Here is a 144,179-nt window from a genome sequence, read left to right as displayed (position 1 = left end):
GTCCAAAATGTTTTTCAACATGACGTAAAAACAAAGAAGTATTAAAATTCCCTTGGACTGGGCTCAAATTCACACAAACTAAATAAAGACAATTGGTGATTATTCAATGGGAGACTCTGTGTTCCGTCTCCCAACGAGTAGGTAAAAAACGAGGCCAATAAAGCAGCATATTTTTAAACAACGATCTAGTGATCCACAATTACTATGACCCGAGAATTCTTATCTATATACATAGAAAGCTAGGTATGATGGGTTAAAAACCCGGCATAACTCAAACTTCGAATCAAGCTGAGAGTAGAATATAAAAAGTAAATGACTGGACCTGAAAGAGAGGCAAGATGGCTTCCGCACCGCGGACGTGTGTGTGAGGAGCTCGCTACTCGGGACTCGGCTCACCCGTAGACGAATGCTGTTTGTGCCTGATGTGCTTTCCAGCCGGACGGTGGTCTGTTTTCCGTTGGTTTTCTGGCAAAAAGTGGAGGAGTGCAGCGGAAAAAGGAACGTCGGACGAATTGTGGAGGCTGTTTGCAGGAAAACGCCGACCTGCTGAAACGCCGACTGCAGGGCTGGGAGTTTAACGCGGAGACTAGCGCGGCGGCTGCTGAACGCATGCCGGGCGCATTAGCACACCTGGGGCCACTGCTGCGGAGTGAACTCGACTTTATTTTTGGAGCTGGAGCTGGCGGAGGGACTTCTATGCAGGCAGTAAGGTCCAGAAACGTTTAGTAAACTAACATTTTAATATAGAGCAACTGAAACTGCAACTGTATCTGCAAGTGGCTTGGAGATGTGAATGGGGTGAATAGACTGCATTAACTGATACAGTTGTAACTAAAATATCGGAGATAACGCTTTGAGGGCGAATTTCAAAATACTTTTGGGGCAAATCCTACCTGTTCTTCACTGTGGACGCTGGTCTTCTCGGTCCCCCCTCCCGCCGCCGCAGTTCCATCCATTGCGGCCACCGAGCGAAGGAAGGGGACTACTAAACCCAGGCTCCTCAGCGGCGGAAGCCGCACACGCCATTTCCGCGCACGACGGAGCATTTAATCGCAGGACAACCCCCGCGGGCCGCGCCGGACGAAGCCCGGACAAAGGGCGGACAGACTGTGACAGTCCGGGACAGGACGCGACCCTGATTTTTGTATGCCGCTGGACTTCCTTGACCCTTATACAGTGAGACTATAACTCATTTAAACTTGTATATTGTGGTTATCTTAAGATCTTAGTGTCAATTATAAGCAACTTGTTCTATCCTGTGCAATTTTGCTAAGTTTTAGTTTGTTTCCATTAATTAACATTGTTGGGTATGTCTAAACAAAAGGTTCCCTTGGTACCTAACACCTTGGATAACTACCTAGTGAAGGCTGTGAGTAAAATCAACAGTGAGAGACGGCAGTCAATAGGGTTAAGTTGCTCCCCTACACCACCCACTGTGCAACCTCCACCAGTATCACTGGCGCAGGATGATAGCAGTGATATCATTAATATCGACTTCTCTGTCAGTGACGTCCCTGAGCAAAACATTCCCCCCACAGTTGACCTAGAAGTATCTTTAGATACTACGGTACAGAAACCACCGACACCTGTGCCTAGAGCAGTCAGAGCGAGCAGGAAAGCCCAGACCAAACGTGGGGGTCACGTTCCGTTAGAAAAAGAATAGTTTCTCCACCTACAAACCTAGACAACGACGATGTTGTTACGGTGAAAGGTGATACTGTGAAATTGGAGAATGAGCAAATTAAAAAAATTTGTAAGTATGATCGATTAGAAGATCAAGGGTATTATTAAATCCCTTGTGGCTAAGATCGATCAGCTTACTGCAGAGGTTAACAGACTAGGAGGACTCCTCAATAAGACAGTGGAGGAAGTGGGTAGCTTATCAAACTTAGTATCAAGTAGAGGTGAAACGCATGAGGTTCCCCTTGGGAGTGGGGTAGGTGACAGTGAGAATGTGGTACGGAACCCTTCCCTTGTCCAGCCCTCAGTAGGCGAGGATTGCCAGGTTGTAGCTACAGAAGATCCTCCAATAACATCTACAGAACCGCGCAAAGAGCGCAACTTATTCCAATTTGTTGTGGAAGCTTCTCCTTAGTTTTAGTCTTGGCAAACTCTCCCCCTTTGGCCCCTGGACAGGTGGAAACAACAACCTCTCTGATTGATAAAGCGCTGCATTGGTTGACAAAAAACATGAAGATGTCTCCCTTGGCTAAACAGCAGCTAGCAGGGGAACCATCATGGCTAGAAGGGCAGCCTGGCATGGGGACTACCCGAAAAAATTTAAGGGAGACTGTATAGCCTTGAACTTCTCAAGCCCGGAGGTACTCCCTAATGTACAGGCAAATTTATTTCCTCCACAACGTAGGGGTTCTGCTATGATCCCACTAACGCTTGAGTTTTTCTACAGTGGGAGATGGAGTGTAGCGAACTTCAGTAGACCATGGTGGAAACGGATCCCTGTGTTAAATACACTGGGACGGGGTGTCCAAACCAGGGATGGAGGTATCAGCTTGGAAAATAGGTTTGGGGTTTTGTCTGATTTGAATGAATGTGATTGACTCCAGAGGGCTAAAAGAACTGTGGATATGAAAGTAGCAGAGTTTGGTAGAATGTATGGTCCCATGGAACAGGGAATGGCACAAACTAACAAGGCCCCTACACCTCGAATAAACTCACTGGAGGGATTCCACCTCACAGGGCAGCCCTTAGAGAATAGGGATTCCGGACAATTAATTTGCTCTAACCCTTTCGGGGAATGTGACTGCCCTGGATTAGAGGGGCTCCTACCAGAGACGTATTGCCACATGTCCACTAGCATAGAATATCAACCAGTACCAGAGGGCGTGACCCTAGGAGCTAAAATCTCGCAGGATCCATCCTGCAGCCTACAAGGCGAGGCAGGGTTGGCTTTCCTTTCATGGAACCTCGCTGGAATTGGCAATAAGATAACATCCCCAGAATGGTGTAGTTTTGTTGACCAGTATGACATCATCCTTTTCTAGAAATCATGGTCGATGGTTCCAGTTTATCGCTTGGGGTTCCTTAATTTCCAGGCTCCTGCTACCAAGAAATCTAAAGGTCGTCCAGCAGGGAGTTTGATAATTTGGGTTCGGTTTGTAAGGTGCAACAAATCAGTTCCCCATCGAATGACATCCTGTCAGTCAAAATCACATGGGCAAATGGTCAAGGGGTGGCTATTTACAACATTTATGCAAGGGGGACCGCAGGGGGACAAACATCTGAGGTAATCTCTGCTCTTGACCATCAGCTTGAGGCCCTCCCAACACAGTTGTCTATTATAGTAGATGGAGATTTCAATACTACTTTTGAACCTCTTGGACAAGAGGATCAATTTCTTGCTGCTGAGGAGGACAGTAAATGGGGCATCCCTCAGCTTGAATTACCAGCTGTAAGAAGATGGTCAGCTGTAGCCATACAGCTCAAGGCCTTATGCTTAGTGAGAGGGCTTAGAGCAGCAAATGGGTGCACCCTGTCTGACGGCCTGGGAGAAAATACATTTGATAATGGCGGGTATTCCAGCCGCATAGATTACTTTCTGGTGGATATAAGAGGATGGCACTGTCTGATAGATATGACTGTTAAAAATAGGATGGAAAGTGACCATAATCCACTTTGTATGGCATTTCTAGCACAAAAGGGGACTAGAGAACCCGAAACCGGGGAGTGCGAAAGTCACCCTAGATATCGTTGCCTCTAATAACATGCGTCACATTAAATGGGGTAGATTCATTGAGAACCCTGAGAAGTTGGAGGTCCTTAAAAATATGGTCGTTGAAGAAGTGGCTAATTTAAGCACTCACATTAGTAAGCAAGACTTACCCCAAATAATGCTTGAGGCACATACCCACTTTTTCACAAAACTCCAATTGATCTTCAGGAAGATTATAAAACCAGATAAGGGAAACAAAAAACATCCTAAGGTGGGGTGGTATAACAATGCTTGTAAATTAGCCCGTCAAAACCTGAGCACAGAAATAAGATGTAGGAATCCCTTAGGTGTGAGAATGGCAAGGGAGACATATAGGCAAGCTCAGAAAGTAGCAAAAAGACAGTGGGATGAGGATCAGTGGCGTGATCTGAAAACAGCCTGTGAAGCAAAGGACTCAAAACAATTTTGGGCCATCGTTAAGTGGGATAGAGGAGGTGTAGCTGAACCCCCCAAAACAATGTTGCCAAACAACAATGGGTAGATTTTTACAGACCACAATACGCTCGTAACCCAGCTGAAGAAGAGTGTCCTCTACCCCCAACTATTTTTTATCAAAGTCAGCTTTTCACAACTATAGATGTCAGTTTAGCGTTAGACTGTGTGACTGGGGGAAGAGCTCGAGGCATGGATGGCATCCCAGCTGACGTGTTTTTAAGTGATAGATCGTCTTGGTGCCAGTACTTTTAGTGTTTAGCTAACTCTGTGGCTAGGGGTGCGCCAATCCCATCTTCATGGAAAGGCGCTGAAATAATTCCGGTTTTAAAAAAGGGTGACAAATCTCTACCCAGTAATTATAGACCTATCAGTCTTATAGACTCAGCCCAAAAACTTATAGGTCGTTTAGTGCAAAATAAATTGCAAATATGGATAGAAGAACACAATATTTTGTTCCCATATCAAGCTGGCTTTCGACCATGTACTAGTTCAATTGACTAGGTCTTTTACTTCATAGCACTTTACTGGAGGAATGTTGCCTTAACCAAAGGGACACTTACGCGGTCTTTGTAGACCTGAAATCGGCTTTCGATTTAGTCCCCCGTTCCAAACTTTGGAGGGTTCTCGCTGAAGCAGGGAACTCTTGACTCTTATCGTCCGCCTGCATGAGAACAACTACGCCAGAATCAGATGGGGGCACAGGGTGAGGTGACCGACTCATTTCCTGTTGAGAGTGATGTTCGGCAGGGGTGTGTTCTGGCACCCACGCTGTTTTCATTATAAATCAACGGCATAGTGGATCATCTTAGCCGTTCCCTCACTGATGCTCCCGTTTTAGCTGGGGCCCGCGTGCCTGTTCTCATGTTCGCGGACGACACGTTGATTGTTTCCCGGACCCTGAGTGGGCTCCAGAACCCGTGAATGCGTTTGAAGAATTTTGTCAACTGCGTGGACTTGAGATAAACACCTCAAAAAACAAGTTCATGTCCCTGAATCAGCGGAAAACATTCAAAGGTACAATTAATTTTAATGGAACTCCACTAGAGCAGGTAGAGGCATTTACGTATTTGGGAATATCTCTCCAGAGTAACATGAGCTGGAAAAGTCATATTGGCATGGCTGTTCTAAAATTCCACCAGCTTGCGGGTGCCTTAGCCATCAAGCATAAAGCTTCTTTTACCAAGCCAATTACACCTGCCTTAGAGATCTACAATATGAAGGTTATAAGCACCTCGTTGTATGGTTCAGAACTATGGGGATTTAATTATTTGAACCAACTAACAAAGGCGGAGAATAAATTTCTACGCTGTTTAGTCGGGGTCCCCCAAAGTACTCCCACTGTTCCGCTTTTATATGATCTTGGCAGGAAAAAAATTGAGGATATAGCACAGTTACGGCCTCTATTATATTGGAGACATATCTGGACAACCCCAGAACTGGCTCACTATGCCCTTGCATTAAAGGATATTATCAGGGCAGATCGTTTTCATTCTATCCCATGGCTTAAAGAGATAAGGGGTTTATTATCAAAGCTGGGACTTGACCACCTATGGGAAGACTCAGACGTCTCAAGGTTCCCATCAAAGAAAAAAAAGCATTGGGAAAGGATTTGGATGTCCGCCCATAGTACCTGTGTAAACACTAATTTAACTGGATGTTTCCTTGAATTTAAACCTCGTCCCCTCTGTGAGGCTTTTTGGGATAATATAGAGGGCCCGTTTGACCGAAAAATGTATTTCCAGTTTAGAACTGGGACTCTTCCTGTAAAAGCTTTTAGCTATAAATGGTCAGTAACCCGGGATGATAAATGTCACAACTGTAAAGATCTGACTGAGAACATAGCCCATATGTTGTTTGTATGTCCCCTTTATGCAAGCCCTTGTCGTAAGTGGCTAAAACCAATGTGTATTAACTTGGGCACCCGGAGGTATATTGAGGCTCTAAGGATATTAGAGTCAGATTGTTCACCCTGTATAGCGATTGCTGTTGCAACATTTTTAAGGTGGGCTTGGATTATAAGCACTTGCACTTTACAGTCCCTAGAAGCTAGCTGAAGAACTCTAAGACATCTTAAAAACGCAAGAACGATCTTCATTGTATGCATAATTTTAGTTGTTTAAAATACTCTTTTAAAATGTTTAATTCTGTAAATGACAGCAATTAAGATTTAATATATTTTTTAACATTGAAATTTGCTATGTAATATTTATAGTGTTTGTGATGGGATGTATACCCTGCTTATATGACATGCTGTCGAATAAAGCTTTGAAAATTGAATTGAAAAAGTAAATATCAGATATCTGACTGAAGTTCCCCTTACAGGTAATATTATGAAAAAGGGAAATGGGTATTAGTTTATCATTCCCTAAGTAGTTTCAATAATAAAAACACTGTCTCACCGAATCTTACTGAAAACTAAACTAAAAAGGAAAAAAAAAAAATCAAGTCACCCAGTGCATATATCCGTCACTCCTCACATTCTATTCTACTACAGAAATAATCTAATCTAACGATGAACATCAGTATTCATCCACAGTATGTATATATAAACAATACATTCAGACCAATTAGCTACTAACAGTGAAGCTCTATGTTTGTATTAAGGCCCACATCTCATCTTTATCATTGAGCCCCTCGCTAGCTGTATGGTATTTCTCTATGAATCTCGCTTCCAGTCTGTTTAATTTACTCTGCAAGTCCTCTCCCGTAGTATTCACAATTACACTTAGCACTGACCAATGAATGTCGTTTTCCGAATGACCTGCATCAATAAAATGTTGTACCAAAGGAGCCCCTTGTACTTTACATTTAATCCTGGACTTATGTTGTAACACTTGTTTTTTTTACATTTTGCGTTGTTTGCCCTATGTAGTATTTTTCACATGGACATTTTATACAATACACAATTTTCTTCGTATTACAGTTTGAAAAAACTTTTTGATGGTGGATTTGTCCATTTATATCTAGTTGTTTACTGTCAACATGCTGTACAATTATGACAACGATAATGTTCAATAACTGGTGGTAGACAAAGTAGACTTCTCAGATCTTTTTTAGAAGGTTCTAGTTCTGTATCTGCTTTAACTAATTGTTGCCTAATGTTTTTGCCTTTTTTAAACGCAAAGAGAGGTTTCTAAAGACCTAATGGTTCAATAAGTTTCAAATTGTTTTGAATTATTTTTTTGACATGGTTCGCTTTGGGATCAAAAGTAAGAATACATCTCAGAGGTGTTTCTTTATTTGACTATTTAGGTGTGAGCAATGTCTCTCTCGGTGTATACCACGTTCTCTTAAGGCGCAATTTAACTAACTTCTTAGGATAACCTTGTGACTCCAATTTGTCTTGCAAAATATGGGTATGGTAGAAATAATCATCCTTGTTGGTACTGTTCCTCCTAATCCGGAGGAACTTTCCATATGGCAAATTTTCTTTCAATGTCCTAGGGTGACTACTCGTAAAATGCAAAAGAGTGTTCCGGTCAGTTGGTTTGGTGTATAGACTTAATGATAAACAACCATTTTTGTGTTTATGTACTCTGGGCACTTTTCTACTGCTGATCAGTGCTAAAGTGCAAGTGCTTCGATTGTAAAATCTAACTATGATTGGTTATCCATGATTGGCTTATTTGATTTACTAGTAAGCCCCAAGTAAAGTGCACTGTGTGTGCCAAGGGCCTGGAAATCAAATGCTACTAGTGGCCCTGCAGCACTGGTTGTGCCATCCACCTGAGTAGCCCTGTAAACTTGTCCCTGACCTGCCACTACAGTGTCCGTAAGCTGAGTTTTACACTGCCACTGCCATGTCGACCTGCCACTCACTTGCCAGGCTCAAACCTTCCCTTTTTATATAAGTAAGGCACCCCTAAGGTTGGCCTAAGGCCTTTCATTTGGAATCTGATAATAAGACACAATCCTGTTGATCCTTTATGAGTAGATTTATTCCAGTGCAACCACCAACAAGTCCAGCTCTCCAACTGCTCTCCTTCAGCTGGAATCCTCCACAACAGTCCATGATGTCATGCACTCCATGTTTTTCATACAAACAAGCTAATTATAACACATCCCCCTTACAGATTGAAATAACAAAACAGAGAATAATAAATCGCTAACATAACCTTAAGCATAAGAAAGATAAAATATAAGGTGTTAATTGAAAAAAACACAATAAAGAATATTCTTCAATACAAACCTTGATCTTTGAACTTCTCTGGCATACGTTTATGTCTGATTAAATGACCAGTGCTTATGTTATTACTCACAGGAACAAAGCCACAAGTAACAGCTGAACCGTCACTTGACCCTGTGAACTTCGCTGTGTAGACATACTCCAAGTACAACCATTGTCAAGAGTCACAATTTTTTTTTTAATTGCAGTAATGATAAAAGGACCACAGAAATTAGAGGTATCTTTGTGACCATGCTTAGCTCTCTTCACCAAAACACGATCACCCAAATTCCATTTTTTCACTCTGACTGCCATCCTGGCATCATACCGCTGTTTATACTTTTGCTGATATTCAGCTAGCTTGTTTTTCCTTTTTTAACTCATCAGGCACAGCATCACTATTCCCAACAGGAACCCAAACTGAATTGAGTTTAGAATTTGCAACTCTACCTCTCAAGGCTTCAAAAGCAGATTTCTGCAAAATAGCATTGGGAACAGTATGATGCGCCCACCAAGTTTCTCTCAACACACTACTGAAAGAAGTCCTTGAATCTAATGCTCATTGAGCACAACTCTTCACAACTCTGTTCATCCTCTCCGTGAGACCATTAGCTTGTGGAGAATACAGAGCTGTCTTCTGGTGAATAATCCCATGATCTTTAAGGAAAATATCCATCTCATTAGAGGTAAATTGTACTCCATTGTCAGTGATGAAATATTTAGGAATTCCCTCTGAAACAAATACATCCTTTAACCCCTTCCGTGCGGCCGCGATTCTACGCCTGTGCAGCAAAATCGCGAGTGGGCAGGTTTATGACGGCCCCCAGCCATCATCAGCACATGAGCACCGTAGTGCATGACGGCTGAGGACCGTTATCAGCATGCAAGGAGTTAAGAATTTTATCACAGACCTTGAATTACCAACATCCATACATTTTCATACCACCCATTTTGCAGTGTAATCAACAGGAAGAACTACGAACCTCACATGGGAAGGCATTAGCTCAAAGGGGCCAACTATATCCAAACCAAGTTTAGTTCAAACAGCATCAGGAACCTCCACAGGTGAAAGGGGAGAATGACTAGTAGTACGAGATTTACCATTGATGGCACACAAGTGGCAATCTCTAACGGCAGACTCTACCATTCAAGACATACTAGGCCGCCAGTATTTTTCCCTGACTCGTGCTTTGGTGAGGCTTCTTCCAAAATGTCCCTCATGAGCTAAGGTGACCACTCTTTCTCTTAACTCACCAGGCGGAACTATTCTTTCACCTCTCATGAGATTTCCCTGACCACAGGTGAGATCATTCCTCACTGTCCAGAAAGGCTTCAGATCACAGTCAAGATCCTTGTAATCTGGCCAACTCTTGGAGATGACCGTTTTAAGGGATACAAACACTTTGTCATTGTTGGCACACAATAATCATTCTTCCTTTAACAAAGAAGGTTCCATTACCTAACTCACACACTCAGCATCTTCCTGCTTTTGTTTGGTCTCAATGGGAAGACGCGACAAACAGTCTGCGGGCTTATTGTTTTAACCTGGAATATATTGCACAAGAAAATTAAACTCCTGTAAGCCCTCACTCCAGCTCCTAAGTCTAGGAGTCATGTGATCACTGTGATGACATGAACAAATGTGTACAAGGGGACGATGATCAGACTTCACGGCGAACGGAATCCCCCAAAGATAAAACTTAAAATGATGTACTGCCCAAAACACACTCAATGCTTCTCTCTCAATACAAAAATAGTTGACTTCAGCTTCTCTAAGGGCCCTGGAGGTGAAGGCCGCAACTATTGCCTCCCCATTCACAACTTGAGAAAGGACAGCTGCAAGTCCTCTGAGACTGGCGTCAGTTGTCAAGATGGTCTTTAGTTTTGAGTCAAAGTGACCCAAGGTAGGCATTTTCCCTATTTCTAACTTTATAGATTTGAAAGTTGCCTTACATTTAGGTGACCATGCATACTATGCCCCCTTTTTTAACAAAACCCTAATAGGCTCAACAATACTTGCTAAACTTTTGACAAACTTAGAGTAGAACTCTTCCGTACCCAAGAAGGATCTGACTTGCTCCTTGTCTTTAGTTTCAGGAGTTTTGACAATACTCTCCGCAAGCTCCAGTTTTGGCTGTATACCTTCTCCAGAAAGTGCATGACCAAGATAGGTAACAGACTATAGACCAACTCGACATTTATCTGTCTTAACAGTGAGTCCACTCTGCCTCAATTTGCTCAAAAAAGATCTCAACCCTACCTCATGCTCTTACTCATTTTTACCATACACCAGGATGTCATCCTGAAAAAACATAACATTCGCTAGGCTCCCAAGAATCATCTTCATCACTCTTTGAAGACAGGCTGCCACTGAGGCTAACCCAAAGGGCATCCTCAGGAAAAGATACGCTCCCAAAAGAGTAATGAACAATATTAAATGCCTGGAGTCCTTATGAAGAGTGATCTGATGATAAGCTGATGATAGATCCAGTACACTGAAGACTTTGGCTCCTTTCATCAAACTAATGGACTCAGATATGTTGGGGAGAGGCTGTCGGTCTACCCAGCTCAGTCCGCACAAGTCCACACAAATTCTTACAGCCGTACCACCATCCTTGGTGCCAAAACCACCTGAGCTAACCATTCTGAGGCCTCAATTTGTTCAATTACACCTAATTTCAACAATCTCTCAAGCTCAAGCCTCAATGGTTCAATCATAAAATTTGGCACTCTTCTCACCTTGTGGACAGAAGGTTTAGCTGATTTCTTAAGAATAATTTGGTGCTCAAAACCTTTAAGGCAACCAAGAGCATCGGAAACAACTTAAGGATAATCTTCAAAATTTTCTTTCAAATCATCCATCACCATAACTTGCTCCTGAGGATTCCTGAGGATTCTTGGCACCAGGATTCAGGATTATTCCTAAATCACGGTGATGCCTCCAACCAAGAAGATTATCTCCCCTCACAGCCACATAGACCTTTCAAATCGTCTCTCTTGCCTTGAACACAATCCTCGCCACCACATACCCCAAGATATCCATATGAGATCCACCATAACTTAAAGGAGCAATGTCGGAGGTAAAAACATCACCTTCTCCCGTCCTACAACCTCATCCGAAATCTTGTAACCTATCAGGGTGAATGGGGACCCAGAATCTGCCATGACTTTAAACTCATTACCATCCACACCAATGTCACAAAAAGGCATACTTATCTTTTCAGAATAAATCATTCCATCACCTCCAGATATATTGGACACAACTACAGTGCGGATGGTGTTAGAAACATCCTCACTCGCATTCTTTTCCTTGGATGACTTGCAACCACGAGCATAATGCCCTTCGATTCCACAGTTGTTGCATATACCTTCTCTGGCATAACAGTTGGAAAAATATGAGGAATGAGAAAATTACCACATCTATAACATCGTATTCTTTGATAATCACTATTCTTGTCATGATAAGATGACCGTCGTTGACGGGCATCACGTTCATTTGGTGGTGGACCTTCCCTGCTAGTTAAAAGGTGAGATTGAAAGTTCTTTGATGCATTTTTACTCTTGGCATTTACTGACACCTTAGCGATGTTGTCAGAAAACTCCTCGCTAAAGTCACTATCAGATAATGTCCGTACAACATCTTGACTTTTCTAGGTTTCTTAACTAGGAGTTTGATTACTAGTCTCTCGATTTTTCCTTATTTCCTTAACCCAAGAGGAAGTATTCTCTACACCTCCCACAATGGCAATCACTTCAGATAATGTGGGATTTTTGGTTGGACAAGAGTTTTCTTGAACCCTTGAACTGTTTGTACATCTTACGAGCTGATCCCTCACAAGGGAATCTGAAAGTTCTCCAAACTCACAAGTACACGCCAGGGTTTTGAGAGAAGCAACATCAGTCCCCACACGCTCACTAGGACCCTGCACTGTTGTGAAAAACTTGTGTCGTTCTAGAACGAAGTTAATTCTTTGATATTTCTTATACGTCTGCAGGCTCACCATCACCATTGCCCTACTGGTATAAGGTCTATGCTGTCATAAAGGTTTCTGCCTTCTACACCCAAATTATGTAGTAAAATCGCTTGTTTCTTGAAGGCTGAACATTTTTCTCCACCATTGGCTACTATATAAGAATCAAATAGGTTCCTCCATCTCTTCCAAGTGAGAATTGGCGCTCCCTTCTCAGAAAGAAATGCTGGAAGTTGAGACATGCTAGTAAATGTAGCCATAATTCGTAATTGTTCGATGTTTCAATAGATGAAATAACAAAAGAATGCCTCACCGTTTTCCTTGTAGTTGAACAAATGTTTGAAAAAATGAAGGTGATATTACAAGTCGCTTTTCATATCTGCATTACAAGTCGCTTTTCATATCTGCACTGAAGGCGTAATTCAAAAAAACGCATTGAATTGCTTCTCATGTCCACATTGAAAGCACATTTAAAATCACTTCTTGACTTAACAAAGATGGCCACCACGTTGCATGCTGCTTGACCTGACGTGTATCTAAGCGTCAGTGTCAGTGTGGTGTGAGTTGAAGAAGAAGTAAGAATGCCTAGAGCAATACGCGCAGTGAGATTCAAAGATAAACTTGTCGCATGTGATTGTGGGCACGCGATGAGCACTTGAGACCACAACTGCCAAGGTTTCCCAAAATTGAGTAAGTTGCTTAAATATTATCAAAGTATAAAAGTTTTAGGCTCCGTTTCATCAGTAGAGATCAATGTGGTAGTAGCTTCCCAGAAACTCTTTCACGTTGAAGTCAAAGTGAAGATCGTCCGTCCAAATTTACAATCCAAGCATTTTCATAAAATGTGGGTTCACGGGGGAGTTGGTGGTTGCGTGTGCTTGTCCCCAATCAAGCTCCTCATCGCCAGTGATAAAAAGACACAATCCTGTTGATATTTTATGAGTTGATTTATTCCAGTGCAACCACCAACAAGTCCAGCTCTCCAACTTCTCTCCTTCAGCTGGAATCCTCCACAACAATCCATGATGTCATGAACTCCATGTTCTACATACAAACAATCTAATTATAACAGGATCCTCCATATCCTGATAGCCCATCACTAGGCTGATGGGCCTTCCTAAGCTAGAGTGGTGGGAGGAGTTGTCACTGACACCTGAATAGGGCTTGCCTGAACTCTCAGAATGCTGACCCCCCTTTAGTGTGTCTGGAGCCAAGACAGGATCTTTTGGATAACAAAGACTTTCATTTGAAGTATGCCTACATCAAAGGCAAAAATGAGTATAAGTATTGGACCCATAACCCCTCCTTTTTAGAACACTTCTGGATCAAGAGGAGATTCTGCCAAGAGGATGACCTGAAGTGTTGTCAGGAAGAGTACTGCCCCTTTGCTGTGTTGCTTTGCTGGTTTGGCCTGCAGTGGCCTCATCTGTCTTGGAGAAGACAAAAGCTGGACTTTGCTGTTTGTATCCTGTTTGAGAAGAGTCTCAATGGGATTGTGTGGGCTTGTAAACTGTTAAGAAGTCTCAGGTTTATCAAAGACTTCACCTGCAGCATCCCTGAACACCACTGCTGGGAGTTCTGACCTGCCAAGCAGTGCCAATTTCAGCTCTCAGCCCATAGAGGTGGTTCCTGCTGCAAAAGACTCAAAGTTCAAGATATCGCCTTCCAGACCCAGTTTTTCCAACGCATCGCTGCTGTGTGGGAAAAAGTTCCATGCACTGCCATCGTACGTTCAAAGACATCGCCCTTCCGCGGCTAAGAAACCCCTGCAGCCTGAATCCAGAGCACTGAGTCTCCAACGTCCGAGACCCCAGCTCACACTACGGCTCAAGCCCTGCAGTGCCGCTGAAAGAACCAATGTATTATCTGTCTGCAGATCTTTGAGTCATGTTTTCTACCTCATCACCTGCAGAACAGATCCGCCTTCGGATTTGAACGTATCGCTTCTCCTAACAGTCCGGAATCAACACATCTCATCACCAGGGACTCAAGAACCAATGCACTGCTGTGTTTTCTGCCACTTCTCTCCTCTGCAGCTGTCTTTCCTTGTGGATTTTGATGCATCAAAGGTACTTTGTGCTAAAATCACAGCAACCATAGAGTTCTAGGGACAGAATTGCTGAAACCTTTAAAAAATGACACTTCGACTTATTTATGTTCGATTTTCACAGTTTTGGTCTTGTTTGGTTTAGATAAAGATTGTGGCCTAGATGTATCAAGCATTTTGCGATTCGTTAAGGCCGAAATTCACAGAATTTCGGCCTTAACGAATCGCAAAAGGACATTTTGCATCTTTGGGGATGTATGTGAAATTAGCAAAATAAGGAATCGCTAAAAATTGTGATTTCTTATTTTGCTTAAGCATTTAAGGAATCACAATTTTGCGATTCCTTAAATGCCATGTATGAAGCTTTTTTAATTTGCGAATTCAGGTTAAGGAATCGCAAATTAACACCAACTTGAGGTACTTGTTAATTTGCGAAATCCTTTCAAAAACCAAACTTTGGCAATTTTGAGGGTGGCATGTAACACACATACATGCCCATGGATTGGTGTCACTACAACGCATGCTTTTACATCGCATGCCTTTACAACGCGGTTTTTACCACGCAGTCCATTACAACGCATAATGCTTTTAGGCGCTGGATAGTGAATTATTTAATTTACTATTCCAACTCCAATCCCCGTGGATAGCAGGGAAGGTGTTGGATAGTAAATTAAATATATTCCCTATCCTAGAGTGCCCCCCAGCGCAATGCGTTGTAATGGTATGCGTTGTAATGGTTGCGATGTAATGGTTGCGATGTAATGGTAGTGCGTTGTAAAAAATGCGTTGTAAGTGATGTTCCCCATGCCCATAGGGCATGTATGTGTGCCATATGCACACACATGTACGTTTCAGGGGTGCAGCAGGGTGTCCATGAGACACCCCTGCACCCTTGCAATAATTCTCAAATTGCGATTAGCAAATTGCGAATTCGCAATTTGAGAATTATTTCGCCATCATTCCTATGGGCCTTCTGGCCCATAGGAATGAATGGGAAATTATTCTTAATTTGCGAATTCGCAAATTAGGAATAATAAGGAATTGCAAAAAAATAGTGATTTAAAACATACATCCCATTTTGCGATTTCTTAAAAGTGATTCGGTAAAAATCGCTATTAAGAAATCGCAAATAGGAACGATGATACTTCTAGGCCTGTGTCTTTTTATAAACTAGTGTTGTGTGTGTTATGTACTAAAACTTTACACATTGCTTCTGAGATAAGCCTGATTGTTCTTGCCAAGCTAGCAAGGGGGTGAGCATGGGTTATCTTCAGTGTGTAACTCCTTTACCCTGACTAGAAGGAAGGGTTCCTACTTGGACAGGATGCATAACACTCCCAACTAGAGACCCCCATTTCTAACAGGGCTGAATTGTTACAGAAGAAGGATAAAGCACACACAACTAACAGGGTAGTAGTCACAAAGTAACATTGAATAGCTTTGAAGGACATAAGAGACACAATATTAAAGCACTGGTAAACAATAAAAATAGACACAATTCTATTTGAATTATTCAAATTGTATTTGTGGCTACCAACCAGAAACGTTGAAAGCAAACCCTTATACAAGTAAAAAACATTCAGAGAATGAAGTGCAATGTAGATAAGGAGAGAAGCAGGCAGGAATATTGCCATGCATGCTCGAATTGCAACATTGTGACCAAAGGAGAAACATTAGAACATCCAAACACAAATAAAATGAGTAAATCAAGAGTCCATCATACCTGTGATAGCAAATATGTAACATACTGCATTAAATGCATGAGTAGATGTATCTACATTGTCAGTCAAAATTCTTTATTGCGATAACTTAATATCATACAAAGACAATAGCATAAAATCACAAACAACAAATACCATGAATAAAAACAGTTAAAAAAACATTTAAAAAACATTTAGTTAAAATCATTATACACCATATTACATTTCATATAAAATAATAGTACAAGCTACGAGGTACTTAAAGTGCAAAGTGCTAAAGTGCAGAAAAGGTTGCAAATTTTCCTAGGTGTGTCCCCCCATGGATAATAGAGTAAGGTAACTACAAGCCCTGTTACAGTATGATCTAAGATTCTTGACCGAAAATTACCAGCAACCAGACTAGTTGATATGCGAGTCTGGGCTACAAAAGGAAGTAGGCACATTTTTGAGTCTGATGTTCCTGCTTCTTATAGCTCTCACCAGGAAACTTGCCACATGAAACATGATCCTGGGAGTTTGTAACATTTGTAAGTAAATAAGAGCAGGTCTGACTAAGATAAATCCTGCTTCCTTGAGTATAGGTACAAGAAACAACTTCCGAGCATCGTTATGATGGCTGCAGAACATTATAAAATGCATTGTACTTTGCTCAGAAAAATGATCACAAAAACAGGGCGGAGCCTTTTCAGGGGTGCTCCACACAGGATAAAAACCCAAATTAAAATGAATCAAATTTAGTCGAAGACGAGTTAAAATGAACCTGTGGTAGGAATGAGTCACCACGTTGAGGTAGTTATCAGGACCATTAGGTATAGCCAGCAAAAGGCTGGCCCTGACACAGGGTTTCTTCAGCTCGGTTTCTTCCCTCTCCAATGAAAGGAGCTCCTTCATAGCCACCTTGGTGTAAACGATGTCTTTAGATGTTATAGAGTCAATGACAGAGTATAGTTCGGGACTCCCCAACCTAGAAAAGCTATCCTTAATATACATCAACCACCCAATCCTATGTACATTATCTAGAGTCAAACAGTCCCTCATTATGGTATGATTTAGGGGGATTTCAGTATTAAGCCACATCTTGAGCCAAGCGATTAAGGGTGCTGTTTTAATCAGATCAGCGATGTAGCCTTCCCCTAATTCCAGATGGACGGTATAGGACGGGGTTGACTGTGGGACACCCAAAACAGATCTAAAAAAATTGTTTTCCGCTGTCTGGATGGGATCAACTCCCTTATAACCCCACAATGAGCCACCATATGATGCAACTGAGATGCATTTAGCTCTATATATTTTACTGATAGCTGCAATTGGCCTACCCCCCAGTTTTTTAGAGAACCCATGGAGGGCAGCGGAAGTTCTGGCCAGCGTGGCTACTCTGCTTTTTACGTGGGGACCCCAACTACCTTTCTCATCAAAGGTGATCCCCAGGTAGGGAAAAGAGGTGACGCGAACAAGCTTTTCCTGGCCACAGAAAAAGGTTTTGTGGAAAGATTTCCTTGAGGCCCGGCCCATGAGCATAACCTGAGATTTTTTCGCATTTATTTTCAGGTCTAAGGAACCCATGAAGGATTCAAAGGCATCCAAAAGTCGTTGAAGCCCCACCCCTGTTCGAGCAAGTAGAACCGCATCGTCCGGGTACAGAAGAACTGGTATGCCCTGTTCCCCTGCACGTGGGATGTCGCTTGTAACGCCCCTTAGGGCGGGCTCTAGGGCGTTCACATAAAGCGTGAACAGTAGTGGTGCCAATATGCATCCCTGTCAGACTCCCCTTTCAGATGCAAACACGTCAGTGCACCTTCCGTTAGTGGAAACTCTAATTTTGGCAGAAAGGCCAGAGTGGAGATCAGCCAGTAGATTGACTATGGATCTGTCCAGGCCCATGTCAACTAGTTTACCCCAGAGCTTAGATCTATTAACCATATCGAATGCAGAGGAAAGGTCCATGAACCCTAGGTACATGGACCCATCCTTGGCTCTGGTATATTTCTCAATCAGTAAATGAAGGTTGAGACACTGGTCCAGGGTGCTTCTCTTGGGTCTGAACCCATATTGCACATTGCTCAAGATATTATTCTCTGAGGCCCAATCATTCAGTTTCGCTAATAAGACTCTCCCTAGAACCTTAACTGAGGAGTCTATCAGTGAAATGGGCCTGTAGCATGCGGGGTCCTGCCTATTTCCTTTTTTAAAAACAGGAATAATTGTTGATGTTTTCCATGACTTAGGAATATTGTCACGGTTTAAAGCATTGAAAACCCTGCAAAGCAGTCTTGACCAGAAGTTAGGGAAGCATTTAAAGGCATCAGCGGGAACATCATCTGGTCCCGGTGCCTTTTTGGTCAAAGTGCAATCAATAGCAGCTAAAACTTCCTCAACTTCAAAGAGCAAGTGATTTCCTGGTATAATAATAAACGCTTCCTGTGCACAATTCTCGACATGAAGATGGTCTGAGTATATGTCTCTGAAGTGTTTAATCCAGTCCTCATCTGGGATATTGGTTTCTAGGGGAGAGTTATCCTCGCCTGTAAGAAGGGGTTGGCTAACAATCCTCCAGAACTCACCACTGTTTTTTATTATGGCTGGATCTGTGAGTTGTGCCCAGGCTTCATCTTTAAGCTGTTTCTTCCTGTCTGCAATGGCTTTTTTATATAAAGCCCTGCTGGTCCTGATGAGGTCACGATCTTTTGGATCCGTTTTAAGAGCATTAAGCAGTGCAGAATGTGCTAGGGAGCAACTGTGATCAAACCATCTTTTAGGAGGTTTACTTTTGGGTTTACTGATCACAGAGAGCCTACCGTTTATCTTTCTACATATACTGCTAAATGCAAGGATCACTTCCCCATCGTTAGCTTCACTAGATAGACACACTCCAACCTCTTCCTTTGCCTCTAACAAAATTTCTTGAACGAAGGGTTCTGGGATTATACTGTCCCATTTCAGTCTACGTCTTTGATCCTTAACTTTAAGTGAACCAACTTTATGGAATTGACCATGGTTACGCCCTAAAAGTTCACTCTCTACTAGGTCCAAAGAAACAGGGTTATGGTCGCTAAAGGCGGATACCACAGTTCTATACATTAAAACCTTAGATAAAAAACATGCAGAAATAAAAATGTAATCAATGATAGAGCCATTGTCTGAGCCCTTGAAAGTAGGGGCCCTAACCCCCCCCTCCCCACAACTGGATTCGTATAGGTTCCATCTAGCGAGAAAGTTTTCAAGACAGTCCCCCTGTTTATTATGCACCAGATGGACCATAGCACTGTTAGGGGGGGATTCTATGTCATCGCAAACACACAAAAGAAAACAAGGATGTATATTAAAATCCCCTAAGAAGATGATTTCAAATGCATTAACATCTTCACTATAGACTGACAGAAAATCATCCAATCTTCCGAGACTATATGACGTACAATCGGCAGCATTGGAATTATAAAAATTAATAAACAAAATATTGGGAGAATCCGCTCGAGACAATTCAACAATAAGACATTGCTCAGATCCTGAGTCACATTTCTTGAGGCAACCCTTGATGTCAAGTTTAAAGAGGCTAATCAGGCCTCCCTTCGCTCTTCCTGCTGAGCTAGCCACAGCAGGGATACAGAAGTAACTGTAGCCATCAAGAGAAAAACTGTTATTTATGTCCCAGGTTTCCTGTAAAGCGATAATGTCATACTTGGAAATAAAATTTAACCATATTACATTATCTGCTTTTGTCTTAATGCCTGCGATATTCCAAGTAAGAACGCTAAAAACAGGCACATTATTCCCAGACTGTACAGAATATTCTGACTGAAGTCAATCGTTGTGGTCCAAAAAGGATAGGGGTGCAAAACGATTGGACAGTAAGAGAGGTTGAGCAAAAGGATTCTGGAACCCTTGGGGTGCTGGTTGATTTACAGTGTTGCGAGTATGTTCAAAACCCCATCTGTGGTGTAAATCAGAATTAGAATCCCAACCAAACGCTGGTGTTTTAGGGTATGTAACTATCTGTTGCTCGCCATAAAAGAATTTTAAGGTTAATGGTACAACAGAGCCCTGCCTACGTTGTGGTGGGAGTAAGTTAATAAGAATATTAGGTAACACACCTGTGTGTGAAAAGCTTACTGCCACACAATCCCCCTTGAATTTTTTGGGGCGATTACCCAGCCATGGAACCCTTTTAGCGGTTTTGATCTCTTGAGCTAACTGCTGACCACTCCCTGGAGCTAATCTCGTATTAGTTGTAAGCCACTGTAGGGCTTTGTTAGACAGGAAGGAAGGGGATTCTTCAATGCCGGCTTCTAATGGTGGTACATTAGCCAGAACTAGAACAAAAGGAGAAGCTTCAACTATAAATTGAAGAGGGTCGGTTGGCTGAGCTTGTACAGGGGGTATCTCAACCGTTAAAGGACCGTCCCCTCTGTTAATATCAGAACCACTAGTTTTTTGGTCAGGAAGCTGGGGTGGTGGATTATTTGGGACAACAACTGTGTTCTCCCCCTCTTGATCGTCATCATTTTCCCTGCTGTTATTACCCATGTTTGACACTATCGTCATGACACTGTCAACACCCTCAGTTAGTTTGCTCATCTGCCCTCCCAATTTTTTAACTTCAGATTGTAGTTTGTCAATCTTAGAAAGCAGTGGTTTAACAATGGATTTAATTTTCATATCTATTAACTCCGCAAATCTGTCAAATAAGTCCTCATCAAGACTGAGGATAGGCTTGGCTCTTCCCCCTCCGGTTTCCTTAAGAGGAGCTTTTGGGGTGTTTACCCTCTTCCTCCTAGTCCCAGATCTTAATCCCTCCCGCCTAGGCGGGTTTTTAGTTTTCCCAGAATCCGGGCGGGAAGGTAGTTCAGTGGTTGAAATATCTTCATCTGTAGGGGATGCAAGAATTTCCTGGTCCACATCTCTGTCAGATTTATTTCCAAGGTCCACTAAAAGAACCTCAGAACCAGATCCAGATGGTACATTGCCATTCAAAGGGCCGGATTCCTGTGTTGTAGAACAGTTAAAACAAGCATCAGGGAAAGTCTGCAAGGACACTGAGTCCTCAGGTGAAGGGGTTAAAGAGGGGGACAAGCAGTGTAAGTCAGGTGACTGACTAAGTCCCAAGGATTCTCTCCTTTGTGAGTTAATTTTTTCCACTGTTTGCACCAAATAGTTCTTCATGGTGTTAGCTGGTGGTGCAAAACCCTTTTTTGACATAATAGGAATAAAAGCAAGGTGCCTGGACTCCTATGAATACACAAAGGGCTATTGCCAACAAAACAGTCTTACTTGGTCAGTAGAATGCCTCGTGAGCCTCTAGCAGGGTTTCTGGCCCTGCCCCTGCCTCCTCCTGCCGATGAGGGCCGTAGCCCCGGGCGTCCCGCTCGCGTCCCGCGACGCGGGGGTGCTCCTCCTTTTCAGCGTCTCTGTTGGCGCTCACAGGGCGCTGCCGCGTCATTCAGACGCGCCGCCGCGGTGCCTGCCGGGATTTGGAATCTCCCGGAGCGGCGGCGCGGAGTCCGGTGTCCCTTGACTCTTGGCGGTGGCGGCGGTGTGGGCAATGGCTTCAGCCTTCTTCAGTGGCCGTGTGAGAGGTAAGAAAAACTGACTCTCGGCAGTGGCGGCAGATTTGTACTGGTCGCATGAGTAGATGTATCTACATTGAACAAGTTACAAAAGAGGTAAAACAACACTGAAAATAAAATAAAATATATTTAAATCGGATATACACTTCCAATATCAAAACACACATGTAACACATCATTATAAAAAATAATCATATCTTTCTGCACACAAAGTGTCAAATAGTGGAACACATTTCCCATTTTCACAAGAAGGGATGGAAATAGAAAATATGAGCAAAGAGATATGTATTTGATTGATTTCCGACCATGTCAGAAGCAGGACTTAATAAACATAAGACTTTTGTATGTGTTATATATAGAACACAGTAACACAGTTAAAAACTGCACAAAATGAGAACAGCCCTTCCTCAAATTAGTCGAGGAGTTAACAGTTTATACAAAAAAAATAAACAGGGACATTATCTACAAGAACACTTCCAGTTAAGTTCAACTAAGAAGAGGAACGATGTTTGTACCAATGTATTTATCACACCAGAAATTCAGGCTTTGAACATGTAGTAGACACATACACTATTTCAAAGAGAATTCCACCTTTTCAGACATGCCGTTGCGTGGTCAAACACGGATAAAGGAGTGAGAGGGGAGCATAAGACTTTCAACAAGGGCAATGAAGAGAAAAACTGAGGTTATCTTATTATCCATATAGGTTGTTGGTACACTTTAAAATGTGCTGTTAAAGGAAGGACTTCGAAAAAGGAGTTATAACACTACAAAAATCATTGGCCAATAAGTAAAAAGATTGTAATTTAGTGTAGTTTGAAAATATGGAATAACAAAAATAAGTAAAATAAATTGAACTTAATTTTGAAAAGAAAATTAAATAAATAAATAAACTGCAGAAAGGCTGAAATGACAACCAAAGGGGAGAGTGTAGTTAATTCTGCACATAACAACCAAACAATGAGGCACACCAGAGACAATTACAGATACAAGGGTTGACAAGGAAAACAATTAATGGCAACAATGGCGAGGGAGACAACACAGGGTACACATACAGAACATATGGAACTATGCTTAACTCTAGGCAACTAGTTAATTTCTCGCGATACACAAAATGGATTAAGCAAGGCACCACATACTGTTACCTTGGATTGACTGCAACACTTTGAGGCAAATGTTGATTTCTGGAGGAGCACCATACCATATATAGCATCAACATGAATCAGGAAAGCATTTGAGATTTCCATAAAAGGAAAGACTTAGGGGCAGATTTCCAAAACTGGTGCATCTCTGCATATTCGCAGAGAAGCACCAATAATTTGTGTGATGGAAAAACAGCCTTGCACCACCATGGATGCGCCACATTTACGATGCGGTGCACCGTGGTGCACGGACAGACAGATGTGTGACTCATCTTCTGTCGGAAAGGCAACTCATTGCTGGAGTTGTGTCGTAAGCATTGGTCAGGAATTGCAATTTCGACCATGCTGCGTCACTCCTTATACCTGCTTCAAGCAGACGCAAGGTTTGGATGCAGTGGTGTCATAAAAGTCACTCCGTGAAATCTTGTAGATTTCACTGAGTCTCTTTTATGAGGCTTCCTTGCGACGGAACGCCCAACCTCCATGCATTATACCTGTAGCGCAGGGCTTTACAACATGACGTATCTTCCTAGATGTGTCACGTTGTAAATATGATGCATTGTGGTGCATTGTTTATGACACCGCTGCATCACAGAAGTGACGCAACAGCGCATAAAATTGGCGCATGAGGCTTGTAAATCTGCCCCTTAGTGTAAGAGAATCACTCCTCAGATGTTCGCAAAATAGTGTGTGTGCGTAGCGCATGCGCGCACGCATGCATGTGTATGGGTGCCTGTGTGTCAGAAGAGGTTCATATGGACAGAATGCAAAGTGTCCTGAAAGACTAAAACTAGATAAAAGATGTTTACTAAGGTCATATTTCAACTTGTTTAGAGAAGGTGTTACTATGATTCCGTCATCTAGAAGTGCATTCTAAATTTTAGGTGCATTGTCTTTAAAAGTTCTTCTAAGAGTGGAAGTCTTTCTGAAAGCTTTAGATTTGAGTTTGAGGAAGGAGGTTCTTAAAGGTCTATTCTTACAAGATAGTGCAAGTTTCTGAGTGAGGTATGGGATGAGTACAAATGTGATGCTCTGTCTTTGAGCCATGTAGTAGTGTATAGGGAGCATGGTACCAAAGGAATCAAGAGACTTTAGAGTTTTGTTCTTAACTTTCTTTGCACTTCAGTTTAGTCTGCCATCCGAGTGCGGACAACTTTATATGGCCCAGTCAAGACTTAGGAAGGCCTGTGAGTAGTGCTTTGCCATATTCTATTCGGGTTATCACATCTTGAGTTGCATTTTCAGTTTTTTTTCAAAATTACCATAGAGCAACAGTACTGATGGACTGAGAAAGAAGGGACTTTCTTGACTTCTGCATAACAGGTCCTGCTATCCGTAGATAAAGATTGTACCCACACTAAAGTAAAGAAGGGTCCAAAATGTATCTAATAAGGGTTCCCAAATAGTCCAGGGCACTGTCTGTGGTAAAGATGAAGGATTTGATCAAGGATATTTGAAACAGAATAGAAGGTATCCAGTCTGTAGGAGGTGGACGGCTCTCTAGAAGTAAAAGACAATAATGTTCAGGGGAACCGTCTCTGTTGAAAACACACATAAGCCCACCAGGATGCCCCAAATGCTCCCTGCAATGTGGTGAGATGGGTGAAGTCAACAGCCTATATGTTACCATGTAAAAAGTAATTATCCAAGTCTAGTACAAGTGAGTCTCAAAAAATCTGAAAAACAATTTCAAGAGTAGTAGGGGTTCAGTTTAATTGCATATGAAATTGAAAGTGGATGATAATGCAAACATTTATAAATCATTATTGGAGATAAAAGGAATAATACAATGTACCTGGGAAAGTACTATCCTGTGAATGGGGAAATAGTGCATCTTCAATCAAATAATTTCATAAACAAACAAAAGATAGACAATGACATGACCTTGAAAGAATTTCAGGTAAATATCAAGTGTCTATTCAATCAGATTGGCAGCCAGTCGATTTTCCAGTTTGTTTTTTTAATACTTTATCAGGTGTACGACACAAGAATACTGAGCAATCACTTCTCTTTGTTTGTAACACTGTATTGACCACATCATATTGGTTAAAGATTTATAATCAATATGTTTCTGCCTAGCCTCAGGACTGTATGTTCTAAATGAAGGTACCTGTGTGGACTTTCTACAGCATCCCATTGTAGTATATCAATTCTATAATACCCTACATGTCCCATGGTCTTCTCTAAATTTTTTGCGATTTTTGAGTACTCAAATGGACTCCCTTTTTCACCTATTGAAATATTAGCTCCCTAGAGGTATCGTGCTATCCTAATCTTAAGAGTTAAGTCCTTCCCTGTCCCCAGTTTGAAGGTCCACATGAAGTAGATCCAGGACTTAAAACAACCCCATTGATATAATAGCATCCTAATATCTTCTGACTAACTTTAGACCAACTAAAGTGCATATTTTATTGCAATGATATCTTAAGAAGTGATGCCAAATATCCATTAGCCGTACTGGACCTGCTGTCTGATAATGCTCGGCCACAAAGATGTCACAGCAATAAAATAACAAGATGCACCAAACAGACAAAAGTCTGCTTTTATTATCATATTTCTACTAAATAATGTGTAGCCCGTTTACATCCTACCATCTTAGGCTAATAGGATGTCCAGACTGTGTTTATTTATAGTACTAAAATACATTCAGTGCCAGCAGGGCTATGAAAAAACAAACACATCCTTATATGAACACCAGTGGTGAATTGCTATAAATTCCAAACGTGAATTGACTTACGGTCTGGTTTATGGCAATATTTATACTTGTTTCTTTCATGTATGGTTCACATTGAATGCCCTGTGCATGTACCACTGTAAATGCATTTAAGCAATGCGTTACATTGAAAAGCAAAGGATAAAGATAAAAAGAAAATGGCCTTTATTAACACAGGAAATGTTTTTGTTATTGAAAAATAAATTAATAATGAATAACATAAACTCTGCATGCCATCAATTACCTTAAAAAAGCAGCGTAGGGATTGCAGTCTTGCTTGTTGTTACACAGAAACCATTGAATTGACAAATTCGGAACAACAATTATCTTAGAAGAGTAGAAGTATCTTGTTATTCATATTGCACTTAAAACTGTAATTTATTTTTCTTTTCTCGGCTGGTTGTAAACCTATATTGGTTTCAAATTTGCAAACATTGAGTCATTTAAAAAAATGTTAAAACATTTTTTATTTGAACAGGAAAAATACACAAAAACGAGGGTAAACAGTCAAGTTATATAGCATTAGATATAGTGTATAAATATTGACGAGCCTCAAACTAGACCATAACAACATGACTATAAAATCACACTTAATAATAGCTATAAAACTCACTCCGTAGTAAATACATAATACTTCTTATCTGAATGATTTTAAAACATGGTTCTAAAAGTTCCACATTATGGTACCACTAAAAGATATAGAAATTCCCTATTATTTCTACATTGCATACACTCTAATCTAAAAAATACCAAAACTTAAGTAGAAAACATTTTTACTTGATTAAAGTGCATACAATTCTTACAACAGATATCCCTCTAATCAAAAAAAAGGTGCAATGTGCAGAAGGGTAAAGTGCATATAAATCTGACAGCAGATATACATCCAATCACTTAAAAAGTGCCATGTGCAGAAAATTGTTTTTAGGGTATGAGAGGACCCTATAATACTTAAAGGTCATTGTGCTTATAACAAGAATAACCTAGATCCTGTAATCATCTTTTGTCTGTGAGCCCATTAAAAGAAACATTTTGCCAAATACCTCTGAATCCTACGGTTGCTCCTATTTGTTTGGCATAGGCCCCTTCTAATCTACAGGTCATGGACATTCCAATAAAGCAATGTTCAATACTAGGTTGTTTATTTATTCTCCAGTTTTGAAGGACAAGTGACCTAGCAACTGCAGTAGAAATTAATACTGGCTGTAAGAAAAGACTAGAAGAAATAAATAAAGAGCTGAATGAGTACAAAGAACATCTAACTCAGCAAAAGGCAACAAAACTCCAAAAAGATCTAAAAGGATTTTTTTATGTGAAAACATACCCTTACTCGGATCCAGAATTCAAACCACCAGTAAAAGGCAATAGGAATTCGGAAGCATCAAGCAATGACTCATCTGTTAACAGCGGGTTGAGCACGGGGAGTGGGAGAAACAAACAAAGGGGACGAGGGAGAGGCCAGCCAATATGGCAACACTATAATGCACCAATGATGGGGAATTTTCCAGGTACATTTAATCCACACCCTCAATTCCAAGGGTACGGATAGCAACCCCCTTTCCCCCAAACCTTGTTCCCACACAACACCTTCCATCCCCCTTTTTTAGGGGGAGGCCGGAGAGGAAGAGGGCAACGCAAGGGGAACAGTCAGATCAACTGGGAGGAACAGGACAGTATAGTCAACCACACAAGGAGCAAGACACAAACACCGCAGCCAGGGACAAGCAAAACCAGGACTTAGTAACAAACCTCTCCTCTAGAGAACTTTCAGAGGTAGAAAAAAATGTACTCAACAAAGGGCTAGGCTTTGTCCCAATGGCCAGAGTAAACAGGTTTGGCTTACACTGTGCATTAGCAGCCTTCTTTAGAAAACTTAAATTAAAAGCATTTTTTGAAAAAAACAATGAAGCTCCTGATGCACAAACCCGGCCAGACACAAATTTACGAAAAAAATCGAACTTCCTACCACCCTCACACACAACACCAGTTGAAAAAACTACTTTCAAACAGGCAGTTTTTAACAACATTGAAAAGATGGAAGAAAAAACGCCTACTTCAACATGTATAAGAATGAAACGAAAGCTCTAAAAAACTGCAGTGAGATTGTTATAAAACCAGCGCACGAGGGAGGAGGAAAAGTTGTACTGGATAAAACAGGTTACCAAACTAATTGCCTTCACCTGCTTTCAGACACAAGTAACTACCTTCTCCTCCCTGTTGACCCCACGCAGGAACTCAAGCAGGAAATAAAAAATCACCAAGCATGAGGCAGAATTTCTCACAACTAGTGAAGAAAAAGTCCCATACTTCTATACGCTGCCAAAATTGCATAAAACAAAACACCCCCAGCAGGGCGACCAATCGTATCTGGCATTGGGTCACGACTGGAGCCCTTATCAAAGTATTGTGACTGCTTTTTTAAGGAAATGGTACAAAAAACCACAGCCTACATGCGTGACACTAAAAGTCTCCTACTTCTCAAAAAGGATATCCAAGTAGATGAGGCCACCATTCTTGTGAGTTTCGATATCGAAAATCTTTACACTAGCCTGCCCCAGGATAAAACAATAGAAGTTCGGGGCAGAGAACTGGATGAAACCCCATGGCCATACCACGCCCAAAAACATTTTGTCCTGGAGTGTGCTACACTAGCCCTGAAAAGAAATTATTTTGAATATGAAGGCAATCTATACTTACGAATTGGTGGCAATTCCATGGGCAGCACATTCGCTCCTAGTGTAGCGGGATTGTATGTCTCAGACTTCGAAAGTACATTTATCCTAAGTGAGGAAAATCAATTCGCACAATATATTGTGTTTTGGAAACAATATATTGATGACGTCCTGGCCATTTGGCAAGGACCGGAAGATATCTTGCTGGAATTTATCAGATGGATTATCACATGTGACACCATTCTCAAGTTTACCTACACAATGGATGAAAAGACTATGATTTTTTTAGACCTTGTCATTACTAAAGCAAACTGACGTTTTGACACAAGAACTCACCAAAAGCCTACCGCCAAAAACAATGCCCTTAAGTTTGAAAGTTTTCACCCTAGGACACTGAAATAGAACCTACCATACGGGCAATTCCTGAGACTACGGAGGAATTGCAGCAAACTGAATGACTATCGCCAACAAGCTAATGAACTTACCGACAAACTCTCCTACAGAGGCTACCCGAATCACATCCTGAGGAAATGCCAAAAACTGTCTAGGAACCAACCGAGACATGCACTTCTTGATGACAGAGTGAGAGACGAGGAGACGGAACTCCCACTAACCTGTGTAACAACATACAATACACTGTCAAACCAAATGACCAAATCCATAAAAAAACACTGGCAAATTTTACACACTGGAAATCTACATTGGAAAAAAACTCTTTTTTCATTTAAAAGAGCGAGAAGCATTAAGGATACGTTGGTTAACACGCGCCCAAAACAGTATGAAATGGAAGAACCCACAATAGTACAGAGTGCATGGGGATTACCAAAAGTCACTGGACACCATTCTCGCGGGAATTGCAGAGTGTGTCATTTGACCACAACTACAAAAACCCTAAACTTAGAACAAGGAAAAGTCTGGACTCAAAGTTCACACACAAACTGTAACAGCCAAAATCTGGTTTACCTAATTACATACCCATGTGGTCTACGATATATAGGGATGAAAGGAAGAAAGCTGAAACAACGCATCTGTGTGCACAGAAGTACAACAGGATATAAAAAAACAACTACAAAGCTGACTGAACATTTCCTCACAATGAACCACACTACAAATGATATTTGTGGACTGTAATAGAAGTAATCAAGCCAGGTGATAAGACAACACAACGTCCATTTGAAAAAGAGCAAAGATGGATTTATAGACTATCCACAAATACCACTGGACTTAATGACAATATACCGTGGTATACTGTTAAACAGAGATAATAAGTCAAGCCACTGCCAATGACCCCTAGAAGAGTCCTTTCTACTGGTCAAATAACCCCCGACAAAATTATCCTGATCGATCCCACTGAATATACTTGTAAAGACACCTATTTTTAAATCAATAATTTCATTTAAATGTTCGCAACTGACCGGGTCAAGAATCCCTGATCGAATTATTCTGATAAATCTCACTGAAATATACTTGTAAATACACCCACTTTAAATCAAAACCTCAGTTAATATTCGCTATTGACCCATAAATGCAGAATATGTTAAGCCGCTGCCTTTGACCCCTAGAAGAGTCATTTCTACTGGTCAAATAACCCCCGACAAAATTATCCTGATCGATCCCACTGAATATACTTGTAAATACACCCATTTTAAAATCAATAATTTTTAGTTAAATGTTCGCAACTGACTTGGTCAAGAATCTCTGATCGAATTATCCTGATAAATCTCACTGAATATACTTGTAAATACACCCACTTTAAATCAGTAACGTCAGTTAATATTCGCTAGTGGCCCGTAACGGCAGAATAAGCCCTGTTACAATTGTTGGTATAAAGTTTGAATTAAAAAAAACTATAGATGAGGCAGATTCCCTTGCAAGCTTGTTAAGGAGACACATTGGTTACGGTCCCTTGAAAACTATGACATCAAAGTCACATGATTGGTCACATGACCGGGAAAGAAGCACGACGATTGGCTGATACTAACCAGGAAACCCAGCACTTATACACACTATGGAGTACCCCCCACTATCCTCGGGACTCAGTGTGGAAGGTAGTCAGGTTTCCGGTGGACCGACATTACGAGTGAAGTAAGTCTTTTAACAATAATATACGAGTGGGGTTTGTGTCTACTTGTGATACGTACCGCCTCCGACATCCTGGATTCTGTTTATAAGACCAAGCTCCGCAAACTTGATCTATATGGGTGGGCTCCGTCTCTCTCTAAATACAGGTCATCGCCAAAAATGGGGCAATAGTCTCACGCAATTTCATTGTGGCAGAAGATAACAACTGTTCCCCCTTCCTATTTTTTTCATCAACAGATTACTTTCGTAGAAGGCCCCCCCACGAGATTCATGGGGCATGACTACAATTTAGTTACGAGTAAGTCCTTTGTTGAGTATAATATATGCAAATGTCCAAAAACAAAAAACCTTTCTCACCCTTGCTTGCTTTTTGCTAATGTTCACGTGTGACACCGCGCACAATTGGAACGTGTTACACAAATAAAAAACTTAACACTCCATACACTAAGGAACGCAAGACACCCACCAATAAATACACAGAGTGGGTAAGAAAAATATCAATGACACCTAACATTGTTCAGACAGAAAAAAGTAGTCTAAGAGTGAAGAATCACTGCAAGCTATAGCAGTGAATGTATGTCTGAGCACTACATAATAAACTTGTCATTGGTAAAGGAAAAAATATGCAATTGATGTTTAAACAAATGCATTACTTACACTGTTTTTGCAGATTTGTTCTTACACAGAATGCTGTAAGCTCACCAAACCGTAAGTATACAGTCTGGCTTCAACCTGAGTTTGGGAAGGGTGCGCCTTAGCGTGCGCAGACCTCTCGGTTCATTGCACACTGGTCCTGACGAAAACCTACTAATTCAAAACAAAAGTTGAAACATGTTGACCATATTCACTTAATCACAGATATATTCTGGTCACTCTACACCAGTAGAGGTATCTATTGTGCTTTCTTTTTAACCATGTCACATGACTCTAGAATACATTGAGTAAGAGTACATGCCGAACACCTTTTTAAAATCACTTCAATCACAACTCACACACAAAAAAATCCAGCTCCGCTGCAGTTGCAGGCGTCGCAGCACACCGGAGTTACACTCGGTCACTCTGGTGGAACCCGATGATGAAGCATGTCACCAACCAGGTTGGTGAGTGAGGGGTTTTTATAAAGAAAGATTTATTTCTTTATTTGCATGTTTTCTCCCTCCTTTTTCAGTACATCATTAGAACCTTGTGTCCTGGGAAGGCTCCTCTCTTGTTTTGGAAATAAAAAGAGTAGAAATTAATATAAAATATTGCTGATGTTTTGTGAAGCACTTCACTTCACCTGATGAGCCAAATAACACCAACACAGCTGATGTCTCAATTGGCGAGGACAAAATGAGAGACATATTGGCAAAAATCGCCTTCCATAGGTGCTGCAAATCATTACATTCATGGAATATATGCAGCCAGCCACCATTACCATTTTGTTTTATATCAAACATATTGATTGGGGCTTCTTTGAAGCATTTTGGATAGTCTTTCGGTTGTATAATATAATAACCATCTAGATAAAAAATGTATTCTCTTATAGTTAGTGCCTCTAAATGTTTTATTTGCTAACTCACTAAGCTGCTTCCATTCTTTGACAGTAAACAAACAGCCAGTCTCCCAATAGATTTTTTGGAGTTCTTTTGTCAAGATCTCATCAGAATGAGACACACTTGACAAGCTGCTTCTGTGGGTGGCACAACCAGTGCTGCAAGCCCACCAGCAGCATCAATTTTACATAGGGAGCACTTGCACTGTGGCACTGAATAGCAGTGGCACACTACCCAAAGCATATAACCAGCAAAAACATATCAAAACAGAGGAGGCAATCCGTCACAAATGGAAGGGAGACTCTACGCCAATGATGCCAGGTCTAACACGTGTCCCCTCCAGCAGAAATGTGGGGTGAACTACCCTTCCCCGAGGGAGTTCTCTTCACTAAGGCGGAAAAATCTGGACAGACCATCAGCGTTGGCATGTTCTGTACCAGGGCGGTGTTCCAACGTGAAGTCCATACCCTGTACGGAAATGGACTACCTTAACAACTTTGAGTTCTCACCCCTCAACTGCATCAGCCACCTGAAGGGCCTGTGGTCAATCTGAACCAAGAAGTGAGTCCCAAACAAGTATGGTCTTAACTTCTTTAGTGCCCAGACCACAGCAAATGCCTCATGCTCAACTGAATTCCACCTCTGTTCCAGTGGAAGTAACCTCCTACTGATGAAGGCTACAGGTTGGTCTAGGCCCTCTTCATTAATCTGTGATAGAACAGCCCCCACACCATGCTCTGAAGCATCTGTCTGAACAATGAATTATTTTGAAAAGTTGGATGCCTAAAGCACAGGTGCTGTGCACATGGCAGTCTTCAGGGCATCAAAAGCCTTCTGACAGGTGTCAGTCCAGTTCACTTTCTTGGGCAGCTTTCTGGAAGTCAGCTCAGTTAAGGGTGCAGCAATGTTGCCATACCCCTTGACAAAACTCCTGCAGTACCCTGTGAGTCCTAAAAAGGCTCTCACCTGTGTCTAAGTTTTTGGGGGTTCCCATGCCAGGATGGTATCAATCTTGGGTTGTAAGGGCGCCACCTGGACGCTTCCAACCTGGTGACCCAAGTACACCATGGAACCCTGCCCGATATGGCACTTACTCACCTTGATCGTGAGGCCTGCCTTGTGCAGTGCCATCAGCACTTCCCAGAGGTGGTGCAGATGTTCCTTCCAACTGGCACTGAACACTGCAATGTCATCCAGGTAGGCGGCACTGAAATCCTCCAGTCCAGCCAACACCTGGTTGACCAACCTCTGAAAGGTGGCAGGGGTATTCATCATCCCAAAGGGCATAACCCGGAATTGGTAGTGCCCATCTGGTGTGGATAATGCTGACCTCTCCTTAGGTCTATCAGTCAAGGTGATCTGTCAGTACCCAGACATCAAATCAAACGTGCTGAGGTACCGTGCAGCCCCTAACCAATCAATGAGCTCATCAGCTCTGGGGATGGGGTGTGCGACAGTCCTGGTGACTGAATTGAGCCCTCTGTAGTCCACACAGAACCGGAGTTCAGGTGTGGCACCCGGCGCGGCAGCCTTTGGGACCAAGACCACTGGGCTGGCCCAAGGACTGTTTGAGGACTCAATTACTCCTAAAGCAAACATCTTGGAGATTTCCTCCTTAATGTAAGCCCTGACCTTGTCAGTCACTCGGTAAGCCTTGTGCTTCACAGGAGGACTGTCTCGAGTGTCCACAGAATGGATGCACCACTCTGTGAGAACAGGAACCAAGGAAAATAGATCGGAGAATTGTCCCAACAGTTGTCGACAATCTTGCTGCTGCTCAGGGGTCCGTGTGGCAGAGAGGCTGACACCATCCACTGACCCATCTTGCTCTGTTGCAGACAGGAGGTCAGTAAGAGGCTCTGTCTCCTCCTCCATTCCATCATCTGTCGCTAGGAGCATGCCCGCTTTGGACCATTCTAAGTGGGGCTTAAGCCGGTTAACATGCAGGACCCGCAAGGGATTCCTGGGAGACTGCAAGTTCCTCAGATAGGTAACATCACTCTTGCGCTCCACAACCTCATATGGACCGGTCCACCTGTCCTGGAGCACACAAGGCTCCACAGGGGCCATGACCCAAACTTTCTGTCCAGGCTGAAGCTCAATCAGAGTGGCATTCTGATCCTACCACCTCTTCATTTCCTCCTGACTGGCTTCCAGATTCACCTGAGCGAGTTCCAGTCTTCCTTGACCAAACTCAAAGGTCCTCTTACCGGGTGTCCATAAAAAAGCACAAAAGGGCTGAACCCTAGGGACTTTTGTGGCACCTCACGGTGGGCAAACAGAAGGCATGGCAAGAGGACGTCCCACTTATGCCTCATTGGTTCTTCAAGACCCATGATCGTGCCTTTGAGGGTCCGGTTGAATCCTTCAACCAGCCCATTACCTTGTGGGTGGTAAGGAGTGGTGAACTTGTAGGTCATACCACACTACTCCCTCAGAGACTTCAAATAATTAGAAATTAAGTTTGCACCACAGTCAGACACCACCTCTCTGGGGAACCCCACACGTCCCATCACAGTGGCCGTCACTGTTCTAAGATGGAATGGCTTCCGGGTTCCAGGTAGCATGGTCCACCAAGACCAGGATAACCCTGTTGCCCATGGTTGTCTTGGGGTTCAGTGGCCCCACAATGTCAATGCCCACCCATTTAAAGGGGGTACTGACTACAGGGAATGGTTGGAGAGGGGCCTTGTGCCTCCATCCACTTTTCCCACTTGCCTGGCAAGTTTGACAGGTCCTACAATGAGTATCTGAACTCTTACGCATCTGGGGCCAATAAAAGTGGGAGATAAGCCTTTCAAAGGTCTTGTTCTGTCCAAGATGACCAGATAAAGGAACATCATGAGCCAAACCCAGTAGGTAGGTTCTGAAGCGCTGGGGTACCACCAGCAGACGGGCTGACCCAGGCTCAGCAACCTTAGGGTCGCTATACAGGAAATCATTCTCCCAGAAGATCCAATGTGATCCAGACTGATCACTTGCTGCCCGGTATGTGGCCTGTTTCCTGAAACCCACAAGAGAAGGTTATTTCTGCTGCTCTTCGCTAAATTCCTCCCTGGAGGTACCCCCTTCTTGGGTCAGCTCAGGTAAGTTCCCCAGTTCAGAAACGTTTTCCCCTGTAGGTTACAGGGCATCCCCCTTAAGGTCTGCCTCCTCCTGGACAGTGGGAACACTAGGGGCTGGTTTCCTGCACCCCGTACCTCTTCTCTTTAAGGCAGGTCCCTGGGCCATACTTTCATGCTCCAGGGTCTCTTGAACACCCTTAGCTGCCATAGACCGAGTGGTCACACACCCCACTCAGGCAGACTCAACATCTCTAAATGAGCCTTCTTCTCCACCTTAACCCAAGGGGAGCTTTTCAAATCATTGCCTAACAGACAATCAACAGGCATGGCTGGCCTCACAGCTACTTGAAGAGTACCAGAGACCCCCCCCACTCAAATGGAACTTGAGCCACCTTGCAACGGCTCTCTGTGTTGTCAGCGGCAACAACTGGGAAGAATGCACTGAGGACAACATGCTCTTCAGACACTTGACAACTGTCACACTGGCTCCGGTGTCTCTCAGAGCCTCCACTCTATGGCCATTGATGGTCACAAACTGCCTGTATTTTTTAGTGTTATCAGGCAGCTGAGTTTTTGGGACCACCTCAAAGTCTCCTAATGAGCCAAGGGACATTTCTATGGGACCCCACCCACCTTGGGCACCCTTCTCCTCCCCACCGAAGGCTACAATGGCCATCTGACGGGGTGGTGCCTGGGGTGGTACATACTGACCCTTTTGGGGACACTTGGGATCATACCAATGGTGTCCACCTGCTTACACTGAAAGCAGGTAGCAGGCCCCCTATGAAAAGGTTTACCTGTCGGGAATCCTGACATTTTCTCAGGGGGAGGCTGGGAACCCTTACCTTGGTTCCATTGGGAATTACCTTGGGGCCCTTTCTGGAACTCCTTCTGTTTACCCTTGTCCCTCCCACTCTTCTGCTGGGGATCCTGCCCACCTTTGGCGGAGTCTCTCACAAGACCCTTGTGGACCCTGGTACTGACCCAGCGGTCCGCCTCTTCAGCAAGCTTTCTAGGGTTAGTCAACTTGCTATCAATAAGGTGCTGGCATAGCTCTGGAAAACAATTAGCAGACAAGTGCTCCCTGGCAATCATAGAGCGCTTGAAAATTATCCACATTGCTACCCCTCACCCAACCATCCATAGCTCTGCAAAAGAAAGACACATATTCTACCCAAGTGGTTCCCTCCAACTTCTTACAATTCCTGAACCTCAGTCTGAACCTTAGTCTATAGATATCTGGAGGTAAACAATACCTTGTCATCAGTTCTTCTTTTATGTAGACATAAGACATCCTGTTCTCACTGGGCAGGTCTAACAAAGTATCCCTACCTTCAGGTAAAAAGCGGCCCCACAACCCAGCTCCCCAATCCTTCTCAGGGACCCGGTGGGCCAACATTGCTATTTCATAGGGTGCAAACCACTGCCCAATATCTTCACTTTTGTGGAAATCTTTGATGACATCCTTGGGAATATGTACCCTGCCTTCTGAAGGCACAGATGGTGCGCTGCCAACAGAGGGATTCCTTTCTAAGCCCTTGGCCTTGATTTCTTTCTCCCTCAGCATACTCCCATGTTCCACTCTCATTCTCTACCTTTCCAAAGACAACCTATTATTCTCTGTTTCCCTCTGACTCTCCATCTTAAGCTTAGCCAACTCCAGATTGAGTGCCCTATTTCTCTCCCTGTCTTCCAACTCTCTGGGGGACAGGTCTTTGGAAGAGATACTGCTGCCAGGTGGAGAGTCCCCCTGCCCTGGCTGAACAAATGTCTGTAGATGGAATTCCCAGCTTGGACATTTAGTGGGGGGGGGGGGGCTGGAGATTAAGTCTTTTGTCCCTGAGACTTCAGCAGGAGGAAAGCACAGTTCAAGCCTTTTTAGAATATTCTGTAAATGATGAAACTCCATAAAAAGTTCTTTCTCCTTTCCTTGGCAATGAAACAACCACTGCAGGCCAACCCAGCAAACAGCACACTGTCAGAGGGGCAGTAAAACTCCTGCAGCTTCCTTGGTTCTTCTCCTTGACAACACTGACAAGATTCTCCGCAGGCACACGCCGGGAGCCGTCTAACCTGATTTTTTAAAAACTGTTTGAATTTGATTACTCTGTATTTTTAAAAAAAGCCTAACTCACCTAAACAGTCGAGTGTGTTCCCGAGAACACGACGGCTGCAACGATCCCCGACGCCACTGCTGGCGAGCATTCCGGCCACGCCCCCCACAGGCCACGCCCCCTGGGCTACTACTTAAGCGCCACTACCGAGCGCTGTCAGACAACACTGACAAGATTCTCCGCAGGCACACGCCGGGAGCCGTCTCACCTGATTTTTTAAAAACTGTTTGAATTTGATTACTCTGTATTTTTAAAAAAAGCCTAACTCACCTAAACAGTCGAGTGTGTTCCCGAGAACACGACGGCTGCAACGATCCCCGACGCCACTGCTGGCGAGCATTCCGGCCACGCCCCCCACAGGCCACGCCCCCTGGGCTACTATTTAGGCGCCACTACCGAGCGCTGTCAGACAACACTGACAAGATTCTCCGCAGGCACACGCCGGGAGCCGTCTCACCTGATTTTTTAAAAACTGTTTGAATTTGATTACTCTGTATTTTTAAAAAAAGCCTAACTCACCTAAACAGTCGAGTGTGTTCCCGAGAACACGACGGCTGCAACGATCCCCGACGCCACTGCTGGCGAGCATTCCGGCCACGCCCCCCACAGGCCACGCCCCCTGGGCTACTATTTAAGCGCCACTACCGAGCGCTGTCAGACAACACTGACAAGATTCTCCGCAGGCACACGCCGGGAGCCGTCTCACCTGATTTTTTAAAAACTGTTTGAATTTGATTACTCTGTATTTTTAAAAAAAGCCTAACTCACCTAAACAGTCGAGTGTGTTCCCGAGAACACGACGGCTGCAACGATCCCCGACGCCACTGCTGGCGAGCATTCCGGCCACGCCCCCCACAGGCCACGCCCCCTGGGCTACTATTTAAGCGCCACTACCGAGCGCTGTCAGACAACACTGACAAGATTCTCCGCAGGCACACGCCGGGAGCCGTCTCACCTGATTTTTTAAAAACTGTTTGAATTTGATTACTCTGTATTTTTAAAAAAAGCCTAACTCACCTAAACAGTCGAGTGTGTTCCCGAGAACACGACGGCTGCAACGATCCCCGACGCCACTGCTGGCGAGCATTCCGGCCACGCCCCCCACAGGCCACGCCCCCTGGGCTGACTATATTATGTGCAGCCAGAGGAAGCGCAGCGGACGAGCGCAGCGGGAGCGCCGTTTGCGCGCCGAAGGCGCGCCTAAGGCAAGCCCGTCTGCGCCCGTCCGCGACCTACCGGGACCAGGGACCCGAACCCCTACATCTCCCATACGCCAACGACAGTGCTATTCTAGCAGTAAATTGAGAGACCTGTGTCCCATCACACCTACCCTCTGTCATAATACAATGGAGCCACAGAACCTAGGTCCTTGCCCACACTGCTCATTTAGAGGAAGTAGCTTAGCGCTACCTGCCAAAAACCCGGAAGCGACTCTGGTCAAGGGGGGTCTTCTTAACTGCAGGTCCATTAGCAAACACACTCTTCAGCTATGGGATCTCTTACTGGAGGAGGACCTACACATACTGTTCTTGACGGAGACCTGGTTGGGAGAAAACTCAGATCCAGATATAGTAGACTCCATCCCTCCAGGCTATACCCTCCACAGACTTGACAGGACAAAAGGTAGGGGAGGCGGTATCGCCATCATCGTTAAACACCCATTCGAGTGTGTTTTAAAACCAGCAGAAGTTGATGATAGCGAAGCAGGCGAATTCAGCATAAAAATGACTCAACATGAGAACATCTCGGGCATCCTAATTTACAGACCCCCTGGGTCCCTGGGCAACTTCCGCAGTAGCCTACTAGAGGGGGTTGCTCAGACCGCGATTAAACATAAAAAAGTTCTGGTATTGGGCGACTTAAACCTACACCTAGAGGATCAAGGACACAAGGAGGCAGAAGACGAGCGTCTGGTCCTAACAGAACTACAATTTAAACTTCTAAGTGTCGCAGCCACCCATCAAAAAGGGCACTGTTTGGACCCCATTTTTGCAAGCTGGGATATGATTAAAGTTCTCACTCCATGTCAGCTTCCATGGACCGATCACTTCCTGGTCCCTTTTCAATGCTTCTACCACACTACGAAGAACATTGAACATGGGAAAGGAAACACTAAGAAACGCAAATGGAGATTATACTCCAAAGAAAAATTTATAAACGTAATTCAGAAAGCACAATTCCCCCTGCCCACGGATAGTGAACAGGCGAACAAGGACTTTAATCTACTTGTTACCTCCACCTTAGACGAGATAGCCCCAATGTGCAAAGGTAAAACCAAAGAGGGCAGACAGCGTACTGCCCCATGGTTCACTATAGAACTACAGCAACTAAAATCAAACTGTAAAAAGCTAGAAAGGACCTGGAGAAGGAACCCAAGTGCACAAAACAAAACCAGCTATAGCTCATCCCACCGTAGCTACCAGTACGCGGTGCGTAGAGCAAAAGCTAAATACTTTCAGACACGGATCGAGGACTCTGAATGTTCCTCACGAGAACTGTTCAGGATCTACAAAGAAATCTCTATAGTTTCCAGCTCCAATACCCCTACGAATACCTCCACAGAGGGTTGCAATAAAATCGCAGACTTTTTCTCCAATAAAGTTAAAAAGATCTACACCTCCTTCTCAAAACAACCAGGAAAGGGTCTAGACTTCATAGCAGACAGTCCATCGACATCCCCTGAGTCCACACTACGAGATTTTAACGTCCCCACAGCTGACAAACTAACAAAGATTTGTCGAAGTGTGAAGTCTGGTTCCCCTAATGATCCGGCCCCGGCCTGGGTATTTTCAGAGGGCCTAACAGCCCTGGAACCTCACATTAGACACGTCCTACAAACCTCCTTCTCCACTCAACGGGTACCGATGGAATGGAAGAAGGCCATAGTACTGCCTATTAGAAAAAAACCAACAATAAGCCTGGAGGTTCTGGAAAACCTCAGACCCATTTCCCTACTGCCATACGTGGTCAAGGTGGCTGAGAAGGTGGTCAACGCTCAGCTCACTGAACACCTGGAAAAATGGAATGTACTCCATCCTTCTCAATCAGGTTTCAGGGCGGGCTACTCCACGGAGACAGCCCTCCTTAGAGCTACTGAGACCTTAAGAGCAGGGGCAGACGCAGGTCACACTATGGCCTTGATTATGCTTGACCTTAGCGCAGCATTTGACACCGTAGCACATTCCATCTTGCTACGGTGTCTACAAGAAGCCGGGGTCGTTGGTCCTGCGCTGGGCTGGCTGCAATCGTTTCTGACGGAAAGATGCTTCCAAGTACAGCAAGGGACTTGCCGATCAGCGGAGGTGTCACTAGACCAGGGAGTACCTCAGGGCTCGGCTCTTAGCCCTACTCTTTTTAATCTATATATGGCCTCACTAGCAAAAGTGGTACAGTCCTATGGGGTGGAATTGGTGTCGTACCCTGACGACACCCAACTGCTCATCTCCCTATCACAAAACACCTCCAACACCCCCCACAATTTCAAAGCATGTATGCAGGCCCTAGCTGAATGGATGGACGCCCACTGCTTAAAACTTAATGGCTCTAAAACGGAGGTGTTGGTGGTAGGGGGAAAAAGGGAAGACTGGTCGGATGAATGGTGGCCTACATGTCTGGGTCCTACCCCCATACCATGTCAGGAGGCAAAGAATCTAGGGATCTGGATGAACCCTGCTCTCTCTTATGATGGCCACATTAGGCGTCTTGTAGGCAAATGTTTTGGAGTACTAAAGACTCTAAACAAAACGTTAGACCTCCTCCCTCTATCGGCCAGAAGAACACTAACGCAAGCACTAGTAACCTCGCGTTTAGACTATGGCAACGTCTTGTTCCTAGGGGCCACCGAAGGCAGCATAGGTCGCCTACAAGTCATACAAAACTCCGCTGCCAGACTGGTGCTAAGAAGACCCAGGAGAGCCAACTCAAAAAAAGCACTGGATGCGCTTCATTGGTTACCTGTAAAGAAACGGGTGCGCTACAAGTGTCTCCTCTTCTGTCACCGTATCGTCTGGGACAGATCACCGACTTATCTCAGGGACTTAATCAGCAGATATGAACCTACCAGGTCCCTTCGATCAGAGGGCGCCGGACTGCTGAAAGTGCCTAGAACTAAGAAGGCTAGAATGGGTGGACGCTCATTTGCACTCCAAGCAGCCCAACAGTGGAATAAACTCCCCTGTGCACTGAGACTGGAGAGCAACGAAACGCGGTTTAAGGCCCTGCTCAAAACTCATCTTTACTCCTCTTAATCCGGGCCATCTGTATGCTGATTTCTTGGACAGTGTTAGCGCGGGGACACGCCGTGATGGCGTTACTGAGCGCTCTACAAACTCGATATTATTATTATTATTATTATTGTTCCAGAAGTGATCTAAAGTTCTTGAGACTTGGTCCCAATATTTATACACCGAAATAATTTGTTCTCTGAAGGCAGATAGGCCTCTTCCTAGTCCAAACCAGTTCATGAGCACTTTGTTTACATGACTCTCTCCTTCCTTTCATGGTGCAGGGCAGAGACATCAGCCGCCCCACAGGAGATAAAACCCGCACAGGGGGAGGAATACACAACCTAGAAGAGGCGGCCTGGACAGTTAGCCAAGAAAATACCTACTTTCTAAAAGTGGTATTTTCAAACACAGAATTCAGGCATACTAAATTCAAATTTCTACCATGTTCCCTGAGTCAGTTAGGATTATAAGAATGTAATAATTTAACTGCCCATTCTAGCCTATGGAGAACAGGTAGCCTTGCAATAGTGAAAAACAAAAATGGCTGTAGTTCACTATTAGGACATACTACCCACACCAGAGCATGTCCTGCCTTATACTGACAATGCACCCTGCCTTTGGCCTACTATAGGGGTGTCTAATATGAAGCAAAGGGAAGGTTTAGGGACTGGCAAGTGGGTGCACTTGCCAAGTTGGCATGGCAGTACTAGACTGCACACAGGCCTTGCAATGACACAGTTGGCAAGCTGCTTCTGTGGGTGGCACAACCAGTGCTGCAAGCCCAGCAGCAGCATTTGGTTTACAAGCCCTGGGCACACGTGGTGCACTGTACTAGGGGCTGACAGGTAAATCAAATAGCCCAATCATGGAATCACCAATTAGTACATCAATTTAACATAGGGAGCACTTGCACTGTGGCACTGTATAGCAGTGGCACAGTGCCCAAAGCATATAACCAGCAAAAACATATCAAAACAGACGACACAATCCATCAAAAATGGAAGGGAGACTCACGTCAATGATGCCAGGTCTAACAGATAGTAAACTGTCTCTGCTGAATTGCTTTAGTCAAAATATTCTCTTTCACTCTAAAATCCGCAAAGTTAGACAGAATTGTACGAGGGAACTTGGAATTAGGAATGGAGTGGGCAGGAACACGATGTGCCCTAGTTAGGGTTAAGTCTCCTGTGAAATCCGGAAACACTTTTGGTTGATAAATGACTCCACCCACAGAAGAGTGTTAGTTCCCCCATTCCTTCGGGTACTCCAACAATCCGAAGCTTAGAGCAAGGTGAATGATTTTCCAATTCTTTGAGCTTGTTCTCAATGACAATTTTGTCTTCCGAAGAGCAGCAATCTCGGTTTCTTGAGATTTATCCAGTATAAGATTAACTAAAGTTTTAATTTTGAGCTGTTGTGTTGTTGGCCCCGCCGGTTAAACATTCTGAATCATCTTGTAGATTTTTGTTCTGCTGGCTGGCTGTTTGGCCTGACGGTTCTGGGCCCGCTCTGTTAGTGCTCGAGAAATTTCCTGATATTTTCCCTGAGACTGCTGCCAGCTCTGCAGCTTCTGCTTTAGAATGTCGGCATATGAGGATCGATCAGGGAGCAGAGGGTGGAGCGATGCAGTGAGTGGGCTTGCCAGGGATCGCAACTGGCATCTTTCCCCAAGTGAGTGGACCATAGGTATCGAATCTTAAACCGTCCTACGGGGAGGTGAAGATATGTGTAACATCGCCAAAGAATTAGTTGCTGCTGCTTCTTCTTCTTATGGTGTTACTGCCACGCCTAAATTTAAGGGTGACAAATCTTGAGCCGCTAAAAGCTGAGTAGTTTTTTTTGGGAACAGTGGAAACTCTTCATAATTCTTCAGCTCCAATTTTGTTGCCCCTGGTGTAGATTCAGCAGTCTGCCCCTTCTCTGCATCATTAGGTCCTTCCGTTACAAGAATGGGGTTATCTCCTTCTAGGTGTAACTTGGACTATGGTTCGGACAGATCTTCTGAGGAGCTCTAAAAAACTTGAATTCAAGCCTAAGAGATTTATTGGATAAGATGCCTTGACCAGAGATACTGTCCCTTTTGCTTGGATTAGATGTTTTTTCGCTTTCAGCCCAGTCGCAGCCTCTACTTTAGCTACTGCATTTGCATGTTTCAAATGTCTCTACATCTTACTTCAGTTTCCTTAAGTCCTGGGGGTGCGTGACAAGTATCCTGAGTCTGTACTTCTTCCAGAAAACAAATCACAAATTTTGCTAGAGGCTATCCCGGATTTTTTTCCCCCTTTTGTTTCCGTAAAAAAAAAATCCCTCTTTTCTTCTTTAGTTCTGCTAGATTTATACTGCAGCCAGACCCTGGTTTCAATTTTTAGCTTCACGAAATTGGACAAATCCTGACATCCGCTGTCATAGCTACTTTGTCCTTTATAATTTTAGCCCAGCGCTTTTAGCCTTAAAACATCCGGTGCCAACACAGCAGAACAATGTCTTGTCTCCCCTCACTTCATTAACTTCAATTCAGTCCTAAAAAATTTCCCAGGGGAACATCTGTGCCTTTCCCTTTGCTGTTTTTGGCAAATTGACTTGCTGAGCCCTTTTCAAAGTGAGACTTAAAAGCTGATTTTACAGTCCCCCCCCTTTTTTTTGCAGCTCTAACTTCAAAACCTTTTATAAATTGTTCATTTTCCAGGATAGGGAGCAGAGCAGAGCACAAGAGCACAAGAGTCTGACAGTATGTGCAATAAGCCTCGAGTCACAGAGGAAATCCAGTAATATCCTATAACATTGCTCCTTACTTCACCTTTACTTCACCGGTTGGAAGAGTCACAGCCTTGCCTTTCAGCACTGTATTATCCCCGCATTCAGCATCCAGATCCCGCACACTCCTACCTGAACTCTGTGCCTAATTATGGATTTGCACTGGTCTCTGGGCACTGGGCTGGGCACTGGTCTGCTCACTCCACCTGCTTACTCCATCTGCTTTAAGAACCACGCCGCCTTGCCTTTCACCAAGTCACTTGCTTGCATTCTACATTCCGCTTTGAGCACATACACCTTGTTCTTACCGGAGCTCAGTGCAGCCAGTACAGCCTTGAATTACGGCTTTTAGCGCTGGATTCATTTTCTGTGCTTCCGTGCTCCATGACCTCTTCCTCATTTGAGATTTAAAGGATTTAGAGGTTTTCGAGCTAACGGTGGATATAAGTATTTATTGTTCGCTGTAGACAGTACTCGCCGCGTTCACGTTCACCGTGTCCACTATTGCAGTCTCCACTATGGGGGAGGGGCGACGATCACCTGGTACTACGGAGAGGCGGGAGTCTCCATAGTCTTCTCCCGCAAACATTAAGTCATACTATATATTAGTAACAGACACTTAAACCACTGAGCCATCTCATCAGCCACTGCTGTCCGCAAGTTACATGAGCTCTGCAACTGTTTATAACCATGGGGCAAGGCTAAGTGAGATAAAATGATGCAAACTTTTGTGACCTTTTTTCAGCACAAATTTCTCTTTGCGTTACTTTGGACCACTGTACATTAAGGGGTGTTACTTGGGTGGAACATGAGGGATACAGCACAAGCATCTATTGTTACTTATGCAAATCCTGATCTATTCGATAGTCAAACCAGGCTTTGCATAAAAAAAAACTCTTTGAAGCAGGTCATAACTTACAGAAAAGTTTTTCTTTCTCAAAACATAGTACACACTGCATGTACGCTACACTGTGCAGCACACATGTAAAGTGTGAATTGTTTTAAATTGTGTTGAGGCATAGTATTTTGTTTGTGACTCTGTAATTAGCCATTGATAAAAGACAAAACGTGAATAATCACATCTTCAGGGCTCAAAAATCAAATTCTGAAACAACTGATCCTTCAATAAGTTGATCTTCAATTGAAGATGTCTCACTTATGAATACAAATAACAAATATCTTATGTGCCTTGCTCCAATATGCTCCAATATCGTTATACCCCTTGATAGGGCTATCTTGCTTTTTAAGGTTAAATATACTAACCCAACCATTACAGTTAACTATTAAAATCCTTAGAAATCACCTGAAAAAACTAAGGTTAAGTGACATCATAGTTAGGTAGGGTAATAAGATTTTTCTATACTTTATAGGGTTTGGGTGTCTCGAGGGACTAGTGTCTCCATGAAGAGTTGTGCACAAATCACAGAGACTGTCCGTAGTAGGTCCTTACCAATTTCATGAGGCTTGGGTGTTTGGAGTGGGTGGGTTCACTGTGAAAAGCTGTGGACAGGACTAAGACTATGCTTAGTAGGGGCTTGGCCACCTAATTCGGGGTCTGGTGTTTGAAGGGAGGGAGCTCTCAATGCAGACCTCTTCTGAGGAAGAAGGATATTAGGATGTACATAGTAGGAGTTTGATCATCCTACGGGGTTTGGGTGTCTGTAAGGAGTAGACTTTACAGGAAGAGTATTACACAGGGTTAAGGCTGTGTGTAGTTGAAGCTTGAGCACCTAATTGAGTATGGGTGTCTTGACGTAGTGAACTCTTGATAAAAATCTGTGCACATTGCAAAGTATGTTCTTAGTAAGGGCCACCTAATGGAACTTGCATATCTAGAGGTACTGGACAACAGGCTAATTATTTTACATAAAATATGTTTTGTAATTTATTTTTTACATGATTCAGTGCCATTTAGTACTTATTTTCATATTTCATAGGTTGCACTAGTTTGTGCAGTAAACTCAAGAACAGAATGGTGGATGATGTCATCAGTGATGTCATTAAAGATGTAATTTGAGATGTCATAAGTGATATGAATGATGTCATTGAACATGTCATGAGTGATGTAATATGTGAGATGGGAGCGCATGGTGGGGTGAAAGTTATAGTTATCTCAGACTGTGGCCAATTTCAGTCTCTTCGTGAGTTTAAAGTGGTGTGTTTCAAGAGAGATTTTCAAATAACTATAACATCAATTTAACCTTTGATGTTGGGATTTCCTAAGTCTTTTTTTAACATACAGTAAGATATTATTACCGGGCCTAACTATAACGTCAATTTAACCTTTTTGTTTTTTCAGTAACTTTTTTTAATTGTGAGTTAAGGTCTTATTTCTATACCTAGCTATAATGCCACTTTAAAATGTGTTTGGTTCAAGATTTTCTAGTTTTTAGGTTGAGCGTCAACGCGCATGCGCTGTTTGCAACACCTATTGTAATCTCTATACTGACTGTAATCCTGCCTGCTACTCACCATTGGATGATTCCAGCGTTCTCTTCTTTTCAGCCTTATAATTGGTACCCAACCTGATACCTCACTTCCGTTTTGTTCCTCGGGAGCACCACTCAATTACGAATTGACTTCTCCTCATTAGTGGCCGACCGCTGCTATCAGGTACTATTTCTTCCCCTGCCCTCCATTTTCCATTAAAAAAATTAAAATGCTGCTAAGCAGTTGCAAACTAGTAGTCCGCACTGGCTACATCTGACATCGCTCCATATTTCATTATGGATTGATTTGAACCACCAAGTAGTCCGCTCTGGCTATGCCCGTCCGCACCAGACATCGCTCCATATTTCATCATTTATTTATTTAATACACAGACACGCACTTATTTCTAGACACTACTTTTTATTAATTTTGTGTTAAGACCAACAGTGACAGTGCATTCTTGCCACCAAGTAATTATTTCTAGACTGCTTTTCATAATTTTTTTTATGGTAAGACCAGCAGTGACAGCGTAACACACCACGCTTTCAATTCTCTTGCAGTGACCATTTTACGAGCACTGCTCTCTTTCTTTTCCTAAGAGGCTGTTTCAAAAACAATCTAGCTTTTTTTTTCAGTGGAGGGCTTCTTTGCTTTAGACAGCTGTCGTTTTGTCACCAGTCCAGTTTCATGGGCGTGTCACACGTGTCCTTATAGCATTGCATTTTCCTCCACAGTAAGCGACTACTACACAGATTACTTATACTTCTTTCCAATTAACAAAAATGCAGCAAAATCAGTTGTTACAACATTTTAAAAGACAGCACTTGGTATTATTGTTGTTTGAATGTTAATAATTGAGATGTGGTGCGACAGAAAAATGAATATGCACCCGAAAGTCTTGCCCATGGATATGTACACTCTGCAGCAGCCGAAAGGATAGGACAGTGGTTCCTGGATAAGTGGCTCAGTTTAGGGGTACGAGCTGGGGTACTCCCTCCAGGAAAGGAATGCAAGGCGTTTTAACACTTGGGAGCATTTCCCCTTGATTAGGCACTGAAAGTCCACTTCTCCACAAAGGCCGCCCAGTACACGTCCAGATTTGTTCTTGAAGTGGCTAGTGTGGCCTTCAGTTTATGGCAGCTCTGGTCGTGATTCAAAATCAGTCTGTGCGATCTCTTTGATGTCAGTAGGGCTTACTGTTTCAAACACAGCGAATAGTAGGAAGTGCTTCCTCCATTCTTCTATTTTCTGTTGTCTTTAGCATTTAGCCTTCTTTTGTCACGGACTGTGTTGGCCAGTTTGTGTCCAAGAAAATCCACTCATATGTGCCTATACTTGCATAACTAATGTGTGGAAATTGTATTGTGTCAATACTACTGTTTTTTTTTTAGGTTTGTCATTAGCCAAGACCTTTAGTTTTGCCAAATAAAACTTAAAAAAATACATATCCGTACATATATAAGAGCAGCAGTCGAAGTGCATTAAAAAAGTAAGGGAATTGTGATGCTGTGCACAATGGGGACGGCGTGTGGAAGCGTGGAGACGGTGTTAAAGGCGTAGCAAAAAAAATATTCTGTACGTTTTTTCATTCTTTTATCTTCAGGTATGAACATATAAAATGAAACACAGCTTAAATGTAAAATAAATGCAAGTTAATCAGTGGGAAATGCACTATCGTATTTTATGAAACATCTATTAGCTAATGCACTGCAGCATTTTTGTCTAACTAGACAGCCACAAACTTAATCCTGGTTGGAGCAGTGCAGAATAGTTAGGGGCGAAAACAGGCCCCTGTAGCTCACGAGCCTGTGTTATGCCCCTTTAAAAAGCACACACTTCACAGCTCTAAATACACTATAGACTCAGCATAACCTCAAAAGAATTTCTAAAGCATAGTTTGTGAGGAGTTTCTCTGATTTTAAAAGGAAAGAGTTTTGTACTTTTTAGGTTGAGCCTGGGCAGCACATGCGCTACTCCGCTGGGCATGCTGTATTACGGTATGGACTTGAAGCTCAGCCCACTCTCCACCCATATTTTTCATTGGCTTGTGTCATTGTCCACTCTAAACAGTGTTTTTTTATTAGTCATTAGGTTTGGTTGTCCCTCCTTAGTACCGCCGCGTCTTGTTTTTTAACCTCCCATGAGGACTCCCCCTGTTACGTGTCGATAAGCTTTTATTACAGTCTCCAAGCACTATTTTCTCAAATAGCTTTGCCAGGACACACTCTCTCCTAATGCTTTTTTTCTTCTTTATAGCACAGGCGCTGATTGCATTTGCAATGCCAAAGGTCATTTGCAAGAGTTTAAGCTAACAGCATTGTAAATGACAAGGTTTTTTTTATTTATCTGTTTTAAAAACAACACATATATCAAAAGATCAAAAGGCATTGTCATTTACAATGTCAATAGCTCAAACTCTTGTAAATGTGAGACCTATCGCATTGCAAATGCTTGTTTTTATTGTATTCTAAATATAAAATATGTAACACCTTCGTCAAGTGGGCAACCCCACTGCACATGGTGTACTCCATGTGTAGTAAGAGGTTGGGTACAAGGCCTGACCAGATCTCATGCCCAATGCTCTGCATGAGTTCAACTAGACCGCCTCTGCACACAGCTTCTGCTTGTGCGCTGGGAAGACTGCATGCTGAGTTTAACCAGCAGATAAATAAAATAAGAGTGAGATAGTCTTATCAAGGGAGAATAAAGATATTGGAGCAAGTCACTCAAGATATTTGTATTTGCATTCATAAGTAAGACATGTTAAATTTCAAGATGAACTCATTAAGAAGAATGAATAATTCTTTCAGAATTTGATATTCGAGCCCTGGAGAAGTGATTATTTGTCTGTTGCTTTTATCACTTAGTACCAAGTCAGCAACACAATACTATCACTAGATTCATTTTAAAAGAGTTCACTCTTTTCAAATATTGTTTTTTAGACATTTTGTTTTAAACTTTTTTTAGTAGTAAGTTTCTTGTAACTTCTTAAAATCTTTTTTTTACAGTTTTGAACTACTTTTTTCTTTTCAATTTTGTAACTTTTGACATCTTTACAGAGCAAATTATTTTTTATTTCTTTGGTCTTCCCCACAAGTCTTTAGGCTTTTTCTTAAGAACAATTTTCATGACTTCTAAAAAAATGTTTTCTTTTTCTCTTTAGGCCACAACATTTAGGTAGGGCCCGCAATAGGTAGCAAAACGATTATCATCCTCATCTTGTTGTTGATACAGCACTTCCTCAGGACCAGTCTGTTCTCCTTGTACTGCTTGACTCCTCTTCACCTCAGCAGAAACTATGCTATTAGGATGCTTAACCTGCATGTACTTCCACATCTCACTTATTCCCATGGAATATTGGCCTGCTATACCCCTGTGGGCCACCTTTTATCACAAATTGCACATGACTTCTAGTCCTCTTATTTTTGTTTGGGACAGCTAGAAGTTTGAAAAACTAACATACCAACAGCTCTTATTAAGACCTAAATGGTTGCAATGCTGCAGAAGTTGAAACAACCATAATATGATCATCATGTTATGATGCTGCATCTGTGCTAGGGTTGGTGAATGATGGTGATGGTGTCCCAATTTGTGCACTTCTGAGGCCATGACGGATTGTCATTGTCTTCTCAGCACACTGCTTCTATAAAAAACAATTGGGCATATTTATGTGAGCTTTGCATCAGGCTCGCACCATTGTGAAGAATGTTCCTTCCTGAAGTTCCACAAAGTAAATAGGGGAAGGAGGAATATTCGTTGAAATAAGAAGTTCTATTCTTCAGGTGTGTACAGCATACACAGGAGCACAGCTGTTCTGGAGAATGTCCAACTGCTGAATGCCAGATTCAGCAGTTGGAGTTTCTTGAGAGAACATACACCATGAGCGATGCACCTTTGAAGGTATACATTCTTTCAAAGTGCACACGCCGTGGAACATACAATAGGAACCATTAGTGATGAATATAGAAGAAGTACAACATCAAATTATGTTAAATTGAAACAGCACATTACATCATCTCCCTTTTTCAAAAAAAGAGAGAAAATATTTGATATACACAGTGATAAATAAAACAATATTAAGACAAATAAAAATCCTTAAATCTTGCAGGAAAAGAACAATTTCGAGAAACTCTGCTTGAGGTTGAAACAGAAGGTGTAGGCGAAATGGGAATGGTCTGGGAAGTGAAAATCGGAGAGGTGCAATGAAATGAATTACCTGAAGGTGTTTGTGTGACTTGCGTGCAAGGTGAAAGATTATCAGAAGGAGAACCCAAGGGAAAATGAGATCATGAGGAATTGTCAACAGAATGTTTTGACTAGAAAATGTTATTGGCTTGTTCTGGGGAAAGTTTTACTATAGCTCGCTTGTTCCACCATCCCTTTTTATCAAGGAAAAGAGATCCTTTGGAAATTTTGAGAACCTGAGTGGGTAAAGAACATTTAGACATTCCTTTCTTGACTGTTTGGAGTCTCAATCATGACTCAATCACCAACCTGGAAGGTATGTGAAACAGGATTGAGAGTAGAAACAAAGGGGCATATTATCAAGACAGGCGATACAATTATCGCCGTTTTAGCGGCAAAAAACTGCTGCTAAAACGGCAATAATGGGCTTGATAATATGCTCTATGGAATTCCAATTGAAGCCCATGTTAAATGTGAAGGACATTTAACATGGGCTTCAAGTGGAGCATATTATCAGCCATTATCGCTGTTTTAGCAGCAGTTTTCTACCGCTAAAACAGCAATAATTTTATCGCCTGCCTTGATAATATGCCCCAAAGTGTTTCTGTTGTATTTTTAGTTGACTGAGAATGTTTGTCTTAATAACTTGTTTGTCATAACAAGCTAAACATGAATCATTATTTTTACCAAGACTTTTGATCCATGTGGACAAATATTCCCATTAGGATTCCTTTTCTTGAGTAATCTGAAAGGTGCAATACCGCTCTTTTAACTTTCTTGACGTGGCACCAACACCTAAATGACCCTGATGTGCTGCATGAAAAAGTTTAGTGCGAAGAGAGGTAGGAGGAACATATTAATCTCCACGAAAAATGACATCATTTACAATGGATACATCGTCTGAAACTTGAGCATATGATTTCAGAGGGGCCAAAATGTCAGCAAAATGTGAAGAATGTTCCTTAATGAAGTCCCGCAAAGTAAATAGGGGAAGCAGGAATATTCGTTGAAATAAGAAAGTTTATTCTTCAGGTGTGCACAGCATACACAGTAGCACAGCTGTTCCGGAGAATGTCCAACTGCTGAATGCCAGATTCAGCAGTCGGATTTTCTGAGAGAACAGACACCACAAGCAATGCACCTATGAAGGTATACATTCTTTCAAAGTGCGCACGCCGTGGAACATACAATAGGAACCATTAGTGATGAACATAGAAGAAGTACTACATCAAATAATATTACATTGAAACAGCACATTACAACCATGCACTGTGAACCATGCACAACGCAAGACTCTAAATCATATTTAGGGCTCCCGGTTTTCCGTTTTTACATATAAATACAGACGGAAATCTATATTTCCCTTGTCTGTATTCATATATAGAAACTGCAAAATACTAGCAGATTTTGCCATGCTGCCGTCGGGTATTTTGACCCAGCACGGAGCAAGACTGGGAGCGTTGAATGAATGATAGACAGGACAGCTTCTGGGCTGGCAGCGCCGAGTGGGGGTGCCCTGTGTTCAATTATTCCCGGGTCACGGTGTCTCGCACTGGCAAGGACTTTGGGGAGCAGGGCACCGGGTAGAAATGAAGGCACACTGACAGACGAAAGCAAAGTGAGGCTAATGGACTTGGGATGCCTGCTGTAGTAGAGGCTTCCCACACTTGCAGGGAGATAGTATGTTTCCCACACTTGGGCTCCTAGCTGCGCGCGATGGGTTTTGCATGCCGCCTCTGGTTAAGGGGGGCTTGACGCACAGGCGCACCTATCTCTAAATGTGGTGGTCCTTGCACACCTGCACGTCTGGTGAAGTCTAGGGGTGGGTGTCTAAACTAGCGTTCTTAGGCCCACATGCATCAAGCATTTTTGGAGTCGCAAACGGTGCGATTCGTTAAAATCGGCCGTTTGCGACTCCAAAAATGCTTTTTCAGATGCATCATTATTTTTTAATGAAATTCGCTGATTTTGCGACTTTCCAGAATGCGATTGCATTTAAGGAATCGCAAATTTGCGATTCCTTAAATGCAATGCATCATTCTGAAATCAAATTGCGAGAACAAGGTTTGGAAGTGCAAATTACCACGAGGTTGAACCTCGTGGTAAATTGCGAAAAATGTTTAAAATGTACTAATTTACATTTTAAACAATGTCATGTTACAGACACACATGTCCTTAGGACATGTGTGTGTGAAACATCCATTTAAAAACACATTTCAGGGGTGCAGGGGGGGTCCTTTGGACCCCCCCCTGCACCCATGAAATTTTCTAAGTGCCACTCGCAATTTCCATTGATTCCTATGGGCCTTTTGGCCCATAGGAATCAATGGGAATAGCGAATTCGCAATTTTGAAGTCACATAATATTTGCGATTCGGTAAAAATTGCGATTTTTACCGAATCGGAAATATTTTGCACTTTCTATGATGTATCCCGTTTTGCGAATCCATATTTGCGATTCGGTAAAATTCGCAAATTTTGGAAACGCAAAACGGGAGTTTGATGCATGTGGCAGTAAGTGCATTAAAAAGTATGGTGACTGGATCCTGAGTGCAATGGGGTCCGGAGTCTGGCTGATAAGTAACTAATATGTTGGCGTTAAGCTTTCAGATTACACACACCTGATATATGAAAAACAATGAATGGAACTGTTGACTGAGAATGCAGTCTTGCCTTGTTAAACCTTGATTGGCTATCGTGATCACCAACTGCTTGTGTAACCAGATAGAGTACCTGCATTGTGAAACTTCATGTCACTCTGTCAATTAAAGCTTAAATGGCTCCCATGCAGCCTTTCCATTTCATCATTAGCCATTTGCCACATTTACATTTTCTACAGGTGTCAGGCGCCCTGACGAGGGTTGTCATTTAGATTGCTGTCCTCCGGCTTCACGGAACCCATCCCGTTTCCTTTCAGACCAGGCATCTCAGGGCGGTGTTTCTTTTCTTTCGCAAACAGCACCGCTACTTTTTCTGTTTACATTAAAAAAAAATATATGGGCACGTAGCTCCCACCCGTGTCCCGTGTAAAAGGCAGCTCTCACAAGGAATGTCCTGTAGACACTGCCTGCAGTCTGGTAAGAAGAGGTGAAATGAACAACAAAGCCTTGTAACAAGTGAATGGTGTATTTAAAGACCTTTGAAGTACTCAGGTGCTGCTTTTCAGCTTTGATATATAGTGAGCAGCAAGAAACTCCATCTGATTTGAAGCACAATCTTTTGGAGATGTCGCGTCACCTTTAGGAGTAAGGGATACATAGTCAAGCAGGAAGGAGAGCAAGAACAGCAAAGCAGCACAGCCCACTAAATAGCCATCCAAGATCTATGATTTTTTGTCCTAAACTGTACAAAATAGATCATCTACTATGCTGCATTGTAGGTGAGCACATGACATCATGGAAGCCTACGTTAGCATGTACGAACGTTTAAGAGGCTTTTTTTAAATAACAGTTCAGATAATGCCCTTTTCACCTGTTCCAGTGGGAAAGAAGTTTAAATCACCAGAAAAAAAAATCGGGGCGGTAAAACTCCAAGAAATCAGTCCTACGTTTTCTTAATGCATGTCCGCTGACATTTTTTGATTTAAAGAACATGTTAGGCCAAAGACACTATAAAGATGCTACAAAAGTAAATGTAGGTACTAAAAGGAAAAACCACCACAAGACAAAATACGGAATCTGTACTCCAGTTGGCTCAGTGAAAATCTAGGGGGCCAGTATTTCTTGTCTGCTGTATGCGTGCAACCAGCAAGGTACAGAGCAGAGGCTGTCTATGCGGCGACGCCCGCGAGCAAGGACTAGCAAGTTCCTGCAATGGCAACTGTACATTTCAGGTTTAGGACTCCACAATCCACTGCAGAGATCTGGCATGGGGTTTTTGATTCACACATAGACGCTCTACATTTACCAAAATCTGTAGGTGGGCATATTTTTCAGTGACAGCTATTGGATGGAAGGAAGACAATTTCAATTTGTAGAACAGCTGCATGATTTATTTTTAGAAACATTTCAAATAATAATAATGACCTAGGAGGAACCCCTGACGAAGCCCGGAGAAGCAAAAGTAATGTGTCCTTTGTGACCGTCTATCTGTTACAAACAAAACCAGCCCCTAGAGAGGAAACACTATCAATGAGGCGGCACACCAAAATCAGGCACTCCAGCCCTTATGACTGCGCATACCGACTGTATGCGGAGGTCGAAAGAAAATGCATGAGGCAGACCAGGTCTGGCTTTGATTACTGATAAAAAAAGCAAAACCAAAGGGAATGATGGATGGAGTGTTGAACAATCCAAGCAATCACTCCCAGTCAACTGTTCTAGGTTTAATCCATCATCATTCTTTAACTCTCTTCGCCACCCCAGTTTCGACATGGCCATATAAAATTCAGTCTGACCCTATGCCTCATGGGAACAGTCCAGCCCAAAGTGCCAAGCCATGCCTTCCCTGGACTGGAAACAAGCATCCTGGGACAGGTTTCTGGTTAATCAGCCGTCATCAGCCAGGCTAGTTTGAATCCAATGCTTAAGTGAGCAAGGGACCCACGTCTGGGCATACCCTGCCAACTTAGGGCGAACAAAGCAAAACTAAAGGGAATGATGGACGGAGTTTTGAACAATGCAAGCACTCACCCCCAGTCAACTGATCCGGGTTTAATCCATCACCATTCTTTAGCTCACACCGCCAAGCCAGTTCAAACATGGCCATATGCAAATCAGTCTGACCCTGTGTCTCATGAGAACAATCCAGCCTGAACTGCCAAGCCATGTCTTCCCTGGACCAGAAACAAGCATCCTGGGACCGGTTTCTGGCTAATCAGCCTTCCTCAGCCAGGCTTGCTTGAATCCAGTGGCAAAGTGAGCAAGGGATTTTAACAACGAGGGGAACAGAAAAGGACGATATTTAATGGGGTCCAGTGTACATGTCCTAAACTAGAGCAAACAGCAGAATACAAAGTTCCCCAGGGAAGGTGTTACAGAGTGGAGAAAAGAGTTAGTATCACAAGTAATGTGACTAGAAGGGTTCCCTCGTCGGAACTTAGAGAGCCTCACACACCCAGAGTATTAGGTGTGAAACACACCCTGACTGGAGGGTGTCCAGTGTCATCGTCGACTCACTGCCCCCCGGCAGACCGGCGCTGCAATGTCTGACGGAGTACCCAAAGGCACTCTTTTGGCGGGGTTCTTTTCTTCCTTGCCGATGGTGGGTGTGAGTGAGGATGGAAGAAAGTGTAGTCAGTGCAAACATGAGTGAAAGTTAAAAAAGGGTGATCAATCCACACTGACTTTTATTAACGTGGTTGATTCCCTGGTTAAAAGGGGTGAGAGGGGAGCTAGAGACCGTATAGGTATACAGAAAACTAACTCAACCCCCTGGTGTGGTCAACATGTTTCTCGCCAACCGGCGATTCGTCAGGACCTCAACAAAGTACTACACAAAAACACAATTGAATTGGATGCTCATTCACTAGAAGGCAGATACAACCTCTCTGGGTCGAGGGTAAAGAGGGCCAAGGGGTCCTGCTCTATTTAGGCGACCTAGAGTTAGGGGAAAAAAATAGGTTAAAAAAGAACAAGTCAAGTCAAATCTCACTTAAGTGACTTTTTACTCAGAAGATATAATGTGAATTCAGTGAATAATCTCCACACTGTGAGGGGTGAGGGGGGGTGTGTGTGAAGGGAAACCAATCGTACCGGACATTGGGTGGAAATTCCCTTCAGAATCAGTCTATTAATGGCACGATTAATGTATCACATTGGAGGTTTCCCAGAGTGCTTTTCAAACACTAAACTGAGGTGTGATGCCAAAACTTTCAAGAGGACACCCATTCCTAGGAAAAAAGCAAGCATGTTCTTACCCTAAGGGAAGTGATTAGGGCCTCGCAGCATACTCCCGTGAGGCCAGCGCTGTTAGGTTAGATGAACCTGTAGGGTATGTAAGGGAGGTATAGATTGGCGTATAGTCCAACAGGGTAGGGTTGAGGAAGTGTATGGTTGTGGAGGCTGGTTGGAAAAGTGACCTCCATGGTGTAAACACTTGATAGCGTTAAATACAAATGCCAAAATAAATTCAAAAGCATGGAGGAGGGATGCCCACTCTATCCACCCCAGAAACCTCCAATGTGAGACATTAATCGTGCCATTAACACAGATATCTTGACCTGGGGTGAATGTTATGATTTGTTCTGCAATCCGTCCATCAATTGTGTAATAGTAACTTGCTGTGCTATCCTGTACCACAATTCCCATAAATATGCCCCAAAGTGTTAATGGTATTGGGGAAAATCATTGAGGAAAATCATTTGAGTGGTAATTGAGGAAAGAGCAGCGCAGCAAGGTAACTTGCTGTGCTACCCTGTACCACAATTCCCATAAATATGCCCCAAAGTGTTAATAGTATTGAGGAAAATCATTTGAGTGGTAATTTAGGAAAGAGCAGTAAGCAAATGGTAGATAAGGTTTCAGTTAGAAGTAGAATGCTCATTGTGAGGCTCCAAGAGGGTAAGGAGTTGTAGTAAAATAAGGAAATGTATGATTATTGAAGGAGGCAGACAGGCGGTAGTATGTGGCCTGGAAAGAATAAAGTATCCACAGGGAGGAAATGAAAGAGAGAAAAGAAATAGAGACATGATATGGAGTGTGTGTCTGTGAGAGAGCAATGGGTGGGTGAAATAGAGTTTTTTTTTCTTTTGTCAGGTCAAGTATGGGGCATTTAGAGGAGGTGATAGAGGCTTGGTGGAACAGAAGTTTGACACAGACGATATGTTGTTCTGCACCTAGAGCAAGGTACAAATAATCATTTACACCTCTGACATCAGGCTCAAATCAATAGATGCAGTGCATGTACGAAGCAATACCCATTACAGAATGCGGGCTTCAGTCAAGACTGATTTGCATATGGCTGGGTCTAAACTGAGGTGGCCTGGTAGGCACACAAGAAATGGGTTTGAATGCTACCCCAAGAGATTGCCAGAAGTTTAACTTATTGCAAGCATTCATACCATCACCTTTTGTGTATTTAATGTAACACCCCAAGTTTAAGGGAATGTACCACTGGAATCAAGCTACACCTGACTGACAAGCTCTAATCAGGATAAAACTAGTCTTGGGTTACTTTTGCTCTGGTTCAGGAGGACCTGGGCCAGCAGTTTGCAATGGACTTTTCCTATTGGAGCAGGGTGAAGATTGATTTGCATATGGATGGGTCCAAACTGAGGTGGCATGGTGGGCAAAAGAATGGTGGATTGGAAAGCTACCCCATTATTTGGCAGTGGTTAGACCGATTGAAAGCATTCCTCCCATCACCTTGTGTGTGTTTGAAATATCATTAATATTCCCTGCACAAATTTTGCCAGCTAAAACCTAATGGAAATGGCACAGCTCTGAATATGGGAAAACTTGCCCAAATACAACTTTGATACTTCTTTCTGCAGTTCAAATCTAAGAATCATGAAGCAATTTTAAACCCATTGAGATGGTATTTACCTTGTGCGGTACTGCCGGACCTACTGATGGGATACTCACCACGTCTGAATTTTTATAGAAGATATAAAAGAGAGTGTCTGCTCAATGGTTATCAGGTAATCTTTGATAAAGTGTCTATGCATGATGGAGAATGGAGTTGTCCTCAAAAACATGAGGTAATGTGTCCCTAAAGAGATTACACAGCAAATAAATCTGCATAATCAATCAAATGCACCTCAAGTAAAGAAGGCTCAAGTCCAGTAAGTTTAGAAACATGAAGGTTTCTTAAATAATTTAAAGGTGCAATACAGAAGGAAAAAATAATAGACAAAATGCATGTTAAATCATTACAGGGAATTAGCACAGAGCTCAATCAAACACAGCAAAGGGAATGACATGATATCAAGTCTCAGAGAAAAAATATTCTAAGTCCTAAGCAAGAGACAAACTAACGTGGATGCGCTCTCTAAAGCTGGGGCACACCAGACTTGGCTCACCGACCGAACGGACCCATTGTAAATAAACATACACAGTAAAAATTGCAGTGTTTGCATAAGGTCAACTAATTATTACACAGGTTGACAAACCAGAATACAGAATTAAATGTGGCATCATCCAGCACCATCCGAATACCATATCCTAAATTGATATTAACATAATCCTTTTGGACGTGATCCTATATTTCTCCTGACCTGATGTTGGCTATTATATGACTCTGGGCACTTTACCACTGTTGATCAGTGCTAAAGTGCATATGCTCCCCATACTGTAAATTAATGTATTAATTGGTGATTCCATGATTGACTATTTGGTTTACTTGTCAGACCCTAGTACGATGCACTGCATGTGCCCAGGGCGTGTAAACCCAAATGCTGCTAGTGGGCTTGCAGCACTGGTTGTGCCACCCACAGAAGCGTCCTTGTAAAACGTGTCTAAGGTCTGCCATTGCAGGGCCTACGTGCAGTCTGGTACTGTCATGCTGACTGGCCAAGTGCACCCACTTGCCAGTCCCTAAACTTTCCCTTGTCTTCATACTAGTCACCCCTATGGTAGGCCCAATGGCAGGGTGCATTGTAAGCATAAGGTAGGACAAGCCCTGATGTGTGTGGCATGTCCTAATAGTGAATTACAGCCATTTTTGTTTTTTACTATTGCAAGGCTATCTGTTCCCCATAGGCCAGAATGGGCTGCTGGATTAATACATGTTTATAATCCTAGCAGACTCAGAGAACATGGTAGAAATCTGAGTTTAGTATGCCTGGGCTCAGAATGATAAAATACATATTTTCGTGAAGTTTCATTTAATATTCTGTGTTTGCAAATAACACTTTTAGAAAGTAGGCATTTGCTTGCCTAACCATTTAACCCTGCCTCTGCGAGGTTGTGTATTCCTTGTCTGGAGTTTGAGTGACATGGCTGGGGTATTCCAGGAGACAGAATGAGACAGCCCAGTGGTGAATAGAGAGATCTGCATCAAGATGGGAGGGAGGAGTTGCACCTGGGACCTGAATAGGACTGTGCCTGCCCCTCACAGTGCTGGCTCCACCCCATGTTGCACGTCGCGGTGTCTACCAGTTGGGCTGCAGGCTACGGCTCGGTGACGGCTTCGGGACAGAGTCGGTGAGCGCAGAGCTTGCGTTGTTCGAGGCGGACGATGCCTGATGCGGTGCCTACAGTTTACCGGGCCGGTCGTGAGAGTCGGTCATAGCTTCCTGCCTCTGTAGCCACTTGTTTCCAGCAGCAATTCACAAAGACTGGTGAAGTCCACTGGTCCTGGGACTTCGGTCAGGGGGCAAGCTCTCTTCCAAGCCCTTGGAGATCTTTGCACAAGTTGAAAGAAAAGTCCACAGTTCTTTCTCCTCTCTTTGGCAGTCAGGCAACCACTGCAGGCAAATCCCCCAAGCAGCACTTCAGCTTAGGGATAGTCTCTCCTCAGTTTCTTCAGGTTACACTCCTCAGCAAAGGTTTCTTCTTGTTTGTCCAAAAGTGATCCAATTTCTTGGGATCAGGGTCCCAATATTTATACCCCCAAATCCTTTGGCTTCTGAGGGCAGAGGGGCCTTTGCCCAGTACAAACCAGTTCTGGAGCACTCTGTTGACATGACTCCATCTTTCCTTTCACAGTGCTGGGCAGTGACATCAGACGCCCCACAGGAGGTGGAGCCAGCATTGTGGTGGAAAAGCACAGCCCTGGAGCACTTTGTTGATATGATTCCTCCTCTTCTTTCACAGTGCAGGGCAGAGACATCAGCCACAGCCCCGGAGGTGGAGTTGGCATTGTGGAGGGAAGGCACAGCCCTATTCAGGTTCCAGGTGCAACTCCTCCCTCCCATCTTGATGCAGATCTCTCTATTCACCACTGGGCTGACTCATTCTGTCTCCTGGAATCACCCAGCCCTGTCACTCAAACTCCAGACAACGAATACACAACCTAGCAGAGGCAAGCTTGGCTAGTTAGGCAAGAAAATACCTACTTTCTAAAAGTGGTATTTTCAAACACAGAATGTTAAAACTAGCTTCACTAAAATATGCATTTTATCATCCTGAGTTAAGGCATACTAAACTCGAATGTTTACCATGTTTCCTGAGTCAGTTAGGATTTTAAGATATAATAATCTCACTGCCCATTCTAGCTTATGGAGAACAGGTAGCCGTGCAATAGTGAAAAACGAAAATGACTATAATTCACATGCCATACACACCAGGGCATGTCCTACCTTATACTTACATTGCACCCTGCCCTTGGGCCTACCATAGGGGTGTTTGATATGAAGAAAATGGAAGGTTTAGGGACTGGCAAGTGGGTGCACTTGCCCAGTCAGCATGGCAGTACCAGACTGCACACAGGCTCTGCAATGGCAGACCTTAAACACACTTTTACAGGCTGCTTCTGTGGGTGGCACAACCAGTGCTGCAAGCCCACTAGCCGTAAAGGAAAACAACGGGACCCTACTCACAACGGAAACAGGGTAATTAATTATTTTTAGAAAGACAGTGGCTCCTGTGGAATAGATACGTAATAATGATTTGAAAAGATGAAAATCACGTGTATTAAAACAGGTGATATGTGGGATGTCAAAGAAAAAGAACTACCAGTACACTGATATAGTTGTTCAATGAGTTGCATTGAAAAATTAAATTATGGTAAATAATTTTATACATATAGCGACAATTATTTACAGTTGTGTACTGTGCCCCAAGTGAAAATATGAACCAAAGCATTAGAATAATATTTGTGAAAAAATATGTGCAAGGTTTCAAAAATGTGTTGTTCACAAAAGCGACCACTTTCTTTCGTCAAATTACATAACATCTATACAATCATAGAATGCTATTTTCAAAGAATCGCTTTTCTCAATTGTCGACGGCGTTTCAACTCTAGCATTGGTATAGGGTCTCTTCAGGACCTACGGGGGACATCTTGGAAGAAGAGAGATATATGTGTTTGGAATCTACTATGGGGGTGAGATACTGTATTTAGAGTATTCTTGGAGTTTGTCAGAATTACCTGATTTTCAAAAGCGCTAGATTATTGGTGGTGTGCGTGCAAACTGTGTATGGATGAAAATAAAAAATACTCACTAGGCAACCCAGCCGGGTTCTGTTTAGGGAAGGAAATATATATAGTCCAGGTCCGGGCGGAAGGGACAGGTAACTAATTATTAGGGGAGGGGGAAGAAAGTTGTACATGCTGTAGTGTTGCTCTCAAGTCAGGCAATCAGATCACTTACCCCTAATGAGGGAGTCGGTCTAGCAGTTCTAGGTGGATGCACAATGGCTGTCCTCTCTTTTCCAGAAGCTCTACTCCGGTGTGAAGATGGCTTCCTACAGAGTTTAATTGATTTTTGCCAGTTGCGGGTGCTCGGTGGCAGTGACCGCGTGTCCGGGGTAATTTCTGTATTAATAAAATATTGACCAAGGTTAGTCTCTATGTATACATGGGTGGCCACCTATAGGATATAATATTCCCATTGATTAAAAAAATACATGGTCTCCCACGTTGTCTCCTGCCGAATTAGTGGTTGCGAAAAGGGGGAAAGAACCATTTAGCTAGACATTGATTCAGTACATATTATCTCTGAAGTGAAATGGATTTATAAAAACCAACAGACAAACCACCATATTGTAGCAAAAGATGGCAATACACTTATATATATATAAAAAAACTATTCATTTTATTGTTTCATATAAGAATTAATTTTAACTTTTTGGTATTTTTATATATATTTCCTTTCCAACAATACAATTGTTTATCCACAATATATGACAAACGATAGAATAATGGAGGCAATGCGGCAGGTGTCAACTACGCGCGTTTCGGCATACATGCCTTCATCAGGTTGCCGTCCATTACGCTAAAACAAATATACAATTGAAAATTGTGTGAGTGATAATCTAATTGTTATTCGGTGGTTATATACAATCTAATATATTTTATATACAGAGATACATGCAACATGACTCTGTTTAGTTGCATTAGATACTGTCAGTTTTACTATTTATATTCTTATGTTTCTAGTCGCCAAACCACAATCACATATTTGTTTCCATATTAAAAAACAACAACATATTAAGACATTCGACAGTTCATTTTTTGAGCCTCTTTTTTTTTTTTTTTCACTCAGAAGTATTTTGTGAGCACCCATATAAAGAGGGCCACCCAAAAGCAAAATGTTCTCCACAAATGGAATATAGTTTCTATGAATAAAAACTTTCTACCAAATTACTAAGCTCAACATTCGCAGTAATGCTGAAGAAGAAAAATGGCTAGTAGTCACAAAACAGACAATTCTACAAATTAAAGGAAGATGTGTCGGTTATATTGCTTATCTGCCATGAATTTCCAGAGCCACCATCGATGTTCCAGGCAGGGTTTTGCTACAATGAATCTTAAGCGTTAATAACTATCAGAAGCAATATTGACATTGAGTCTTTGGACATACGGAAAAGTAAAAAAGGGTATGTCAGAAAGTGGATGCAGGCTATGCAGATATATCAGATCTACCCTTTATGAAATGTTCTAGTGTGGTCATCATCACAGACTAAAAGCTAAAATAGACAAATGGAGCAGATGGAAACTAAAACACCTGATTCAGACACCATCTCAATGACATGCGGATCTTTCTGTGGGAGAAGATGAAACATACATTTAGCACCTGCGACTACATGTAGCAGTAATAACATTATCACATAGACATAACCACCATATCTAGAGGCTTTGGAAAAAGAATGGGAAAAACATGCAGTAATAAAGTTACGAATGGTAGGATTGGCAACTTTTCACCACTACCATTACCCATTCCGTGGGGGTAATCATAGATTATATTACTGTGAGATGCAACAATAATGGGCATTATTGTATACATATTAAAGAGGCTTAAAACTGTTTGGTAACTTAAGGGGAAGGCCGATTCTAATCTCCCCCAAGCCCTGGTCCTTCTCGACTTGTCCGCTGCGTTTGACACGGTTGACCATGCCATCCTTCTCGACTGTGTCAGCGCAGCGGGCATTCGGGGCGTGGCCTTTTCCTGGCTGGCGTCCTTCCTTCAAGATAGGTCCCTGGCAGTTCATCTCCCCGGTTTCTCTGCACCTCCCCGCCCTGTCACTTGTGGTGTTCCCCAAGGCTCTTCTCTCTCTCCTCTCCTTTTCAATCTTTATATTCACCCCCTCATCACTTCTCTTCTTGAGCTGGGGGTCTCTGTCTATAACTACGCAGATGACCTTCAGCTCGTTTTCGATCTTTCTTCTACCCCTGATTCTCTTCCCAAGTTCTGTTCCACCTTAGTCTTCATTTCTGACTGGATGTGCGCTAACCAACTGAAGCTCAATCCAGATAAGACGGAACTTGTTCTCACTGGTGGCCCCTCTAACCCCTGGACCCCCGCACATTGGCCCCTTTCTTTTGGTCCCCCCCCTGTCTCCTCTTCCTCTGTCCGCACTCTCGGCATCAAAGTCAGTCATGACTTATCTATGCACAGTCAGATCAGCTCTGTTGTGTCCTCCTGCTTTCTCTCCCTCCGTTTAATTCGGAAAATCTCCCGCTTTTTTTCTACCGATGCACTCAAATCCATAGTCATGGCCCTCGTTACCTCCCGCCTTGACTATGGGAATGGCCTGTACGTGGGCATACCTGCTTACGAATCCCGCCGCCTACAGGCCATTCAAAATCAAGCTGCTCGCCTCATCCTCTCCCTCCCTAAATCTTCTCATATCACCCCGGTTCTCAAATCACTTCATTGGCTCCCTGTTCGTTTCAGATCCTTCTTCAAACTAGCCTGTCTAGCATTCTTGGCCCACTCCCGATCTGCACCCTTGTTCATTAACACTCTTGTCTCTTCTCATGCCCCTGTTCGCACTCTTCGTTCTTCCTCTCTCTCTCTTCTTCACATCCCTCGCTTCCGCAAATCCAGAATGGGGGCACCCGATTCTCAGTCCTTGCCCCCCAGTTCTGGAATAGCCTTCCTCTTTCTATTCGTTCCATCCCCATCTACGCTCACTTCCGCAAAGCCCTTAAAACTTTCCTCTTTCTTCAGGCATTCCCCTCTTAAATTTCCCTGGGTCCCCTCTGCTGAGTTCTTGATCAGGTCCCTAGCGCCAGGAAGCCGCTCGGCCACCGTGCGCTTTATTAAATATTGTATTCATTCATTCACTTATAACTGATTACCACCCAATTTTGTTTTCCACTGGATTACTGCCAACATGTAAATGAGGGCTCAAGTTGGAATGAAAGAGGAAACAACCACAGCCATCTGTAAGGGTATGCTATATGAGCCAGATCGTTCGCGGTTGTTGGTCTTGGTTACAATCCCTTCACATCCATATGTTTCTAACGTTTTATGTTGAGCTGACCAAGTGTGCATCCACATCCACTTCCTGTTGTTTAGAACTATAAGCCCTGAATTTATTTCAGATCTAGTTGTTCTGGAAAGAAGTTTGTGCTTGGAAAGAAAGGGTGATTTGATGAGGCGTTGATAGTTTTTAGAAGTATCAAAGTGTGATTCTTTTGGGATTTCTTTTATGGCACATATCTACTCATTAAACTTAGCCTCTTTTTAACGAGAAATTATATATAAAAACAGGAGATGCATGATTATTTCCTCGCCAAAGAATAGTGAACAATTTACATCAGAGGAATATATAGATACAAGACAAAATACATATTTACATCATACTCATAATTGATCAATCAGTTTGACATAACCAATATTGTTATACAAAAGAACCCACTAGATGGATGGGAAATCATGGATGCAAAACCCATTGAAGGAAACAGTGATAGTAAAATAGGCTTACCATGCGTAGAATAGAGATGCTGATATTCGCATTCCATATAAGATAATTTTTCTCACAAATTCATGGAACTGCAGTTAAAACAATATTGATAGTAAATGGTAAGCTAGCGTTTTTAGTTATATTTTGTAGCCCCTAACTACAACACTCCTAGAGCAGGTTAGGGTCAAAGCTCACCGTATTTGTACTTACTATTTAATTGTGAAGCCGGGCATAAGTATTAGCCATTAGTGTGTAGGCATAAGATAGTAGCACTCTCTCTTCAGCGTGGACCTAGAAGGGGTGACCAAATAATATATAGTGGTCACATTTACATTCGTAGTTTAAGACAAGACTATAATTGAATTAAAAGGTCTTCCGTTATGTACAATTCGCTTGTTGGCGTGCAACAGTAACACTGCCCATTGTGCATGACCTAATCAAAAATGTATACTAAGTTTCACGAACCAGAAGCAAACTGTTACAAAGTTCTATCTACATTCTAGAAAGTCTTTTTTGTTGCTAGGTTTATTTTAATAGAGGAAACGGTGTAGATGCGGAAGCCCTACTTCAATTTGGCCATTCTATATCAAATGCACTCATGTTTTTCTTCACGAAAACAGGACCGAAATAAATCCGGTTTCGTTTAAGATGAAACCTTTTTCAACATGAGGAATAAAGAATGTAAGAAAGGTGCTATCAGATACTTACTGATATCTTAAAGTAGTTAGTTAACTACATAGCGATGGCAGAAGTTCACCAATTAAATAGATGACTGGCGCAATCAATAGGAGAGGATGCAATCCTGTCGAGAAAATGACCGAGATTAAAAAGGGTGCACTCGCGTTTGTCTAAAGATCTATAGTTAAGTTAGCGATTTAATCTTTCAAAAGCGGTAAACGGTTTAGATCTCTACCTTTTATAGCTGATACAGCAGTCTTCCCTTCATAGACGATAGTTATACAATGCAATCCTGTCGAGAAAATGACCGAGATTAAAAAGGGTGCACTCGCGTTTGTCTAAAGACTTATAGATAAGTTAGCAATTTAATCTTTCAACAGCTGTAAACTGGTTAGGTCTCTACCTTTTATATCTGATACAGCAGTCTTCCCTTCATATACGATAGTTATACAATGGTCGACTCCTGGAGTCTAAACTTGCACTAAATTTTAGGGCGGTTGAATTACCTAAAAAAGATTGTTTAACGAATGGCTGAGTTGCTTTCATATTGTATAGATGACTTGAGGATTGCAAACCTTAATCCCATTGGCTAATCAGAATTACAGAATGATACAACAGTTCTCATAGGTGTATGTCTATGTTTACCGAAATACAAACGTGATGAATTATACCACATTCACTAGGAAGTGGAAAAAGGAAAAATAATATATATTCACGGTCATGAATGTATCGGCATTGGATAGTCCGCCTAGTTTTAATAGCCTTTGTATCGGGAAGGACCAAATTTAAATTATTAACCATGCTAGGACATTGCATAGCATATTCTGTTCTTCAATGGCTCTGCATCCATTTACATATTTTGAATTTATATTCTAACGGTGTGGACATGATTTCCAGTGGGTTTCACGATCGTGTATAGTTAGTCCTGGTTGAAATGAAGGGGAGGAGGTATCAAGGGGGGTATATAAAGGAAAAAGGGGGGAGGGGAGAGGGGACGGTTTAGGGGGGTTGAAAAATATCAATATTTACCTATCTTTAAAAATAGAAGCATGTATCTAACCCACACCTAAGTACAATAATTCAAATTGTGACTACATCATTATATATTATGCACTTCTAAACTTTTAAAATAATAGTCAATTATCTCCATAAATATAAACTGTACAGATACACAAAATACACAAAATGCAATTTATTTTTACATACTCAAGCCTGAGTTGTCTATTTGTCCTATTTTTTCCTCGGGTCATGTATCTACACTCTATTTATAAGAGCAGTATATTGCAATTTATATATATTTATATGATTGCCTGTTCCCAAGGTATTTCCAAATTGAGGCCATATTTTACCGTATCCAACATGAAAATGTAGAATACTTCTCGTTTTTTCTTATTTTGTCTATGTCAATCCCTTCTTTTGGAATGATTTTTTCAAGAAAAAACCATTTTATGTCTTCAGTGGAGTGACTACATTCCACAAAGTGCGATACCATGGTCGATGACAATTTAGCTGTGCGTATAGCAGATCTATGTTCAGTTAGTCTAGCATTCAAAGATCTAGACTTTTCTCCCACATATCCCTTTGAGCATGGGCATATAAGCAAATAGATGATATTTTTAGTTTTGCAATTGTTTATGCCCTTGCTTACCAGAGTTTGCCCATTGAAATGTAGTTCTTTGGTTTCAATTGCAACGTGCCAAACAGTACACTCATAGGGCCAATACCGCCCTTCGCCCCATGAACCACCCGCCCGCACCCCCCACGTTCTCTATCAAAATTAAATACTTTCCACACTCTCTTAGGAAATATTCACTTCTTGTTTTTATTTTATTTAATCAAAATTCCTTTATTGTTCTAAGACGCTACCTCAAGATCACTCCACAATCAGGCTGCCCTACAATGTAAACGGAGCACAGCTCACGTCAAACGTGCCTGCTCTCCGCAGCAATACGCCGCATCCGCGGTGCACGCTGCAGTACCACAGGCTAGAATCAGCTGTAGCTGACAGCTTAAATAGAAACCGAGTATACTCGGTTGCTGTCATTGAACCGATGCAAGGACTAACAAATGTGGTCCTGCATCAGAGATCGTCAAAAGGTATGAAGAATTAGTAATAATCGTCCGGGACATGACCGCAATACTTTTTTGGTTCCTTTAAAATTCCAGCAAATTGAAATATTGGGAATAGTGGGTAATTTAAACAATCTTCAGCCTGGATTACCTTTGTCAAACAATACGGACTCCTGTACGCAACCACTAATTCAGCAGGAGACAACGTGGGAGGACATATACATTTTTAAATAATGGGAATATTATATCCTATAGGTGGCCACCCATATATACAGGGAGACTAACCTTGGTCATTATTTTTTTTAATACAGAAATTACCCACACACGCTGTCACTGCCACTGAGCACCCGCAACTGGCAAAAATCAATTAAACTCTGTAGGAAGCCATCTTTACACCGGAGTAGAGTCTCTGGAAAAGAGAGGACAGCCATTGTGCATCCACCCAGAACTGCTAGGCTCACTCCCTCATTAGGGGTAAGTGATCTGAAAGCCTGACTTGAGAGCAAAACTACAGCATGTACAACTTTCTTCCCCCTCCCCTAATAATTAGTTACCTATCCTACCCGCCCTAACCTGGACTATATATGTTTCCTTCCCTAAACAGAACCCAGCTGGGTTGGCTAGTGAGAACTTTTTATTTTCAGCCATACACAGTTTGCACACACACCACCAGTAATCTAGCGCTTCTGAAAATCAGGTAATTCTGACAAACTCCAAGAATACTCTAAATACAATATCTCACCCCCAAGGTAGATTCTAAACACATATATCTCTCTTCTTCCAAGATGTCCCCCATATCGTAGGTCCTGAAGAAATCCTATACCCATGCTAGGTTCAAAACTCCGTCGACAATTGAGAAAAGCAAACTTTGAAAATAGCACTCTATGATTGTATTGATGTTATGTAATTTAACGAAAGAAAGTGGTCGCTTTTGTGAAAAATACATTTTTGAAACCTTGCACATATTTTTTTTTCACAAATGTTATTCTAATGCTTTGGTTCATATTTTCACTTTGGTCACATTACACAACTGTAAATAATTGTCGCTATTTGTATAAAATGATTTACCATAATTTAATTTTTCAATACAAGTCATTGAACAACTATATAAGTGTACTGGCAGTTCTTTCTCTTTGACATCTCATATAACCCCTGTTTTAATACACAAAATATATGCCTTTTCAAATCATTATTAAGCATCTATTCCACAGGTGCCACATCTCTGGGTGTATGTACTGCTCCCTCAGCACTAGAAAATTCAATTTTGCTGCCACCATCTGAGCTGGACTCCACCTCCAACTCAGCAAAGCTCAATCTCTGAGCTATACACATTTCTTGTTGCTGGGCTGAGACACTGATGGCCTCAAGCCTCTCGAGCTTTAAATCAAGCTCCCTTATTATCAACTCATGCTCCATTTGCATTCTCTTTTCCTCTAGGGCCAATTTCATATTTTCTTACTCCAATTGTCCACTTAAATTTAGCTTGGCCAGCTCCATTTCATGCATCCTACATCTCTCTCTGTCCTCCCAATCAAAATCAACAGATGCTATGGATGATGCTTTACTGATGGTGGGTAAACTTGCCAGTTCTTGGCAAAAATAGAAAATCCCCTAAAAGAAATCTACGAAAAAGTATGTGGTTGCGTTTTGGTCTGCACTCACTAGTAGTGTTCATCAATCACTGTACATGAGTCACAAATGCAAGTCCAGAATCCTCACCGCTGACCACCAATGTTAGATTTGGGGGTCCCTAGTAGGCACAAATAGGGACCCTTGCTCTAGTCAGGGTATGGAGGCACACTCCAAAAATAACCCCTGCTCACCCATTTGGTAGCTTGGCACAAGCAGACAGGCTTATCTCAGAGGCAGTGTGTAAAGCATTTGTGACCACATACAGTAATCAAGTAACAACACTATAGATGGACACCACACAGGTTTTATATCAAAAATAAGTATTCTTTATATATATTCAACACAAGACCATAAACAACAAAAATCCACTCTACTGTACTTAAAATGGTAGTTTTAGCTTAGTTCTGTTCAGTTCTTAAAATGCAACACTTTTTGTCCATGTACCTTTCAATGCGTTGCGCTTCCACAACAAAGGTGTTGCAGCTATGGAAATGCGGCAAAGTTTTGTGCAAAGAAATAAAGACGTGAAGATCTTCCAGATGCTGCATGCTTCTCCGATGATGCGAGAAGTCTCAATTCGATGCTTCAGCTGCATGGCCCCTTGTTCCTCGATGCGACGCCAACAGCTCCGGCTGCGACATTCTCCGACGTTGCGAGACGCTTCTGCACAATGCGACAACTACAGCGGCGACATTCAAAATGCAACGGAAGCAGCTCTGACTGCGGCACATTTCTTCATGGATGCGAGGTGTTTTTCTTGATGCGGTGCAATACGACAGCTACAGCTGCAACATCCAATATGCAATGGCAGCAGCAGCGATGGCGACAAGCCTCCTCCTCATTGAGAGATGCTTCTCCCGATGCGGTGCAATAGGACAGCTACAGCGGCAACATCCATGATGCGACAGCAGCAACAATGACAGCAACACGCTTCCTCTTTGTTGCGAGAAGCTTCTCTCGATGCAGTGCAATTCGACAGCTGCAGCGGCGACATCCACGATGCGACGGCAGCAGCAGCGACAGCGACACACTTCTTCCTCTTGAGTCGCGCTTCCAGTTCCTTGCATCATGCAGTCCTTCAGAAGGCCCAAACCAGCAGCAGGCACTTCAAAAGAACTCTGGAGAGCTGGGGGGTGAAGTCTGTTTTCCCTGAGAATTCAGCAGGAGGCAAGCTCTGTTCCAAGCCCTTGGAGATCCTTACAAGTTGATGAAAGTACACAAAGTCCCTTTCTCCTCTCTTTGGCAGTCAGGCAACCACTGCTGGCCAATCCCCCAAGCAGCACTTCAGCTTAGGGATAGTCTCTCCTCAGTTTCTTCTGGTTCCACTCCTCAGCAAAGGTTTCTTCTTGTTTGTCCAAAAGTGATCTAATTTCTTGGGATCAGGGTCTCAATATTTATACCTCAAAATCCTTTGTCCTCTGAGGACAGAGGGGCCTTTGCCCAGTCCAAAGCGGTTCTGGAGCACTCTTTTGACATGACTCCTTCTTTCCTTTCACAGTGCAAGGCAGAGACATCAGACACCCCACAGGAGGTGGACCCAGCATTGTGGAGGGACAGCATAGCCCTGTAGCACATTGTTGACATGATTCCTCCTCTTCTTTCACAGTGCAGGACAGAGAGATGAGCCGCACCCCATGAGGTGGAGCCGGCATTGTGGATGGAAGGCACATCCCTATTCAGGTCCCAGGTGCAACTCCTCCATCCCATCTAGATGCAGATCTCTCTATTTGCCACTCGGCTGACTCATCCCCTCGCTGCCTGGTTCACGGAACCATTGAAAAAAGAAAAAGCTGAATGCAAAGTATCAGAACGTAGATGGAGAAAAAACTACACACCTGAAGCCAAAAATGCTTATAAAAACAAGTTAAAAAATTACCACACCCTTTGCAGGAAAGCCCGAGCCGATCATGTGTCTTCCAGTATCTCAGAAGCTCTAAATTGTTCCAAAACATTATTTAATATGGTGAAGGAACTCGCGGGCGCTAAAACATTAGCTATGCCACCGGTCTTAAATGAGCAGCAATGTGAAACATTGGGCACCTTTTTTATCCAAAAAGTAGATAACATTTATCAAGTTCAAGTTCAAGTTCAGGCATTTGTATAGCGCACTACTCACCCAGAGGGTCTCAAGGCGCTAGGGGGAGGGGTTCATTATTTGTCGAAAAGCCAGGTCTTAAGTTCTTTTCTGAAGGAGATGTTGTTCTGCGTAAGGCGGAGGTGGGTGGGGAGTGAGTTCCAGGTCTTGGCAGCCAGGAAGGAGAAGGATCTGCCTCCCATGGTGGATTTCCGGATGCGCGGGACTGCGGCGAGGGTTTGATTGGATGATCTTAGTTGACAGGTGGGTTTGTAGAAGGACAGACGAGTGTTGAGACATTCGGGTCCTAGATTGTAGAGGGCCTTGCGTGCGTGGGTGAGAAGGCGGAAAGTAATTCTTTTGTTGACAGGAAGCCAGGGGAGGTCTTTTAGATGACCGGTGATGTGATCTTGGCGCGGGGTGTCTAATATGAGTCTCGCTGACGCGTTTTGGATGCGCTGGAGTTTATTCTGTAATTTTGTTGTGATTCCGGCGTAAAGTGTGTTACCATAATCCAGTCGGCTCGTGACCAATGCGTGGGTGACAGTCTTTCTTGTCTCGAGGGGGATGCAGCGGAAGATCTTTTTGAGAATACGAAGTACGTTGAAGCAGGAGGACGAGACGGCGTTGACTTGTCTGGACATCGAGAAGGAGGAGTCTAGGATGAAGCCAAGGTTACGTGCGTGGTCTGTGGGTGTGGGTGCTGTGCCCAGAGCGGAGGGCCACCAAGAGTCGTCCCAAGCTGAGGGGGAAGATCCTAGGATGAGCACCTCCGTTTTGTCTGAGTTGAGTTTTAGGCGGCTTTGTTTCATCCATTCGGCTACTTCTTTCATGCCTTCGTGAAGATTGGATTTGGCGGTGTTGGGGTCTTTGGTGAGGGAAAGAATTAGCTGGGTGTCGTCGGCGTAGGAGATGATGTTGAGGTTGTGGTGACGCGCGATGGAGGCGAGAGGACTCATGTAGACGTTGAAGAGGGTGGGACTGAGTGAGGATCCTTGAGGTACGCCGCAGATGAATTCGGTGGCCTCTGAGTAGAATAGGGGAAGTCGGACTCTTTGAGTTCTCCTAGCGAGGATTGAGATGATCCAGTCCAAGGCTTTTCCTTGTAAGCCAATGTTGCTGAGGCGTTGTATAAGGGTGCTGTGGCAGACTGTGTCGAAAGCGGCGGAAAGGTCAAGTAGGATGAGGGCCGCTGTTTCTCCGTTGTCCAGGAGTGCTCGAATGTCGTCGGTCGCAGCAATGAGGGCGGTTTCGGTGCTGTGTTTGGCTCTAAACCCGGATTGAGATGGATCCAGGGAGTTGTTGGATTCAAGGAAGGCAGTGAGCTGGCTGTTGACGGCTTTCTCGATGACTTTGGCCGGGAAAGGAAGGAGGGATATGGGTCGGTAGTTTTTCAGTTCTGAGGGGTCTGCTGTGGGTTTCTTCAGAAGGGCGCTGAGTTCGGCGTGTTTCCAGCTTTCTGGAAAGGTGAGAGATTTGAAAGAGCAGTTGATGACATCACGGAGTTGGGGTGCAATGATGGAGTCAGCTTTGTTGAAGATGTGGTGGGGACAGGGGTCAGAAGGCGAGCCAGAGTGGATTGAGTTCATGAGGCGAATGTTCTCTTCAGTGGTGATTGGCTTCCAGGCGCTGAAGTAGTTAGTTGGAGGAGTAGGATCTGAAGGAGGTGGGGTGGGTTGATCGCTGGGAGAATTCTCGAAGCTGTTGTGGATGCCGGCGACTTTGTTGTAGAAAAAGGAGGATAGCGCATCGCAGAGGTCTTGGGAGGGAGTGATGTTGTTAGATGCTGTGGAGGGATTGGTGAATTCTTTGACGATATTGAAGAGTTCCTTGCTGTTATGAGTGTTGTTGTCGAGACGATCCTTGAATGCTGATGTCTTGGCGGATCGGATCAGCTGGTGGTGTTTGCGGGTGACTGTCTTGAGGGAGGTCATGTTGTCTGAGGTTGGGTTTTTTCTCCAGTTCTTCTCCATGGTGCGGCATAGCTTCTTGGATTTTTTAAGTTCCTCATTGAACCAGGGAGCCTTTTTGTTGGCTGATTTCATCTGATGTTTTTTCAGGGGTGCTAATTCGTCCGCACTGTGGGTAATCCATTGCATGAGGTTGGTGGCTGCTTGGTCTGGGTCCATTGAGAGGGTGGGAGGGTTTTGGTTGAGGGATGTGAGGAGTTGGTCGGTGGTGATTTTGTTCCAGTTTCTCCGGGGAATAGGTAGTGGACGGTTGTGGGTCAGGGTGGTTTTGTAACTGAAGTGAACACAGCTATGATCCGTCCAGTGGAGAGCTGTGGTGCGATCGAAGGAGATGTGCTTGCTGGAGGTGAAGACAGGGTCGAGCGTGTGTCCAGCTACATGGGTGGGGGTGTTGCTGTCGTGTTTGCTTTCAAGGTGGAAGTTGAGGTCTCCTAGAAGAATGTAGTTCTCGGAGGCGAGGGCGTGTGGGCTGACGAATTCCGTGATGTCATCGCTGAATTGAGTGCGGGTACCTGGAGGTCTGTAGATGAGGGTGCCTCTAAGTGTGGTCCTGGGGTCGGTGTGGATCTGGAAGTGGAGATGTTCGGCGGTTGCAAGATTAACGTCGGAGCTGGTTGTGATTTTGATGGTGTTTTTGTGGATGATGGCGATGCCTCCTCCTGTTTGATTGGTGCGGTCTTTCCGGATAATCTTGTAAGCGTTCGGTATGGCTATGGCGATGTCGGGGGCTGATGATGTATTCATCCATGTTTCAGTAAGGAAGGCGATGTCAGGTGATGTAGTGTTGATTAGGTCCCAGAGTTCTGTTGCGTGTCTGTGGACCGAGCGGGTGTTGAGCAGGATGCAATTTAGGTGGTTAGAGTCGGAGTTGTGTTTGGAGGACGTGGATTTGGTGAGTGTTCTGAAGCAGTTGAACTTGCAGGGGAGGCAGGCGAATGAGCCGTGGGGGCGTCCTGGAGTAGCTTTGCAGCATAGTGGTGTACGGCCGGGATTGAGGGCGAGGAGAGTAGCGGCATCGTATGTGACTCTAGTGGGCTGGGTATGGCGGGGGCCAGGGGGTCTGGCGCAGGGCGCGGTCCGGGCGTAGACGGGCTTACCTTTGACGCACCTTCGGCGCGCATGGGGCGCGACCGCTGCGCGTGAACGCTGCACGGAAGTACATCAGTCATATAAAGAAAGTGGGGGGGAGGGGCGAGGGCGGAGCAGCAGGGAGGAGGGGTGGATATCCGGGGAGGGGAGACTAAACAACAACAAGGTAGTATACAAAATGGCAGTCGGGGCACAGACTTACAATCACACGCTAAAAAACTACTATTAGGGCACAGGGAGACACAATAGTGAAAGCGAGGCACCGCAGACAAAGCTCAGCGTTACAGCGCGCTGTGCTAGTATGCTAATTAGTCTGATTTGGACTAGCGCTACTCTGCTCTGCTAAAGTAAGGAGTGCTATGTAAATAAATAAGTAGTCAAATTGGGCACAGCGCAAAGCAGCAAAGCAGCTGAATGAATAAATAAGCAATCAAATTGGGCGCAGCACAGCAGCTGAATGAAACGATACCGCAGTGAGGTCGGGGAGGCAGCGTGAGGAGAAGCGACCGCCTCTGACGAGTCAGGATGGTCACAGAGGCCGCGTGGACAGACCGAGCCTGATGAACTGTGGGAGGGCGGAGCAGCTGGGAGGCGGGGTGGATATCCAGAAAGGGGAGACTAAACAACAACAAGGTAGTATACAAAATGGCAGTCGGGGCACAGACTTACAATCACACGCTAAAAAACTACTATTAGGGCACAGGGAGACATAATAGTGAAAGCGAGGCACCGCAGACAAAGCTCAGCGTTACAGCGCGCTGTGCTAGTATGCTAATTAGTCCGATTTGGATTAGCGCTACTCTGCTCTGCTAAAGTAAGGAGCGCTATGTAAATAAATAAGTAGTCAAATTGGGCGCAGCACAAAGCAGCAAAGCAGCTGAATGAATAAATAAGCAATCAAATTGGGCGCAGCACAGCAGCTGAATGAAACGATACCGCAGTGAGGTCGTGGAGGCAGCGTGAGGAGGAGCGACCGCCTCTGACGAGTCAGGATCAAGGAATTACATCGGCCCTAGATAAATGTCTCTCTGTGTCAGTAATTTTATTGAAATCTCTTACCGCCAGTAATAAATGCAATAACCACAATGGGCCCCTTATGAACTCCAAGGGAACTCTGGATAGCTGGCCTATGTTGAATTCAGACACTTTAATAACATTTCTTACTGACATTAAATCTGCAATCCCCGAAAGACCCTTTGCCGTGCACCATACTGAAGCACCTTGACTCCCTATCACTAGATGTCATTACTGATCTTCTTAATACTTCCCGACAGGAAGAGACTGTTCCAGCGGATTGGAAGCATGCGATGATACATCCTCTTCTGAAAAAGGCAGGGGCTGATCCTGAGCAACCCTCAAACTACCAGCCTATCTCATTATTTTATTTTCAAAAATTCTCGAAAAATATGTTCATCAATATCCAGCTAAATTTGTAACTACTAAAAATGTACTGCCTACCTGTCAATCAGGCTTTAGAGACGGTTTTTCGACAGAAACCACCTTGTTAGGAGTCAAAGAAAATATACATTGCCAATTGGATAAGGGAGAGACAGTGGCACTTATCCTATTGGATTTAAGCCCCGCTTTCGATACGGTATCTCACACTGTATTAATCAACACTCTTTACTCCCTGGGCATCCGCAATTCAGCACTCAATTGGCTCATCTCCTTTCTGACCGAGCGCACGCTCCAAGTTTTCTCTCGGACAGCCTGCTCTGACACGCATATTTTTGCTCATGGTGTGCAACAGGGCTCTATACTTAGTCCTTTATTGTTTAATCTTTACATGAGTTCTTTAGCCAAAGTGGTAGAAAATTCATGGCTGGTGATGTATTCCTATGCTGACGATTCCCGGCTTATTTTCTCACTTTCTTCCAAGAACACAAATGCTTCCTCTCCACTTAAAGCTGGTTTAACTAAAATAGCATCATGGATGCAAGAAAACTTTCTCAAGTTAAATGGAGAAAAAAACGAAGTAATTATTTTCGGAAAAATTAAAAATCTGTGGGGCCCACAACATTGGCCTCCCGAAATGGGTGCTTTTCCCTCCCCAGTTTGTCAGGCACGCAATTTGGGCATTATAATCGACGAGTCCCTCAAAAAGCACCTGCAAGCAGTAAAAACCTGTGCTACGTGTTTTGCCATTCTTAAATGGCTAAAAAAGATCTGCTGGATGTTACCTGACACCACTAAGAAAACCGTAGTTAATGCCTTGATTACTTCAAGGATTGACTATGGTAATGTGCTCTATCTGGGTTCAAATAAAGCCACTACACGTAAACTGCAGGTGTTACAAAATTCAGCGGCTAGATTGCTATGTAAGACCCCCAGGACCTCTTCCACCTCCCAACATCTCCGGGATCTTCATTGGCTCAAGGTTGATAACCGAGTCAAATTTAAAACACTCTGCTTCATGCATAAAATTAAAGTTGGAAGGGCACCGAAGTATCTTCAATCTCTTGTCTGCCCTTACTTGCCCTCTCGTCTTCTCCGCTCCTCCATGCTAAAGAAGTTTGTCATTCCTAAAATCAAGCTTCTCAGATGGCCGGAAGATCTTTTTCTTAGTTAGGGCCCTCACTGTGGAATTCTTTGCCTTTTTCATTACGAAACGAGATAGATTACATCAAATTCCGTAAAGTTTTAAAAACATGGCTATTTAACATCTAGATATGAAAATGGCTGTAATTCACTATTAGGACATTCCACACACACCAGGGCATGTTCTACCTTATACTGATAATGCACCCTGCCCTTGGGCCTGCCATTAGGGTGTCTGATATGAAGAAAAAGGAAGGTTTAGGGACTGGCGAGTGGGTGCACTTGGCCAGTCAGCATGGCAGTACCAGACTGCACATAGGCTCTGCAATGGCAGACCTGAAACACACTTTCACAGGCTGCTTCTGTGGGTGGCACAACCAGTGCTGCAATCCCACAGCAACATTTGGTTTACAAGCCCTGGGCACACTCAGTGCACTGTACTAGGGTCTGACAAGTAAACCAAATCAGCCAATCATGGAGTCACTAATCCATACATCAATTTACCATAGGGAGAGCATATGCACTTTAGCACTGATCAGCAGTGACAAATTGCCCACAGGGCTGGACTGGGAACCACAACAGGTCCTGGCAAAATGCTCGGCTGCCTCCCCCCTCCCCGGGGGACGTGGGGCGTGCCGAGGAGCTCTTTGCCAGGGCTGGTTTTGGGACGATTTTGTTATAGGGACGATTTTGCAGCTGTGCTGTAAAAACGGCACTGTAACAAAAATGGCCCCCAGGGGCCCAAAACCGTCCCCCACCCGTGCGGTGAACTGGGAAAATGCACGGTGCTCGCTACGGCCAGTCCGGCCCTGATTCCCCAGAGTCAGAAAACCAACAAAAACAGGTCAGACAAAATACAGGAGGATGGCAACAAGTTTAGAGATGACCCTGCAAAAAGGGCCAAGTCCAACAATTGGTAATGCCTGTGCATAGCTCCAACTCACGTTTTCAACACATTTGTAATAGGAAACCATTAGATAGTTGAGACTGAAGAAATTATGTTGACCATGGTCAGGTGATCCAACAATCAAAGTACGAGTGCTTAATGCAGCTCAAAGCAATCTTCCACCTGAACTCTCTTCTCTCCCCCACTCCTTATGTTGCACCCTCTCTCTTTGTCTATTTCTGTGGCTCAAACTGCTATTTTGTTATCTCTCTTTCACTCACTTGGGAACCAAAGTAGCCCATGCTAAAATGTTCAAACCAGCCCTGCTCGGTTCATATCCTCGTTCAAAATCTCGCAACTTCCACCACCTATTCTACTCTCTCCTCTCCGCTGTCTTCTTCCTCTCTGACCATTTTCTCTCTACCATCACCCTCCTTCCCTATATCCCTCTTAAAAACTTATTGTGCTTTTTGCAATTAGCGTTGGGGAGCTGGGGAAAGTGACAGAGGCAACAGGACCGGCCACTGTCCTAAACAGGGACACCAGCCCACCGAGGAAATGCTTGATAGAATAAAAGGCTTGTGCAACCCTGCATTCAAATTATGACTCAATGTTAGAAAAAAACTCGAACAAAGAAATATCCAAATAAATTAACATTCAGCTATAAGTTCACAAGCAGCCTCCAACATAATAGCTACACGTGAACAGATCTGGACATGTCTTATATGGTACAGCGCTCACTTAATTGCAAAGCACTTCACTTTGTTGAAACTCCCACCCAGCATTTTCCAGCTTGCAGACTAATCTAGCCATGTTATTAAATGCCAGACTGTCTTTCGGTTCGACCGCATGCACTAAGAAGAAATGCTAACATTCTTTCACCTGCCTGAAATATAAAGGGAGCATTAAACAGAGTGTTTCTTGTTCAGTTCACCAGTATTTTACCTGCACAGAGAGGTTGCAAGCCCATTTACTCCTTAGAGAGACTCAAAATCCTACCACCTCAGACTCGCCGTGTTATGGTCCCTGGAACCTGCTCTTCCTTTATAAACGGCGCTTTGTCTATCAAACAGCAGGAGGCAAGAAACGCTGCGCTTAATGTGTGCTGTTGACCGACCCCCCTCATGAAAAAGAGCAGCGGCGTGGAGCCCTCACAGTGGCTGTGCAGGAAATGCCACCTCTGCTGCATTGTGCACAATAACCCGGCACAGTCAGCATGGCGGCGCCTGCCACTTTGACGTGTTACGAGTCAATCCACTGACACCAGCAGCCATTTGTTAAAGTGACCCTTTCGTTTTGTTGTATGAGAAAAACATCGATAAAAACAATATAGAAAGCCTGTTCCTTGCTGCCTCAGCGGACAGTATTGATTCATAGCTCTAATGGGGAAACTGCAAAAAAAGCAGGACAAAATAATATAATGTTGTCTTTCTAAATTAAATACTCAGCAAGGATATTGTTGCCATGGTGTGTCTGATTCTTGCATTCAATAGAAAAAGATGACACTTAAAAGAATTGTTGCTGTTGGCCATGCCTCATAATCCCATTCAAACTGCCAAGCTGTAGGACGGAGCCTCAGCGAGGCCTACGATGAGTCAGAGGTGCTTTAATGGCCAGTGTAGCCCGAGACAGAAGGTCTATAGCGCTACATCCATCAATGCTGAACAGTAAACAAGCATAAATAGAAACGGGACCAGAGAAATGTTGGAGCTGAAGCTTTTTACCAGGCATCATAGACCTTCTGCTCCTCTATTGTCTTCAGTGCAGGGCACAACATTGAAATCTTCTGATGTGGTTGTATAACACGCTGACTATGCCACACTGCTCTTTAACGTCTCCCTCCTTGCCACTCTGGCAGAGAGACTTACCAATTTATACTAATGGAGAATCGATCAATACTCATTCTAACCACACACAAGTTAGCACTGGGATTTTTACTGATTGAAAGCTGATAATTGCAGCAATCCTCACACAATGATAAATTACATTAATTTAAAAGAAGCTTCACTTAAAATGAAGATGCACTTGATATGTTTTTGCTCTTCTGCATACATCTTTCTTTATACATGAGCAACATTGTAAGGTTTAATAGGTAGTGTTTTTTCCTCTTACTTTGATGCAAAAATAAAACGTTTAGACTTATGTCACAGCGTTACTTTCTGAAAATCTGTACTTTCTTGCCTTTCTAATACAGGAGGGTAGACCTATGTGATTCATCCACGTAGCGTTTTGCAGAAGAGTGTCTGTTAGAAATGGGGGTCTCTAGTTGGCAGGTTGTTATCCTCTACAAGTAAGGACCGTTCATCCTAGGCAGGGTAAGGGGGATACACTCCTAAAGTTGCAGTTCACCCCCTTGGTAGCATAGCACGAGCAGACAGGCTTACCTTAGAAGCAGTGTGTAAAGCATTTGCACATAACTAGCAGTAATACATGGACAAGACCACAAAAGGATACCACATCAGTTTTATAAAAGTATCCAATATTTTATCTGTGCAAAACAAGACCAAAATATGATTTTAAAAAAGCCACATTACAGTTCTTAGCAGTATCAATGAGCAAAACTAGACTTACAAATACAGTTCCTTAAAGTCAATAGCTCAGTCCGTGGCTATCAGTGCATTGTGAGCAACAAATCGAAACAGAGATAGCTGACTACGGCTGTTGCAGACCTGCTATTTAGCCGGGAAGACCCACAAAACAGTACCTTTAGTAATATATGGCATCAGGGACCGCACAGTAGGCTCTGAACAGCTACCGTCGGCAGGCGTCCAGAGGTGGGTGTTAGGAGTTGTTGGGACCTTGAAATCAGACCGTTTGCAGATCAAACTTCGTGCGGTTGAAGTCAGGAGTGCTGGCATTGATGGGCATCGGGGCTCTGGTGCAAAGTGCAGCAGTGCGCTATTTGGTTCCCTCAGCCTGCAGTGCAGGCAGAGGCTCAGTGATAGCATCCAGCGGTGTCGGTGAGACCAGGGAGGCGGTGAGAAGTAGGGCATTGGTCAGTGGGGTGCTATCAGGTCAAGGTGCAAGCAGTATCTTTGTTGCTGCTGAAGCACTCTCGTCAGCTGACGATCTGGAGTCGATGGCGCCGGCGTCAGTAGGCCAAAGCTGCAGTGTGGGACAGGGTGGTGCATTGTGTAACTTAAAAGTGGTGTCCTCAAACCCCGGTACAAGCAGTGGAATTGATGTTGGCGTCCTGTGGCAGTGATGGGATAGAAGAGCAGTGGTGTGACGCGAAGCAGTGTAAAGAGCAATGTTCACAGGTTACGGTGCAAGCAGCGGCTCGGTGGTGGAGTCGGGCATCGTCGTCGGTGAGACCAGGGTTGCGTGCAAAGTACGGTGGTGCCCTTTGTGGTGCTTTGAGGAAGCGGAGCTGGCAGCGGCATCGTTGATGGTGCCAGGTTGCTTTTTCTTCTGTTGCAGCACAAAACACAAAGGGCGATATTAACGAGAAACTAATGTAGTGCGGTGCCACAAGTCATTTTGCCGCGCTGCATTAGATTCAATGCACAGGGATGCAACAATATGTCATATCTCTGTGCTTTTCCCTGTACCTGCGCACAAATTGCTGCAATGCACTGGCGCAAGGATTCCTGCATCGTGGGGAGATTGTTTTTGTGCAGCCAGGGGTACCTTCTTGCATAAAAACAATTAATTGAGGTCATTTCCTCTTCCAATGCTTGATGTAGAATGCGCACGTGTGCTTATAAATATCATGCAACAGATTATGCCTCCGGTGGCGTAAAGAGCTTGTAAATAAGCCTCATAGTTCCTAGTGCTTGTAGCAGATGAACTTGAAGTCTTTGCTGTTCCTTTTTGAACAGAGGGAAAGCCCTCCCTCAAGCCCACGACAGAAGCAGCCACTGCAGGCCAACATAGCAAAGCACACAGCAAAGTTGTAGTTCCTCCTCAGAGCTTCTCCAGCTCTTCTTCTTGGCAGTTTCCTTGATCCAAAAGAGTTCTAAAGTCCTAGGGTCATTGGCCCAATATTTATACCACATTTTTCTTTGTTCTCTTGTGGCAAAAAGTCTCTCAGCTCACTCAAAGCCAATTCTGCCTCACTGGTACAGCTTCTTGGAAGGAGTTAAAGACAGCATTGGGCATAGGAGACAGGGCCTATTCAGGTTCAAGGAAAACTCCTCCCACTACTCTAAGTGCAGCCTATTTCTATTCAGCTCAGCTGTGAGTCACCCAGGAAATGCAGGACACACTTCAACCACCCAGTGACTGTCTGCAGTGAATGCACATCCCAAGCTCCTGTTACTCCAAAACCAGAAATTCAATGCACAACTCATCAGAGGCACATAAGATGGCTAAGCAAGAAAATTCCCACTTTCTAAAAGTGGCATTTTCACACAATTTAAAAACCATCTTTACTAAAAGATGTATTTTTAAATCTTGAGATCCAGCATACTAAACTATATTCCTCCATTGTGTCCCAATGGAAAGGTAGTCTTGTAAGATGTTGCAAAACAACTCCCATGTTAGCCTATCGGACAGTTAGCTTGTCAAAAGTGAAAAACGAAATTGGCAGCATTTCACTACCAGGACATGTCACACATACCAGGACATGTCCTACCTTTCACATACACTGCAGCCTGCCCATGGGGGTACCTTGGGACTACCTGAGTGATGCCTTACACGTACAAAATGTGAGGGTTAGGGCCTGTCAAGTAGGTGTACTTGCAAGGTCGACATGGTAGTATAAACCATGCACAGACACTGCAATGGCAGGTCTGAGAACCCCTTGAAAGGTTACTTGAGTGGGTGGCACAAACAATTCTGAAGGCCCACTAGCAGCATCTGATTTACAGGCCCGAGGCACACACAGTGCACCTTACTAAAGACTTAGGGCCTTATTTATGAAGGCCTTGCGCCACAGATGCGTCACTTTTAACAAGGGAAAAAGTGACGCACAGGCGGCTCAAGGCCTTCATAAATAAGGCCCTTAGTCGTAAATCAAAGAAGCCAAACTTGGAAACACCAATCTATAAACCCAACTAACAGTAGGAGCACTTGCACTTTAACACCGAGGAGCAGTGAAAAAGGGTGCAGAGGTACTAAACCAGCAAAACAATGTCACACTAAGCATGGGCGGAAAATCCGTTCCGCTCGCGGATTTTGCGGATTTTTGGTAAATTCGCAATCCGCAAACTCCCGCAAATTTACCGAAAATCCGCAAATCCGCGAGCGGCGGATTTTTCCGGGGGCAAAAGTTCAAGCCTGGCCTGTTGTAACTATTTTAGGATGGCGCCGGCAAGCTGCCAGCGCCATCCTAAAATAGTTACTAAGTTAGCTTCAACAGGAAGCTCTAATAGATAAAATAAAGCAGGTGCTCGCACTTTGAGAAATTGTACAAAGCCCTCGCGAACTTGCAGAAACCCGTGCGAACATAAAAAAAAATATCCGCAAATTCGCGAGAATTCGCGGATTTTGCGGATTGCGAGTTCGCAAATCCGCAAAATCCGCGAATGCGAGATCCGCAAAATTCGCCCATGCTTATGTCACACATACCTTTGAAAACAGGAGGTAAAAAACTAGAAGACAGGGGAAACACAACAAAAGATGCCAGGTCTATCGGTGTCATTTGTCATACATTTGAAGACTGTTACCCAGGAAGATGAAACTGAAATTAAACACAAAGGTCTTCAGATCACAGATTTTTAAATTGACTTAATACAAAATCCATTATTATTTAGACGGTAGTGTTAGGGTAAAAGAATTCTAGGACCTGGTTCTAATCTAGTCAATATATGTTTTAAAGGAGCTCTTTGCATTTTGGCATCCCGTTTTTTGTTCCCTGTGCAGTGGAACTTTACAGGAAAATGTGGTTATGAGAGGAATTTATTGGTGCCATCTCAACAGAGCTTGCAGGCTCCAGTGGATGCTATGCCCTTCCTCGCAGGTATTCACAAACAAGGCGCTTGTTCACTTGATGAAATGAGTTAGGAGACACAAGATCTTGTTAAAGATACCAAACAGCTATCTAATGTGAAATATGTGCAAGGCAGCTGCAGTTGTCCTCTTGGGAAAGTGAGTCCTTAGTCCTGAAGGTGTGCCACTAGTGTGAAATAAAATGCTCTGATGGTATGCCTTTGAATGCATTGTTCAGTGGAACATACACTCAAATTAAACATTCAAAAGGTAAGCAGTTGTCAATGCAAATTGTAGAACTTCAGACGTGAGACTAGTCTGGATTCCAGCCATTTCTGTCCAATAGATACATTGGTACATTTATATAGGAGCTGACACTTGCCCTAAGGGAATTCGTTTTTGCACTATTTTTGATAGTCTGATGCTTGATGCCACAGTGACAGGGTTGTTTTCAAATTTGGATCATCTGAAAGTATATGTACGATTGAATTACCTTTCAGTTAAGTTCATCAAAATCACATTATGTGGGGCATAGCCACTCCATGATCCAAGATGATCGCTTTTATTTGTCGCCCCATCAGGCCACCGAGAATACTTGGCCTCTTTTGCATACTATAGGTGTGTGCTCCTAACCGATGGGAGTGTGTTGTCCAAGTACCCATGATTAATTTTAAAACTGCCATTGGATATTTCCAAGCAAGGAGTTTTGCTGTGCACCATGGATCTAGCACATACTCACATCTCCTTTCACTCTCTTTCTCTGAGGGCTGCACTTTGTGAATCAGTGGTGACTGTATTGGTGTGGCATAAAGGTGAAAGTTTGCCTTTTATCCTGTCCTGCACCTGTTTGATCCCAGTTCATGCCCATTCATCATGGCAAGGAGGGTCAAGTCCATTAGAGCTGATACAAGAGCAGCTGCACAACGCCACCCTATCTTGAAGCTCAACCACTAAGTGGGTCCTACCAAGTGTGAGGGAGAACAATAGCAACAGAACCTTGATGGGCATGGAGCCTAGAATATGAGTTGTTAAACAGAGACATATAAGGAGTAGAGCTAGCCCCATGTCCCACAGCTTTGGTCCACTATGCAACTCCAGGGTTTGTAACACACCAATCATCCACACCCATCTACTTGGCATCAGTTTAATACCCCCAGTTGAATTAGCACTGACTCTAAAAAGTGCCTTTGAGGCTGCAATCGCCCTCATGCATTTTGCATAGTGTACTAAGTTGAATGAGGAATGCTTACTATCCTCCTCAGAAAGATAACATTTAGGGGCATATTTACAAGGGAAGTCCTGGCTTAACGCCTCACTTCAACACTTCAGAAATGCAGGAAGGCACCATATTTGCAAGAATATGGTGTAGCCCTGCTTTTCCCCCTGCACTACCAACCAAGCAATCTGCCCGTGGCAACAGCCCTTGCCACGGGCAGATTGCTGCCACCTTGAAGTCAGGACCACTGTTTCCAAGGTTGGACCAGCTATTAGCGGCAGCTAGCAAGAACCTTCATTTTTTCCGCATCGGACCTTAAATCACACGATCACGTCCCCTCTGAGCTTGACAGATCACGCACTCTATCGGCGTTTGGGATATCTGCACCACGCCCATGACCGAACCCCACTGCCATCAATAGTAACGATTTGGCTAGATTTCCTACGCAATACTTTCCTGTGAGGCATTTCTTCAATATCCACCGTTCCTTTTTGGCAACAGCCCTTGCCACGGGCAGATTGCTGCCACCTTGAAGTCAGGACCACTGTTTCCAAGTCTTGATCCAGTGCTGTCCCCCATTTACTGGTCCTACTAATTTTGCAGCTGAGATCTACTCTGCCTCTGGCAGATCCATTGCCCCATCCCCCACCACTTCTGTCCTGATGAAGACCCTCTAGCAAGGCTTACACCACGCCTGCAATTCACCTGGGTCGAAACGTCGATACGTTTTCCTGTGGTCAGCCTCTGTCATCATTCATCATTACTGACTTTCTCTGAGGCATGATTGTCAAAAATTATTGATTAATTTATCATTCCATTGTGTGTTTTTTTACATCATCTGTTATATTGCGGTCTTAATGGACCTTTTGTTTAGTCCTTATCTTTCACTATCCCTACACTACCCTTCCCTATTTCATTCTTAGGGGCCACTATATGTGATTTAACTTGTATCAATTTTTATGAAAGACTCTCTTATATAAAACACGTTGTGATTAAAAACAATGTTGTTATAATTACCTGTGTATGTATTTACTTCTGTTACGACTTTGCTTATCGCCTGTTTGTCTTCCTTGTGGCAACCATCAGGGTTCTTGGCCCCCAAGGACCCTCAGGAGCCAACGAGAATTCATCCCCCACCCAGTAGTGCACCAGGAGGCACCTTTACATATTGGTTGAGAAAGGGGGTGAGGCTTCAAACAAGTCTCAGCAATCCTGCATTGGGGACTTACTCGTGGCAACCACAGGGGTACTTGGCCCCCAATGACCCTCAGAAGCCAGGAGGACTTCATCCCCAACCAGTAGTGTGCCAGGAGGCCTCCTTGAGAAGTGGCTGAGAAAGGGGGTGGGACCTCAAATGAGGTCTCAGAAATCCTGCAGTAGGGGTTTACTTGCAGCAACCACAGGGGTTCTTGGACCCAAACGACCCTCAGCAGCCAAGCAAACTTAATTCCCCAACCAGTGGTCCACCAGGAGGCCCGCCTTGCAGCATGCTTGAGAAAGGGGCAATGCCTCTGATGAGGTCTCAGCAATCCCACTATGGGAGACTTGCTTGTGGCAACCAAAGGGAATCTTGGCCCCCAACAACCTTTAGCAGCCAAGGAGACTTCATTCCTCAACCAGCAAGTGGACTTCATCCCCCAACCAATAGTGTGCCATGAGGCCCCTTTGCTGAGTGGTTGAGAAGGGGATGGGGCCTCTGACGAGGCCATCTAATTTCCCCACTTTCCAGTGAGCCAGCTCAATAGGAGTAACTTCTTTCTGTATTTCTCGGACACTCTCCATGGTGTTATTAAACATCTCTGTTTCAGCCACCCACCTAGCAGAGCTAGTCACAAACATTGAGGTCAATTTGGATTTTGCAGTTTCCTTAGCTACTTGATCAGCAAAGGCATTACCTTCACCCATTGCATCAACCACTGCCTTGTGTGCACTGCATTTAACTACAGCCACCATCTCTGGTAAGGTTAATGCTCTCAGCAATCGCAAAATCAAGGGGCCATGCTGTATTCGCTGACCATGGGAAGTGAGAAATACCTCTTTCGGCCCAAAGTTGGCCAAAACTATGAGCCACGCCGAAGGCGTGCTGGCTGTCGGTGTAAATATTTACTCTCAATCCTTCACTTAGCTCACAGGCCTGAAGCAATGCTTCTAACTCAGCTGCCTGTGCTGATTGATAGGGTACTCGAGAAGCTTCAACTACAGTGTGAAGAGTAGTTATCGCATATGCAGCAGTTGTTGTGCCATCTGGTAATTTGAAACGAGAGCCATCAACATATAACTCCCCTTGAGGGTCAGATAGAGAATTGTCTGTCAGGTCTACCCGTCCCTTCGTCTCTTCCTCCGTCCGAAATATACAATCATGAACGTCATTCTTTCTTTTGTTTGAAGGGATCGGTAGTAACGTAGCAGGGTTCAGAGTGGCACATCATTTAATCGTACTGTGGGGAGCAAACAAAGTCAGTTCGTACCCTGTAAGACGCGCACTGGTTAGGTGCTGGGTCTTCGTTTTGTTCAATAATGTATCCACAGCGTGCAGTACCATCACTGTGAGATCAGTGTTTAGAATGAGCCCTTCTGACTGTCGAATAGCCACTGCGACTGCAGCAGTAGCCCTTAAACAGCTAGGGAGTGCTCTGGCGACGTTATCCAACACCGCCGAGAAATAGGCACAAGGTCTCTGCTTACCACCAAATCCTTGTGTTAACACAGAAAGCGAGCAACCGTCCACCTCGTGTACATAAAGCACAAAAGGTTTTTGGTAGTCAGGAGTACCAAGAACGGGTGCAGAGCAAAGCGCAGATTTCAAAGAGTCAAAAGCATTTTGGCACTCATCAGTCCTGGGTAAAGGTTCATGCACATCTTTAGTGGTTAAATACAGGAGAGGTTTAGTCAGAAGGTAAAAATTAGGGATCCATTGGCGACAGTAAGAAGTTTTGCCAAGAAATGCACGAACATCAGGCTGAGTACGAGGTACAGACATATTAAAAATGGTGGTCACACGCTCAGGGGTTAGTCTCCTTCCCTCTTCCGACAGTAGATGACATAGGTAGGTTACCTCCTGTCGACAATATTGGAATTTATGAAGAGATACTTTATTGCCATTGGCCGCCAAATGAGACAATAATTTTACAGTGGCTTCCTTACAACCCTCCTCAGTATCAGAGGCCACTAACAGATCATCACAAATTGCAAAAGCACATTACCAGGGGGCAGGACCAAATCATCTACCAATGTCTTCAAAGCTTGACTATAAATATTAGGACTATCTCTGTACCCCTGGGGAGCTTGACAAAACCGGAAGCTGCAACCAGATAATGAGAAGCTGAAAATATGTCGGCTATCAGGATGTATCGGAATGCTAAAGAAATAATTCTTTAAATCGAACACAGAGAAATATTTAGCAGTGGGAAGAATCATAGTGAGGATGGTAGTGATGTCAGAAACCACAGGGTATTGGGGCACCACTATTTTATTATTTCACGCATATCAATCCCTAAACGATAAGTATCACATAGTCAAGATCACTTCCAACAGGAGCCTTTAAGGTCGGTAAAATGGGGCTGTTGCATATATTAGCAGCTGTCTCCTGCACCACACCCTTTTTGATCAAATTGTGTATGATGGCCTGTATGATTAAGAGCAAAGTTTTCTCACCTGGCAGAGCAATTTTGTGCTGAGGTATACGGGGAAGCCGAACATTTTGCTTCAAAGTAATAGAAACGGGTGAAATCCTTAAAAATCCTACATCTGTGTCTCCAGTGGCCCACAGCGTCGCTGGGATAGCAGCAAACTCAGGCGGGAGGGGTTCTTTTTTGGTAAATCACGGCAAAGTATGTTGGCCAAGGGGATTGATAGTCAAATAAACACCATCAGTTGAACAATACATTTTTGCATGTAATTTCTTCAACCAATCCAAGCCCAATAAATGTTCACCACAATGGGAAGTAAAAAGAAACGGGGAGTCTACCGTAACTGGACCAATTGTGAACGGAATAGGTTTGGAAATGGGGCTCACCACCGGAATTCCTGAGAATCCCACCAAAACATTATTTTGCCTGGACAGAGCAGCCCCTGGGACCAGAGAACGAGAAATAGAACTATTCATCGTATCTGTATCAACTAAAAACTTTTCATATGTCCCCATCAAATGTGCCTTCACATGAGGACCTTGCTGATCAACGGGTACTGACACCTGACCCCTACTCTGTCCTTGGCTGTCCTATGTATAGGCATACCCTTCCGGTGCATCCATCGCACAGTCCTCATTATAATACTGCCTACCTCTCGGATTATCGAAATAATTATTTTCTGATCCGATGTGTGTCCCCTCCTCTTGTCGCATATCACTGCGATTCACACCACCTCGACCTCTTCCTCCTCCTCCTCTCATAGCCCCATTCAGAGCCAGCAACAATGGACACTAAAATCGCCAATGCCCTCCCTCCTTACAGTAATCACACTGGTTTATTCCTAAAACAACAACAGGCCCTCCGCCTTGTCCGGTTCTTGACTCCCTCGGAAGAAACCCTCTACCACCTCTCTCTCTACCTCGTCCTCGAACAACTTGTTGTAACAACACAAGTGTCTTAAGATCTTTAGTTTTCTTTTCCGTCTTATCCTTACTTTCAGTTTCTCTATGTTCGTAATATTGGGCCATACTCAATATGACCAAGGGCGTAGACGTGGTCCAGGTACTTTCAGCGGCTTATAGCCGTGCAGAAACTTCCGGTAACAAATTGGTCACAAAACGATTAACAAATAATCGTATACCGCCTTCCAATGATAAATCCTGTCCACTAAAATCAATGAATACGCCTTCAAATCTAGTGATGAAATCAGAAACAGTTTTGTCTTTCTTCTGCTTGCATGCTGTCAATTTTTCCCAATCCACATTACAAGGCGGAATTAAGGAATGCATGTAAGTAATAATGCGGCCAGGTAACGCCAATAGTTCGGGTTTTGGTTAATCACCAGGCTTACGTTCCTTATCCCAATCTTTTATCTGTTCCCATGTTCCGCCTAACTCCTGAATATGGACCTGATCATGCACCTGACGCCATACATCAAGAGGGACTAACAACGCAAAAAATAGCTTTTTGACAGCTAGGGTCATAACGGCTGAGGAAGCCACTTCTGTGAGTTATTTATAATAAGCCGTGGGATTCCTACGGGGTCAGGTAGTTGTGATTTTAGCGAGAGGACTTCACTCCTCTTCCAGGGGGTGTAAACCCATTTTTCCTGCACGAGGTCTAGTCACCTCATCCTGATCATTCTTTAATTCTGGTATTTCAGGATGAAAGATAGGATTGACTGCCCGCATAGGGTGCTGAGAGTCCCATGAGGAAAATTTTTGGTGCATCCGCCCTCGATAGCTTAATAAAACCTCAACATTTTTGTACACTTCCTCTGGTCTAAGTTCAGACTTATGAGCCCTGTCCCGAATATCATACATCACTTGGAGGGCCATCCCTCCTGCAAAACACTGTTCTCATAAAGTAAGAAGACATGTGGCCATGTGTTTCAGGACATGTTGCTGCATAACAGGCTCAAAGTCTCGAAGCGTGTTCCATATATCAGTTATAGTATAAATAGGCTGTCGCGTCCACTGGGATGACTGATTTATAATCATCTGTTTCTCATTTAGTCCTACCGTCGAATGAGTAAACAACTTTCGTGTGTCAAAATCCCCTGGAACACGAGATGTAGTTGAAGTAGCTACGGATGGGGTCATGCTTACGCAATGGGAAGCCCACGCAAGGGTAGGGGGAGGCAAAACAGCTGTGGACATAATAGAAGATGGCGATGTAACCGACCATAAAGTGGCCGTCTCAGACACAGAGGGAGATAAAACAGAGGACGTTCCTGGAGAGATAGGGGAAGAGGAAACAACAGTGGCAGAGGCTGAAGGGACCTGAACTGGAGTTGGGGGAACAACAGGATATATGCGTTGTGGAGCATAAGGTGGAGGTGGTCGAGTATCCAATAAATCCTCCATTTCATCCTCCACTTCAGTCCTAGCCACATAGGTCTTATCCACTTGTAAAGTAAATTGCCTATCGGCACAATCAATTCCCTGTTCGGTTTGAGCTGTATCATGAGCAATGGCTTTCTAAGTAATCGTCTAACCTCTCTTCATTCTGCATACTTTCTCCTCCCGTATACGTCTATGCTTTACTTCCTTCTGTCATAATTCTAGGGAATCAAACATTGACTGTCGACTCTGTTTAGAAAACAATCGATCCTGCAGAATTTTTTTGTTTTCATATCAAAAGACAGGGTTAAGGACCATTGCAACTCTACATTATCCTTAGTATATTTATACCATAGTGTATTAAACAAGAGAGTTGTAATACCATGCATTACATACATATCATAACTCAGGGCTGCCCTCAGGCGGGACAGGTTGACTTTCAGCCAAGCGCGTATCATTAGGGCAGCAACAACATCCAAAACAACTCAATTTGCTAACACAAGGCATAGTAATTGTTGTTACGTGTTTCTCATTCAATCATAAAAACATACTTCCAAACATGGCCATGTTCAAACATTCACAACATATTGAACCTCACTTCTTATTCAAACATACACAGAACAATAATATATGTACATACAAAGATATTCAAAACAACATGTCTCTTTTCTGTCTTTCCAAACAAAGAAGAGAGCCCGTCGACTCCTGTTCATGGAGAATCAATCAATTCAGATTCCAGACCTACAGATACCAAAATCAAGCAGCCCAAAGACTACCAAGAGACCGTCGGACAGGTATAACCACAGACTGTCCTACAGACCATCCTGCAGTCTTCCTGGTTCACCCTTCGGACTATTCTGACTAAGCGCGCTTCCTTAGCATCTCTTCAGATATGTCCCCAAGGTTACCCAGGTACAACCACAGGCCTTTCCGAGACCAGTCTGGCCGGGTGAGCACCACACGAATCACACCAGGGTGTCCGATCGGCGTCTCTATTGTTTACAAAACACGTCCGTGGAGCATCTACCCGTGCAGCCACAATGCTGCCCCATCAGACCCCCAAGATTCGCCGCGGTACACCGGCCACCAAATCCTACACCGTTAACTGCTTCAAAAACGCTGCTCAACAGCGCGCTCTAAAAGACATCAAAAACAATCCACTCACCTGGTGCAAACAGGTACAATTGCGTATTCTCCACTGCCAACTCCTTAAGACCAGCGCGCTCAGCTCCTGGGTTACGCCCGTAGGACTCCGGCGAAGGGTCACTAGCAGCTGGGGAACTCTGATCGCGAGAGCGGAGTAAGTAAAAAAAATTCAGTCCGTCCACCCGCTCGACCAGAGCTCCCTTTCTTTTTTCCTTTCTACCTGGTTACGGGGAGGACGACTCTATCACAGAGTCCCACCAGAGTCGCCAACTGAAGTACTATAAAAATAACATAAAGGGCTATACCTACCAATAGCCCCAATCCCATTACCAAATAATCAGTCGGTTGGCAGTGAAGAATAGTTCAATCATTTATTAAGCAAAATACTTAATAGAGGAGCCTCTCCAACCCTCATCCATCAGGTGCACGGAGAAGACAGTTAACTCAAATTCAAACATGAGGTTATATACTTTTCAGTTCAACACATATAAGCAGAGAAAAGGAAAAACACCAGTTGGCCTTCGAGCTCCAGGGAAGGACTATATATGGCACAGATGATTAGTTAAAAGCGTAACTATGTATTGCTAGGAAGGTCAGGAGGGGTGACTCCCTTTCGGCTTGGTGCCCGGGAGTGTAGGCACGGCGCCTCCAGGATTGAGCTTATCGCACCCAAAGATAGATGCGACATTGAGTCTCAGGACAGTCGAGTAGACAGCCTACATTCAGCTGCTCCCAGTAACTCAGATGAACTGGGGCTTGACAACTGCCGGAGACTAACACGTGATCACAGCCCGTGTTCGAGCATAGGTTTGAAAAATGGCATCTGTATGGTTCTCGGCATACTCTGTTAGCAATAGATACGCAAGGAGCGAATAAACGTTTTTTCCCCTGCAAGCGCATATAGATATATATATATTTTTTTAAGCAAAAGGCGGTACGTATAGATGCATCATGCTAACATAATATAGGTCCGATACTTCTTATGCATGGGAAATCTACTTTTTTATCCCTCAGGGTAAGTGTGGACTATACGGAACAACAAAGGGCAACAATAATGATGGAACTAGATGAGGAAGAATGCAAGTCTAGGATGAAGTTCTGTCTCTTTAAATTGATTCAGGACTGGCACAGGGCCCCGCAAAAACTTAGATAACGCTAGTCTCTTACACCACTCAACCTGTTGGCAATGTACTGAAACCTCCTACGACACTACTCACATCAAATCTGAGTGCCCTTAGATTCAACGTTTCTGGTCCTGAATAGGTAACAGTATTAGCCAGACCGTGGACTTTCAGCTTCCTCTGACCAAACATCTAGTCATGCTTCATGACACAGTTGACTTATTTGACGTTGAGGGTCAAAAGAGACAGCTGATAGTGACAGATATGCCCAATGTCAAACTATGTGTGCAACGACATTGCACTCCCCCAGCTACCTTTGGTTTGCAGAAATATCTAAAGTTTCTCATTTGAGCAGCTCATAAACAAATAACAGGATAACTTGCAAATGTTTTGGACCTTATGCTCCCCCTGTCTAGACTCAACACTGACAGAGCCCTCTTGAGGGACTAACTGAGATGCATAAAAGACATTGGAAAAGACGCTCTGCATGGCCCAATTTGCACACCCCCTCCACCTTCACCCACCTTCCAACTGAGGCTCTCTTTCCTAAATTTGCAGCCCGCAGACAGCTCTAAGAGTGATTGAAGTTACATTGTTGATTGTGCATGTGTGTATATCTTAGTGTTGTGCTATGTAACTATATTATTTACGTTATACATGCTGAATACATTATAGTGTTTGTTTTATTAATGATGCTCTTTACTATTTGTACTGTTCAGGTTGTTTTACTCAACAACTGTTTAAAATTAAAAAACAAAAGATATATTTTGATTTTGGGTACAGGAAACCTACTCATAGGAGCCGATTATGATGTTGTTAGGAAACTGTCCTGAACTAATTGATTCCGGAACAGTTTCTAAGTGAATCAGGTCCTGTACGTCTGGATGACCGATGACGATGCTTCCCAACTTCGCTGATCTGACTCGCATTGACTTCAATGGGAGCCTGTTCTTGTTCGGAACACAGGCTCCCATTGAAAAAAGGGGTGGTTGGGGAAAACCTTGCACCCTGTGGCTGGCCCCCCATGGTGCCTGCCACATTGGGCATGGTTGGGAAGAGGGGTCCCCTGGGTACCTCCAAGGGCTTTATTCATAATTCTCAGTATGAAGTGGGGCCACAACGGGCCCCCAAAGACAGATTTCGGCAGCCATTTTGTCCCTGGCAAACCGAATCGGAACGGCTGTCTGAATCGGTCATCATAATCACTCATCCGGAGACTATGTCCGTAGAGCTGTATGAATCAGATCTGAAAGATTCAGGCTGTCTGGATGCCTTTCGGACCCGGTTCGGTTTGCTCAAATACCTAGGTGGCCTGATTGACTGTAAATCCAATTGGCAGTTTTGGTTGCTGCCATGGGAGGTATCATCATTGCATTGGCTTCTTGCTTGACAAGATATAATTATCAACATGGAAGCAAATCAATTCCGCCCTGTAAAATTGCATATGCTGCTGCTGGGCCCTTCGTGATGGATTAAAATACACTTGAGGATTTGTTTCGCAATATACTTATGCAGAGTAATACCATTCTACTTTCTACCAAAAGTGGTTCATAACCAATCATGCTGACATTTCAGCAGATTTAATATGATAGTTGACATCCAAATCTAAGTTTTTTAAACCCACTGTTTAAAAAAAGCATATTCACTAATTAAGATCTTCAAAATTGCTAGATCGACCACTGATCTATGCTCCCAAATAAATTTAAGAACATGCTCCAAGTTACCTCTGTGGTCAGAGTGATCATTAACGAATCCCTGTGATGCGGAGAATTCTTCAATGAATTAAAAACAGCCTATATTGAACAAATCCTCAAGAAACAATGAATCGACTGCGAAGACGCAAAAAAATATAGATCTACATCAAATGAACCATTTCCAGGTGGACTGATTGAAAAAAATAATGTTCAATTAGATCTCAGATTTCCTTGATAGAAACAACCTCCATTATGTCATACAAACAGATGTCTTCCTCAAGAACGCAATAGTTGCAGTACTCCTCCTGCTTTATGGATAAACAGCTTTTTCCACTATGGAAAACCAACTTGCATGTGAAAGTCAACATGACATAGAAATACATGATACAGCTTAAAATGTATTCTGTATTACTTTAAAAAGACACATTATGTCAGTGCCTCGAATCCTCTTAACACCATTCTCTAAAAAGATGGGCGTTCTCCAAAACCCAGCGATTTGCCCCCTTCCTTTCAATGTATTCTTTTGTAAATTAAATTGTAAATTGTTGTGTCTTGTAAAGCGCACTGCTACCCGGAGGCCTCGTAGCGCTATAGACCGCTGGGGAACCCGTCCTGGCTTTCCCTGTGAGATAGTCCCTCCTGGGGGTCTCCAAGGTGAAACCAGGCATCCCCGGCGTTTGTGTGGGGCCGTTGTGGAGATGAGGCAAGCTAATGCCCAGAGTTGCCGAGTGTGCTCCCTGGTCGGAGTAGGCACCGATGCGAGAATTATCAGTCCGCTGATCCTGGTCCAAGACCCTGCCGCGTTGGGAATCGAACCCTGGTCCCAGGCCGTTCTCTGCACTCGGGTCTGCCGCCTCTAACCAGTGAGCCACACCTCTCCACTTGTCCTTGTCCTCACTCCTTGAGGGGATCTCCTTTCACACTGTTTACATTGATTATTCTCAAACTTTAATCAGTGTAAGAGTAGGGACATCCATATTTTTCCTTTTTGAAATACTGAATGAAGTAGACAAGCGGATGCTACAAAATTACCTAAATATAAACCTCTAACGAATAGGAATTTTAACATGAGGTCAATGGAAAAACAATGACGCAACCAAAGCCTAACTCAATCGAATTAGACCTCCCCACCACATCAACAGAACTGAAAACTTGGGTGTGATTTAGGGTTTAGTTTGCCATGCAGCATTTGCTATATTTACATGAAAGTACTGTAGAATCATCCAAGATTATGCAGAAGTGCACAACAAGAATAACCCAGCATGTATCCTCGCATCTCAAATGGACCCCAGGATACATTTGCGCTAAGAGAAAAGTGCCAAATACAACAGAACATGAACAGCAGCAGCTAGCAGTTGCTTGAACTTGCTAAGTTTGTTGTTACTATGCTCCTGTGGTAGAATGTGTATGCTAAATTACTCATACTTACGCATATGAGTACAATCACACAATTTGTAATTGCATTTCAAAAGAGTAATGTGAAATTACTGAAGAGACTCTCATTACTCTAGCAGAATAAAGATTTCACCCAGGCCTAGCGTAATTATGAGCTTCCAACTCTCACACAAAAATCGGCCCTACAATGTGATGGCCATTAGCATCGGCTAACAGACCTCACCAGTTCTAGGGCCTTATTTATGAAGGCCTTGCATCAGTTTTGCGCCGCCGGTACGTCACTTTTTGTGACGCACCAGCGGTGTAAAAATGCACCTTGTTGCGCCATATTTAAAAAGTGACGCATCTAGGTAGATGCGTCACTTTTTAAACCCCTGCGCTACATTATACCTGCGTCAGGTATAATGTATGCAGAGGGGGCGTTCCCCCGCAAAAAGCCTCGTAATAGTGACGCAGTGAAATCTATGAGATTTCACTGCGTCACTTTTAGGACGCTGTTGCGTCAAAATCTTGTGCCTGCCTCACAGCAGGCGTAAGATTGACGCAAGCCCTTTCACATGGGGCTTTCCCCATGTGAAAGGACGCATTGCTGGAGTTGCGTCACTTTTGTGACACACTCCAGCAATGCGTCACTTTTGCGCTTACAGATACGTCAGAAATACTGACGTATCTGTAACTCCTTGCAACATGATGCGTCATACATTAAATATGACGCATCAGGAATATCGTAAGGAGTGCGCAGTGAAAAGTGACGCATCGCTGTTTTCACGCAGCGATGCGTCACTTTTCATAAATGAGGCCCCTAGAGTTTTCACATCTTAACTCAGCCAAAGGGTTGCCTTAACTATTGTTTATTTAACAAACATTAACAAATCCAGAATTCCTGCTGCTAGGAAAATTCTCAGTTTGATCCTACTGACCATATAACTCCTGCCATCATAGCTCTGCGCTGGCTAGCCGTCTCAAGAACAATTTCTTTCATAGCTGTTTGCATCCCGCACCTAGGAATCCAAATGATTTTTTCCATAGTCAAAATTCAAACTCCAAAAAAGGAAACATAAAGCAAGACAGGCACAATTCAGAAATCATCCCTCCTTTCAGAAGAATCCATGTTGAAACTCCTTATAGGTACAATAAGAGAAAACCCTTTTGTATTCTGGATTTTATGTATGTCTCTGACCCTTCTCTTTTTAAGTGTGTTGTAATATAGGATTGTGTATATATATGTGTATCTGTATCTTATATACTTGTATTGTTATGTTTTTAAAAGCATTCACCCTTGCGACCCCGGAATGTCACTTTTTGTGACGTCCCCTGGGGCAGAAGCATACATGATATTTTTCAGGCAGCACTTAGCCACTTTTTGTGGCTTATTGCTGCCTGATAAATATTGGGCACCTTAACGCAGTTTTCTGCTTTAAAGGGGCATGCAATGGGTGTTGCTTGGGCCAGTCCCAGCAACATCAATGGCTTTTTGTTCCCAAATTTATGAGAAATCGTAAATCTGAGGCAGCGCCAAAATCTTATGCCTCCAAGGGGAGGCCTAATGTAGGCACAACGAGGAGATTTACCTTTATTTCTCCTCGTTTTCCTTTTTCTAAGGGTGCTGCATTCTGCAGCGCACATAGAAAGAGGAAAAGCCTCTTGTGATTATTTTTGTGAAGGAAGGATTCCCTTCCTGTACAAAAATATTCATTCCCGCAACGCAGGCACCCTTGCACCATGGTGCAAAGGTCTCTGCATTGGCGCACGGATGCCCAGTATGTGCCGGCGCAGGGGAAAAGGACAGGAATGCGCCGTATCTGATAGATAGAAGTGAGTCCGAAGACACAGCGGTGGGGGTCTTCTGACTGTACTATTATGACCTGGCAGGTCAGGCAGTCCTTGGATCAATGCAACCACCAGAGATCAGAGATCCCTAGTGATAGTGCAGTGGTTTTGAGGCAACCTTTTGCTTGGCGGGCCGCTGCAGCCCACCAAGCATATTCCAAGTTTCCTCACTGCCATACTCATTATGGTGGTGCCATGAAAAGTGTGGTGGTGAGGAAAGAATGCCTCTGGGTCATGGAGTGTATGCAGGGGGCACATGTTGTGCCCCCTGTGTACATGCGTCCCAGTACTTGCACTGCATGGACTGCAGCAGTCGATGCCGTGTAGGTACTGATTCTGACATTCCCATTGCAGTGCCTATTTCACAGGCACTGCTGTGGGAACACCAAAGAACGACCCGTCAAACAGAAGAAAAATCCTAATCTGGCGAGTGGTTCATCCACAGGTTTGGCAGTGCAGGAGCACGATGGTCCCGCTCGCACACTTCCAAAATCATAAGGAGGCCCTTAGCCTATTTAAGGTTAATAGATAACTACATGTAAAATGATCAAGTTAAAGTAACATATTAGAAAACAATGATTTTAAAGAAAAGGTCAGGACAGGACACAGTATATCTTTGTTAACATATGGTCATATACCAACCATACATCAATGTGTTGTAAATATGTTAGTTTGATAATACCAACAGCCACAGCCCAATAAATTAAGCTACATTTGAGTTAGAATGTAGCTCAGATGCACCTATAGCATTGCTTACAAAGGAAAAAACACGTTTTGAATTCACAAAGGATGGTTTAAAAATTGTGAATTCTTTTGTTCATGACATGTTTGTGTGGCTAAATCTACTGTCAGGGAGGGTAGTGAAGAAGTCAGGGCTATATTGACCTGAAAGTTAATTCCTAGACAAAAACATTCACATTTGTTCACATTCCATTAAAGGAATGGAAGTATTTGGTGATGCAATCCTGGAACACCCACAAATTTGGGTGTGCAAAGGGAAATGGTTTTTTTTTCCAACAGGAAAAGCTTTCCCCCACTGAGATAACATAAATTATCAAACAAACGTAATGGAATCTACCCATACACAACTGAACACTGTAAGAGATTGGAGGATTAGTTGAGGTGGGTGAAACCCCACCTCCAATATTAATCTCGAATCATGTAAGGGTAAACCACAAAAGTCACTAAATTAACCTGCAATTTATTCTTAGACCTGAAATTCTTGGCTTAGTACTTCCCCAAACTTTTTCCTTCACTTCTGTTGTTTTGCTGATTTCATTTTTGTTGGCTTAAGACGGTGCACACTTTATCACAGTTAACCATGACTAACGTGGTTGTGCTCTCTCCTTCAAACATGGTATGATTGGCCTGGACCTATTTGGCATATTTAATTTAATTGCAGGCCCCTACCTACAAGCCTGTACCCATGGCCTGTAAGTTAAATGCTACCAGTAAGCCTGCTGCACTCATTGTGCCTCCCACTGACATAGCCTGTTAAAACATCTCAGACTTGCCACTGCAGTCTGTATTGCAGTTTTAAATTGCCATTTTGACCTGGCCAGGATTAAACCTTCATTTTTAATACTTATTAGGCACCCCTAAAGGCTCATAGGACCGGCTGCATTTCATCTAAAAAGTAGGACATGAGTACTTACGTTTTAAATTTCCTGGCAGTGAAAACCTCTTTAAGTCTTTTTGAAACCGGTAATGCTATCTCTTCCATTCACTAACACTGGGTTACCTTATTACATGTAGGTGTTAACTTTGGATTGGGAGTGAATAGAGGTATGCTGCTTACGCTCAAATGAACTGTAATTTTAAACGATCTTTAATGGAAAAGTCGGATTTCAAATTCTGAAAATACCACTTTTAGAAATGATGTGAATTCTTGTCCCAACCATTTTTACCTTTTGCCAGTATATGGGGTCACATGACTGTTAATGACTCTGCTGTTGGTGGTTTGTGTAATCTTCCCACACAGTGACACAAAGGGGGATTAGGTGTGAACAGGATGGGCTTTTCCTGGCAGGAATACTGAGGAGGATCTGTACCTAGCCCCACTTACACCCCATCAAAGGACTTTGCCTCTTGCACACAGAAAGGAACTTGGCAGCAAGCTGTCCTGCCTTTTGTCATCCCCAACCAGCTCGGAGCCTTGACAGGGGGAGAGGATGAACTTTCAAGAAACAGGTGTGGGGGTAAATATTGGACCTCCAGAACCACTCATCAAAACATTCCTGAACCTGTGGAAGTTACAGAAGAAGGACTGTCCTGCTGCCAAAGGAATTGCTGCTGATTAAAGGTCTGCCTTGCTGCCAAAGAAAGAAGACTGGAACTGATTCCCTTCATCCCAGGCTAATCAAAGTGACTCCAAGGGTCAGTTGACTCACCTCTCCTGTGTGAGCTACAGGGCCACAAAAAGCTTCTGCCCAGCAGACCTGTACCAATTGGACCTTCCTGGACCTGCAACTGGACCTAACTAAATCCTGATTGCCTCTAGCTAAAGTGAATTTTTGATTCTCAAGAGGTGCCTCCTGAGGGCCTGCACTCTTGGTTGGCATCAAAGTATACTCCTCCCTATAAAAAGTTAAAAATCCTGAAGTTTGGACCCCTGAAGACCGAGAACAAGCCAGTTTGCACCAAGAACGACAGGGGCGACCACCAATGCGAAGCTCCAGTAAGACGTGCTCTTCACAACAACCGGAACTGCCAGTAACAATGGAAACACTAAGCCAACACTTTGTGCTACAGCAACTAAAACCCACAACAACTGCCAATGTGAAGTTAAATCAACAGATTTCAAAAAAGAGGGAGACAGAAAGGACACTATTTACCACACAGTATTGGTGGAAGGTCCAGTAACAGCTTAGTGTCCTGTACGAAGTACTAGAGAGTTACACCAAAAATGGGGGTTGCTGTACTGTTCCTCGAGAAGGTAGAGTTAGGAAAGTTCTTGCTGGCGTGAAAGGGAGAGAGAGGGGATGTTATTAATACCCTGGGGAATCCATTATGTTGGATTTATTTGCCTCACACACCCCGAGGAGTGTCATGCTTCATCATCGGCGGTTGCTCCTCGTCGGGGAGGCGGTGCAACCCCCGACGGGCACACCTCAGAGAGGGGCTCTTTGGCGGAGATCTTTTTTCCAACTGCCTGTAGGTGAAGTGGGGGTATGTGGGCGGGTAGGTGTATACCTCTAGTGAGGTGGCTAAAATATAGATAAGGGTACCTGAATTGACTTTTATTCTGGGGGTCCCCTAGCTATGGTTAAAAGGTGAAGCTAGTCTTCTAGGTGTTAACCAATTATGTTGTGTAACCCTAGAAGGAACTAGTGGTGCATGTGGTCAACATGTTTCTCGCTCATGGTGCATTTACCGCGATTCTTCAGGACCAAGAAGTGAAGATAACATCATGCTTGTATCATATGTTATTGAAATTTACCTTAGTGGGTCCTCCTATGTCTATGTCTGGAGGAAGGATAAGGAAAAGGTTAAATTGCCAGTCATTGTATTGCCAGAAAGAACATATATTGCCAGGGTGGTGGTGTTCTCATCCACCGCATGCTGTGTGTACTGAGTGTGCACTGTACACTGTGAAGCACAACTGTGAAGCACACGCTATGGTTAGGACTGTGATTCATGTTGTGACTAGTGCAGGTGAACATTAAAAACAATTACAGTTAAAAAATGCAGCAGCACGTATGTTAGTACCTGTCTGTACTATACCAGGTGTGGGGGAGGATTTATTAAAATGTAGACACCGCTGTGTGGGATGTTAAGCATAACAGCACACTGTCCCTGTGATTTATCAAACCATTCTAAAGAGCATGTTGAAAACGCTCAACTCACCTAAAGATCACGACCTAGAGGCCCCCTGAGTGTTCGGCAGGGCTGGACTGCAGTGCTGAGCCCAAGGTGTGGCTACAATAGGGGTAATTAAGAACGCGGAGAATAGCAATTGAAATGAATGCGTCCCGACCCCACAGGGCTCAAAGTGTGTAGAGCGCATCAAAAGTTCATTAGCCCAGGTGAGCGCTCGCCTCACTCACCTGTCATCCGCTGCGTCCGGGTGTGGTGACCTACCCTTCCCCGCCGAGCTCGAGTAGATGTGTGAGCTCGGCGGAGGGGATCATTTAATCAACACCGGCAGAACAGCGTGACGCGATGGGTACCCGCCCACTGACCTAGACAGTGCGTAAGGTCCCGGGAGCGTGGCGGCCATCTTGTCATGGTGTTAAAGTACCGCGGGGTGCTATTCTTGTGTGTATTTGCCCCGTTAGGAAGGTAGCAACAGCTGCACTTTGTGTGCGAAAATGCACCTCGGTATCATCCTGATCACCTAATAGTTCTTGATGGCTCATTGCAAAGGTTGGGAGCACGGGTTGTGAAAATCCGGTGTTACAACCTATGGGACGGTGGCGGCCATGATGGAAGGGGTCCTAAGGTCGTCAGTGAGTTTAAAACCAGTTCGCATTGTGGGGGAATGTATCAGATCACTGCCATTCATGGATATTCATGGATCAGCACTATGAATATGGGGGTTCATAGAGAGTGCCAGGGGATGTCTTCGTTGAGCCCATATTTGTCAGAAGACAACCGGTGTACCCATCTCTGTTCCTTCCTGAAGAGTGCTTTCGTGGGGCAGTTGGGGCTGGATTCCAGAACTATCCACTTCATTGCATTCTCATCATGGTTAGCTTCCACATAATGTTTACACATTTTGGTGTGTGTTTTTTTGCAGCGGAAGTTGCTGCGATGCTCTATGATCCGAGTCTTGATAGGGCGTGTGGTCATCCCTATATACTGTAAGTTACATGGGCATGTCAACAAGTAAATGCAGTGGGATGTGTTGCAGTTGGTATGTTGCCTTATTTCCCATTTGAATGTGTCTGAAAGTTGTATAGTTTTGAGAGTCATCGTGTACCTACAGACACCACACATGCCACAGGGGTAGTGCCCCGTCACTGGAGGTAGGTCCCATAGGGTTCTCTGGTTTGCTTTCCTAGTTTGTTTAGGCCTAGTACTAATCAAGATATCTTTCAGATTTTGTGATCTTCTAAATGCAAACCTGGGTTCCTCTAGGGCCATGTCACCTGTATTAAGTATCCCCCAATGATGCTTTATCGTGTTCCTGATCTTATTGGACAGGGGGGTGAAGGTGGTCACACAAGTGATGGGTTGATTCTCAATAGTGGCCCTCTCCTGTCTTTCCAGAAGGGCCTCTCTATTGTTGTTCCTGGCACGCTTGCGTGCCTTACGTACATCACTCTTGGGGTAGCCCCTATCCAAAAGGTTCCTGGACAAGAGTGCAGATTCTTTCTTGTAATCCACCACCGCGCTGCAGTTGCGCCTGATTCGCAAGAATTGGCCGAAGGGCAGATTGGTGCGTAGGGCCTTCGGATGGTGACTTGTGTAATGCAGGAGGCTGTTACGATCTGTGGGTTTCCGATACATAGTTGTTTTGATGGACCCTGCTTCCAATTTGATCGTGAGGTCAAGGAAGGCAATTTCATGTGGTGAAGCTGTCATGGTGAAACGAAGGTGGGGGTTAAGAGTGTTAACCCAAACCAAGAACCCGTCATAGGTGGTGGGTGGACCGCTCCATAGAATGAGAATGTCGTCTATGAAGCGTTTCCACAATCTGATGTTATTGTGGAAGGGGTTAGACTCATGATGTATATGAGTCTCTTCAAATTTGGCCATGTACAGACAGGCCACCGAGGGGGCAAAGGTACTACCCATGGAGGTCCCCTGAGTTTGATGGTAGAACTTGCCTCTGTGTTCAAAATAGTTCTCGGTCAAGGCTAGTGTGGCGCACTCCATGATAAAGGTCACGGGGGTATTGGAGCTCCACAGTTCTTGTCCCAGTCTTTCCTCAATCACCTCAAGGGTTGCCCTCTGGGGGATGTTCGTATATAGTGCTTCGACATCCAGGGTGATTAGAAGGTCAATCTCTTCTGTGTTTTGGATTGTGTCCAAGATCCTGAGGACATCTGTCGTGTCCTGAATGTATGAGGGGATTCTTTTGACCAAAGGTTGCAGGAAGTGGTCGCAAAACTGAGACAGGGGCTCTAGTACAGAGTCAATCCCGGAAACGATTGGCCTCCCTGGCACTGGTCTGGTGGCTTTGTGAATCTTTGGTAGAGTATAGAAATACGGTACCCTGGGGTCCTTTTTCATGAGGAACTCTGCCTCCTTTTTACTGATCCATTGATCACATTCAGCACCGGATACCAGGCTTGTGATCCTTGTCTGTAGGCGTATGGTTGGGTCATCAGTAATGGGAGTGTAGTATCTCTGGTCACTAAGCTGCCTAGTGCATTCCCTCTCATAGTCCGCAGTGTTCATGAGCACTGTTGCTCCCCCTTTGTCGGCCTGTTTAATTGTAATTGAGGGATCATCTGCCAGTGACTTTAGTATTGCCAACTCATTCTTGGAGATGTTACAGTATGGGGTTGGCCGGTCAAGTTTGTTAATGTCTTTCAACACTGCTTGCTCAAACGTCAGTACTTCATTGGGTACCATTCCGTTATGAGGTGTAAAGGTGGAGGGATTATGAAGTCCAGAATCTTCTGTGGGTTCACTGGGTTTTCCCTCAAAGAATGCTCTTAACCTTATTTTCCTGAAAAAGGCTTTAAGTTCTCTAGTTTGTTGGAAAAAGTCGATCCTAGGGGTTGGGACAAAGCCCAAGCCCTTTTGTAGGACCTCTTCCTCTCGTTGGGTAAGTTGGCGGTCTGACAGATTGACTACCAGACTCACTGCTGTCCTGACCGGCTCGTGCTCCTGGTGTCCATCCCTTGGGGACGTGTGTCCTCCCATTGTACCCTTTTCTCTGCTGTGTTGCCTCTTTTTCGCCCTCGCCCTCTGCCCCAACCTCTGCCTAAAAAAGGAGGGTTTGATGGGTTCTGGGGCGGATACAGAGCAGGATACTGTGGGCCAAAAGGTGGTTGGAAGTGGGGATATTGCGGGTACTGCCAAAATGGGGGGCATACAGGTTGTCCCTGATTTTGGTAATTAGGGAAGTTGTACTGTCCCCGTCCCCTGCCTCTTTTCGCCCTGGGGGGCATCTGCGCGGGGTTGTTGTCATCACTGCTATCTGAGCCACTGTTTGAGCCCTTCCTTGAAGAGGTCGTGCTGGAATCTGAACTGTAGTTAGTGCCAGTGGGAACATAGTCATCCCTTAGATAAGGGTAGACCTTCTCTTTAGAGAATTTTTTAATGTCCTTCTGTAGTTTGGCTAACTTTTGGTTCATAAGATATTCCTTATGTTCTGCCATCTCTTTGTTAATCTCGGCAAGTTTTGTTTTGAAACCCGGATTTTGTACCGCGGTCTTCAACGCAGCCTCCGCTGCTTGTATTTTCACCAGCAGGGCATCGGCCAGTCGTTTTGCCGTGTTGACTATAAGGATGAGGAGGTCGTGGGTGCATTTCCACGAGACCTGCGACCATTCCACCTTAAATTGTCCGTCCTCCCAGAATATTCTCGGGAAATTTTTAACTATCAAACCATTTGGTGCAATCTTAGCTTTAAAGTATTGTGCCATCATGGCTCCATGGATAGTCACCCTGATCCATTCCCGCTTGAGGTCTGATAGAGATTGCCATTCAGGGGTGCTGCTACTAGTACCTGGTTCAATATCGATGCCAAAGAGAGAGGGTGTCCTCATTATGGCCGCTGCATCCTCCTCACCGAAACTGAGTCCCTGCCCCTCCATGGTGGTGGGGTCTGACAGGAGTAGTCCCGGTGTGGTGGAGTCCTTCACAGAAGGTAGGGAAACAAGGGGATGAGAAAAGAAAAGGTCCACTACTGGAATCGGTTATGGACCGGATATAAGCCACCCCGAAGGTGTAGGCTCAAGTTTATTGGGGGATTAGAACAGACTCACCCACCATATGAAAGCTCCCACGGCTCGCACCGTGCTGGAGTAGATTTCAAAAAAGAGGGAGACAGAAAGGACACTATTTACCACACAGTATTGGTGGAAGGTCCAGTAACAGCTTAGTGTCCTGTACGAAGTACTAGAGAGTTACACCAAAAATGGGGGTTGCTGTACTGTTCCTCGAGAAGGTAGAGTTAGGAAAGTTCTTGCTGGCGTGAAAGGGAGAGAGAGGGGATGTTATTAATACCCTGGGGAATCCATTATGTTGGATTTATTTGCCTCACACACCCCGAGGAGTGTCATGCTTCATCATCGGCGGTTGCTCCTCGTCGGGGAGGCGGTGCAACCCCCGACGGGCACACCTCAGAGAGGGGCTCTTTGGCGGAGATCTTTTTTCCAACTGCCTGTAGGTGAAGTGGGGGTATGTGGGCGGGTAGGTGTATACCTCTAGTGAGGTGGCTAAAATATAGATAAGGGTACCTGAATTGACTTTTATTCTGGGGGTCCCCTAGCTATGGTTAAAAGGTGAAGCTAGTCTTCTAGGTGTTAACCAATTATGTTGTGTAACCCTAGAAGGAACTAGTGGTGCATGTGGTCAACATGTTTCTCGCTCATGGTGCATTTACCGCGATTCTTCAGGACCAAGAAGTGAAGATAACATCATGCTTGTATCATATGTTATTGAAATTTACCTTAGTGGGTCCTCCTATGTCTATGTCTGGAGGAAGGATAAGGAAAAGGTTAAATTGCCAGTCATTGTATTGCCAGAAAGAACATATATTGCCAGGGTGGTGGTGTTCTCATCCACCGCATGCTGTGTGTACTGAGTGTGCACTGTACACTGTGAAGCACAACTGTGAAGCACACGCTATGGTTAGGACTGTGATTCATGTTGTGACTAGTGCAGGTGAACATTAAAAACAATTACAGTTAAAAAATGCAGCAGCACGTATGTTAGTACCTGTCTGTACTATACCAGGTGTGGGGGAGGATTTATTAAAATGTAGACACCGCTGTGTGGGATGTTAAGCATAACAGCACACTGTCCCTGTGATTTATCAAACCATTCTAAAGAGCATGTTGAAAACGCTCAACTCACCTAAAGATCACGACCTAGAGGCCCCCTGAGTGTTCGGCAGGGCTGGACTGCAGTGCTGAGCCCAAGGTGTGGCTACAATAGGGGTAATTAAGAACGCGGAGAATAGCAATTGAAATGAATGCGTCCCGACCCCACAGGGCTCAAAGTGTGTAGAGCGCATCAAAAGTTCATTAGCCCAGGTGAGCGCTCGCCTCACTCACCTGTCATCCGCTGCGTCCGGGTGTGGTGACCTACCCTTCCCCGCCGAGCTCGAGTAGATGTGTGAGCTCGGCGGAGGGGATCATTTAATCAACACCGGCAGAACAGCGTGACGCGATGGGTACCCGCCCACTGACCTAGACAGTGCGTAAGGTCCCGGGAGCGTGGCGGCCATCTTGTCATGGTGTTAAAGTACCGCGGGGTGCTATTCTTGTGTGTATTTGCCCCGTTAGGAAGGTAGCAACAGCTGCACTTTGTGTGCGAAAATGCACCTCGGTATCATCCTGATCACCTAATAGTTCTTGATGGCTCATTGCAAAGGTTGGGAGCACGGGTTGTGAAAATCCGGTGTTACAACCTATGGGACGGTGGCGGCCATGATGGAAGGGGTCCTAAGGTCGTCAGTGAGTTTAAAACCAGTTCGCATTGTGGGGGAATGTATCAGATCACTGCCATTCATGGATATTCATGGATCAGCACTATGAATATGGGGGTTCATAGAGAGTGCCAGGGGATGTCTTCGTTGAGCCCATATTTGTCAGAAGACAACCGGTGTACCCATCTCTGTTCCTTCCTGAAGAGTGCTTTCGTGGGGCAGTTGGGGCTGGATTCCAGAACTATCCACTTCATTGCATTCTCATCATGGTTAGCTTCCACATAATGTTTACACATTTTGGTGTGTGTTTTTTTGCAGCGGAAGTTGCTGCGATGCTCTATGATCCGAGTCTTGATAGGGCGTGTGGTCATCCCTATATACTGTAAGTTACATGGGCATGTCAACAAGTAAATGCAGTGGGATGTGTTGCAGTTGGTATGTTGCCTTATTTCCCATTTGAATGTGTCTGAAAGTTGTATAGTTTTGAGAGTCATCGTGTACCTACAGACACCACACATGCCACAGGGGTAGTGCCCCGTCACTGGAGGTAGGTCCCATAGGGTTCTCTGGTTTGCTTTCCTAGTTTGTTTAGGCCTAGTACTAATCAAGATATCTTTCAGATTTTGTGATCTTCTAAATGCAAACCTGGGTTCCTCTAGGGCCATGTCACCTGTATTAAGTATCCCCCAATGATGCTTTATCGTGTTCCTGATCTTATTGGACAGGGGGGTGAAGGTGGTCACACAAGTGATGGGTTGATTCTCAATAGTGGCCCTCTCCTGTCTTTCCAGAAGGGCCTCTCTATTGTTGTTCCTGGCACGCTTGCGTGCCTTACGTACATCACTCTTGGGGTAGCCCCTATCCAAAAGGTTCCTGGACAAGAGTGCAGATTCTTTCTTGTAATCCACCACCGCGCTGCAGTTGCGCCTGATTCGCAAGAATTGGCCGAAGGGCAGATTGGTGCGTAGGGCCTTCGGATGGTGACTTGTGTAATGCAGGAGGCTGTTACGATCTGTGGGTTTCCGATACATAGTTGTTTTGATGGACCCTGCTTCCAATTTGATCGTGAGGTCAAGGAAGGCAATTTCATGTGGTGAAGCTGTCATGGTGAAACGAAGGTGGGGGTTAAGAGTGTTAACCCAAACCAAGAACCCGTCATAGGTGGTGGGTGGACCGCTCCATAGAATGAGAATGTCGTCTATGAAGCGTTTCCACAATCTGATGTTATTGTGGAAGGGGTTAGACTCATGATGTATATGAGTCTCTTCAAATTTGGCCATGTACAGACAGGCCACCGAGGGGGCAAAGGTACTACCCATGGAGGTCCCCTGAGTTTGATGGTAGAACTTGCCTCTGTGTTCAAAATAGTTCTCGGTCAAGGCTAGTGTGGCGCACTCCATGATAAAGGTCACGGGGGTATTGGAGCTCCACAGTTCTTGTCCCAGTCTTTCCTCAATCACCTCAAGGGTTGCCCTCTGGGGGATGTTCGTATATAGTGCTTCGACATCCAGGGTGATTAGAAGGTCAATCTCTTCTGTGTTTTGGATTGTGTCCAAGATCCTGAGGACATCTGTCGTGTCCTGAATGTATGAGGGGATTCTTTTGACCAAAGGTTGCAGGAAGTGGTCGCAAAACTGAGACAGGGGCTCTAGTACAGAGTCAATCCCGGAAACGATTGGCCTCCCTGGCACTGGTCTGGTGGCTTTGTGAATCTTTGGTAGAGTATAGAAATACGGTACCCTGGGGTCCTTTTTCATGAGGAACTCTGCCTCCTTTTTACTGATCCATTGATCACATTCAGCACCGGATACCAGGCTTGTGATCCTTGTCTGTAGGCGTATGGTTGGGTCATCAGTAATGGGAGTGTAGTATCTCTGGTCACTAAGCTGCCTAGTGCATTCCCTCTCATAGTCCGCAGTGTTCATGAGCACTGTTGCTCCCCCTTTGTCGGCCTGTTTAATTGTAATTGAGGGATCATCTGCCAGTGACTTTAGTATTGCCAACTCATTCTTGGAGATGTTACAGTATGGGGTTGGCCGGTCAAGTTTGTTAATGTCTTTCAACACTGCTTGCTCAAACGTCAGTACTTCATTGGGTACCATTCCGTTATGAGGTGTAAAGGTGGAGGGATTATGAAGTCCAGAATCTTCTGTGGGTTCACTGGGTTTTCCCTCAAAGAATGCTCTTAACCTTATTTTCCTGAAAAAGGCTTTAAGTTCTCTAGTTTGTTGGAAAAAGTCGATCCTAGGGGTTGGGACAAAGCCCAAGCCCTAGGGGTGTGTGAGGCAAATAAATCCAACATAATGGATTCCCCAGGGTATTAATAACATCCCCTCTCTCTCCCTTTCACGCCAGCAAGAACTTTCCTAACTCTACCTTCTCGAGGAACAGTACAGCAACCCCCATTTTTGGTGTAAGTTAAATCAACAACCATCCATGACGCTCTACTGGCTCTTTGTGGTACAATGATGCCATGCGTGACGCCTGATCTGCTCTTTGTGATGAGCGTCTACGACATTGAGCATCCTCCTGGTGACCTCCTCCACAGCAAATGAAACTTTTATGCCAGACTTCGAGGGTAACTTTTCAGCGGCCATAACCTGGTCCCTGTATCGGCCTGCACCTGTCACCTGCCTCCGGTCTAGCACAACCGGATGGCGAGAAGCACTTATAGTAGGTACTATTTTCACTAAAAATATATAATTGCTTCAGTCAAACTTATTTGATTTTTGTTGTTTTGGTATCATTTAATTTATTAAACGTTACTGTATTTTTCTAAATTTGTTTAGGATCTTTCTTATGTTGTTTGTGTGCTGCATAAATAGTTTACCATTGCCTCTAAGCCAAACCTAAATGTTTTGAGGCAAGCTACCAAAGAGTTAAGCACAGGTTAAACTAGTGACTTTGCGATTCATCCTATCAAGGAATGTTGTTGTTGCCAGAGTGGGGCTTGCACCTTCCTTAACCTCAATATGCAAATGTCTTACATTAACTCTCTGGTAGCTTGGCACAAAGGAGTCAGGCTCAACTTGGTGGCAATGTGTAAAGTGTTGATGCAGTACTTAAACAGTAGTAAGGCGAAACATCACACTAGACAAATCCCAAAATAATTTAGAAAAATAGTGTAAATTTCAATAAATAAAAGCACATCAAAATGACAAAAATGCAATAATTAGAATCAGAGCCTTTTAAGGTACAAATTAACTCCAAAATATCATTAAGTGGCAGCCACAGCAATCTGATTGCGCTTAATAGAAACAGTGTCAAAAGTTAGGGCCGACCGTGATGAAGCACAGGTCAGATTCAGTGATCAAGTGTTACTTTTGGAATTGGAATGAAAGTAAAAGAATCCTCAGTGGGACAAGGCAGCAGGCTGGGACTAAATAGGGCTCCATGACATTAGATAGCTGCTGAATGATGTCTCATGAAAATATAGACTTTTGGTGGAAAAGCTAATAGTGCCCAGAAGATCCCTTGCAGGCCAGATTTGTTTAGCAACTTCACCCAGAAGGGGCCTTATTCACTTTTTAGAAGCTCACATTTATGCAGCGGGAAAAGGATGCAGACTGTTGCCGATGAGTGCTCCAGAAGGTGGACACTTTCTCTGTAAGGGCCCACTGGATTTGATTTGCTGCTGTGGAAAATAACGTAGAGGTCGCAACCTGAATCTTTGGCCCAAGGATATTGCACTTTTGTCGGATTGGCTTGGTAGGGTGAGCCTGATCCCCTGCCAGTTCTCAAAGCAAACTGTTTGCAAAATATTTCTAAGTCCCAAGTTTCAGGAAACTTCAGGAGTAGTGTGGTAATATTCTTCTTTCTTTCTTGCTTAATCTTTGATGTCACTTTTAGAATTGTTATGTGTTATAAGGATGTTACTCATCAGAGAAGCAGTTGGAGCTGATCTGATCTAGACACTTTGGTTTATGCTCCAGTGGGTCCTTGGATTTGATTTAATAAATCCTTTTAAACCGAATTTGCCTCCTCCGCTTTTTACACTGGTGACGAGGTTCTTTTGATGATTTATGGACACACTGTGTTACCAAGCGTAATCTTAATTTTACTTATTTGAATTTTTAACCAAAAAAAACTTGCGGCGTGATTTCCTGACTTTCACTCAGCTGACACCTGATGTATCTGCTCCGCTGAACTGTGAGGTATCGTGAACTTTACATTTTCTTAAAAGGATTTCTCTCTGCAAGATTGAGCGTTGGTGAAATCTTCAATGGCTGTTTGAGTGCTCGTGCACTCGCGCGCTCCCTCTGACGTCAATTGTGACTTGGAACACAGTGTTGGAACGCAGCGTTGAAGCGTTCATTGTGGATGCCAGCTGCTGAGTGAAGCGCAACGTTCAGTTGGAACGCATCGTTGTGACTACGCTACGTCGTGACCATTTTGCGAGTTTGCTGAAAAGGTGTCGGTGATTTCTTACGGAGTGAAGCAGTTCGAAGAGTTTCATCCTGTTAAGGTTTTTCTTTATTTGAACTGCAAATTCAGTGATTCGCACACTTGCTTTCAAGATACAGTTAGTGGTACTTCGTGGTGGCAATTCCTTCTAGTATCTGCATTACTTTGTTTCGTTTTCCTGCAGTGATACGCACACTATTAATTCCAAGTGCTTGTCACTATTTATTCAACTGTGATCTGCACACATTTGTGACTTTACAGTGATACGCACACCTTTATTTCTAGTGCTAGTCACCATTTATTTAACTGTGATTTGCACACATTTGTGAAGGTCATTCAGATGGCTGCGTCTCAAATCTGCAATCAACCGTCTATTTTTCTAGAAATTTCTGGAAAACCTAAACTCAGGTGGAAAAAATGGTTTGATACTTTTGAGAATTACATCATTGCCATTGATGGAACAAAATTTCCTGCTGAAAGGAAGAAAGCTATTCTTTTTAGTTATTTAGGTACAGCTGCAATAGACATTTTTAAGAATCTTGTACCTGTTGTGCCACCAATTGATGGGGGAGATGGGTGGAATGTCTTTCTTGAAGCTGTTGCTAGACTGGAAAAACATTTTGAAGATGAACCTAATGTTATGATTGAAAGACATGCCTTTCATAAACGCAAACAGTCCTGTGATGAATCTGTGGAGGAATTTGTGGCAGCTCTACGAGTCATAGCTGCGAACTGCGATTTTGGTGCCTATGTTGATACAGCTATAAGGGATCAGTTTGTGTTCAAAGCTAAAAAAGTGTTTGTGCAGCTAAAAAAGTTCAAGAACGTCTCTTAGCTTGTCGCAACCCCACTTTAGCAGAAGTAATTAATTTGGCCAAAAGGATTGAAAGATCAATTGAGTCATCTAAGGTCATTGGCTGCTAATGATAGCAAGATTACTAATGACAATTCTGATGGTGCTGTTCAATTGTGTAGTAAGGGAAATTCACAAGCCAATAGCGTTTTAAGTTGTTTTAGATGTGGCTCTAAAACACATTTGGCCAACTGCCAGGATTGTCCTGCACTTAGGAAAAGGTGTACTAAATGTGGTAACATTGGCCATCTTACATCTTCTTGTAGAATTCAAAGGAAAGGTGGTAAGCCTAATTCTACTGTTAGTAATGTTTCTCATGTCAATGATGATTTGGAGAATTTAATCATCACTATTTATGATGATTCTTTTGACAGTCACATAAATAGCATTTCTCTCCCTTTCAAAGCTCCTTTAGGCATTGTTCGTATAGGTAAGATTGCCTTTGAAGCTTTGGCTGACTCTGGTTCACCTGTGACTAACTTGTCAGATACGTTCTTTTATCAAAAATGGAAAGGTGTCAAGCTTGCTAGATAAGACATCAACCCTAAAGCTTTTGGTATTTTGATATCAAAATGTTGTGTTTCTTTGAAGATTCGTTAAAATTTGAGACCTGTGTCATTTTTACCAAAATTTACGTTGCAATTGATGGGAAAAACATAGTCGGGTGGTATGATCTTGGTAAACTTGGCATTAATGTATGTCCAGGATCAGATCATCCAATTCAATTGAGAGAAATGCCTGTCAACAATGTTTCTTTGGAATACCCTCTATCTTCCATTCTGAATAAGTATAAAAATGTTTTTGAAGATGTTGTTGGTGAGGTCAAGGGTTTTTCACACAGAATTAAACTTAAGAAAGGAGCTTTGCCTGTACAACATAAGGTTTGTATGGTACCTCTGGGTGTGAGGGACAAGCTAAAATCACATTTGGATGGTCTCTGTTCTCAGGGTATCATAGAACCAACTGATAGCTCAGAATGGGTTTCGGCTATCGTTATTGCTCTTAAAAAAAATCAAGAAATTAGACTGTGTGTAGACCTCCGGTCTCTCAATAAAAACATTGTGGTGGAAACTTATCCTTTGCCTAGGATTCAAGAAATGTTGGCTGCTGTTAATGGAGCGAATTTTTTTTCCACTATTGACTTGAAGGCAGCCTACCATCAAGTTACTCTGGATCAGGATTCTAGAGACATGACGGCGTTTATAACTCCGTTTGGGTTATTTAGATTCTTAAGGATGCCTTTTGGCCAGGCATCTGCTGCCAGTATTTTCCAAAAGCTAATGGAAAATCTGTTTAGTGAAGTTGAAGGTGTACTATGCGAACTTTGTCAAAGGGTATGCTTTGGTTGTTGAACCACTCAGGCAACTGTTAAAGAAAGGTTCAAGGTTTGTTTGGACTGATGTTCATGATTCAACTTTTCAGGGTGTGATTAAGCTTATCGCTAATGCTCCAGGTCTTAAAACTTTTGATCCTGAAGGGAGGTCTTTTGTAACGGTGGATGCAAGCACTGTTGGTTTGGGAGCTATTTTCATGCAGATGGTTGATGGCAAGGAGAGAGTTATTTTGTTTATCTCGAGAACGATTAGAGGTGCTGAAGTCCATTATAGCACAATCGAGAAGGAGGCTTTGGCCTGTGTATGGGCTGTTGAGAAGTTGAAGAATTTTTTGTGGGGTAGGCCTTTTGTTTTGGTGACGGACCGTAAGCCGTTGGTCTACATGATGGATGGCGTGAGGAGTGGTAGAGCATCTTCCAGGTGGGTTCGGTTAATAGCGAGACTGCAGGAGTTTAACTTTGAGATTCAGCATATTCCAGGTGGAAAGAACTTTGCTGCTGACTGTTTATCTAGGTTATCTCCTTTGAACGATTCTGGTGATGAGGTCACGGATCAGCATTAGTGTGTTGTGGCTGCTTTGGATGCTGTGGAATCAAGCAATTTTGGAATTGATGAGAGTGAGGGGAATGATCATGTTAGTAGAGATAATTTGTTGACCAAGGTTAAATCTTATGTTGTTAATGGATGGCCCTCTGTTAAAAGTATTGAATCATCGCTAAGAAGTTTTGCCCAGGTGGCGAATGAGTTATCTATTGAAAATGGAATTTTGTTGAGGAATGAGTTGTTTGTCCCACCTAGTAGTCTCAGGGAGAAGATTGTCAGATTAGCACATTCTGGGCATCCTGGTGTTTCAGGTACAAAGAGGTTACTCAAGTGTCACTATTGGTGGCCTGGGTTAGATGCTTTTGTTGAGAAATGTATTGATAACTGTGGGGTCTGTGTCAGGTCTGACAAGCACTGGAAGGTCTCTACTGAACCTTTGTCTATTTGTGAAGCTCCTGCATGTCTGTGGGAAAGACTTTCAATTGACTTTTTGGGACCTTATGATTGTCTTGGTAGAGAGAGCAGTTTTTTCATTGTTCTTATTGATGACTTTTCTAAGTGGTTACATTATTCCTTTGTAGAGCATCCTAGTACTGATGCGGTTATTAGTTTCCTGGACTATGTTTTCAGGATTGAAGGGGCTCCCTTTTCCATTAGGTCTGACAATGGTGTTCAGTTCATCACAAGCAAAATGGAACTGTTTCTCAAAAAGTTTGGTGTGTCTGCTAAGAGGGCTCCTCTTTATAGTCCACGTTCCAATGGTCAGGTTGAGAGGGCCAACAGATTTTTTAAAGTAGGGATCCAAGCTGCTTTGGAGAGTAATCTGGATGTTTTTGACTTTTTAAAAGACATAATTTGGAGTTATCATCTGACTCCCTATTCTGGTACAGGGGTTTCTCCTTTTTGTCTTATGAGAGGCAGAAAAGCTAAATCCTTATTTTTGCTTCAATCAAGAAGCAAAAGCAATTTGAGGGAAAGTTTTGAGTCTTCTGTCTCTAAAGCTAGAGATAACATCACTTCTGCACGTTTGTCAGGAAAGTCTTATCATGATGATTTTCATCATTGTAAGGGTAAGGTTGTAAATATTGGTGATTGGGTTAGGATTGTTAATCCCTCCCACACACCCAAAGGTATGTCCAAGTTGACTAAGCCCTTTATTGTGGAACAAGTTTCTGATTCCGCTGTTTTTCTCAAGGGCAGAGGGTGGTGGAGCAAGAGTTCTGTTGTTGTTCTGAAACCTGGCCAAGAATTGTTTTTTGATAAAAGTTAAGATGGTATGGATGTCTGGTTAGATGATTCCTATCATAGTCCTTTACCTAAGGAACAGTTTGTTTCTTCTGGTGATGGTCCTGGTTCAGAGCCTGTTCCTGTTTTGGATACCCCTGATGGTCCTGGTTCTTCTCCTGGTTCAGAGCCTGATCCTGTTTTGGCTACTCCTGCTTCTGACGTTGATGCTGGTACTTGCTCTTCTGTTCCTGCTTCACATGTTTCTCTTAAAAGATGTGTTAAGTTGCCTAAAAGATTTGATGATTATGTTCTGGATTAATTTTGTTTTGTTTTATTTTCTTTTTGTTTGTTTTACATTATTTTGTTTTGTTTTCTATGGACAAGGTACATGTGGTAATATTCTTCTTTCTTTCTTGCTTAATCTTTGATGTCACTTTTAGAATTGTTATGTGTTATAAGAATGTTACTCATTTTATGGGAATGTTGTTGTGACCAGTGTTCTAGATCAGAGAAGCGGTTGGAGCTGATCTGATCTAGACGCTTTGGTTTATGCTCCAGTGGGTCCTTGGATTTGATTTAATAAATCCTTTTAAACCTAATTTGCCTGCTCCGCTTTTTACAAGTAGCACACCAGCCAAGGGTCCAACAGCCACATGCATAATTTGAAATTGCATTCCCAAAATGTGCGAATCGCAAAATTCGACTGTTTGCAAATGCATTTTCAACTTCTGGGATGCATCGTGTTCGAAGTGTATTTTCACAAATTAAGGAATCGCAAATCAGTTTGCTATTCCTTAAAAAATCGCAAACTTAAGGATTCGCTAGAATTTGGAAAAAAAAGTGCATGCATGAAAATTCGCAATTTGCCATTCCTTAAAAAATCACAAATTGGAATTCATATTTTTAGAAGAAGTCAAACCAGGTGGTACATTTTTCAAAAACAATCAATGCATGTGAAACTCGTTAGGAGTGCATTTAAGGGGCTCCATAATGCATCAAAGACTGTTTCACAATGGCAGCAATCTTTGTTGTGGCACGTAGGTTGAGGTTGAGAGCAGCAGCAAGGAGGAGAAGGATGGTACATGATAGAAGTGTGTGTCACCTTACTAGGGCAGACAGAGGCAGAAATCTATGATAAGTATAGGCTAAATGCTGACTCAATTTTAGATTTGATAGATGAATTGGACCCAATCTTGCAGAGACATACACATAGGACACAAGCCATACCTACCCATGTAGAGGTATTGTGTCCCCTACACCTCCTTGCCTCGGGGTCCTTCCAGGGGGTCATAGCCATTGCTGGTGGTGTGTCCTAGAGTTCCCTTTCTCGTTTTTTTAATGCTTTCCTCAATGCCATGTTGCAAAGGATAAGGCCTCACATTACATTTCCAAGCACACAATAGGAATTGCTTCAAACAAAGTTAGATTTCTACAACATGGCACATTTTCCCCATGTCATTGGCGGCATAGAAGGCACACATGTTCCCATTTGTCCCCATCTGATAATGAGTACATTTACCGCAACCGTAAATGTTACCATTCTCTTAACATTCAAGCAATTTGCAATTCAAAATCTATCATCACTGACCTAGTTGCAAGTTACCCTGGAAGTGCTCATGATTCCTATATTTTTAGACATAGTGCAATCCACACAGGACTGCTTGCTGGAGAGTTTGGAGATGGATATTTGCTTGGTAAATATATTTCATTCAATAGTTACTAATCTCTGTACCATGCTGTCCCATTTTACTCATAATTTGTATCTTCAATTCCCCCATTCCATTGGTGACAGTGCATATGCTCTGAGGTCATTCATACTTACACCCTATCTTAATCCAGCAACCCGTAAAGAATAGCAGTACAACCTTGCACACATAGCAACCCGCAATGTAATAGAGAGGACATTTGGTGTTCTTAAATCTAGGTTTGGCATACTACATAAAACAAACGGAGCATTATAATATCATCCTGATATTTGCTGTGAAATAGTTGCAACATGTGCCATGTTGTACAACTTAGCCACTAGGAGAGGCCTAGAACTGGAGGTGGAGGATGTACTACCTCACATTGACAACCAGCCTCAACAACCCAAACCAAGATTACATGGACCAGACGCAACAGAGGGGAGGAGAAGAAGGGCAGAGATAACTCAACATTACTTTTAATAGAGGTAAGAACCACACAACACAATCTTGTGCATAACTTTAATCAATGTATTTTTAAATGATCATCAAGGATTCAGGGTACTTAGGACATCTTTCTGCATGCATTGTGCTGACAGTAAATTATATGGCATTTACTTTTTTCAGTCATAGCAATGGTTTCATCTTCAGACGTCCTCAAAATCACAGCTATGTAGTTTCCTAAGTCACATACTACTTTTCGCGTCCTCGCACCCCTAATGCCTTGCCTGAAATTATCCCATCGCCCTTGGTTATGCTGCTTGCAATGTCTTGCTTTCTGGAGCTACGGCGTCCCCCAGGTACAGCAGGTTCAAGTTGGCTACTGACATGTGCACATCCATCACTACCCCCAACATGTATTAACTTTCCTGTTGCTTTATCATTTTGCATTACATCAACAACATTCTTGAGTGTAATCATTTCTCTTGCAATATCTCCACAACATTGTGTCATCTCCTTTTGCATGGCAACTGTATGCTTGGTTAGCTGAGCAGTAGTGCTGGACAGGCGATTCATGGCCCTGGTGTACCCCTGCATGCTTGTCATTGACCTATTATACCTACTGGCACTTCCTACTTGCTGAGCCTGTACTGCTGTACACAGTGTTTCCATAGCTGTTGTCATACGGTCAATTTTCTCTGAAGATGCTATATGACATTGCTCAATTACATTTATCATGTGCTTCAGACTGTTGTTTATCTCTCCAATATCATGACTGATGTGAACAAGTTTGCCCTTCATAACACGTATGTCTTTGCCTTGCAAGCGTTGGACTTTCAGGAGTTTTAACTCAACAACACTTGCGTTGCTGTCATCTTCTACTGGTGGTCTATGTTGTGATGGACGTGCCCTGCGCCTATAAAACTGTTGTATCCTATTCCGCCTGCTCTGCTGTGTTTGTAGGGTTGCTGGGTTTTGAGCAGTCTGTCGTTCTTGGACAAGGACATTTGGTTCTTCATTACTCTCTGAGTGCTGCAGTTGGCGCACTCTGTTTCTTAGAATTCTTGGCTGTGCAGTGGGTGAAGAAGGGGGTGAATTTATGTCTTCTGTTTTTTTTAATTCCTGAGTATGTAACTCGGTCCATTTATTTGTATTAGTGTCCTGTTCTGTATCTATGATTAAAAGAGTGCAAACAGTATGTTACTTTAAGTGTTTGCACTTTTTGCAGCATGAACTGTAGAACATTTCAATTAAAAAGCACATGCAGCATGGGTAGTCTCTTATTCTAACAGTGTTAATGTGTACATTTTATTTAAGTACTCATTGCCTAACTTTTTCAAACTGTAATGGTACATGGACTACAACCTCCATGATGCATTGCTTCTTTCGTTAAAAGTATCATTATGTACTGCAATTTACAACAAACAAAGTAGTGAATCAATGGGATTATTAATAAGCAGGTAAGACATCATTAGGGGTGTCTTTCACTCACATTTAAAATTCAAACACATGTATGAATTCTTACCTTGAGATGGGCCAGCATGCTCTGAGATGTCAATTTCTATGACTCCAATTACTGCTTCAGTTGCAAGGGTTCCTTCCACCATGTCCTCAAGGGGGGTAATAGGCCTATCCCTGGGGGTTCCCCCACCAGTCCTTTTTGCAACCTTAATCCGGTTTGCAATTCTTTCCTTTGCAAGACTGCGCAGGTTTTCTGTAAATTGTTAATATTGCGGTGGACAACCCGCACAGCATTCACTTTGGCTTATATTGCAAGCCACAGTTTCCTCTTCACTGCTTCAGGCACCTTCAAAGATTGTTTTCCAAAAAGCTGGTCCTGCCTCATAGTGACCTCATCAATCAGTATTTCCAACTCCTGGTCACTAAATTTAATTTTTCTTTTCCTGGCCTGCAGGTCTTCTCCAGCATTTTCTGAGGCCATTTCTCCTTCTGCAGAAAGCAAACACACTGCTCCTGTTGCTCCAGGCAGAGCTCCAACTGCCAACTGCCTCTCCTCTAGCTCAAAAAAGGGAACAGGTGTGTGTAATTAGTCTCCTGGCTTCCTGGGTGTGATGTAATTGTTATGCAGCAAATTGCGATTTCGCAATTTGCGAATTCGCAAAATGCGAATTCGAAAAATGTGAATTCGCAAATAAGGAATCGCATAATCAGAGCGAATCTGCAAAAATTGCGATTTTTACCGATTCGCTAAAAAAATGCGAAAAAAATTATGAATTTCAAATTGCGATTCTTTATTTGCGATTCCTTATTTTTCGCAAATAAGGAATCGCAAATTGAAATGATGATGCATGAGCCCACAAGATCTTAGGGACAGCACTTGCAGTTTTGAGACTGCTAGAAATGAAGGACAAAGGCCTCATAGAACTTGTGTCCCTGTAGCCCAAACAGAAGGTCTGCCTCATGGCCCTTGCGATATACTTTTTTGCCCTGGATACAGTAGAGAGAGAAGGTACTGTCTTCGAGGCTTCTATCAAGTAACAGACAGCAGGCCCAGTCCTCCTAATTTCTTCCACAGACCCAGAAGTGATTTGAACAGGGTACTGGGGATGCCCAATTTATGACTAATGCCAGCCTGAAACTACTGCCAATCCCTAACTAATGGTTTATTTTAGAATTTTAGAAGTTTAGGCTGTAACAGGAAGGGACCACATTGGACGCAGAAAGGCCTTCTCGTATCACGAAGGTCTGTCAAGTACCTATAACCTGCAAAACAAGTGTATTACACATTAACACCAGATTCTTCGACCTAGAAAAGCTTTTCCAAGGGGATGTCTTAAGCCCAGTCGATATCCAGTTGCGACTCGCAAGTAGACTAAATCAAAGGTTTCTTGTCGGGCTTTTTATTAGTTTTATTTTACAACACAGTGGCTCCAATGAAGGTCTCCAAACCTTGAGTTTCATTTACTCACCAGTATTAACCTTGGGTGATATTTTAATGAAATGTTATCATCATCTCACATGCCTACATTTGTCTAAAGTTAAAACTGACAGTAGGCGCAGCCTTGTGGCAAAGTGAGAAAACTGTCCTGAAGAAGGTGAACATCCTTGTAAATCACTTAAACACAGCTTCGACTTTGTTTTCTTAAGTGTAATCATGAAATGTTTTTATGTATGAACTGTTTTTAAACTAAGTGTGTTTAAACTACTTGTAATAAATTGAAAACCTGTTTTTTTATAGATTGTATTCTTTGATTTTGTTTTGTCATTTTAATGTTTGGTCCGATTCTCTTGTTATATATCACCATAGAATGTCAATGTAATTTCCAGTGGAATAAGATTTTGCCTAAAAAATTATTTTTATCCAGAACTCACGCACAATTGTGTATGTAACTTTGTAACTTTGGGACGTCTTAGTTGTGTTAATGATGTTATAGCAATGGCATGTTACATCATCAGGACTACCTTTTCGCTCCTCCAGGGCTTTCACCCACTCATGATAAACTTTACAAGCCCAAAACACTTGCTCATTTAAGAGCAATGATTTTGCTAGAAAAAATTGCAATGGGAAAGAAAGGCTATGGTAAGCAAAATAAAAAGTATATCATTACAGAATGAAAAGGAACGGGAGTTTGAAATTTAATGTTTTGTTTTTACATTTCCTTTTCACAATTAAAAGAGGCAAAGTCAGTCACAACACAAAACAGAGAAAAAAGGTGAAATACATTTTTTTTAAAATGTAGAAACACAAAAACTTGATAATTCTCCACTGTGAGGAGATGGTTCTGACCATCTGATCCACCTAGATGTTTAACTCTTTGATCACTCGGTTTTTGACTTTTTACCATGGGAGAGCCTCAAAACCTGTGACTCTCCTACAGTAAATCCATGGTAAAATGGACTGCACGTGTTTACCGTCAGTATCCATCTTTTAAGATAAGTCCACTGTGACACAGCCAGGGTAAGAGACACTTGGCTGGTGAACCATGAACAGTTGTGCACACGCATGTGCAAACATGTGAGAGATGTGCGAGGGAGACTCCTGTTGTGGGCAGTCCAGGAATTGTACACAGGTAGCTGGCACAAAAAGGACTATACAGACTTTGGTAGTGCCCTAGAATAGACCTTATAATGCAGGTGTACACAAGTAAGGGATAGTCAGTGTGCTTTACTGTTTGACCATAGTGGCACTCCATTATACCCCTATTGGAAAGGCAGCCTCAGGCTGCAGCCCACTTTGGGGTAGATTACAGAATCGCACCAATGTACACTGTAACCTGTGTAAAAATTCATTCTGTAAAATCCAAAAGCATATAGGTGCAGATTATGGGTCATAAGGAAATGTCATATATCTCTGATTCAGCTCAGGATAGAGCCCAGACTGTTTGCCACTCTGCTGGGCTGGGTTTATTACACTTCTCTACAGCTGCAGGAACAAATGCCCCACCATACAATTGGAGCAATTGCCCTTGATTGGGTCCTCTCCTCAGAAGGAAGGGGTGGGGAGGATTTCCTGCCATCAATCAGTCAGCTGTCATCCTGTGCCAGGAAAAGGGCCAGCCCAAGCCCCATTAACAAAGGAAGGGAGCCCAGACTCTGGAGCCAAACTAGCAGGAGAGCTCCCTTAAAGTTATTCAGCGGCAGGTCCTGGCAGTGATGTAAGGGAGGGTTGGAACTGAGACTCTCAGAGCATGTGTGGTAGGTGACTCCTGGATGAACCCATTTTAGGCTATCCCAGAAGACTGTGCAAAGAGATTGGAACAGGAGCGGAGCAATGATATGGCACAACAGGATAGGGCAAAGGCTCTGGCCTGCTGGATCCTTCCACCCCCACTTAAAAGGTCTTGCATAGGTGGGAGAGCTCTCGGTTGGTTGTACCTTTCAGAGGAACACTGGGACTAGAGGCTGGCGCCATGGCAATTTTGAAGGAAGGAACCCCTTACTGTCCCCTAGATCAAGAACTCAGTCTCTGATTGACCCCAGGACCAGTGGGCCAATGCCCAGGACAGAGAAGCCAGTCCCCTTACATACCCTGAGGACCAGTTGAGGGAAAGACTGGGATTCTGAGCAAAGGGGCAGCATTGCCTAGACAGACAACCAAGTGAAAGGCCGGCACTGGTTAATGGAACCTGTTCACTACAATGTGTCGCCTCTCAGAGGCAAAGAGGCCTAAAGAAAGCACCCCAGTTGTAAGCACTCAGTTTCAGTTTCAAAATGCTTTATTCGGTTTGTACAAGTACAACCATATAGCAACATTCATAGATACAATTGAAGTCACATTTGAAAGGATTAAAGAATGATGAAACATGCTAAAACAAATTACATTAATACATTAATACAGCCAATCAAGATAAAGCCTAAAAAAGAAAGTAATCACTAAGTATAGCATCAATATAAACATTTGGTGCAGGGCATGTCAAGTGGGACAGTACTAGACAAGAAGCCTATACAGGACATAAAGTGCGGTAATGTGTGCAAAATAAGCAAAGATTTAGCAGCAATTTAGCAATTAATGCAGAGACATACCATGTTAAAAATAATCACTTATATATAGCAGTCGTTTTTTAGCTTTTGATACAGCATACAAATAGATGGTACAAAATATGAGACCTATGCTAGGCCTAAAGTGACATAGTATGTGCAAAGTATACAAAAAATGAACGTTGTATTAGCAGCAATTTTTAAGACTAGTGCAAAATTTGCCGAATGAGGTAGTATAAGTCGGAGAGAGGCCTAGACTGGGCATAAAGTGCAATAGTGTGTGCAAAATATGCAAGGATAACTAAAGTGCAATGTCTATAACGTTTCTTACTTATTTTAGCAGCGACAAAAGAAAGGCCTGAACTGGGCATAAAGTGCAATAGTATGTGCAAAAATATGCAAGGATAACTAAAGTGCAATGTCTATAGAATCTCTTACGTATTTGGCAACAATTATATAAAAATTTAAAAGGTATAGGTCCAGAGGGGTACAAAGCCAAGGGAACAATCGATATGGAATCTAAAAACATAATAATAATGCCAAAGTTCGTGTATAAGAGAAATGCAAAGGTTTGGCGATAGCTCACAGTTGGTCAATAGGTATCTTTACCAACGGAGATCATACAATAATTGATTTCCTGTGTCCAATACATTTAAGGACATAGGTGGCTACACGGTAACATATATTAGGGGACGACAGGTCAAACAACAGTTGCATTGCAGCTCTTATATCACACGTACTGTATTCTAAAAATAGTTGCTTTAGATAAAACTTTCTAAAACCAGTATAAAAACTGCAAAGTAGTAAAAAATGGCAGATACTCTGTTTCGATTTCCCATCGCATGGGCACGGGCAAGACCCCGGCTTTTTTACAGTGGGGAAGGCCACCAAGTGGTGGACTATGCCCAGCCTCAGGCGTGCAAGAACAAAACGATGGGAATTAATACTGACGAAAGTAAGGTATGATGGGGATCCTGTATTTAGGTTATATTCCAGGTACAATTTAAAAGTACTTTGTGTAGCATACCTCTGCATTCTAATCCCTTCTGCATGATCCATATAAGTGGATTTAAGGTCACGCTTCGTTAAAACTGATTCTGTTGGGGTGTCTTTAAAAATATCTTGACCAAAAAGGGAATTATACCAGTGAAAAATGTGTTTTAGCCAGGGGATTTTTAAGTGCTGATCCAGTTTGATACAGTCCAAAATTAGTTCCTGGGTAAACTTGGTCTCCTCTTTGGCCCAGATGGATCGCCAGAGGGAGAGGGGGCGTAGTGCAATCAAGTCTGTGGCATGGTGTATGCCCAGCTCCCTATGAATGATTTCGTTGGAGGCTGAGGCAGGAAGACATAGTAAGCGTTTAAGGTACTTGTTTTCTTCCTGCTGAATGGAGAGGGCGATCTGTGAATTATATCCCCATATCCCTGCACCGTAAAGGGCAGAGGACATGCACCTGGAATTATAAATAGAAATCATCTCCCTTATTCTACGCCCCCCTAGTTTGGAAGAGAATCTGAAGATGCAGTTTGTATTTCTAATCATCTTCATGCCTATACAGGATTGCTCATTTGCCCATCTCCCATCCCCTGAGAAAGTAATGCCTAAGTAACAAAAATGTTGCACAGACTCAAGTTTATCCCCGTCAAGGAAGAATGACTTAATTTTCTTTAATTTCTTCCCGCAGGTCATAGTCATAGTCTTGCCTTTATTAATTTTAAGCATTCTGCCTTTAATAAAAACATTAAATTTGTCGATTAGCTTTTGGAGCCCATTCGCGGTCCTGGAGATCAGGACTGCGTCGTCCGCGTATAATAGGACGGGTATTTGTTTACCATTTATCCTGGGGGCATCAGCAAAAGACTCTTGTAAAAACTGATCGACCTGGTTTATAAAAAGGGAGAACAGCAAGGGTGCGAGAACGCACCCTTGCCTAATCCCTCTACCTATTTTAAAAAAGGGGGTACACTCTCCATTTGGTCCAAATCTAACCTTACTTGATAAGCTGCTGTACATTCTGGCCAACAGATGAATAATTTCGGGGGGTGCGCCCATAGCCAGTAATGTTGGCCAGAGCAATGTGTGTTCCACTAGATCGAAAGCCGAGCTTAGATCGGCAAAACACATGAACAAATGCCCTTCTTTTGCTCGTGTGTACTTGCCGATGATAAGCTCAAGGTTCACACATTGCTCCATGGTTCCTATGACCCTACGGAACCCGTACTGGATTGGTGACAAGATATTATTGTCCTCAACCCAGGACTCTAATCTTCCCAGGAGCACACGACTCAGTATTTTTAGTGACGAGTCCAAGAGGGAGATTGGGCGGTAATTACGTGCTTCAGCCCTTGAACCTTTTTTGAAAAGTGGCACCAGAATGGATTGACCCCATGAGGTAGGTAGTTCATCCTCAATAGCAGCGTTGAAATAGCGTGTTAAAACAGGCGCCCATAAATCGATGTTGGATTTAAAAAAGTCCACGGGGACCCCATCTGGGCCCGCGGCTTTCCCCCCCTTGCTTTTCACTATAGCATCCTGCACCTCATTTAAAGATACTGAAAACAATAATTTCTCCCATTTAAAATTGATTGGCGTTGCAGTTAAAACATTAGGGTCTGTGCCCAAAGTACATTTAGAGGAACAATCAGAGTTAAAAATCCCAGTGAAGTGTATAATCCAATCTTGACAGCTAACATGCGAAGTAAGTTCGGGGATGTTGTCATTCTTTAAGAACGGGCTGTTTACAGTGTCCCAAAACAGTTTGTGGTCTTTTGTTTCCGCTGCCTGGTCTAATTTGGCCCATGCCTCGTCCTGTAGTTCTCGCTTCAGGGCGGCTAGTGCAATTTTGTAGTTGTAACGCTCTGCCCTTATCATACAGGGGTCTCTCGGTTGTGTATCTAGCGAGGTTTTTAGCCTTTTTAGTGCCAAGGCACAATTATCATCGAACCACGCTGTCTTGACTTTTCTTGGCCCCCGTGATTTGCGTGTCAGTAATTTCTCAACAGTTTGTGTAATGATTAGAAATTTAGACAGCAAAATTTCTGGGCATGGTGTTGGGGATAAACAGTACTCCACTTCTCCGTAGCAATTAATCATTACATTGGTGATAATTTTAGTGGGGTCAACTTTTGTCCATTTCACCCTCATCCCATTTGGCCTTCCTACGGAGATGTCCTGAATAGGTTGACCGTAAGAGTTCCTTTTAGACCCCCAGCCCAGTAGTTCGACAGATACACTGTTGTGGTCACTGACCGTTTGTTCAATTACCCAGACGTTAATATATGTTGCAGAACTGGATACGATGATATGGTCTATAAAGGATTGGCTGTTCCTTCCATGAAATGTTGGACATCTAACATTGTTTGCATTCATATTACATTCGAGGAGTTCCAGATCATATTTAGCCAGTAGGTTATTCAAGGCACTGCCTAGGTTGTTGTGCGGAAAATGATTGAAAACACTGGTAGTTTCCCTTCCAGAATATTCCTCCCTGTGGCCACAAGCCCCCTTAAGTGCGTAAGTGCACGTTTTGGTGTTAAAATCTCCGACCCACAAGATTACAGCTGGTTTAGAGGAGCTTAGTAACATTGCATCAATTGCCTGCTCGATGTTAGAGATGAACAACCCCTGGCTGTGGCTGGCGATGTTGTTGTAGAAGTTCGCAATTATTAAGTCCTTATCTCCATTATGGGCCACACGCAATACGGATGCATAATCTCCCAGGACTACATGGTTACTGACCCAGAACTCGGTCAATGTTGTGGATAGTAGGGTCACTAACCCTCCCTTGGCGCGGCCAGACTGCGAAGCCACAGCCAGAACGCTAAAGGAGGTATATCCCTCGACAAATACTTCAGCTCTGTCCCAGGTTTCTTGTAGGCATATGATGTCATAGCCTTGTTTAAGAAAGTCATCCCATGCGGGTGTATTTACCTTGGAGGCTAGGCCCGCTACATTCCACGTGATAACCCTCAATGAACTCTCCCTGGATACGTGGGGTGAAGTAATTTCTGTTGTGGCTGTCGGTGGTATTTGGACGCCTAGGTGGTTTGCAACAGTACAGGTGCTGTTAACTATCGTTGTCAGGTTGTTATGGCTGATTATAAGGTTCTCTATTGGGGGTTCATTTACAGGAGGGATTTCGACCGGGCAGGTGCGGGTGGTATTGACTATCGTAGGTGGATTATTTGCACTTGGAACAGAAGTGTCTATGTGGGTTTCACTTTCTCCAGCCGGTGTATCCGAGAGTCAATCATTTTCATCAAGGGGATTGAACACCTGGAATCTGTTTGATGTTGGAACAGCGAATTGGCCAAAGATGTTGCTTCCAGACCCGGTTGTATTGTGGTAATTAAGGTAGTTGGGATTAGGCATTCTGTACAATTCCATAGGTGGTTGTGGAACATGCTGATTATTAAATACGTGAGTGGTCGAGGGGTACAAAGGATGGGAAGGATGCCCGGCTAATTGTACAGGTGCCTGCTGTGCAGATGGATAAGGTGTATTAGTTGCTCTAGGATGTTTGAAATTCTGCATAGGAGTCTTATACCCTACCAGGTTCCTATAAAAGTAATCCAAAGGAAACAAGGTTGTGTTGTATTCGTTGTCAGAAGGGATAGGTGCATTCAAGATGGAGTCTCGTGCCCATTCAGTTGTTTTGTAATTTATAATTACACAATCCCCGTTTATTTCTTTTTTACTTGGGCCCACCCACCCTACCCTTTGAGTTGAGATAATCTGGCCCGCGCCACTTAAGGGGAAACCACAGTTATGGACCAACCAGTGTAAAATTTTATTTTTAAGAGTTTCACTGTTTTCGAATTGGGAGGGTTTGAGTTTTGGTACATTTGCAAGGATTGCTACCAGAGGCCTGCTTTCTGGTGGGAGATTAATCACAGCGGGGATGATATTATTATAGTAGCTACGCGCCGGTGGGTTCCTGCTTGCTAGAGTACAATCCTTGGGCACCTCCCCAGTTGCTCTGTGAGATGTGGAGGAAGATGGGCCGTTAGGGACGCCACTTTGCAAATTTGCAGCTTTACTGGTAGGTGCTGGGGGATTTGTATTACTCACTGGTGGAGCTTGTGATTTAGATACGGTGTGGGCAGTTGTTTTAGCCTTGTTCCTGGTTGATACATTTGGGGTGGGTAGGGTAGTTTGTGTGTTTCGTGGGCCAAGTTGTTCAAGGATGTCTAATTTTGCTAGGCCCAATTTTTCCAGGTTTTCCACCTTTTTGCCTAATTGCTCAAGTTTGTCGTTTAAGGGGGCAATGAGATCCGTGATGTGGGCCAGTATGGACTCCATATTAACTATAGGTCCTAAATTAGGCACCGATTGTACAAGTCCATTAGATTGTTCTATGGGGGGTGTTGGTAAAATGGTCTTCTTTCTTTTGCCCTTTTGTTTCATACATCCCCTAAAAGGGGCCTGTAGTTTCCTAATATGGGTGCGTCTGGTTCTACGATGGGCGGTACCCTGGTTGTTTGTACTATTGTCGCTGCTATTATTAGCTAGATCTATTGTATGCATATTATCTGTATTGTCGCAGGTAATCAATGATGCGCTAGGCGCAGTGCTAGGGCCCGGTTCCTCAAGTGGTGAGGCATCGATCTGTAGATTAGGAGTTAGGGACAGACGACTGTCCCCATCTTGTAATATTATGGGGGGTGTCGGAGGGTCTTCTGTGGGTGGGAGCACAGTTCCAGGAAGGCCTGTGTAGGATTGCATCAGAATGGAGTCGTTTGATAATGCTGTCATGTTGATGTTATATACAGTGTTATCAACAGGTTGTGGTGTGCGATGAATTAGACAAGCACTGGGTGGTAGGGACAATCGTCTCTCGGTGTTTTCAATGGCATTTGCTACCACTACGATTGTCTGTTGAAGCATGCGATCAATAGCAGTTAGTGTTGGTAACGGTGTTTTGGTTTGGGCAGTGGCCCTTGCAACAGAGCGTGTGTTAATGGGCGTTTTTTTAACCATACTCTTGGTGGTGGATTTGGATGCAGTTGGAGCCATTAACAGTGTGTATTACTCACAAAGCGTAGTACCTTGATGGTCGCTGCGAAAATGGCCAGGGGGTAGTGCCCAGCCCAGTCTCCTCAGGCCTCTGAGGGCCACAGAGGGCCCGCCCTTTGCCCGGGCTTAGCCCGGCGCCTGCCCGCGCGCGTCCCGCGACGCGGGAAGGGATGCCCCTTTTTGTGCGCCTCCTGGCGCGCTCAGCCTTGACGCGACTTCCGTCCAGGTCGCGGAGGCTTCTGGGGCTTGTGGTCTTCAACTCCCCCGCTCGGCGTCAGCACTGGTGGTCAGAGGCTGCAGCGGGGGGAGGAGACCGGCGATGTCAGGGGAGCGCGCTGGGCGCCGCAAGCAGGTCCCGCGGTGGTGAGGGAGAGCCCAGCGGACAACAGCAGCGGAGAGCCAGGGAGCTCCGAAACAGCAGCAACAGCAGGTGACCGGAAAGATGCACACCCACTCCCCAGCAAGGGATGCCCCTTTTTGTGCGCCTCCTGGCGCGCTCAGCCTCGACGCGACTTCCGTCCAGGTCGCGGAGGCTTCTGGGGCTTGTGGTCTTCAACTCCCCCGCTCGGCGGCAGCACTGGTGGTCAGAGGCTGTAGCGGGGGGAGGAGACCGGCGATGTCAGGGGAGCGCGCTGGGCGCCGCAAGCAGGTCCCGCGGTGGTGAGGGAGAGCCCAGCGGACAACAGCAGCGGAGAGCCAGGGAGCTCCGAAACAGCAGCAACAGCAGGTGACCGGAAAGATGCACACCCACTCCCCAGCAAGGGATGCCCCTTTTTGTGCGCCTCCTGGCGCGCTCAGCCTTGACGCGACTTCCGTCCAGGTCGCGGAGGCTTCTGGGGCTTGTGGTCTTCAACTCCCCCGCTCGGCGTCAGCACTGGTGGTCAGAGGCTGCAGCGGGGGGAGGAGACCGGCGATGTCAGGGGAGCGCGCTGGGCGCCGCAAGCAGGTCCCGCGGTGGTGAGGGAGAGCCCAGCGGACAACAGCAGCGGAGAGCCAGGGAGCTCCGAAACAGCAGCAACAGCAGGTGACCGGAAAGATGCACACCCACTCCCCAGCAAGGGATGCCCCTTTTTGTGCGCCTCCTGGAGCGCTCAGCCTCGACGCGACTTCCGTCCAGGTCGCGGAGGCTTCTGGGGCTTGTGGTCTTCAACTCCCCCGCTCGGCGGCAGCACTGGTGGTCAGAGGCTGTAGCGGGGGGAGGAGACCGGCGATGTCAGGGGAGCGCGCTGGGCGCCGCAAGCAGGTCCCGCGGTGGTGAGGGAGAGCCCAGCGGACAACAGCAGCGGAGAGCCAGGGAGCTCCGAAACAGCAGCAACAGCAGGTGACCGGAAAGATGCACACCCACTCCCCAGCAAGGGATGCCCCTTTTTGTGCGCCTCCTGGCGCGCTCAGCCTTGACGCGACTTCCGTCCAGGTCGCGGAGGCTTCTGGGGCTTGTGGTCTTCAACTCCCCCGCTCGGCGTCAGCACTGGTGGTCAGAGGCTGCAGCGGGGGGAGGAGACCGGCGATGTCAGGGGAGCGCGCTGGGCGCCGCAAGCAGGTCCCGCGGTGGTGAGGGAGAGCCCAGCGGACAACAGCAGTGGAGAGCCAGGGAGCTCCGAAACAGCAGCAACAGCAGGTGACCGGAAAGATGCACACCCACTCCCCAGCAAGGGATGCCCCTTTTTGTGCGCCTCCTGGCACGCTCAGCCTCGACGCGACTTCCGTCCAGGTCGCGGAGGCTTCTGGGGCTTGTGGTCTTCAACTCCCCCGCTCGGCGGCAGCACTGGAGGTCAGAGGCTGCAGCGGGGGGAGGAGACCGGCGATGTCAGGGGAGCGCGCTGGGCGCCGCAAGCAGGTCCCGTGGTGGTGAGGGAGAGCCCAGCGGACAACAGCAGCGGAGAGCCAGGGAGCTCCGAAACAGCAGCAACAGCAGGTGACCGGAAAGATGCACACCCACTCCCCAGCAAGGGATGCCCCTTTTTGTGCGCCTCCTGGCGCGCTCAGCCTCGACGCGACTTCCGTCCAGGTCGCGGAGGCTTCTGGGGCTTGTGGTCTTCAACTCCCCCGCTCGGCGGCAGCACTGGTGGTCAGAGGCTGCAGCGGGGGGAGGAGACCGGCGATGTCAGGGGAGCGCGCTGGGCGCCGCAAGCAGGTCCCGCGGTGGTGAGGGAGAGCCCAGCGGACAACAGCAGCGGAGAGCCAGGGAGCTCCGAAACAGCAGCAACAGCAGGTGACCGGAAAGATGCACACCCACTCCCCAGCAAGGGATGCCCCTTTTTGTGCGCCTCCTGGCGCGCTCAGCCTCGACGCGACTTCCGTCCAGGTCGCGGAGGCTTCTGGGGCTTGTGGTCTTCAACTCCCCCGCTCGGCGGCAGCACTGGTGGTCAGAGGCTGCAGCGGGGGGAGGAGACCGGCGATGTCAGGGGAGCGCGCTGGGCGCCGCAAGCAGGTCCCGCGGTGGTGAGGGAGAGCCCAGCGGACAACAGCAGCGAAGAGCCAGGGAGCTCCGAAACAGCAGCAACAGCAGGTGACCGGAAAGATGCACACAAAAGCGGTACAAAAGGGGGTTGAACCTACCTCTTTTGACTGGGTGTGAGAATTTGATTAATTCAGATGCTCCGTCCATCACCACCTCCTTTTGTTCCGCTTTTGGCCGCCAAAAGTGTGGCAGGGTATGCTCAGACGTGAGTCCCTTGCTCACTTTGCCACTGGATTCAAGCAAGCCGTGCTGAACATGGCTGGAATGGCAGAAAACGGTCCTCGGAAGCTTGTTTCCGGTCCAGGGAAGACATGGCTTGGCAATTCGGGCAGGACTGTTACCATGAGGCACAGGGTCAGACTGATTTGCATATAGCCATGTCTGAACTGGGGTGGCAGAGTGGGCTAAAGAACGGTGATGGATTAAACTCAGATCTTTTGACTGGGTGTGAGTGTTTGATTGATTCAGATGCTCCGTCCATCAACACCCCCTTTTGTACCCCAGGAGAGTGGTGTCACCACCAAAATGTTCCCAAAGTGCAGGGGGAGCTGTTGGTATGGCTCAGGCTTCCCTCCAAAAAAGAGCCAGAGTCCCAACTCTGTGTTGTGTGACTCTATGAGGATAACCCCTAAAACGTTTCAAGAGTTTTATCTGTTTTGTTCTGTCTGGAACTTTTGTTTTGTAGTGGGGAAGGCTGCACCCTCTGCGAATGAAGAGTATGGCTGCAACCAGTTGTGGCCTGGGAGTGATTAATATGAGTGAACATATGACAAACACCTCTAGGAGTGAAGGTGGTTACTGCACTTATGTGTGTGTTTACAACAGAGATGTCCTTTAGGAACTATATTTGAAGTGCAGCATTTGATGCTGAATGTTTCTAAAAGTGCATGCTGCTATAATTACATAGTGATGTAATTATGAAGGTAATGCCCTTTAGGGGCTGTGGTTAAATTGTGTATTTCATGATAAAAGTAAGTTTGACATCACAAATCATTCAGACATGTCTATTCATTTTACTTGCACCTGTTTTAATGAAATAATAAAACTGACAGAGCCCGTGAGCAAAGTGTGCACGCTTTATTACCAGTAGTACATTCTCTCACCCAAAGATACACTCAAGTACTGCAGATACATACAAGTAAATGTTTTTGACATGTGATTTGTTGTTTTAAATCTCCCTTTGGAAAAGAAAAGAATGATTACGCAGGGTCATCCAAAACTATTTCGATCAGCTTGTGTTTATTTTTAAATTGTAAAAAAAAAGAGATTTGCCAACTTCACATTTCTTATCTCCTCACAATTGAGGAAAAATAACCAATGTTACTCTTATAGTTTGTTTAGTATATCCACTTGATACCTTTTATTTTGTAATTCATTATTTTTAAATCTTTCTTGATTGAAAAAAACACATTTAACACATACTACATATATCCACTATATGAATACATATACATTCAACATTACAAAAATATATATACACTACACATATCACAGTGACTTTTATCGATATTCAACTTATATTCACAAAAATGGTCTCTGATTCTATTTAAAACCAAAGGACAAAGTAAACACCAAACAATTTATCGTTCAGTATACAGCAACTTCATATGTTTTCCTTATTAAATGCCATTTAGTGTGCAGCAATTCATTGCATTTCTGTTTTAAATGCCGACGCGTTTCGAACCAGTTTCATCACTTTGTGGGTTCTCATCAGGGCTCTGTCTCTTTTGTTTATCTACAAAGTGTATATAAAAACAAAAAAGAATTCTATTTTAGTTCTCCATTGCTCTTTTTAAGATATTATCTCTCTTTATGTCACCATTCGCTATTGTCACTATTTGTACCTGTATTCCAGCGTTTTGCCGGTCAACTGTTGTGCGATTTCCTCGCTGTATAGTCTGAGTCTTTTTCTGCAATTGAAGTTAAATTCGTAAACATCTTTGTTTTTACTTCTTAGTAAAGCTCAGGGACTCGTTTGCAACAGCGTTGCTAAAGCCTACCTTTTCAGATCTGTATCTCCGTGGTGGCACCCTTATCAATTATTTATCTCTCTTCTTATCTATTTTTAAATTGTGACATAGTATTGAGAAGTGTGTGTAATAAATGTACACTTTACATTTCAGAAGAAAAACATACTAAATAATAGTTTATTGAGTGTTATTGTGTCTGTAAATTGTGGTTACTAGCCCACAAAACATCCCTTGAACTGCTCTGCTTTTGTACCCTATGAGAGTGATCCAGCGATCTGGGACTAATCATTTTCTACAGACAATGCCCAATTTCATTAACCAACAAGCCCCTTCATGCTGGGTTAGCAAATTTCTAAACAAAATACCAAACTTAACAAAATCCAATTTGTAACTTCATTTCTAGTATACCAATAATGGTGATGCAATCTTTATATAGTTGACAGGTAAAGACAGACTCATTTATATATTTATAATATTTATTTAAATAATGTGAAATAAATGCACATCAATACCAACATACAGTACAAATCATAGATCATCACAGAGTAACAATATCAGAGAAATAATGCTCAAAAACACATTTCATTTGACCTTACATAAAGGAGTGGAAGGGCGAAGAGACAAAAGGTTCAGAGACAAATTACATTTGAAAATGATTATGCAAATTCAGTTTTCTGTCTATACTAATCCAATTGGAAAGGAAAGGTACTCCCTGGCCATGAGAGCAGTAAGGTCCCTCAAGAAAATTTGAAGAGACAAAGACTAAGAGCTCCATTAGGATGAAGGGCGGACTTTGCCCGCCCGTCATCCCATCGTAAATCGGGACCGCCCGCCTAAACGGCGGGGGTCCCGACATTGGCATTAGGATGCGCCCACCACAGTGGCGGGCGCATTCCTCGAAATACCATTGTGGCGGGCGGTGCTCACTGCACCGCATGCCACAATGTTAATAACAAATGCACGCATTTGCATAATCGAAGTGGCAGGCACCGCGCGGTGCCTGCCGCTGCGATTATTTAATTGCAGGAGGTACCACAGGTACCCCCGTGTGCCACCATCCTTTGGCCGTCACTCTGGGGGCCCACAGGGGCCCCCCAGAGTGAACACGGTATGCCTTTTTGTGGCAGCATTGCCGCCACAGACAGGCATTGAAAAATGCCTTTTCTAATATGGCTGGCGATGTCTGATAGACATCGCCACCATGTTATCCCTTTTCCGCCCCGGCCGCAAGGCGACCGGGGCGGAAAACAGGCGGGCGGTGTTTCCCACCGCTGTGGTTCACTCCGCCATCGTAATATGGCGGGGGGGAAAGCAGGGAAGGATGTCAGGCAGATTGCCTCCGCCAGGGTGGCGGTGGCCACCGCTACCCTGGCGGAGGAAATCCGCCCGACATCCTAATGGAGCCCTTAGTCAGGAACCTGCAAACAGGAACGCCAGCTCAAGAATATGAAACATCACAATAAACACATTTTCAGCAAAAACAAAAAGGATAGGAGACAGAAAACTAGCCCTCTCCTCATGCAAATAGGGTAGCAAGCCACCAACCAACACAAACCCTCCCACCAGGAACCTCAATTATACCCTAAAACCTAGATGTCATGTCAGAACAGAAGATTTCCCTACACATGATTGGTTAAGGAAGGGGATGTACTGTCACACCACCATCGACAAGTCCATCACACTAATAGTCAAATTGTTGATTTATTCAATTTATTTACTTCCGGCTCAAGAAATAAAAAATTCAAGCCAGTGTCATAGTATTCATTTCCTTCATTCCGGTTATGTAGCAAATTCTGTGTCTCATTTATCCACCCTTGCAGCATTCAGAGGAAATATTCTTTTACTCGATGAAAAAATTGTTTCTTCTAGCTAACTCTTGGCAGGCACAGAGGACTCGTGAAGGACACTCGACTTCCACCTTCCCCATCTCGTTCAATAATGTTTTCAGAATTTATTTTCATTTCATTAACCAAAAGTTTCCTGCAAAGGAGAAAACCATGCTTCAATGGAAAACAAACACAGGTATTATTAATCACTTAAAATGCTTTCCATTACGCACCCACCCTGTGCTGCATTTATCCATGCGCAACCCAAGTTAATATTATTTTCGTAGCAAACCTTAATAAAGTGCATTATTCCTTTTATTTTTCATTTGTCAAGAAGACTTTGCGGCCTACTTCAGTGCTTTTTGTACGCATTTGCGCAGTAGCATTTTCCCTCATGTTAGGCTCTTTTCCACATTAGTTTTGACTGCACAATATTAATAAATGTTACTGAGGGTTCAATTCGGGCAGGTTTTATTTCGCGAAAACCCTACTCCATCAAGAGTCAAGCGCCACAATGGGGTGTTTGGTTCCCAATGAAAGACAAATGTAGACCCATTACTTGTGCAGGCCACACAATTAATGATCAATTTTCTAATGTCTACTGATAATAATGAGATTTAAACATTACTAGCAAAATATTTCCCACGAAACAAATCACATGAATACCCCATGTTATACTATCACAAGTACTGCAACCATGAAAAGAAGTGCTGTCACTAGCGTACTAAAGTTATTACAGTCATCCTGGGAACTGCTAGGACTCTTCCACTTGAAGTGTGACACCTTTCTGAGCACTGCTCTTACGACCCCATTAAATGTACACACTCCATGCTGAGAAGTGGTGGTATTGGCCCATAAAGAAATATGGGACCGAAGTGTTAATAGTTTCTCACACATCCTTCCGGAATTAATTACCTCTGATTGGGATAATAATAGAGGAAATTGGACTGAATGCAGAGAAGCCCACACATGCAATGGGCGGTAACAGTTCTGTTGATAGTCAAATATTTGGAATCTGATGGAGTCTGCTCCACCAGGCCCTGAAATGGAATCCAGGGGATTTTGTTCTCAACTAGAGATGGTTTCCCTCCTGACCTACAGATGATTTCCTTACTACTGTGTGGCACACACATGATACCTCATAATGGCATCTCCATGGCAGAGCTCCTGACTAGTTGTGTGAAAGCCAATCTGATTGACTGAAATGCCCTGCACCATTGTTGAGCCAGAACTACTGTCAAGGAATAACAGAGCACGCTCTATGCAAGAGATGGACTCTTTTTCTCTGTAATATTTTACAAGAAGTAAGGGGGTCTACCATTCTTCAGAGTTAGCGTTGCTTCAAGACAATAAATTACTAATATTTGCAGTAGCAACCCTTGCCATGCGTTGTGGCATTTTGCGGAAAGGTGAAGAACCATTGCATCAGTACAGAATCAATGACTGCTCTGCTGCCAGCCAGTGCCATTTGCCACTGCGTGCACAGGTCAAGCACCAATGGTAGATTTGCAGAGTTTTTTTAAAGAAATATCCCACCTATTTCAAAACTACGCACAATCTTATAAAGCATACACCATCAACACACATTTACACTCATTTCAACTCAGATTTTCTGAGTTGAAATGTATTGTTTTTTATTGATTAACATAGCACGTGTAGGCATAGTCTATAATTTTAATCTATGTTTGAGTTTTATATTGAGTGGACGTTTTTTTAATAGCATATAGAACAGAGCCACATTTTGAGTGAATTGTGCAGTTCAATATTACCATCAGGAGATTTTATAGCTACAAATTTCCTTTTAGACATATCTTAATGGCACAAAGAGGTATTTGACAAACACTTTGGAAATTGTCTAGGAAGGGTGTGCAAACATTGGGTTGGTATGGGGTGCCGAATTTCATCCCGCTAATGGTGCTGCTCAGAACCAGATAGCCTTTTTTTCTAGGATTATTGCTTTGCATGATTGAAACTGCTGCATACTTGTTAATTTCAAATGTGTGCAAGTTCAGCAAAAATGCGTTTTAATCTCGAAGGGAAGGGTGAATTGATGTGCCGCAGGTTTTCAATTTCCACTGCAGTCCTGTGTTCTTTAAAAGCTACAATATTTGACCCATGAATTAAGGCTTTTTCACCTTGCAGTAATTACTGCATCTTTAACCTTAGTAGTCTCAAGCATTGCTCATCTTCGAGGCGAATTGGAGAAAATAAAAAAGTGAAACCTCCAGCGGGTAATCTCTCAGTTCGACGATCTCAGTCCCATCGCCGCTGCTAATGGTCACGTTTGTCACTGTGTCATTATGCTGCGCCTCACAGTCAGGAGCTAAGGTGTGGGGGAGGATATTTCTACAAGAACTACAGATAATGAGTTCTCAGTATTAAAGAATGGATCTAAATTAGAGAAGACAGCCAGGAGATGGAGCGCTGAATGGTCTGATTAATCAGTTCTCAGCTCTTCAGTCTCTCGCTCGTCAGGGACAGACCTCACTATTCACAACAACAGTATACGAAGCTCAGGAAAATTGCATTTTTTAATATAGGAAAGATGGAACAATAAAAACGAGAATGAGGAACGTGCATCAGTTGTCAGTCAAAGTGCAAGATTAGCAGCCCACAAAGCTGATCCATTACTATGTTTCAGAATAGTTTTGTTTAAAAAGAAATGGCCACTTACTCAAGACAACAGCACGCTTGTCAAAAATAAAAAAGTATGCTGCTCAGCCTGTATGTTTTCTTCAAGTAATCTTTATATTAACCTTTGGCTGAGGCAATGCGTTCATAAACGTTTTATATAATTTCCAGCTGCCCAAAGAAGTCCAATCATTTTCTTATGCAAATTCTTGTGAATAATACTAAGATGCCCATAGATCGTCAATGCTCTATTTGCGATTTTTTACACTTGAAAATCTGAATTTGCTGCCTCCTTTAATGGTTAGTAATAGTAATGACACGAGACACATCTAGCTCCTCGACTTCAGGAGAACATGACGGGCGCGGGTCGCTAAGCGCTGCTGAGCGAGCACCACCACCAGTCGAATTCAACCTCCACCCTTTTCTTTTCAGGATTAAATTAATGTGCTTTACCGGACTGTCTCCGCTGATGCCTGTGGTGCCTGCAAAAGGCGTGGAGGACTCGCTGCAGGATGACGCCAGGGGGACCTGCTGGATTAGGGCCGCCATGGAGCTCAGAAAGAGTAGCAGGGCAGCAGCAGCCCGAGGTCTCCACCGGGACAGCAGCATCAGCACAGGCGCTGCTCTCGCATTAGTGGGAGGATCGGAGGCCTCTCTGGACTTCAGAGGAAAGGAGTTTGTTGCTGGCAGAGGGAGAAGAGGAAACACGGAGAAGTGGATTACCGGCAAGGCAGCCACACAACAGACTGGTAGAGGGGGCAAGCCTAGAAATACAAAGTCTGGGTTAATTCAAAGTTAAAAGGCAGAATGAAGAAGCTAGTAATTCGGTGGAGCGGGTAACAAATATATATACCCAGAGCAGGCTTGGGTAAGCCCCTCAGATTGCCGGGCTGCTATTCCTGATATCAGTATGTAAGGGTCTGACTCACAGCCAAAGGAGAAACCTAGAAAGACGCAAAAGATAGGGGAAGGGAAGAGAAAATGAAATGAAATATTAGAGCGTAAGAAGGCAAAGAGGATGCAGGTGTTGCAGGAAGTCCCTTAACGACTATGCTTTCCTTACTCTCGTGGAAAGTAGAAAGAGCTTCGCAGTATCTGAGGCAAATCAGTGTGAGATATGTAACTTTTGTGAGGCTCTGGAGAAAAAAGTCAATTTTATGACAGCAAGGATACAAACACTTGAGACTAATGTTGGGAGCTGAAAAAAGATCTAAATGATAGCAAAAGGAAGATTCAAGCATTACACCGGGGAGAGCAAGAACTACAGGAGAAAATGGAACCGCTTGAAAATAACTCGAGAAGAAATAACCTGAGAATTTTTAATGTCCCAGAGGGTGGGGAAGGTGATGATCTGAAATCCTTTCTGGTCTCTCTAATAAAGGAAGTGGTTCAAATTGAGGAGAGTGAGGCAGTTATTGCAAAAGATATCCAACAAGGACGTAGAGATCCCTATAGAAAAAAGTGAAACAGGGTGAAGAGGCAGAAAATTCTTCTTAATTTCCAGACATGTGTCCTGAAAAAAAAAAGTGTGCATTAAAACTGGAGACTTTAAGGGGGAAGGATTTCTATTTTGATATCAGATCGGACTTAACCCGGGTCACCTTGGATAGACAGTGGGAACTAGGAAAACGCCGAGATGAATTTAAAAATGCAGGGGCAACAACTCAGCACAAATTCCCAGCCACTCTGAGAGTTATGAAGAACAACAAATTGCATTTGTTGAGAAATGTAAGAGAGGCTGATGACCTGTTAGAGGCTATCAAGAAGGAGGAGGAGGAATCGAGCAATCGATGTATGAAAAAAATCAGGGATAGATGAGATAAGGGAGCATGTTGGGGAGTAACATGAGTTCTTTTCTGCGTATGGGTTCAGTGGTGGTGCATGGCGGTGGGCTGGGAAGAAAAATCAAACTAACATCAGGTCCAGAAGGAAGTATGGGTGGGTTCTCCAAAGGGAGGAGTGGGGCTAAGGGGGCTGCACTGGGTGGGGAGCATGTGGATACAAATTTTAAAAAAGTTACTCGAACACATCAGAGAGACATAAGGCAGCTAATAGAGATAGTAGCACTCAAATGAAGGGCTGAGAAAGTATAGCAGGGGGATGACGACTTAGATACTAACCAATCTATCAGGACATTTATAGAGGGCACTACATACCCATGAGGGTCTCAAGGCGCTGGGGGGGGTGCTGCTACTGATCAAAGAGCCAAGTCTTGAGGAGTCTTCTGAAGACCAGTGGGCATGTGGGGATGTAGAAGCTGAGTCTTCTGTTGAGGTATGCTGGTCTGGTGTTGGGGAGAGCTTTGTGTGCGTGGATGAGGAGCTTGAAGGTTATCTGCTTGTTGACGGGGAGACAGTGCAGGTTTCTCAGGTTGGGTGTGATGTGGCTCCGGCGGGGGATGTCGAGGATCAGACGTGACGAGGCATTCTGGATGTGTTACAGTCGTCTCAGGAGTTTGTCCAACATTCCTGTGTAGACGGCGTTTCCGTAGTCCTGCTGGTGATGACGGCCTGGGTGACTGTTCTTCTAGTTTCAATGGGGATCCATTTGAAGATTCTGCGGAGTATTCAGAGAGTGTTGAAGCAGGATGAGGAGACGGCGTTGACCTGCTTAGTCATGGAGAGGGTGGAGTCGAGATGACCCCTAGGTAGCGTGCGTGGTCGGTGGGTGTCAGGACTGTTCCCAGTGTGGTCGGCCACCAGAAGTCATCCCAGGCCGAGGGGATGGTCCAAGGATGAGGACTTCTGTTTTGTCTGAGTTCAGCTTCAGTCGGCTGTTCCACACCCATTCGGCAACGGCCTTCATTCCTTTGTGAAGGTCGGTTTTGGCAGTGTGAGGGTCTGTGGTGAGGTAGAGGATCAGCTGGGTGTCATCGGTGTAGGAGATGATGTTGAGGTCATGCTGTCGGGCGAAGTAGGCGAGGAGTGCCATGTAGATGTTGAACAACGTCGGGCTGAGGGAGGAACCGCGAGTTATGCCGCAGATAAACTTGGTGGCATTGGAGCGGAAGAGGGGGAGGCGGACTCTGGAGTTCTGCCAGATAGGAAGGATGTGGTCCAGTCAAGGGCCTTCTCCCGGTGTCGTGTAGGCATGTTCATAGTGTGTGGTGGCAGACCACGTCGAAGGCGGCTGACAGGTCCAGGAGGATGAGGGCCGCTGTTTCTCTGTTGCCAAGCGGGGTTCTGATGTCGTCAGTGGCGGCAATGAGGGCGGTTTCAGTGCTGTGATTGCTGTGGAACCCAGACTGGGACGGGTCCAGGATGCTGCTCTCCTCAAGGTAGCGGGTCAGTTGTTTATTGACAGTTTTCTCAGTAGCCTTTGCCGGGAATGGAAGCAGGGAGATGGGTCGGAAGTTCTTGAGGTCCTTGGGGTCTGCCTTGGGTTTCTTGAGTAAGGGGTTGACCTTGGTGTGCTTCCAGCTTTCCATGAAGGTTGCTGTCTCAAAGGAGATGTTGAATATTTTCCGGAGTTGAGGTGCAATGGCTGTGCAGTCTTTGTTGAAAATGTGGTAAGTACATGGGTCTAACGGTGATGGTGCTCATCATCTTTCTGGTGTCTTCGTCGCTGATGTTGGTCCAGGAGAGGAAGCGGTTGGTGCGGGTGGTGGTCGTGGGGGCAGTAGGTGTCAGGGGGATCATGGCTTTGAAGCTGTTGTGGATGTTGGCGATCTTGCGGTGGAAGAAGGTGGCCGGTGAGTCGCATAGATCTTGTGAAGGCGTGATGTTGTTGTTGTTGGAGCTGGGGTTGGAGAGCTCCTTCACGATGTTGAAGAGCTCTTTGCTGTTGTGTGCATTGTTATCTAGGCGGTCTTTAAATGGAGCCCTCTTAGTGGTTCTGATGAGTTGATTGTGTCTGCGAGTGGCGTTCTTGTAGGCTGCTTGGCTGTCCTGAGTTCGTTCGCGGAGCCAGTTCTTCTCCAGTTTTCGGCATGTTTGTTTGGAGGCTTGGAGGTCTTTGGTGAACCAGCTGGCCTTTTTGCTGGTGTGGCTGTTGGAGGGTGCCTTGAGCGGGGCGAGGGTGTTGGCACAGTTGTCGATCCAATGTTTAAGGATGTGGGTTGCGGTGTCTGGGTCGGTGGGGTCGGCTGGTGGGCTCTGGGCAAGGGTGGTGGTTAGCTGGTCTTAGGTGACCTTGCTCCAGTGGCGCCGAGGCATCTGCTGGGTGTGGTGGTGGGTAGTGGGCTTCCTTAAGGATAAGTGGATGCAGTGGTGGTCGGTCCAGTGGGGTTCGTTGGTATGGTTGAAGGTGATGTTGGGGCTCGCTTCGAAGATCGGGTCAAGCATGTGGCCGGCGGCATGGGTGGGTGTTGTCACGAGCTGTCTGAGTCCGAGGTTGGCTAGGTTGTGGATCAGGGTGTTATAGTTGGTGTCATTGTCTTTCTCGAGGTAGAAGTTCAGGTTCCCGAGGAGGATGTAGTCTGTAAAGGCGAGGGTGAGTGTGCTGATGAGGTCGGCGATGGAGTCGCTGAACTGTGGTTGTGGTCCAGGGGGTCTGTAGACGAGGGTTCCTCTGAGGGTGGTGTTTGGGTCGGTGTGAATCTGGAAGTGCATGTATTCGGTGGTGGTGAGGGAGTCGTCGGTGTTGGTCGAGACTCTGAGAGTCTTCCTGTGGACAACGGCAATTCCTCCTCCAAAGCCGTTGGTGCGGTCCTTGAGGGTGATTTTGTAGCCTTCCGGGATGGCTACGGCGATGTCTTGTGCTGAGGTGGGGTTCAGCCAGGTCTCCGTCAGGAAGGCGACGTCTGCGGAGGTGGAGTAGAGGAGGTCCCAGAGTTCGACAGCTTGTTTGCGGGTGGAGCGGGTGTTGAGGAGGATGCATCTAAAGTAGTTGGCTTCTTTTGTTGGTGGCTCAGATGCTGGTGAAGCTGCAGATCCGGCAGGTGAAGGGTCCTTGGGTGTGCTTCGGAGCGGTCCGGTAGCAGGTGTGTTCTCGTCTGGGGTTGAGCACGTGGAGGGTGCTGGCATCGTAGTGGAGTCGGGCTACGTGGCGTTCGCGGGTGCCAGCGGTTTGGACGCTGGGCGCAGTCCAGGCGCGAACGGGCCCAGACAGGTTTGCCTTAGGCGTGCCTTGGGCGCCATATATGGGGAGGTGGAATGGAGGTGCAGCTGGGAGGAGGGAGCGGGGAGGCTAATGGAGGGCGAGGGGGCGGAGACGCCTGGGATGCAGCGTCAGGAACGGGGGTGGGTGGAGGTGGCGAGGAAAAACAGAAGGCCAAAACGGGTGGAGCAGTGGGGGGCTAAAGAGTAACACTACAAATGGGGTAAACTTAGAGGCAGGATACAGTACAATTGAGCAGTAGGAAACAAAATAGCACAATAACAAAATGAGAAAAAGACCAAATGACGTGAGTGCCAACAGCTGGCC

Source organism: Lissotriton vulgaris, chromosome 4_1 (assembly GCF_964263255.1).
Source record: "Lissotriton vulgaris chromosome 4_1, aLisVul1.2, whole genome shotgun sequence".
NCBI classification, from domain to species: Eukaryota; Metazoa; Chordata; class Amphibia; order Caudata; family Salamandridae; genus Lissotriton; species Lissotriton vulgaris.
The sequence above is the reverse complement of the archived record's forward strand: the minus strand, read 5'-3'. Positions refer to the sequence as shown.